The 144,179-nt window shown below is 48.3% G+C and overlaps 1 protein-coding gene across 1 annotated transcript; it reads left to right on the top strand.

The window, feature by feature from the left end:
• Nucleotides 1–27,251: 27,251 nt before the first annotated feature.
• On the top strand, nt 27,252–90,643 carry EPHA8 (EPH receptor A8). The gene is made up of 18 exons (XM_056865275.1): nt 27,252–27,336; nt 52,868–52,932; nt 57,931–58,594; nt 66,794–66,949; nt 67,460–67,795; nt 73,224–73,348; nt 74,978–75,140; nt 76,462–76,555; nt 77,508–77,575; nt 78,367–78,405; nt 79,538–79,663; nt 81,144–81,329; nt 82,899–82,960; nt 84,724–84,933; nt 86,883–87,032; nt 87,575–87,765; nt 89,121–89,276; nt 90,529–90,643. The coding sequence occupies exons 3-18, from the start codon at nt 57,997–57,999 to the stop codon at nt 90,641–90,643; spliced, it is 2,775 nt and encodes a 924-aa protein (XP_056721253.1). The 5' UTR covers nt 27,252–27,336; nt 52,868–52,932; nt 57,931–57,996.
• Nucleotides 90,644–144,179: the final 53,536 nt, after the last annotated feature.

Genomic DNA, 144,179 nt, shown 5'->3' on the forward strand with positions numbered 1-144,179 from the left:
ACTAGGAATCTTATTCTCATGGCCAAGATGGGAAGAAGAAGACAAAGAGTTGGTTTTTATATGCCGGCTTTCTCTGCCACTTAAGGGAGACTCAAAGCAGCTTACAGTCACCTTCCCTTCCCCTCCCCACAACAGACACCCTGTGAGGTAGGTGGGGCTGAGAGAGTGTGACTAGCCCAAGGTCACCCAGCTGGCTTCATGTGTAGGAGTAGGGAAACCAATCCAGTTCTCCAGATTGTAGTCCACTGCTCCAAACCACTGCTCTTAACCACTACATCATTCTGGCTCTCGACAGAATTTTTTCTCAAATGGGCTGTGCGTTGCCAGGTTTGGGACTCTGACTTCATTCAGTTCTTCATGGTTTAAGGTCACCACATGTTTAGAGGCCATCTTGCATAGAATGATGCTCTGAAAAGGAGGGTGGGGATTGGGGAGGGGAGGCACTTCAATGCCATAGAGTCCAACTGCCGCAGAGGCTATTTTCTCCAGGTAGGGTTGCCAGGTCCCTCTTTGCCATTGGTGGGAGGTTTTTGGGGTGGAGCCTGAGGAGGGCAGGGTTTGGGGAGGGGCTTCAATGCCATAGAGTCCAATTGCCAAAGTGTCCATTTTCTCCTGGTGAGCTGATCTATATCGGCTGGAGATCCGTTGTAATAGCAGGAGATCTTCTGCTGTTACCTGGAGGTTGGCAACCCAGTCTCCAGGGGGACTGGTCTCTATCGGCTGGAGACCAGTTTTAACAGCAAGAGATCTCCAGCTAGTACCTGGAGGTTGGCAACCCTATCTATGCTGGATGTGAGCTGCCCTGAACACTGTCTTGGCAGGGAAAGGACGGGAATAAAAATCTAATAAATTTATAAATAAATGCTAACCAGCGTCATCATATTCAGTTTTTTAAAAGCACGGAAATCCAGGCACTGCATTCATTCTCTAAGTGTGCTGCCATCTCATTAGAACCGTTCTTGCTGATTTAATTAGTTATTGGCAAATAATTATGCTGAAATGAATTTAATCGGAGATGATGAAATGTTAATATGCAAATGCTTAATTGTTCTGTTCTTTCAAGAGAACATTGCAAAGCCTTTTCATCTTATTTTCTCAGACGAAAGGAACGGCTCGTGGCTAATAATTCTGATTATAATTCGTTTGCCTAAGATTCAGAGGCTTTACTGTAATCATCTAGTATATCTAAAACTTTCTGGAGAGAGATGATTGCATTTTGGAATTGAATAGTAACAGCTACGTCATCTGCATATAATACTCTTTTCCGATGGAAATCCTATCTTGGGATAGCATTATACGATGACCTTTTTTTGAGCGCAGCTGAAGGATCCCTTTCCATATTCAGCAAAAACGAAATTACGGCCCAACACAACATTTAATACAGTGCTATATTCCTCATGAAACTCCATCCACATGGGCAGGAAGAAGAAAAAGAGTTGTGTTTATTCCCTTTAGTGTGTTTTATACCTCGTAGTGTAGTGGTTAAGAGTGGTGGACTCTGATCTGGAGAACCAGGTTTGATTCCCCTCTCCTCCACATGAGCGGTGGACTCTAATATGGTGAACTGGATTTGTTTCCCCACTCCTACATACAAAGCCAGCTGGGTGACCTTGGGAAAGTCACAGCTGTGTTAGAGCTCTCTCAGCCCCACCTACCTCACAGGATGTCTGTAGTGGGAAGGGGAAGGGAAGGTGATTGTAAGCCGGTTTGAGTCTCCCTTAAGTGATAGAGAACGTTGGCATATAAAAACCAACTCTTCTTCTTCTTCTTCCACCTCTCATGTGGAGGAGTGGGGAATCAAACCCGACTCTCCAGATTAGAGTCCACTGCTCTTAACCACTACACCACACTGGCCCTATGAGTAGTTAAGAGGAGAAAGAGGATACCATTATAGACAGTGGACATGGAGATGCGAGTGTAGTTTGAGGAGGAAGGGGGAAATATCTGAGGTAATCAAATTTCCTCTCCCCCACAAGTCCTCATGGGTGTTCTTCCTCTTTATGTGAGTGCATAAATAAGAAAAAATAAGTATCCTCAGCTTGAACACCATGCATGAGTCACAAAGTTATTTCAGCAGGGCACTTGAGAATATAGAAATGTGCAAAACCTGAATGGACTCCGGCCCCAAACCCTCAAGGATCACAAAGAAGTTGTGATAGCAACATAAGAAAAGGCATGCAGGATCAGACCAAGGCCCATCAAGTCCATCAGTCTGTTCACACAGTGGCCAACTGGGTGCCTCTAGGAAGCCCACAAACAAGACGACTGCAGCAGAACCATCCTGCCTGTGTTCCACGGCACCTAATATAATGGGCATGCTCCTCTGATCCTGAGAGAATATATAAACATCATGACTAGTATTCATTTTGACTAGTAGCCATGGTTATCTCTCTACTCCATGAACATGTCCACTCCCCTCTTAAAGCCTTCCAATTGGCAGCCATCGCCACATCCTGGGGCATGGAGTTCCACAATTTCACTATGCGTTGGCCATTTATGCATGGGCAGTTTTGCCTTGGATTTGCCTCTCTCTGGACACACATTTTCCCCATCTGAGTTCTCAAAACTCTGCATGGGGGTTTATTGTTGAGTTTGGGGAATTTGGATGGGGGAAATGTGCATGTAGAGAGTGGCAATTCCAAGCCAGAATCTCCCATGCGTAGAGGGCTATTGTGTGAAGAAATACTTCCTTTTATCGAGGAAGGCTCCAGTCACATTCTGGAAATTAAAAGCAGAACTGTTTGCACCACTGATATCCCTTCTTTCTGTATAGCAGCAGTAGGAGACATTCAGTGGAAAGGGACCACCCTTCCCAAATGGCAGTTCTACGTGTCCTCTACCACATGGTCTCAGAGGCCACAGATAGTTTCTGTTAAATACTAGCAAACTCCCTTGAATGTCCGTGCAAATGAATAATAAGATGATCCCTGCTGGAATTGATAAAAGCCCACCTCATCCTGCATATTATTTCCCAGCCAACCAGAAGACCACAACCAGAACGCAACACCCCCTCCCTGCTATTGTTTCCTAGCAACGCCTCTTCATTGACACCCTCCCTTTGATCCTTGATGCTCTTTTTAGCTCTCACAGCTGTCAGGAGACCTCTCCTCCTCCATGAATTTGCCAACCCCCCACCTTTTAAAGCCATCAGGCCCAGCGGCCCACCACAGCTAGTGGCGGCGAGTTCCCCAAGTGAATGCTGCACCGGGCGAAGAGGTACGTCCTTGGGCCTGTCCTCAATGGATTGACGCTTGGCAGCTGGCCAGGTTCTCTCTTGCCCCATTTTCTACGCCGCGCCTAATTGTACAACCTTGTCTCCAGCCCGGCCCCCCACCTCCAAGTCATCTTTTTTGCTCCACTCAAAACGCACCTGGGGGCCAAAACACGCCAAGGCTGGGTCAGAACACCTGGAAACGGAGCCCACCTGCTTGCGACCCCCTCCTGCTGCTCACATCTGATCTTCCCATTCCCCTCTGCCGCTTATCTCGCTGTCCTCAGCCGGCTGTGCTCTGATCTCCTTGCCTTTCATTTTCATTGGTGTTTAAAATTAAAAATATAGATGGTGGCGGTGATTGGGAATCTCATCTCTCTTAGGTTTGCAATTCCAATATTTCACAGATCTCATCTCAGAAATCTCTCTGCTGACCTACATATTCCCACGATCTCACACCACTTTTTTTGTAGAACTTACCCGTTAAAATTCTACCTGTCCCCCCCCCCCCAATTACTCTGCTGCCACCATTCTCTCATTCGGCCTTTCCTTTCTCTCTCTCTCTCTCTCTTCCCCCTGTAGCAAAGCCCGCCGTAACCAATCAGTAGCACGCAGCACGAGAAAGTAGCTCCAGTGACAGAGAGAACTAGCGCTACCATCCCTCTTGAATGTCACCGGGAAAATTGCATGGCGCACTCTGAAATTCAAATTAGAGTTTGCTGAAACTGCTAAAACTCATCAAATGCTTGCTTTGAAGTCCTCTGGGAGGGCTGGTCATTTCTTTTAAATTAGTCCCTGTTGAAAATGAAAACGCAAGGCCCCATTGCATTAGCATATGCTGGCGAGTCAGAGGATGTGGTGAGCAGCTCCCTTTTTGGGGAGCATTGCTGCTCCCGCGTGAAGCACACCCGCTCTCGAACTTGGGATGCCCCTACAGAGGGATGCATTCCCATCTCTCTGCTTTGCTGGGTCAGCTGGAATATCCCTGTTTTGATTTCATTTCTCTCGTCTGTGAATTGAACCCGTGATTCTTTTGTTGCGTGTGATTCTTCCGTTTTATGGCATGCTTTGTTTTTTGGACCAAATTGGTTTAGAGTTCTGCCCCCTGATTTGCCCCCCCCCCTGCTTTCTGCTCTTTGGTTCTGTAGGTTCATTCATACTATGTTTTCTTTTTTCTTCTTTTTTTCGGGCCCATCAAATTGCAACCAACTTATAGAGACTGCATAGGGTTTTCAAGGCAATACACAGTCAGTTTGTCAAAAAATAGGTTTGCCATTGCCTGCCTCGGCATTGCAATCCTGGTATTCCTTGTTGGTTTCCCATCCAAATAATAACCAGGGCCTACCCTGCTTAGCTTCCAGGATCTGGCCACACAAGGATATCCTGGGCTATCCAGGTCAGGACATTGTGTTTGCATGCTGTGTGCAATTTCTATGTTTTTGTTCATAGGACTCCATCCATCCATCCATCCATCCATCCATCCATCCATCCATCCATCCATCCATCCATCCATCCATCCATCTATCTATCTATCTATCTATCTATCTATCTATCTATCTATCTATCTATCTATCTATCTATCTAATCTATCTAATCTATCTATCTAGTCTATCTAATCTATCTATCTAATCTATCTAATCTATCTAATCTATCTATCTCTATTTTATATATCTATCTCTTTTCTATTATATCTGAGAGCCAGGGTGGTGTAGTAGTTAAAGTGTTGCAGAGAAAACAGAGGTGAAGAGAAAGATGTAAGCCGTTTTGGGTCCCCATTGGAGAGAAAGGTAGGATATAAATAAACAGGGATGTGCAAAAAAAAAATCAGTAAATTTCAGGTTTGGGTTTATTGGGCCCGACTATTGTTAGTAAACCCGGAGTAAACCAAATATTTGGCTCTATTTCTGGGTTTACCGAAAAAATTCAGGTCCATTACAGTCTATGGGGATATTTTCGAAGCTCCTGTGGGGGCATTTTTGGAGGAAGAGTTCCCAAATTTTCAGGGTAGCTTCAAGGGACTCTCCTTGCATGAACCCTGAAATTTGGTGAGGATTGTGTCAGGGGGTCCGATTTTATGGGGTACCGAAGGAGTCACCTCCCCTCCATAGAGAAGCAAATCAACCTATTCGGCTGATTCAGAGATCGGCTATCCGGCTTCGGCTTTATTCCTAGTTTTTGGTATTTGGTAAAACCAAAACCTGAATATTGCCAAAACGACTAATTTTGGGTTTATTTCCGGTTCGGGTTTATCGATATGCCCAACCCTATAAATAAACAAAATAAATATCAATCTATTTATCTGTAGATGATGGTAATTAGTCACAGGAGTTATCAGATAGTGCCATCATGGGGTCTGTGCTACAAAAAAAGGTGTAGTGTAACATTTGCCGGAGTGGGGAGTTCCAAGTGCGAATTCCCCCTCCCCATGTCTGCTATGAACCCATCTGGGTGATTTTTAGGTCACTCACTCTCTCTTAGCATAATCTGTGGGCAAAGTGAAGACCTGCTTGTATGCCACACTCACCTTCTTGGAGACAAGGCAGGATTAAAACATGATGGAGAGCTGGGCAAAACAAATAAAGGGTTGAGTCCAAATGGTGTACCAGCAGCGTTTCATTAAAAGTTTCCCTCTTTTCTTCCATCCCCTCTTTTCCATTAACGCCCATGTCGAATCAATATGATTAAACAGGATCCCATTTTCTTATCATCCCCCCCCCCAAAAAAAAAAACCCAAGGAACGATGCTGGTAATTTCAGACTCTTACGAGCTGATTTCTCTACTTAGAGTAGATTACAAAATATTGACTGCGCTTTGAACGGCAGGCTTCTCCAGATTTGCAAATCGATACCAGCAATCCAAATCCAGCTGGGATGCAAATGCTCTAAATCGCGTTGGAAGAATGCTTAGCGTAATCGCGGCATGTAAATGTTCAAAGCCTCCAGCTGTCGTTATTACTTTTGGGGTGCCCACGAGGCTTTGCACTAAGCAGAATGGACGTTTCTAAACAGTGATATACATCTGATATCTAAGAAGTGGGGGACTTGCAAGGAATTCCTGGGGGGAGAAGAAATCCTGCCTTCCACCGGTCCCCCACCCCACCCCACCTCACCGTGGCTGCCTCACTATCGCCACCATCTTCCCTTTCTCTTCTACTAACACTGCCTTCTTCTTCATCCCCCCACTCTCTCTCCCCCACCTCCCTCTCCTTGCTGCCATCTCTGTCTTCCTTCTGCACTCCCACCACCGGCTCCCTCCTCCTGTAGTTTGAAGTCCATTTATTTAATGGTCATAGACCAGTCAGTCATGAGCATAGGGAAAAGGAACCCTGTATTTTGGTTCTTGTAGGTTATCCGGGGTGTGTGACCATGGTCTTGGTATTTTCTTTCCTGACTTTTCGCCCTCAGCTGTGGCAGGCATCTTCAGAGGAGTCACACTGAAGGACAGTGTCTCTCTGTATTTGCTTCATGGGTAACGCTTGACAGTCTTTGTAAGGGACCCTCCCATCACCACTGCCTCCTTCGTCATTCCCTACCTTCTCTCTCCCACCTCCATCTCCCTGCTGCCATCTCTTTCTTCCTTCTACCCTCCCACCACCCGCTCCCACCTGTATTGGCTCCATGAGTAACCCTTGACAGTCTCGGTAAGGGAGACTGCAATTCCCTGAGGGAGCAAAACAAGGTTTAAAAAGAGGAAAAAATCCTTGTTCTGTATCTAAGATTACCATCCAAAGAATATTTTCCTGGGAGTAAGCTCCATTGAATGAATTGGAACTTACTTCTGAGTAGAAGTGCTTAGGATTGCTCCCTGCAATTGCTAACATACATTAGAATCACTGGCTTGGATCCTGGATTTTCACAGACAGAAAGGAATAGGATTTCACTGTTCCCCATGACCCTCCAAATCTCCCAAATGCTGCTTCTGGGGAAAGGAGATACCTGGAAACACTTAATGGCTCCCCCATGAGTGAGTGACTATTTTTGTCAAATATTTATTGGTGTATATAGCTGTTATCCTGTTACTATGTATATATTTTTATCTGCTGGTCTTGGACCATATTAAAGTTATTGATTGATACCTGGAAACTGGGGTGTGTTAAAGGTCAACAATAGGAGGGAGAATCCATTAAACCCCCCCCCCCCCATGGCCATAGTAATCCTCCATGGGATCTAAATCTCTGTCCCATGTACATGAAATAGGCCAAACAGCCTCTGTCTTGCGTCACTTCTTAGTGTGCCTGTTATAAATGGGGTGTGCAAAGTGAGGGGTAAATGTATCGTGGGATCTTGCCCACTCTCAACTAGACATATAGTAGGCTCCGATCACCACCACCAGCATGGTGTAGTGGTTAAGAGTGGTGGACTCTAATCTTGAGAACTAGGCTGGGTTCTCCATTCCTCCACATGAGCTGTGGACTCTAATCTGGATAACTGGGTTAGATTCCCCACTCCTCCACATGAGTGGCGGACTCTAATCTGGTGAACCAGGTTGGTTTCTCCGCTCCTTCACATGAAGCCAGCTGGGTGATCTTGGGCTAGTCACAGTTCTCTCCAAGCTTTCTCAGCCCCACCTACCTCACAAGGTGTCTGTTGTGGGGAGAGGGTGGGAAGATTCTTCTTCTTCTTCTCCTCCTCCTCCTCCTCCTCCTCCTCCTCCTCCTCATTGGCTGAACTATGACTAGGCTTTCCTGTTTTCTTGTAAATCTATACACCCCTAGTTCTACTAACCTGGGGGTGCCCTTCAGTTTCAAGAGCCCTAAACCGTAGCCATGACTGGCCCCATTGCTTAGATTTTTCTATCCACACCGGGGCCTGCTCTTGGTTATTAGACATCGTGATATTGGGAAGAAAGGGTTAACCGCCCGGGGCAGCCCAGGATAACAGAGCTGCTGTACCGGAGCTGCCAGGGACCTGGGACAAGTTTTCTCTCTCCTCCATTCTCATCCTGCTTGTTTCCTTGACAAACGACAAGCTCTGTAGCCTTCGGTACCATCCGACTGACGGTAAGAAAGGACTCATGCTGCGAGGCGCATGTTCTCTCTAATGCCTCGCGCCGCGGCGGCTATGACTGTCGCTGTTAATTTCATGCTTCCCCGTGCGACTTTAACATCCCCTGTCATAGACAGCTTCATTCCGGCTGCCTTGTGTGGGCCGAGACAGCGAGTCCGTGGGCAACGGAAACGGGGTTTTCTATCGGCGGGACCCCTCAGTAAACCACATCCCTCCGACCCAACCTGAGTAGCTAGGACCTGGTCTCTGTTGGGCTTCGTCCGAAACTAGCGAATCTCCCGGCACTTTCCGAACCTCCTGGTTAGACAGTGGATGCGCTTGAGAGGGAAGCAACCACGGGAAGTGGTTCTTCTCGAGGGCCTGGGAGACAATTGTGTTGACAGGGAGAAAAGAGAAGAGCCTGGCTCCGTTTGTCAATCCTGTGTGAACGCCGTGCATCCCAATGAGTTCTCCTCTGGCTGCTAGGAGAATCAGCCCAAGCCTTAGACTGATAGAATGGGGATAGGGTGAACTCTTCTGGGAGCGGCGTCCCTTTCAGTGTTTCGGCCTCAGCCTGCAAAAATAAAAGCCTTCTGAGAATCCTCGAAAACAACCTCAGAATCTCGGCTTCCACTTTTACAAGGTAACTTGCTGTTTTGGTTCTGGATGCAGGATAAAGAGACCAGGGCCCTGCGGGACCTTAGGGTTTTCCGCAGGGCCATTAAGACAGAGCAATTCCACCAGGCCTGTGGTTAGGGTTGCCATGTCCCTAGGGTTGCCAACCTCCAGGTAGTAGTGCAGGAATCTTAGGCTATAATTACTACAACACAAATGAGTGAAACATCAAAGTGTAATCAATGCATACAATAGTGGAAAGGGACAAACATACAACTATATACAATGGTATTTCAATAGTCCACAAAGGTATGTATAAATGTGTTTTTTTCAATAGTCCATAAGGGTACATAGATCCAAGAAGATTGCAGTAGCTGGTCACAAGAACTCAGCAGATGTGTAAAAGACTATTATGAAAGGAAGACGATGGTTTCATTCTTCATCAGTTCCATTCAATTCATGCAGTTCAAAAGGTATACACAAGGTTCAAAAATTCATTTCTTCCCCTTAGGGATAAATCTTATAACTATATCCATTGGCAAATGTAATAGTCCATATGACTTAAAATCTACAGAGGATATAGTTGGAATAAACAGAAGTCATTGCAAATGTAACAGTTCCACAAGGGATACACAAAGTGAATGCTCAGCCGCTGAGATGAAGAATGAATGGAACTGATGAAGAATGAAACCATCGTCTTCCTTTCATAATAGTCTTTTACACATCTGCTGAGTTCTTGTGACCAGCTATTGCAATCTTCTTGGATCTATGTACCCTTATGGACTATTGAAAAAAACACATTTATACATACCTTTGTGGACTATTGAAATACCATTGTATATAGTTGTATGTTTGTCCCTTTCCACTATTGTATGCATTGATTACACTTTGATGTTTCACTCATTTGTGTTGTAGTAATTATAGCCTAAGATTCCTGCACTACTTTCCTTATCCTTGATATTAGTGCAGAGGTGTTGATTTTGGTTTGCTCAACCTCCAGGTAGTGGCAGAAGATCACATAAGAACATAAGAACATAAGAAAAGCCATGCTGGATCAGACCAAGGTCCATCAAGTCCAGCAGTCTGTTCACACAGTGGCTAACCAGGTGCCTCTAGGAAGGCCACAAACAAGACGACTGCAGCAGCATCCTGCCTGTGTTCCACAGCACCTAAGATAATAGGCATACTCCTATGAGACTGGAGAGAATAGGTATGCATCATTACTAGTATTCATTTGGAGTAATAGCCATGGATAGCCCTCTCCTCCATGAACATGTCCACACCCCTCTTAAAGCATTCCAAGTTGGCAGCCCAAGGCCCATCAAGTCCAGCAGTCTGTTCACACAGGGGCCAACCAGGTGCCTCTAGAAAGCCCACAAACAAGACGACTGCAGCAGCACCATCCTGCCTGTGTTCCACAGCACCTAATATAATCGGCATGCTCCTCTGATCCTGGAGAGAATAGGTATCCAGCATGACTAGTATCCATTTTGACTAGTAGTTGTAATCTCCTGCTATTACAACTGAGCTCCAGACGATGGAGATCAGATCACCTGGAGAAAATGGCCGCTTTGGCAATTGGACTCTATGGCATTGAAGTCCCTCCCTCCCCAAGCCCTGCCCTCCTCAGGCTCCACCCCAAAAACCTCCCACCGGTAGCAAAGAGGGACCTGGCAACCCTAACTCTATAGCATTGAAGTCCCTCTCCTCCCCAAACCCCACCCTCCTCAAGCTCCGCCCCAAAAACCTCCCGCCGGTTGTGAAGAGGGACCTGGCAACCCTACATGTCCCTCTTTGACATGAGTGGGAGGTTTTTTTTGGGTGGAGCCTGAGGAGGGCAGGGTTTGGGGAGGGGAGGGACTTCAATGCCATCGAGTCCAATTGCCAAAGCAGCCATTTTCTCCAGGTGAACTGATCTCTATCGGCTGGAGATGAACTGGAATAGTGGGAGATCTCCAGCTAGTACCTGGAGGTTGGCAACTCTACCTGTGGTTGAGGCCAGCTACGTTTTCCCCCATCATTGCTGGCCTCCTGCACATCCTCCCCACCCTGAATTATTATCTTTGGGATGTGTGGAATGCAGCAGGCTGCAGCTTATATATCACGCTTAGTCGTGCCTCAGAATAATACTATAGTTTGGATTGTATGGGCTGTTTTAATTACTGTTCTAACTCTTTTATTGTATAATTATATTATGAGTTGCCCTGAGCCCGGCCTTGGCAGGGGAGGGCGGATTATATATTTGACAAACACGTAAATAAATAAAAGGAGAAATGACGTCTGGAAAAATGTCAAACGCCAGAGCTGGGTTTGGAAACAGCGGCGCAGCTCGGATTTTCATAACCCGGGGCAAGGCAACCAGTGGGTCCCCAATTCCGCCACCCTTGATGCACAAAGAAAGCAAATGTGTGGCTTCACAACTGTGCCCAGGTTTACCAGCCTTCTCTTGCCTGCGTTATCTTTCTTCGGCTTCCTTGTGGGGTCGTAGGTGAAAGAAAAAGGAAAGGGCCCGCTTTGACCCGTGACAAGGCTATGCTGGGGATTGTGGTGTGGTGTGTGTGTGTGTGTGTATTAAGTGCTGTCAAGTCGCTTCCAACTCATGGCAACCCTATGAATCAATGTCCTCCAAAACGTCCTATTAGGACTGCCAGGTGGAAGTACTGGGCCTTCACCGCCTTCTGGATCGGCCTGTGGTCCGTCCTCTGCTTCCTCTCCACCTTCGCCACCGTCTCCACCTTCCTCATCGACATGGAGCGCTTCAAGTACCCCGAGCGGCCCATCACCTTCCTGGCCACCTGCTACCTCTTCGTCTTGCTGGGCTACCTGGTGCACCTGGTGGCTGGCCATGAGAAGGTGGCCTGCAGTGGCGGGGCAGCGGCGGCCAGGGCGGGGTCCGCTGGCCCTGCAGGGGGCGCTGCGGGAGTGGCGGCGGCTGCAGTCGGAGGACGTGGGGCAGCAGGGGGCACTGCCGAGCTCCAGCCGGAGTTGGCTGTGGCGGAGCATGTGCGCTATGAGAGTACGGGCCCCTCCCTCTACACCGTGGTCTTCTTGCTGGTGTACTTTTTTGGTATGGCCAGCTCCATCTGGTGGGTCATCCTGTCCCTCACCTGGTTCCTGGCCGCCGGCATGAAGTGGGGCAATGAGCAGTGGACTCTATTCTGGAGAACCGGGTTTGATTCCCCACTCCTCCACACGAGCGGCGGACACTAATCTGGTGAACCAGGTTGGTTTCCCCACTTCTCTACAGGAAGCCAGCTGGGTGACCTTGGGCTAGTCACTCTCAGCCCCACCTACCTCACAGGGTGTCTGTTGTGGGGAGGGGAAGGGAAGGTGATTGTAAGCCAGTTTGATTCTTCCTTAAGTGGTAGAGAAAGTCGGCATATAAAAGCCAACTCTTCTTCTTCTCCTCCTCCTCCTCCTCCTCCTCCTCCTCCTCCTCCTCCTCCTTGTCTTGCTCAGGTCATACAAACTGAGGGCTGTGGCTTCCTTTACTGAATCAATCCATCTCATATTGGGTCTTCCTCTTTGCCTGCTGCCTTCAACATTTCCTAGCATTCTGCTATTCCCTCCACTTTCTGGTTGTTCCAGCATCCCACCAACCCCTTGAATAGACCTTAAACTTTAAAAGTTTGTTTCCTTTTTTGAAAAGCTACATTTGGCTCTGGGAACTGTAGGTTGCAAACCTTGGCCCAGGGTTGAGATACACCAGCAGATGGAGCCACCCAGCTGTCCTGACCAGAACGTCGATGGCGTACCCGCCTCCTTCAGTCATCTCCTGGAGTGCAGTTGGCAGGTCAACCCCCTTCTAATCCCATCTGACAGGGTTGGTGCAGCTCAGTAGACCCCGGACTAAGCCCCCCTCCTGGTGTCGGTGCCGCACAATGAGAGCCTCCGTGAAATCTCTCTGACATTAGGCCTTTCCTAATAAAGCTGTCAGAGGCACCCCCTATTATCTCCCGGCCCAACATCCCCACTTGCCCTCTGTTTCACCCGATAATCTGCCTTTTAGAAACAGATTTTCCGCCAGCTCAGGGAAGTTGAGACCCATCTCGGTGACGCATTACCCACGGCAGGCTGCAAAGCGATCGGTGCGTACAGAGTGATTATCATACGGTCCCCCCAAGCCCTGCAGAATTCATTCACGCAAGGGTTCCCTGGTAGGGTTTCGGCACCTTTTCTTTCTAGCTCAACTTTGAGAGTCAATAAACTGAATGGCCCATCTGGGGCCCCGCTCCAGGGTTTGTAGGGTTGGCAACCTCCAGGTACTAGCTGGAGATTGCCTGCTATTACAACTGATCTCCAGCCGATCGAGATCAGTTCACCTGATCAGTTCACCGATAGAGGTAGTTCAGAATTTCCTGCACTGTGCAGAGGGTTGGACTAGATGACCCTGGTGGTCCCTTTTATCTCTATGATTCTATTATTCTTACCTGGAGGAAATGGCCGCTTTGGCAATTGGGCTCTATGGCATTGAAGTCCCTCCCTTCCTTAAACCCCGCCCTCCTCAGGCTCCACCCCAACAACCTCCCACCAGTGGCGAAGAGGAACCTGGCAACCTTAGTCCTGAACTATGCGGTCCCCCACACAAAGAACAGGCTGACCATCTCCTCTTCCTCCACTCCATCTGATCCCCCTTTCACTTGTTAGGGTTGCCAGGTCCCTCTTCGCCACTAGTGGGAGGTTTTTGGGTGGAGCCTGAGGAGGGCGGGGTTTGGGGAGGGGAGGGACTTCAATGCCATAGAGTCCAATTGCCAAAGCGGCCATTGTCTCCAGGTGAACTGATCTCCATCGGCTGGAAATCAGTTGTAATAGCAGGAGATCTCCAGCTAGTACCTGGAGGTTGGCAACCCTAGTGCCTCAGTTGGCTCGCAGGCCGGATAAGAGCTCTTGGGGAGCTGGATCCAGCCTGCAGGCCTTATGTTTGACAGCCCTGATCTAGGCTGTCCTGAGCTCGCTTGGAGGAAGGGTGAGCTAAAATGGGGGGGGGGGGAATCGCATGTTTGCAATCCATCATGTGAACGGCCGCTTGCCACATCTTGGAAAATCTTTGCACGCTTTTCGACATTATGTGTGCGGCAATAAATCAGCATTATATGTTTTGATGACACTGTGGTTCTCTCTATCTAGAAGTTTAGTCCTAAACTGAATTTACCTTTACCCAGTCCATTTTAGAGTAGCGGGAATAATCTATTATTATTATTACATTTTCCCCTTTGCCTGCCTTACTCTGTTTTATCTCCAGATCACCACCAAAGATTTAACTTAGAGAGAGGGAATAATATTGTCTCCAGTGGTACATCCTCTTTCTACCTGGTAATTCTATCCATAATGATTTCATGAATTCCTTTTATTTCTTTTACGATTTCTCATTTTTTGCAGTCGATATTTGACATATATATTAATGGCCTGCTCTGTTCTATCTATAGGTTTCTATAGATTTTGTATCCTGGGGTATCCTATTCATTATCACTGTCCCCTTAAATCTGCAGTACTTATTGATGATAAAATAACAGATATGGGATGAATCTCTTCCCCACACTCTTTTTCTGTCTCTTGGATTTGCTTTGCCATGTTGTGTTCTTCCTGAATCCTCGTCAGTTATTGAGATATTAAATAGTAAACTGACTGGCTAGCGCAAATCTATGAAGTAGCAAAAACCAGGCCATTCATAGTCAAGGGAGTGGTTTCTAAATACACAAAGGAGTCTCAAAGTATGCAGAAAGAAGAATAGCTTTAAGGAAAACAGAACAAAACATGGACTGAGCAGGGTCCAGGAGGCCAGGAATATGAGAATGAAAATACAAATGGAAAATGGGGAAACTAAACTGATCAAGCCCTTAACAGTTTATAGAATCCCGGAAGGAGAAATTTGGGTATGTGTGTCTGTGGGTGAGGGGGAGAGAATCAGTTGATTCCAAAATTGGAGTGTGCTCTCAAAAAACCGTATGTTCAGTCACCAAAAGATTGCTTTTTTGTGTTGTTTTACTGATACAAAGAAGAAGTGTGGCACAGTGAAATAGAGAACAAAAAGGATCTTGCTATGACCACACAATACAATTGTGTCGGCAGCCATTGCGTGTAGGGGGGTCGGACCCTGCACTTATTCACGTAAGGGGGGAAAGAGGCAAAGGAACATTTGATGCTGAAAAGCTGCAGCCAACTGCTCTGTGCAAAATTCGGATTTCAGAAATGGAGCAACGGAGGAATTGTGTGCTTTGGTCCCAGTTTGGGAACAAGACCAAATAATTCCAATGTGGTGTAGTGGTTAAGAGTGATGGACTGTAATCTGGAGAAGCCAGGTTTGATTCCCCACTCCTCCACATGAACGGTGGACTCTAATTGGGGGAGCGGGTTGGTTTCCCCACTCCTACACATGAAGCCAGCTGGGTGATGTTTTCTCAGAACTCTCTCAGCCCCACCTACCTCACAAGGTGCCTGTTGTGGGGAGCAGAAGGGGAGGTAATTGTAAGCCGGTTTGAGACTCCTTAAAGGAGAGAAATTCTTACATGGAAAATTCTGGCAACATCTTTAGTCCGTCTTTAGTTGTAACAAAGGTTTTCGCGGACCAGTGCCTCCTTCATGACATGCAGACAATAAAGTGGACACCCACCCATCCAAGCTAATGGCACAATAAATATTTAAGTTTCCACGAGACACTTAGCTGATTCACTTGCCACAGGCTACCGTGCTCCCTCCTGCAGAACTGGTTCCTTTCCCACCAAGTATCTGATAGCATCACCTGATAGTAGCACAGTTTTTCAAGACTGCTATGAAATGCCACAAATCAGTTAAACAAAGAGGTGTATTAACTCATAACACCATCTTATGTGTCTTTTAACCATTCTGTAAGGTTATATCTCAAATGTTTATATTTTTACATGCTACTATATGTCTAATGACTTTATGTCAATAAAGGACTCCTTATAGTGATAGCATCACCCCATTTGTATTCTCTCTTAGTACCAGACCCTCGAATTCATGAGTCTTGGCTTTCGGGTTTCCGGTATTTGCATATAACCACCTATATATTTTGTTTCTCCTTGATGAGATCCCAGATGCAGGATGTTGCATATTTTTAAAACTTCATTTTTTCAAAAAAGATGCAGGTCATTGCCCAGCGGGGGAACTCCAGGAGATATGGCACGGGTTGTATGGGGATTTGCAAACATGCAAAACAGCAGCTGTGGAACACACACATCTCTGGCGCACAGAAAGGACTACAAACAAGCTGAGCCAGAAGAAAATGAAAACGGTGATCTTCCAGGAGGAAACCTGGGTACTGCAGGGAGGGAACGGTTGTGCTGACAGAATAAAATGAAAATCTAGTGCTAACTTAAAGACGGAACCTATTTATTTCAATATCAGCTTTTGTGGGTCACAGCCCACTTCTTCAGACAAATGTGTGATGGAAAAGAGCCAGCATGGTGTAGTGGTTAAGAGCAGTGGTTTGGAGCGGTGGACTCTGATCTGGAGAACCGGGTTTGATTCCCCTTTCCTCCACACGAGTGGTAGAGGCTAATCTGGTGAACTGGATTTGTTTCCCCACTCCTACACATGACGCCAGCTGGGTGACCTTGGGCAAGTTACAGCTCTGTTAGAGGTCTCTCAGCCCTACCAAGCTCACAGGGTGGCTGTTGTGGGGAGTGGAAGGGAAGGTGATTGTAAGCCGGTTTGAGTCTCCCTTAAGTGGTAGAGAAAGTCGGCATATAAAAACCAACTCTTCTTCTTCTTCTTCTTCTTCTTCTCCTTCTCCTTCTTCTCCTTCTTCTTTTTCTCCTTCTCCTCCTTCTTCATACTGGGGAATTTTGTGTGGCAGGTTGAGGGGGGGGAGAGAAGAGTCAAGGCTTGGTATCATTTATATGTCAAGAGCAATCAAGTCACAGTAGACTTATGGTGACCACAGCAAGGGGCTTTCAAGGCAAGTGATTACGCAGAGGGCCTGGCATTCTGAGATAAGGTCATTGCTGACCTATGAACCATGGCTCAGTGGCAGAGCCTCTGCTTGGCATGCAGAAGGTCCCCAGTCCAATCCCCGGAATCTCCAGTTAAAAGGACCAGGCAGCAGGTGATGTGAAAGATCTCTGCCTGAGACCCTAGAGAGTGGTTGCTAGTCTGAGTGGACAATACTGACTTTGGTAGACCAAGGCTTTGATTCAGAATAAGGCAGCATTGTATGTGTTCATGAACTTCTGTAGAATAGCAGCAGTTGTCACCATACGATCTGTTTCTCTGGGTGGTGGCGGCAAACTTGGGAACCACCCTTAGATGAACTGGGCATCAATAACAAGTTTCCTCCACCTCCTGCCTGTTTTAGAGGCTGCAGCCACCTTGCCCCACTTGCTAGGGAGCCCAGCGATAGACCGCCAAGCTCTACAGGGGCGTAAGGCTTGAAATGCATGGTGGAGGAGTTTCAGAAGACATTCCTCACTCTTGCAAGGCCAGATTTGCCGGATTAGGTCATTTGGACTGGCCTTAGTATTGCAAGTTGCCAGATGTGGAGCTGTCCAAAGTACTGAAGCCCATAACTCTCATCTGCTACTGATTGCTAGTTTATGATCCCATTTTATGCATCCCTCTGCGGATGACATGCAGTCCTCTGTGAATGCATAGTTAAACTGTGGAACTCCCTGCCCCAGGATGTGGTGATGGCTGCCAACTTGGAAGGCTTGAAGAGGGGAGTGGACATGTTTGCGGAGGAGAGGGCTATTCATGGCTACTAGTCAAAATGGATACTAGTCATGATGCATACCTATTCTCTCCAGGATCAAAGCAGCATGCCTATTAGATTACAGCCGTGAGTGGATCCATCATTACTGGCCTCCCCATCCCCCCCTCACCCTTGACCTGCTGAAATCCTGTCGCACGGTGGCATCTGGGTAATTTTAAGGCCACCTGTTTATGGTTATTATGATCTTTTATTGATGTTGCTGATGTTTTATTGATATTTGATGGTTTTATGTATTTTAATGGTGGTTACCCGCCCTGAGCCTGGCTCGCTGGGAATGAGGGTGGGCTATAAATCTGAACAAACAAACAAACAAACAAACAAATATTAGGTGCTATGGAACACAGGCAGGATAATGCTGCTACAGTCATCTTGTTTGTGGGCTTCCTGGAGGCACCTGGTTGGCCACTGTGTGAACAGACTGCTGGACTTGTTGGACCTTGGTCTGATCCAGCATGGCCTTTCTTATGTTCTTACAAGATTTCACATGTTGGAATCAGTGGAAGGGGGGGGTGCAGGCATGAACAGCCCCTGACCTAAATTGTGAGAATGGAAAATGCGTCTGTACAAATTACGGATGTGTGGATTCCATCCCTTTGATTGGGAAAGCTGCCTTTCTGAGCCCCGTGCTCACATTTCAGTGAAGGTCTACACAATCCCTGCACACTGTGCACATGGTTTTTCTTTGTGCACGCACCGAATAATTCTTACACTCTATTCTAATGCACAATTTCAATGCCACTTGAATCCAGGTCCTGGCCTTGGGGTCTCATTTTCAAGCAAGTGCATGTTGGCTGTTCCTTACAAACAGATGGATGTGGGTTCACTGCAGCATGTGCGCAGGGCTTTGAGCTTTCCAAATCACAGGGACAGAGCCCACATGAGCACACTTTGTATGCACACAGGCTTTGTGCTCCTGAGCCAGAGATCGCTCTTGGAGCTGCCAGCATGGTGTAGTGGTTAAGAGCGGCGGACTCTAATCTGGAGAACCGGGTTTGATTCCCCACTCCTCCACATGAGCGGTGGACTCTAATCTGGTGAAGCAGGTTTGTTTCCCCACTCCTACACATGAAGCCTGCTGAGTGACCTTGGGCTAGTCACAGGTCTCTCTGAACTCTCTCAGCCCCACCTACCTCACAGGGTGTCTGTTGTGGGAGAGGAAGGGAAGGCGATTGTAAGCCAGTTTGAGACTCCTAGCATAGCTACATTGTGGAACTCCCTGCCCCAGGATGTGGTGATGGCTGCCAACTTGGGAGGCTTTAAGAGGGGAGTGGACAGGTTCATGGAGGAGAGGGGTATTCATGGCTACTAGTAAAAATGGATACTGGTCATGATGCATACCTATTCTCTCCAGTATCAGAGGAGCGTGCCTATGATATTAGGTGCTGTGGAACACAGGCAGGAGAATGCAGTCGTCTTGATTGTGGGCTTCCTAGAGGCACCTGGTTGGCCACTATGTGAACAGTCAACTGGCCTTGATGGACCTTGGTCTGATCCAGCATGGCCTTTCTTATATTCTTATGTTATGTTCCTTAAAGGTGGAAAAAAAACAGGGAATAAAACCCAACTCTTCTTCTTCTACTGAATCAAACCATCAGTCCATCAAGGTCAGTAGTGACTGGGAGTGGATCTTAGGTAGCATTCTTTCCCATCCCCTACTACCGTATATACCCATGTATAAGCCGACCCGCGTATAAGCCGAGGTGCCTAATTTCTCCCCAAAAATGGGGAAAAATTAGGCACCCGCGTATAAGCCGAGGGTCGGCTTATAACCCTCCCCCCCCCGCGCGCAGGCTTACCGTTCCTTCCTGGCGGTGGGCCCGGCGGGGCCGGCGTAGCGGCCTCCCTGCAGCCGCAGGGGGCCTCTAGAGGCCGCTCCCGGCCGGGAAAAGGCAGCGGGGGCGGCTGGATGGCCTCCTCGCGGCCGCAGGGCGCCTCTGGAGGCCGCTCCCAGCCAGGAAAAGACGGCGGAGGTAAGTTCCCCCCTCCCTCCTCCCTCCCCCCTCTACCGTATTGACCCGCGTATAAGCCGAGTTCGGCTTTTTCAGCCCTTTTTTTGGGCTGAAAAACTCGGCTTATACGCGAGTATATACGGTACTTGATCCTTTTTAACTGAAGAGGCTGGAGATTGGACATGCGACCTTCTGCATTCCATGCAGGTTTAATATAAATTGGGAATGATGATGAAGGATCAGCTAGGCCTTAGAATCTGTTTGTGGTTCTCTGAGGTCAAGAAACAAGAGGATGGTTGGATCCACTCCAGGACCAGCAATCTTGGGATTCGAAAATCAGAGGAACATTTTCAAAGGTCCCTAAATGAAATCTCCATTCCTCTCTCTCTCTCTCTCTCCCTCCTCTCTCTCTCTCTCTCTCTGTTATGTATAAGCAAATATTCCCTCCCTAGTTCATTTCTTTTTAAATTTGCTTGTATTTTTTTGCCAAAAGTTTAACTTCTCTGCTTTTTGCTGTCAGATTTTGTGGATTTGTTTGAAAGGCGCATATATGCTACATGGTATTTTGCACCATTTTTATGTGATTTAGGCATGTAACGCTTGCATAAGACCTAATCCTTACATACCGACCTACAAACAACATTTGAAAAGGTGCACATTATATGGTGGGAAATGGTGCATGAAAACTGAACACGGCTTCCTGCTGCATCTCCCACAAATCCAGCACATCTGATTTCAAGAAATTGGGGAGCGATCTCAATCCCTTCCCCCTACACCCCAACCCAGATGACTATGAGTCCATGTGGGTCCCCAAACCCCAGGGAATCAACTTTAGTGGAGTTGGGAAGGGGCAGCTGGTGGAAGGGAATGCGATAAAGATCCACAAAGATCCTTGAGCCCATGTATCATTTGCACACACCCTATAACACCCATCTCTTAATGCACAAATAGCATTAAAAAGCACATGGATTTTTTTCCAGGAAAAAAAAAATCAGGGTAAGGAAACAGAAATGAGGCAAAATTAAAGACTTCCTTTTGCTTGACCGAGAAGTGAAATTGGAACAGAGACTTGGGGGGTGAGAACGGCAGGGAGGAGAAAATCTCTCTCTCTCTCTCTCTCTCTCTCTCTCTCTCTCTCTCTCTCTCTCTCTCTCTCTCTCTCTCTTCTCTCTTCTCTCTTCTCTCTTCTCTCTTCTCTCTTCTGGTATCTATTTGGACTGAAAGTATGCAAGTATACACTGTGGATGTTATTTGATGCTGAAAAGTGATTGACAAGAGGTGGATACCTTGTGTGTCTCAGCAGCTGGCTATGTGGTTGTGAATATGCTCAGCATTGCAGATTGAGCTACTTAGATGGGAAGGGGGAGCAGAGAGACAGACAGAGAGAGACAGAGAGAGAACCAGGAAAACCTTTTTAGAATTCTCAAGCCGAGCTACTTAAAAGCTGGCTTTTGCCGCCCGCAGTCCCAGAAAGCAACTCCGCTATTACGATACCAAGAGCGATGCCATTTCTGCCTTTCCAGAATCTGGCCCTATTAGTCATCGCTGAGCCACTGCCTTAAGACTGTGGGGGTTTGTTGTTATGTGGGATTTTTTTTTCAAAACAAAAATGCAGCCAGACTGATTTTAAATTGGTCCAACGCCAACTCTATTTATGGCCGCTCTTTCAGTAAATTCAGTGACATTCCCAGAACTACCCCAAAAAGGGGTGCTGGGGTCAGAAGTCTTGGCTTGCCCATGAGAAGCAGTTTGGAGAGATGGCTGTGGAATGGAAGATGTTGGTTGTACAGTTGTAAAACGAGAAAGCCAAGCCCGATGAGTGGTGGTACGCCATACACCTGCTTTTGGAAGAGAAGAATTGGTAGTAGGGCTTCAGATGGAGAAATCCAACTTCAGTGAGTTTTAGGGTTGCCAACCTCCAGGTGGAGCCTGGAGAGCTCCTGGAATTACAGCTGCTCTCCAGATGTCAGAGATCAGTTCCCTTGGAGAAAATGGCTGCTTTGATTGGAGGATGGACTCTATGGCATCACACCCCACTGAGGTCCCTTTCCTTCCCAAACATACCATTTTCAGTCCCCCCCACAAATCTCCAGATATTTCCCAACCCAGAGATGGTAACCCTAGTTTGGATGCATCCATATAAGAAGAAGAAGAGTTGGTTTTTATATGCCGCCTTTCTCTACCACTTAAGGGACACTCAAACCAGCTTACAATCACCTTCCCTTCCCCTCCCCACAACAGACACCCTGTGAGGTAGGTGGGGCTGAGAGAGCTCTGAGAGAACTGTGACTAGCCCAAGGGCACCCAGCTGGCTTCATGTGTAAAGGTAAAGGTCCCCTGTGCAAGCACCGGGTCACTCCTGACCCATGGGGAGACGTCACATCCCGACGTTTTCTAGGCAGACTGTTTGCGGGGTGGTTTGCCAGTGCCTTCCCCAGTCATCTTCCCTTTACCCCCAACAAGCTGGGTACTCATTTTACCGACCTCGGAAGGATGGAAGGCTGAGTCAACCTTGAGCCAGCTACCCGAAACCGACTTCCGTCGGGATCGAACTCAGGTCGTGAGCAGAGCTTTTGACTGCAGTACTGCAGCTTAACACTCTGCGCCACGGGGCTCATGTGTAGGAGTGAGGAAACAAATCCAGTTCACCAGATTAGCGTCCGCCGCTCATGTGGAGGAGTGGGGAATCAAACCCGGTTCTCCAGATCAGACTCCACCGCTCCGAACCACCGCTCTTAACCACTACACTATGCTAACTCTCAGTTTTGTGTTGGAGGGGTTGGCTATAAGGCCGTAAGACAGAGAAAGCCAGCCTCAATGCTCCATAAATGTTCTCTCTGTGATCCCTCCTTCCTGCCCTATGTTTTAGTTACTGTTTTTCTGTGTTTTTAAATGTGAATTTGAGTTTGGGTTTTCATTGTGTTTTATGATTCCTTATAATGCTTTGTTTCAACTGTAGCTGCCTTGGTGGCAGCACATAGTTAAATTGTGGAACTCCCTGCCCCAGGATGTGGTGATGGCTGCCAGCTTGGGAGGCTTGAAGAGGGGAGTGAACATGTTCATGGAGGAGAGGGCTATCCATGGCTACCAGTCAAAATGGATACTGGTCAGGATGCATACCTATTCTCTCCAGGATCAGAGGAGCACGCCTATGATATTAGGTGATGTGGAACACAGGCAGGATAATGCTGCTGCAGTCGTCTTGTTTGTGGGCTTCCTAGAGGCACCTGGCTGGCCACTGTGTGAACAGACTGCTGGACGTGATGGACCTTGGTTTGATCCAGCATGGCTTTTCTTATGTTCTTAAAGGTGGGGTAGAAAGATTGTAAATAAATGAAATAAAATAAAATTGGCCTTCAAAAACAAGAGAGACAGAGCTTGGGGAAATACAATTCAGCGAGAAGCTAAGGAGCTGTCCGGGTAGCTCAAACCTAAGTGTGAATCCAATCCACACCTGATTCAATTCTCTCTTGGCCCTAGGAAATCATGTCAACAAAGCCTTTTGCATTACCCCCTCTTAGAAACACTGCCCAAGTTCTTACATTCACACATCAGTACTTCCTATGAACCTTGGCCTTTCCCCATAACACTCAACACCAAAAGCAATGTGCAATGCAACCAAGTTCAGCCGCGTGAAATTTGGTGGGTTTTTTGGCTGTGTTTTATCAATGCACAACTTTGTGTGTGTATCATGGGAAATACCAAAGGCCAGAAAGGCCTGAAAACTAGGGCAAACGGTCCCTGTTCCTGTTCCAGAACTGATAACTCAGGAGAAGCGGCATGCAGGATGGAGTGAAGCCACAAAATAATAAAGGAACAGAACAGGGGAAATCTGTTCACCTCTTCCTAATGAGTACATTTTCACTCACCCTTCCTCCAAAGAGTTCCGTGGTGGTATAGATTATGCAGAGAAAGACCTGTCCAAGGTCCTTATGGGTGAGTGAGAATTTGAATCTTGTTCCCAGGCTAATCTTCTAACCACAGTTAGGGTTGCCAGCTCCAAGTTGCGAAATTCCTGGAGATTTGGGGGTGAAGCCAGGGAAAGGTGGGGTTTGAGGAGAGATCTCAGAGCCCATAGAATCCACCTTCCAAAGCAGCTGTTTCCTCCAGGGGAACTGATCTCTGTAGTTTGGAGATCAATTGTAATCACAGGAGTTCTCCAGGTCTCACCTGGAGGTTGGCAACCCTATACCATTACACTACAGAAGAAGAAGAAGAAGAAGAAGAAGAAGAAGAAGAGTTGGATTTTATATGCCGATTTTCTCTACCACTTAAGGAAGAATCAAACTGGCTTACAATCACCTTCCCCTCCCCACAACATACACCCTATGAGGTAGGTAGGAGGGCTCTAAGAGAACAGTGACTAGCCCAAGGTCACCCAGCTGGCTTCATGTGTAGGAGTGGGGAAAACAACCCAGTTCACCAGATTAGCTTCCGCCGCTCATGTGAAGGAGTGGGGAATCAAACCCGGTTCTCCAGATCAGAGTCCACTGCTCCAAACCACCACTCTTAAACACTACACCACGCTGGCTCTCTGGATCCACAGTGGCTCATACTTCATCATTCCAGAATTTAAACCAAAACAGGAAAAAATACCCAGAGAAAGGATTCCTCTGATGTTCTTAAAATGCAAGGAGAAGAAACTGGATTCAGACCATAGAGGCTTTTTATAAGCAGTAACCAGCATTGGGTCCAGAATTGGAATCGATGTGGGTGTCTGTTTATCTTGACTCTACATCACTCTTCTCAGATACAAACCATGTTCCGATTGTTGAGAACTTCATGCAAGGCTCTGCTTAAGCCACGGATGTTGTTGTGATGGCCCCCGTCTATCAAACGAAGCACGAGTCCTCACTGGCCGAGCTTAGCTGGAGCTCAGCCAATGCGGAGGAGGCTTCACGGAGAAGCTTATAAGCTGGTTCCACCCCTTCGCATGCAGGGATTTCCCCACCTGCTGCTGACCCAATTTGCAGCAATATGGAATTAGCTGGTCACTGTTAGGGGCCAAACAGGTTTGTTAAAAAAAATTATTTCCTTTAAAATTGGCTCTAAAGGAAGATCTTTTTTTTAACACGCTTCATGCTGTTCCTTGGGTATGGTGTTATAAATAGGCCTGGCGTTAAGACTGGTTAGGCCAGAATTTATGGAGGGCAGGAACATTACGAGTTTCAAGAAGACAGGTAGGTGAGCCACCGCGTTGTAGTGGTTAAGTGTGGAGCACTCTATTCTGGAGGACCGGGTTTGATTCCCCTTTCCTACACATGAAGCCTGCTGGGTGATCTTGGGCTAATCACAGTTCTCTCTGAACTTTCTCAGCTCCGCCTATCTCACAAGATGTCTGTTGTGTGGAGGGGAAGGGAAGGCGATTGTAAGCCACTTTGAGACTTCTTAAAGGTAGAGAAAAGCGGGGTATAAAAAACAACTCCTCCTCCTCCTCCTCCTCCTCTTCTTCTTCTTCTTCTTCTTCTTCTTGACGAGCACCCCGAGTAGGGTTGCCAGAGGGCGGGGACAAGGGGATGTATATGTGATGGTGACATCACCGATGTTGCGATGTCATTTAAAGGTAAAACCAGGAAGAGACAAAAGGTAGCTCTAGGAATCGCCAGAAACTCCATGGCAAAACCAAACCATTAAGCTTTAGAGTCTAAGGCCATTTTTGCATGGTAATTAGCAGCACGCTCCAGGCTGAATTGCCGCACATATTTTTTAAAATTTTTGCACGCAGAACCGTCATTCCGGAAGTGACTGCAGAGCCAGCGCATACCTGCTTCACATTACTAAAGAGCCCATTTAACGTGACCTTTGGTTTTTGACATGAAGAATCCCCCTCTAGGAACCACGTAAAACAACAGAGGTGCATTAGCTATGCACATGCTAATGGCTATGCAAACAGGAACGAAGAAGCAAGTGAGTGGGGGTGGAATTTCTCCTTTTGCGTCGGGACCTTGAATAGGCATTTTTAAATTTGCATTTTTTTTAAAAACAGCTTTGAGCGAGCATCAAAACTGACCATGTAAAAATGGCCTAAAGTTACCCAACGACATCCCTTAGCTGAATGACTGACCAGAAGCTCCTTGTTTGAATCTTGCCTCTGTCATGAATTCACTGAGTAATGTTCTAGGGAGTAACCAGCTCCCTTTCATTCATTTCATTCATTTTTGTTCCTTTTAAAAAAAAACAGCAGTTCTTTTTCTCCACTTTGTGCTATTGGTCATGTAGATTTGCTTGTCCTATGTATGCATGTGCAAGGGAAGGCAGCATGTTATAGCCTGACCTTGTCAGATCTTGTAAGCTAAACAGGGTTGGTACTTGTAAGGGAGACCACCAAGGAAGACTCTGCAGAGGAAGGCGACGGCAAACCACCTCTGCTTCCCACTTGCCTTGAAAGCCCCTTGCTGGGTCACCAAAAGTCGGTTGAAGACACTTCACACACTTGAAGACACTTCACACACACACACATGTATGCATGTGATACTGTTTTATGTACAATTTATATGTAAACATGTACATTATTTATATACCATGTCTAATTCTGATTTATTAACATACCAATAAAGATGTGTACCTTCTAAGGGAAACCTCTGATGGGAAGAAACAGAACAATAATACAAAGATAAAGAACTGCCTGTTCTAATTTACATGAGGGAGAGGTGAAATCAAAATGGGTTATTTCACACACCGAGAGAGCAGAGGCGAGTTCAAAATCATTCCTACTTCAGCCGTGCTGTCCAGCCTCAGCCTCCCACATGCGATATAATCTTACTGACCAACCCCACAGGGTTGCTGGAAGGATTTCAGCGAACCGACGATCGTTTTCGACGTTTTGGAAATAGCTCTTGAACTGCTAAGCGTTACGATAAATACTGACAATAACATCACTGCACATTTAGGATGTTTCGTTCATAATGGGAATTTCGTTTATAACAAGAATTTTGCTTATAACTGGAATTTCGTTTAGAAAGGGAATTTCGTTTATAATGGGAATTTAGCTTTTTGTCTCATTCAATGCTGCTTCACTTGGGGTATTTTTTTTTTTAAAAAAATACTAATCTGTTTAGAGATGGGACATGGCAAGTCAGTTCTGGGCAGTTTAGGGAACTACCATGTCAAATTTTTTTTTTAAAACCCATTATAATTGGTATTACCCCATAGTCTTGGTGTATATGGGCAAAGCAGCTGGGACCCCTGAACTTTCAGAGGAATGATGAGACGTGGAAAAGGTCCCTGTTTTTGAACCATGTGCTTCCTGTACTCCAGAGCTAGTTATATGAGACAATCCCTCTCTGGACCGTGATAGCCCACCTGAAGCAAAGAGGAACAGCGGAGGGTCCAGGAAGGATGCTCCGGCAGTAAGTTTTTGTTACCTAGCAACCGCAAACATTCTGCCTCCTGTGGAAGGACCCAGCAGCCGCAAGGTCTGTTTAAACAGCATCAGGAGAGGGGGAACGGAGCAGCAGACGGCTGGACAAAAGAGACCCCCGTCGCCGATCAGGATATGCTCTCTCTGCCCAGTATGTGTGGCGACTACGGGTGGGGTGGGGGGAGAAGGGAAGGGAAGGGGGGGAAGGAAGGGATATCGGCCGAGGCTGAGAATCCAATTGGCTTTGGAGCTGTGACAGGCAGTCTTGTCCCCTCCTCCCATGCAGTTCGCCTGTGTGGATGTGAGCAAATGTGTGCAAAGTGCATTTGGATTAGCAGGGCTCCGCCGCTAGCACTGGGAGCACGGCGCTGGCTCCGTCCCACCGTGCCGCCGCCGAGTGATGGCAGGGACCCGTGCAGAGGGGACAGCCTGGCTTGCCGTCCTCCTGGTGGCGTCTGCCGCTCGCCTCTCCGCAACCACCAGCGAAGGTAAGAACCTGCGCGGCCCGTGTCTACGAGGAGGGTGGCAGCGGTGCTCTTTGCAATGACAGCGGCTGGCTTGTGTGGGACGGGCACCGGTCAGGTGGCATGCGGAGGGCCGGAGGCTCTCTCGCCAAACTTCCGACCGGAGCAGTGACAACATCCTGGGCTGCAGCTCCTGGACACAGACCTGACCCAGGTCAGCCTCTGGCGCCCAGTAGCCCTGGCTCCAGGAATCCGCGACAAAGTCCTTAGCACCTGTACAGCTGTCGGTGGAGACAGAGTGTGCAAACACGGTGCAAACAGGATTCCCGATGTTTACCAGAGTGCCATGCCGTACCATTGGCGTTCTTAGCATGACAGAAGGAAGAAGGCTTTTTGCTGGGCATCTCTTAAAACATAGAAAACTTATCTTATGGGAGGCAGAAGGGCATCAAGGGCATCTCTGGGTCCTGTGCCCTTCCTGCCCCTTGTGCCAGAACCCTTGCTCGAGCCTCCCTGGTAACAGTGTGCTTGCTTGAGTTGCAACAAAGGGGAAGAATCTGGCTATGGACGAGCCCCGCTCTGCCGATAGCATTTTGAGCATGGCGCTCCAAAGGGAACAATCGTAGCTGCATCTGGCACCGGCATGAGCTGGCACCATGGCATCAACTGCCCGTCTCTTCCCCGAGGGTGACACCACCCATGCTTCTTTCTAGCCTCAGCAGTGCATGGAACCACCAGTGCCAACCCTTGCTGCTGAGCCGCCATACCTGTTTGCCAACTCTCAGGCCCTGCCATCCCCCCATCCTGACTTATTTCACTCCTTTCTTCCATTTTGAGACACCCACAACCATCCTACTTAGCCTGGGATCCTACCACTGCGGACAGCTGGTGGGGGTATTGCACCCCCTTGCCTCCACCAGCTACCGACTCAGGTTCTTCCACTCTCTCGCCTACAACAGAGACAGCAAAGCCCCTGCCCATATTCTGCTCTGACATCCCACAAGCCAATCTGTCCATCTCTTTGTTTGCCCGCCCTCAGTACTACCGCCGCCTCCGATGCCCATCAACTCAGAGCCTTTCCCCTCCCCTTATCATGCTTCTTGCAAATGTGAGATTGGCTCCCTCTCCAATTTTGGCCATTGCCCGCCCCCGAGGCCTGCCATGACGCTAGTCCTCAACATTTTCCTTCCGTCCTATGCCAACTTTCCTTGGGGGCCCAAAGTGCAGTGGTGTCACCCTGCCTCCCGGCGACTGGCAGCTCTTTGGGCGGTCACCACACTTGCTTGCTTCTCCAAGTGGCTGGAAGAGGGCAGGGGGGTCATGGCAGGGCAACAGAACTGCCAGCCTCCAGGCTCTTCAGTTTCTCCTGCCAGCTCAGGGACGTCAAAGCTACATTAAGCACAGCAAGAGCATGTCAGGTCATCGGCAGCTGACTGGCAGAAGAAAAAGATGCTGGTATGCCCGAGGAGTGGGATGCAAAAAGCAAGCCTCTCTGTGACTTGCTAGCCTGAAAAATACCTGATATAGGTGTTGCTCGGCCAATGGGAAATTGGGGGACTGTGCTCCTTAAGAGAGAGACCGGGAAAGATCAGACTGGAAATTGGGGGACTGCGCTCCTTAAGAGAGAGACAGGGAAAGATCAGACTGGACCCCCTCAGGGTTAGTCTGGATTTGTGCGGCTTGTACAGTTCTGCTTTCTGTAATGCCTTGACTTCTGGGACAACATTCTGCTCCAAATGTACGCGCGCCCCTTTGACTTTAGGGACTTTTCCACCAATATTGGGCTGAGTCGATCACATCGTTCTGGTCCTAGCTGGGCTTCCTGGCTTCCTTTCCTGCAATATCAATTGACAAGGACTGGGGAAGCCAGAATGGTTTGATTCGATGGGTGTGTGTGTCGAAGGATAATGTAAGGGGAAACTGTCCTTGGCTTCAGGTTTATGCTGCCAAGATTACCCCAGTGATGGGGGCAGTTGAGGGGGCAGGGTGGATACCAGAAATAATGTGCCAGGTTACAGAGTAAGGAAGGATGAGTGGGGGGGAGGTAGAATGGACACGATATTTCCGTTCTGAAGACACTTCATTCCTCTGCTTCTTTCTCCTTCCTTCCTTGGTCGCGTTGCTATTGGATCCTCCCCCTTCTCTGTTGCCATTTCGAAGCGCTCCTTCTGGAGAGGCACTGCATTTAAATGCGCAAATGTTTGGGAATTGGGGCCGTGCAGACCGTGCGCCGACACTGAGTGTGAATGGGGAGCCGGCGCCACCAGGATAAATCAGCGACGTGACCACAACCAGTGGTTGGGAGTTTTCCCACAGAGACTGTGGTGCATGTAACACGGCGAGTCGCTTGTGTGTGACAACCGCGAGCTAGTTTGCTATGGACCAAGAAAATGGGTCCAGAAGTATGCTAGGTAAGAGTGTTCATCCTTTCTGGATCAGGTAATGGTCCCAATACCTGATTATTGAGGGTAGGCAAATGAACAGAGAAAGTGGACCCTGCAGGAAACAAAATGGCTGCACAGATGATACCCGCCCCCCGTGCTATTGTATATAAATTCAATCTCAACCTCTGAAAAAGGATCATTTGAATCCAGCCAGGAGCGGTCTTAGAACGTCTGTAAAAAGGTAAAGGTCCCCTGTGCAAGCACTGGGTCATTCCTGACCCATGGGGTGACGTCACATCCCAAAGTTTACTAGGCAGACTGTGTTTATGGGGTGGTTTGCCAGTGCCTTCCCCAGTCATCTTCCCTTTACCCCCAGCAAGCCGGGTACTCATTTGACCGACCTCGGAAGGATGGAAGGCTGAGTCGACCTTGAGCCGGCTACCTGAAACCGTCTTCCGTCGGGATCGAACTCAGGTCGTGAGCAGAGCTTGGACTGCAGTACTGCAGCTAACCACTCTGTGCCACGGGGCTCCTTAGAACGTCTGTAGCCCTGCACAAAATTCAAGGAGGGGGGTCCCAGAATCAATCAGGGAATGAGAGTGGGGGGAATGTGATCAGTAGGGCAGGGAAGGCTCCCAGACTACCCTAGACTTGATCAACCTCTTCTCCCACAATGCCTGAGTCTCAGGCGATGTTGGGGATCAGAAGTGACTCCGCTGTGGCTTCCAGGCAGCAGTTGGACCCAGTGCCTGCAGGGGTGGAGGAGCTCCCAGCTCAGGCCCCACCAGTGTGGGGTCCGAGGCAGATGCCCTGTGAGTAAAACTGTCCCCAAAGTAAGGTTGTTGTTTTAAAGTGCCGGCCGATCCATATTATCTTTTTCTGATGGGAGGTGGCTTTCTTAGTGCAGTTGCGGCCCCTGAAATGGTCTTACGACTGCGTCGACTCGGGGTCAGGTGCTTCTGCACACTTCTGAAATGCTCCTCTTTGCTATTTCCCCCTGGATTTCAGTATTTCAAATGACCTTTTGTGTGCGTGTGTGCACCATCAAGTCACAGCTGACTCCTACACATGAAGCCAGCTGGGTGACCTTAGGCTAGTCACAGCTCTCTTAGTGTCTGCTGTGGGGAGGGGAAGAGAAGGTGATTGTAAGCCAGTTTGATTCTTCCTTAAGTGGTAGAGAAAGTCGGCATATAAAAACCAACTCTTCTTCTTCTTCTTCCTCCTCCTCCATAGCATTTTCAAGGCAAGAGACGTTCAGAGGTGGTTTGCCTTTGCCTGCCTCTGCATCATGCCCCTGGTAGTCCTCGGAGGTCTCCCATCCAAATATTGCTAGGGTCAGGGCTGAGCGTCTGCGGCTGGCCCTAGGTCACCCAGCAAACTTTCATGGTGCGAGCGGGGATTTGAACCTGGGTTTCCCAGGCCCTAGTCAGACACCTTAACCGCTACACCACGGTGGCTCTCTCAAATGACCTGGTCATGTTCGATAATGCAACTGATGAATTAGGAATCAACCTTAATGAGGGAAATCCAAAATGTAGCTCAGTACGCCTAGGAAATCATTAAAAAGGGCATTGGACCAAGAGGCAGCTTCGAAGACCGGTTTTGCAAGTCATGAGAGGGAGGGCACCTTGGCCATCTTCTGGGCATGGAGTAGGGGTCATTGGGGGTGTTGGGGGAGGTAGTTTGGAATTTCCTACACTGTGCAGTGGGTTGGACTAGATGACCCTGGTGGCCCCTTCCCACTCTATGATTCTATGATTCTATGATTCTATGTCCAAATCTGGTGGAAGGACTGTAGCTTTGGGGAGTTCGTGTGAACACCCATTTCTTTGGTTAGAATGGTTTTAGCCTGTTCTTCCTCCAAGGAGCTCAGGGTAGCATACATGGCTCTCCCCACTTCCATTTTAGCTTCACAACAACCCTGTGAGGTAGGTTAGGTCGAGAGAAAGAGACTGGTCCAAGCTTTGGTGGCAGACTGAGGATTGGAACCCGAGTCTCCGAACTCCCCTAGGCTGATACTCTCACCACAAAATTGTCCTGGTTTGCTCGCCCACAGCCCTGCAAACAATTTTTCTGTATATGAGCTTCCCTTTGTCTGTTCTTCCAGCCAAAAACAAAACCTTAGGAATAGAGAAGGTATGTCCAAGTGCATGGGGCTTATAATAATCTGAATTTTCATTCTTTGCAATTCACGCATGCCATCTATTCATACTTATAGTACCCCGTAAGGTAAGTTAGCATTTTTGGTCTCATCTTGCAGATGGAAGGACTTAAGGCAGAGTAGCCCAAAGAATATATTCATGGCAGAGGTGAGATTTGAACCGAAGACTTCTTGGCAGCTCAGTCTTTTTTGCCACAAAGCTACCTTGTCTCTCTGTCCTGTTGCTTTTTCTATCCCTTTAGATCGCTCGTGACAGTTTTGATTCTCTGGGTTTGTCATTTGTGTTGGTGGATTCGTTCCTATCGACTATGCCTATTCTTATACACAGTATGGTATTGAGACACAGCTAGCATATATACACAGAAGACACCAAGGGGGATATAGCAATGTACCAATGTCACTGCAAAAGACATATATTTTATGGGGAAAATCCGATGCCGGGAATGGTGCAAAAATACAGAACCGCAGGTTCCATCTGTGCCCGACCAGCACATTTTGAAACGGGGGTTTGTGGGCTGAAGCCACAGGGGTGAGAAAATCGAAATCGTCTCGGAATCGATTTCACACTGTCCGCTGCCCTGCTGAGCTGTTTTGCCGAAGCTGGCCGGACAGGGCGGAAGCGCTGCTGGTGTTTCTGCGGCTGGGTTCAGGGCATCCCAAGAATAATTCAGGTCTCAGGGTCGAGGATCGCTTCGAATGTTTGTGGATAACTCTGCAACTTGCTACCAGCGTCCAATTAGCCTGTGCGGCGGTCACGACGGGCCTCTTTTTGCACGATTACCTCTCGGGTGCATGCAGCCGTCTCAGAATTTCCCCCCGCGAAAGAAAACGGCTTACAAGGACAAGGAAAGGCAGAGCTGGGTGCCTGGAAGAACAACAAAAAAGGGGGGGAAACACCAAATGGAACTCAACCAAATGCTGATTCCAAACCAAAGAGGTTGATCTGAAAAATGCTAAAATTACAAATATATGAATTTTAATAAGGTGCAAGGTCAAGTATAAAACATAAGGCCTCTAACATAGGCAAGACTTTCACATTCAGTATACGCATACAAACTTATACACATGCTTTGTACAATTTTACATTGACCAAAGTAGGATCCAATAAGGACCAAACGCGTTTCGGCCTGAGAAGGCCTTCCTCAGTGGTCAGTCATAGAGTTATAATCTAGCACACATCCTAATAATATAATTGTGTCATAATGTACAGTAAAAGATGCTTAAAAGCCCTTCTAGTATAATGAAGCTCCCTGTAAGGTTATTTATTCCTTATATACTAGAACATGGCTTCCATGTCTCACCTTCTGTTACATGCTGGGCTCTTAAGGATGTGTATACATCAAGCAGTGTATTAGGTCAAGTAAAAGCAGAGCTGGGTGCCTTCCACAGCTGCTTGCTCCCGCCCCACCATTCTGTCTTCCTCATCCTTCTACAAGGTTTCTGGGAATCGCGCCCATCATTTGTACAGCACCAAGCACACCGTTGACATTTTGGTTGCCGTGCATGGAGGAGAACCACTGAGTTTGTTGCCTTGACAAAGCGCTGATGGTTGCAGAAGTGGGCTGGAATTAGATAGCTTGTACATGGGTACAAGCTAATGTACATGGGTAATGCGCCCCAGCATCTATTCTATTGGAAAGTGGGGTTCCCCCACCTCCACATTCCTAAAGCCTTGTGACGCTTCGATGCACTTCTCAGGTTTTCCCTGTTTTTCTCCTCCAACCTTCCTGAAACGGACTTTGGCGTGATGCTTCAGGAAAGATCACAGTAGGGTCACAACAGTTGCCGTGTGGGCAGGAAAGCATGGGTTTTCCAGGTTCCGCCCAGGCCGGCCTCGTTTTTCTTGTCTCCATGGCAGCCATATTCCTTTGGTGCCACTTGGGGGGGGGGGGGAGCTTTAAAAAAAAAGACTGGTTGAGTCATTTGATAATGGAAAGAAGGCACTCACCCTTCCTGAAATTTTTTAAATAACAAACAAATCGGAGACTGTAAAGATTGCAAAGTTTATATATAGATATATATCAGCTGCCTATTTTAAAAGATAAGGATTAAATATTTTGGCCAGTGATCTCTATTGGCTGGGGATCAGTTGTAATAGCAGGAGATCTCCAGCTAGTACCTGGAGGTTGGCAACCCTATGTATGGTACAGGAGGTGGAAGCCAATTTTGAATGTTCCTGAGAGCCAGCGTGGTGTAGTGGTTAAGAGCAGTGGAGTCTAATCTGGAGAACCGGGTTTGATTCCCCACTCCTCCACATGGGCAACGGACTCTAATCTGGTGAACCGGGTTGGTTTCCCCACTCCTACACATGAAGCCTGCTGGGTGACCTTGGTCTTTTCGAGCTCTCTCAGCCTCACCTACCTCACAAGGTGTCTGTTGTGAGGAGAGTACGGGAAGGAGATTGTAAGCCTGTTTGATTCTCCTTAAAAGGTAGAGAAAATCAGCATATAAAAACCAACTCCTCCTCCACCACCTCCTCCTCCTCCTCCTCCACCACCTCCTCCTCCTCCTCCACCTCCTCCTCCTCCTCCTCCTCCTCCTCCTCTTCTTCTTCTTCTTCTTCTTCTTCGATGACTGCATTCCAGAGCCCTGCTCACAAATTACGGTGAACACCTGCATGATCCATATGCAATGTACACTTGATTTTTCTTTGTATATGTATCGTTCTTATGTTACATTCAATGCATATACAGCTGAATGTGTGATTTAAACCCCATATTTATCCAGGTACTGGTCACAGCCACATTTATCCAGGTACTGGTCCCTGGCTTCATTTGTAAAGTGAACCATTATTAGCTCTTTCTTATTAATGTACATGCAGGAGGTATATGCTTTGGCTGTCACATGTGAACAGGACTCAGAACTGCCTCAATGGGTGTGCATCATTCGTTTTGCTTCTACTGCAAATTTTGCAGAATGTTGAGAAGCAGAAACCAAAGATTGAAGAAAGCGCCTTCCTGCAATGGAGAAAGGGGAAACTGAGGTCAAGTCCCATTCATTCGTACTTCTGCAAATTTGAAAGGTGAACGATCCTGGGGAAAGAGCCCCCATGCCCTATGTCTACCAAAAAAAAAAAAAAAAAGAGAGAGAACTTCCTTCAGAAATAGCACTTGGTTTGTCCTGCTTTTATAAAAAATAATAAATTACACTGAAAACATGCTTTTTGGCATACAGTGAGCTAATTTTGAAAGGGTTTTCATTAAGACTTTTTTGGTTGTTTTCTGCGCTTCCAAAGAGAGCAATTGTGCTCTTATGAAACACAGAGACAAAGCCAATAACAAAGTCCCCTTCAGAACCAGCCCTTTGTGTAGTGAAAATCTAAAAAATTCACAATATATGTTTTTCAGCACACCAAGGACTAATTGTGCATGAGCTTTTTGTTTGTGTGTTTCTGTGTTGAAGTACACAATTGTACTGTATCATAGAAAAAAAAAACCTTCAAAGTTTGCCCTTGGAAAGTTGATTTTAAACAAAGGATTTAAATAGATGCTTTTCAGTACACAAAGAGCTGATCTGAAGAGGTTTAATTCTTATTATCCTTTTCTGCTCCTTTTTTTTTGGGGGGGGGAAGAAGAAGAGTTGGTTTTTATATGCTGACTTTCTCTACCTTTTAAGGCGAATCAAACTGGTTTACAATCTCCTTCCCTTCCTCTCCTTACAACAGCACAGTTGCCAGGTCCCTCCTCGCCACCGGTGGGAGGTTTTTGGGGTGGGGCCTGGGGAGGGCAGGGTTTGGGGAGGGGAGGGGCTTCAATGCCATAGAGTCCAATAGCCAAAGCAGCCCTTTTCTCCAGGTGAACTGATCTCTATCAGCTGGAGATCAGTTGCAATAGCAGATCTCCAGCTAGTAACCTGGAGGCGGGCAACACTACACAACAGACACCTTGTGAGGTAGGTGGGGCTGAAAGAGTTCAGAAAAAACAGTGACTAGTCCAAGGTCACCCAGCAGGCTTCGTGTGGTGGAGTGGGGAAACCAACCTGGTTCACCAGATTGGAGTCAGCCACTCATGTGGAGGAGTGGAGAATCAAACTCAGTTCTCCAAATTAGAGTCCACTGCTCCAAACCACTATACCATGCTGGCTCACACAGGGGTGTGTTTTTCATCCTGGATTTTTGGATCATAAGGTTACAGGTGATGGTACTTACAGGATACCCCCCAAAAAAATAACTCCCCAGTGTTTACTTAGAATCAAACCCAGTAGCAGCTTAGAGACCTATGAGATTTTTGGGGGAGGTAAGAGCTTTTGATAGTCAAAGCTCCTTTCAGCATACACAAGTGGGGTCCCAGTCTGAAGTTGTGAGGGGTGTCACCAAGAAAGGCTCTTCCGCTGCAGAGCAACACATCTGCTCTCTGAAACGACCTCCAGTGTTTACTGACTCTGCACACCCCATGAGAAAAAAAATGTAGGGTCACCCAAAAGCGCAAACCTTTCTCAGGCAACTAGCTGGATCGCCTAATGAGATTTTCCATTCAGTCTGAAGGGGGGAAATCAACTCTAAAATCCACCCTAATAGGATTTTGCAAACATCTCTAATTCCTTCACCGACAAACTCCCTGAAAATAGAAAATTAGCACAACAGGGCAAAAGGATCTCCCCCCCACCCCTTCTCTTTGCTTGCTGTGTTGGTGTTCAATTAGCAAGGATTTTACAAAACAAGAACCACACAGGACAATGTCGTCTGATATAATCTGGCACCAGCTGATCTCCAGCTACTACCTGGAGGTTGGCAACCCTAGGCAGTGGAGGTGCACCTAATGGGGGGGTCACAAAAGGAGACCCCCCCTACCCATAACCCCCACAATGTACACACCTGGAACAGGCCTCGGGTCCAAGCACAAAATTCTTCTCCTTCCAAATCTAATGGACTTGGGACAGCTCAGCCCTGGCAGTACCACAAGCGATGGCCAAACATCCATTGCTTCACCCCAACAAGATATTTAGAAAGAAAAAAAAACACAATTCAGTATGCAAGAACCAGCAGCGTCGCTTGCTCATGTGTTCCCCCACCCCGGGTTCTCTCCGTGAGAACTTTGCATGCTTCATTACCAGTTTCCTAGGGGGTGATTAAGCATTCATGTTTTTCCCCAAATCAGGAGTAAGCAGGTAGGGTTTCAGATCGCAAGTCTCCAGGCCAGAAGAGCAGCCAAAGAAAAAGGAACAGGGCAAAAAATGGACCACTGTATCCCTGAGAGATCACACTTGGGGCCTGTCTAGGCCTTGGCAGAAGAAGCTTGTCTTGTCAAGGTAGGGTGGCCAACAGCCAGGTGGTGGCTGGAGATCTCCCACTATTCCAACTGATCTCCAGGCGACAGAGATCAGTTCACCTAAAGAATGCCATAGAGTCCACCTCCAAAGCAGCCATTTTCTCCAGGGGAACTGAACTTGGTCATCTGGAGATCAATTCTAAAAGCAGGAGATTTCCAGGTGCCACCTGGAAGTTGGCAATCCTACATTATACACTGCTGAGGTTCCACTCCTCTGCAAACCCTCCCCTCCCCAAATTTCCAGGAATTTCCCAATCCAGGAATTTCCCAACTCTGTCAGGATATTTATAAACCTTGTATTGTTTAACCACTCTTAATTAGGGTTGCCAACCTCCAGGTACTAACTGGAGATCTCCTGCTATTACAGTTGATCTCCAGCTGATAGAGATCAGTTCACCTGGAGAAAATGGCTGCTTTGGCAATTGGACTCTATGGCGTTGAAGTCCTTCCCCTCCCCAAACCCCACCCTCCTCAAACTCGGCCCCAAAAACCTCCCCCCGCTGGCGAATAGGGACCTGGTGACCCTACTCTTAATTCCAAATAAGGGTGGCCGTACACAGTTTGCAACTGGGTTGCTCCAATCTGGTCCTCAAAACTGTAAAGCTAAGAAATCCAATATCTCTGTCTCCAAGCTGTGAGGCAGTACTGGCCACAAATCATCTTCCTCCTTGATAACATTCGCAATCTGGAGCACCTTTTACCAAAAGCCAGAGCGCAAATGCACCGTGCTAAGGTGCTTGCAGAGAAAATAGTTCCCGAAATAGTTCCCGAAATTGCTGCGTAATTTTAAAGGTGTACTTCTGATGACGAGGCTAGAGGGAAAGTTTGCTCTCGCCGCATGCTGTCCGTTTGCTGAATCCAGCAATTTCCTTCTGCCCAAGGTTCTGGCCGATTAGAAGTGAGAACTGTTGCTTTCCCTTCATTGGTCAGGCATACTTCCTTTATAACATAAGAACATAAGAAAGGCCCTGCTGGATCAGACCCAGGCCCATCAAGTCCAGCAGTCTGTTCACACAGTGGCCAACCAGGGGCCTCTAGGAAGCCACAAACAAGACGACTGCAGCAGCACCATCCTGCCTGCGTTCCACCGCACCCAAAATAATAGGCATGCTCCTCTGATCCTGGAGAGAATAGGTATGCAGCATGACCAACATCCATTCCAACTAATAGCCATGAATACCCCTTTCCTCCATGATCATGTCCACTCCCCTCTTAAAGCCCTCCAAGCTGGCAGCCATCACCACATCCTGGGGCAGGGAATTCCACAGTTTAACTCTGCGTTGTGTGAAAAAATACTTCCTTTTATCTGTTTTGAATCTCTCACCCTCCAGCTTCAGCAGATGACCCCGTGGTCTAGTATTATGGGAGACGGAGAAAAACCTCTCCCTGTCCACTCTCTCCAAACCATGCATAATTTTATAGACCTCTATCATGTCTCCCCTTAGCCGCCTTGTTTCCAAGCTAAACAGCCCTCAGCATCCTAACCGCTCCCCATAGGACCGTTGCTCTAGTCTCCTAATCATTTTGGTTGCTCTTTTCTGCACCTTCTCAAGCTCTGTAATATCCTTTTTTAGGTGTGGTGCCATTTATTGGCTAGAGGACTGGGAGGCGGGAAGAATCATGCTCATTACTAAACAATTAGCAAAGATGGAGCTGTCACATTTCCCCTGATATCTCCAGAACAATAAGAGCTAAAACGTTTTTTTTGGGGGGGAGGACCAAAAAAAGCTAAAAATACATTTTGGGTAGTGGGTTTCAGTGGGTATTATCACTAGAATAAATACAGTATTTAGATTTTTATGCAACATGCCAACTTTAGCCATGTGGGCGTTATAGGGTCAGGAAATTCCTAGAGAATTTCCTCAGGCTCTACCCCAAAAACCTCCCGTTGGTGGAGAAGAGGGACTTGGCAACCCTACTCATAGACCTACTGTGAGGGGGAAAAGGGGAACCTTACCTTGAACATTCCCTGAGCTCATTGGGGGAAGGGCTAACCTATATCACAGGGTTGTTGTTGTGAAAATAAAGTGGGGGAGGGGAGAATGATGCTGTAAACTGCTGCGGGTTCCCGTTGGGGAGAAAAGCAGGGTGTAAATATCTACATTTACACACAAACACATAAATATGTGTGTAGATATGTTTGTCGGTTTCAGGTAGCCGGCTCAAGGTTGACTCAACCTTCCATCTTTCTGAGGTCGGTAAAATGAGGACCCAGCTTGCTGGGGGTGAAGGGAAGATGACTGGGGAAGGCAATGGCAAACCACTCCGTGAACACAGTCTGCCTAGTAAACGTCGGGATGTGACGTCACCCCATGGGTCAGGAATGATCCGGTGCTTGCACAGGGGACCTTGACCATGATACATGTTTGTTTGTATTAACACACCATGGAAGGTTTTTTTATATGTCTAGTACTCACAATGATATGCATAATGCTAATTTATTGATGTGCACATAATGGTATGAGATGGGTTGACTAAGGAGAGTTACTCCAGCCTACGCCCATTCATTTCTGTGGGCTTTTGGGATGCCAGCCTCCAGGTGGGACCCGGGGATCCCCTGGAATTACAGCTCATCTCTAGACTACAGAGATCAGTTCCCCTGGAGCAAATGGATGCTTTGGAGGGTGGCCTCTATGACATTGTACCCCACTGAGGTCCTTTTCCTCCCCTGGCTCCATCCCCAAATCTCCAGGAATTTCCCAACCTGGATCTGGCAACCCCTGCCCCCCATCCCCTGCCGGTGTTCAGGAGGGACCTGGCAACCCTAATGGGATTGGAGTAACTCTGCAAAGGATTGCACTGTCAATCAAAGAAGCCACGGCCCATTTGCAAGACCTGAGCAAGGCTGTTAATGATAGAACATTTTGAACGTCATTAATTCATAGGGTGGCCATAAATCCACATAATATGGCGGGGTGTGTGTGTGGCACTAGGAAACAGACTATATCACCAAAATAAGGAGCACCATTTCAGTTTGCGCAAATGAGAAGCCAAATCAAATCATGGATTTTGGGGGCTGAATCAATCGGGACGAGACACTTGAAATTGATATTTGCTTGGAGTAGAAAATATATATTTTTAAAAAAAATCTTTACTAAAGACATCAAACATCAAGGAGCGGAACAGTATCCGGCATAAGAGCAGCGATTTCACGATCCTCTCGGATTTGCCCCTGGAAAGACTTCCAGATTATTCCAAAACAAAGTTTGAATCAAGTGCATGCTTTGTAGAAAACACTTCACAGCTTCCCCAGAACCCTTGAAAAAAAATATGTCAGCATTGTTTGGCAAAACGATCCTGCGTCTCTAGCTGCTCAGTGGGCCACTTAAGGAGCGTGTACAAAGAGGCAGAAATGAAGATTATTTTTCACGCTGTCGATGCGACGAGAAAAGAAAAGCCACCCAAATGCCGATATATATATTTGCAGAAGCGCGGACTTTTCCCTGTCTTCGGAACAACTCCAACGTAAGCTTTGCAATCGATTCATTCTTGGTTTCCAGGTCTGGAGGACCAGGAAAGCTTCCATCAGAAATATCTGCCATGTCCTTGAATCTTCTGCATTGATTGGTTTCCATGCTGTTTCAAGGTAGGATACCATCAAGAGATTGCTTTGTAAATTCAGGCCTTTGTAAATATTGGAAAACGTGCTTTCCATGGAATCATGATGAGTGTGGAAAGATCCTTCTAAGGCAGGGGTATCAAACATAAGGCCTGGGAGTAGGGTTGCCATCCTCCAGGTACTAGCTGGAGATCTCCTGCTATTACAACTGAACTCCAGCCAATAGAGATCAGTTCACCTGGAGAAAATGGCTGCTTTGGCAATTGGACTCTGGCTGTGGCCCAGTGGTAGAGCATCTGCTTGGCATGCAGAAGGTCCCAGGTTCAATCACTGGCATCTCCAGTTAAAGGGACTAGGCAAGTAGGTGAGGTGAAAGACCTCTACCTGAGACCCTGGAGAGCTGCTGCTGGTCTGAGTAGACAATACTGACTTTGATGGACCAAGGGTCTGATTCAGTATATGGCAGCTTCATGTGTTCAAACTCGCGTGAAGAAGTTTTATAGAGAGCCAGAGCCCCTGGTCTATCAAGGCCCAGACTAGCCATGAGCTGACCAGAGTTTGGAAGCTGAGCACAGTTGGCCGTGGTCAGTACTTGGATGGAAGACCACCAAAGCCCAGGGTTGCTATGCAGAGGAAGGCATTGGCAATCTGCCTCTGCTTGTCTCTTGCCTTGAAAACCCCTGAGGGGTTGCCTTAAACTGCTTGCAACTCGACAGCACTTAATTACTATTAATTAACTGGTAGTGGATCTCCAGGGTTTTCATCCCAGTTCAGTTCTCAGTTTGAAAAAGCAATCTTGTGACACAGAATCATAGAATCACAGAATTATAGAGTTGGAAGGGACCACCTGGGTCATCTAGTCCAAACCCCTGCCCAATGCAGGAAATTCACAGCTACCCCCTATACCCTATACCCCCAGTAACCCCTACTCCACACCTTAAGGAATAGAATGCTCCAGGATGTGGTGATGGCTGCCAGCTTGGAGGGCTTTAAGAGGGGAGTGGACATATTCATGGAGGAGAGGGCTATCCATGGCTATTAGTTAGAATGGATACTAGTCATGCTGCATACCTATTCTCTCTAGTATCAGAGGAGCATGCCTATTATATTGGGTGCGGTGGAACACAGGCAGGATGGTGCTGCTGCAGTCGTCTTGTTTGTGGCTTCCTAGAGGCACCTGGTTGGCCACTGTGTGAACAGACTGCTGGACTTGATGGGCCTTGGTCTGATCCAGCAGGGCCTTTCTTATGTAGAATATTTAGGCAGCATAAACTTTCGCAAGACACAAATAGTCTATTTGCAAAAATGTATGAAGTGTTACTGTCAGATGGCAGAAATATATATTCATTGGCACAAATAGAAGGTTACTAAATGAGGCCAGATTGCGGTAATTTCGCCTTTCATGCATGCGAGAAAAGGTTACCAACCTCCAGGTGAGGCCTGGAGATCTCCCAGAATTATAACTGGTTTCCAGGATACAGAGATCAGTTCCCCTGCAGAAAATGGCTGGTTTTGTCGGGTAAACTCTAGCCAGGGTGTCAAACTCAATTGTTATGAGTGCCAGATATGACATAAATGTCACTTGGTTGGGGCAGGTCATGCCTCGCCAGCCCAGATCGAGAGTGGGGGGACGGCTGCCTCGGCTGGCTCATGGGCCAGATAAGAGCTGTCAAGGGGCCAGATCTGGCCCACGGGCCTTATGTTTGACACCCCTGCTCTAAGCCATTATAATATGCTGAACTCCTGCTCCTACACAATACCTGCTCTCCCAAAGCTCAACCCCCAAACCTCCAGGAATTTCCCAACCCAGATTTGCAAACCCTAGGATTCTGAGATTAACGTTTCATGCTCCTGATGAATAGGGTTGCCAGCTCTGGTCTGGGAAATACCTGGAGATTTTGGGGGCGGAGCCTGAGGAGGGCGGGGTTTGGAGAGGGGAGGGACTTCAATGCCATGGAGTCCAATTGCCAAAGTGACCATTTTCTCCAGGGGAACTGATCTCTATCGGCTGGAGATCAGTTGTAATAGCAGGAGACCTCCGGCTAGTACCTGGTGGTTTGCAACCCTACTGATGAAGTAAGCCCTGGTTCACAAGAGCTTCTGCCAAGACAAATTTCTTTCCATTTAAGGTGCCACAACTCTCTCTCTCTCCCTCTCTCTCTTTTTTGCTGTGTTGGCTGCAGCCGACTAACACAGCTTCCACTCTGGAAGCTGAGAAAATATTTGTGTGTTTAAAATAGATCTTGGCTACCGTGCCAATGCTCCGCTAACAGATTGGCAGGCACAGAAATGTGTAATTGCCGTTCTGATGAAGCTAATGTGACAACAAGCCTATTCCTACACCGTTTAAGCAAGGATGTTGAGAAAAGGAGGGCCATAATTCATGTGTGTAATGTGGCCAGTGCTGAGATCAGCTGCTCCAATATGCCGTTCGCTCAAAATCGAGCTATCTGTAATGAGGATTTTTAAAATTTCATATTCTATAGGATATATTTGACTTCAAGGGTGCCATTTGTGAGAGCTAAGCCTTGAGTGGCAGCCGGGAGCTTATAACCAGAAGTCAGTAATTGCACCTGAGGGGTTCTGACTCCTATAGGGTTGCCAGGTCCCCCCTGGCCACTGGCAGGGGATGGTGGGGTAGGGTTGCCAGATCAAGATTGGGAAATTCTTGAAGATTTAGGAATGGAGCCTGGGGAGGACAGGGACCTCAGTAGAGTACAAGGCTATTGAATCAGGAGGTGGTGGGCTCTCCTTCCCTGGAGGTTTTTAAGCAGAGGCTAGATGGCCATCTGTCAGCAGTGCTGATTCTATGACCTTAGGCAGATCCTGAGAGGGAGGGCAGGAAGGTTTGCATCAGTGTTTGGCTCTCGTGGCCCTTTCTTGCATGCCCGGGATAGTGCCAAACGCCACTTTGGGGTCATGAAGCTATTTCCCTCCAGGCCAGATAGACCAGGGATCCTGGAGGGTGGGTTTTTTTTTTTGCCATCTTCTGGGCAAGTAGTAGGGGTCACTGTAGGGTTGCCAGGTCCCTCTTTGCCACCAGTGGGAGGTTTTTGGGGTGGAGCCTAAGGAGGGCATGGTTTGGGGAGGGGAGGGACTTCAATGCCATAGAGTCCAATTGCCAGAGGTGGCCATCCAGGTGAACTGATCTCTGTCGGCTGGAGATTAGTTGTAATAGCAGGAGATCTTGGAGGTTGGCAACCCTGGAGGTTGGAAACCCTAGGTCACTGGGAGTGTGTGTGGGGGTAGTTGTGAATATTGTGCAGGGGGTTGGACTAGAAGACTATGGTGGTCCCTTCCAACTCTATGATTCTATGAATCCACCCTCAAACACATCCATTTTCTTTAGAGAAACTGATCTTTTTGGTCTAGAGATGAGCGGTAATTCCGGTGATCCTCAGGTCAGTTGCACAAGTGAGAACGTAGATATAAATGGAGATTTGGAAGGGCAGCCTTTGTCCAGCCTGAGACATGAGCTCCCATGCTAGAGCGCTACGGCGTGTGCGTGTGCCCGCTCAGCCTTTCAAGATGAAAAGTCATGAAAGATTAATGCTCAAAATGGCGTGGCATGGAGCCCGTCGTCACTATTAGTGTCAAGAGCAATAAGCAGTCGTTCTTTGGACACACACAATCTTCATTTGATGCATTTATCGCGGTAATATGCATGCGGGCAGATTTTTAAAAATCAAAATCCCTGCATTTTTTTAAGCAACCCAATATTGCATCTTCCGTTCCTGTTTTAAAAAAAATATACAAATTGCATCAAACCTACTAGCAACTGGATCCTAAGAAAGAAGGACCCCCTGCACAAATGAATATCAATCACCTTTTTGTGGTACAAATGACGCTTGCATTTTTTTTAGGCAACCTCATATGGAATCTTCCTTTCCGGAAAAACAAACAAATTGCATCAAACCTATTAGCGACTGGATCCTAAGAAAGAAGGATCCCCGGCACCAATGAATATCAATCAACCTTTTGTGGTACAAATGACGCTTGCAATTTTTTTTAGGCAACCTCATATGGCATCTTCCTTTCTGGAAAAACAAACAAATTGTGTCAAACCTATTAGCGACTGAATGCTAAGAAAGATGGATCCCCGGCACCTATGAATATCAATCACCCACGTGTGGTACAAATGGTGTTCCGAAATATATGGAAATATTAGCAAAGAATGGAAGCAGAGGTTGCGGAAAGTTATTTAATGCACATTAAGTATCCGGTGGGGTTCCCCTTCCTCAAGTGAGTGGGTGGCTTCTCAGGCCCAGATAGATGCAGTCGCTGTTGAGCATGCCAGAAATCTACTAATTATGATCGGGAACAGAGGATTTCTTCAGTTCCTTTCCGGAATCCTTCCTGAATTTCAGTTGATGTGCGGCACTTAATTCTAGCTCGACAACGAGAATTTCTATACTTAATTCTGTAATTGGAGCGTGCCGCATTTTTCTGCGCAGCGTCGCCCCTGTGCAAGCGTGCCCTCCTCCTTCCGGCTAAAACACTGGCCAGAACTTACCTCAGTGGGCTCGGACGCACCATCTCATAAAAGGCTGATGTGTGTGTGTTTGTGTGTCTTGCAGTTTTCTAGCAAAGAAGGCACACCTGTGTATTGAGAACATAGAGGGTGGGAAAGACACAAATTAACTGAAAGCTGCAGAAAACGGTTCATGCGCAGAATGTGCAAATGAAGAAAAAAAAACAGAACAATAGGAGATAGCGAATGCTTGGGAAACAAGCAGACTAATGAGGAGCTTCAGAGTCTGGGGAGGAAATTTTAGGAGCCTCTCTTCATCAGAGAGAATATCTCGCAATTAATAAAATTTGTAGAGACCTGAGACCAGGATTAAAATCTGTATAAAATCCCACCATGGATCCTAGAGTCCTGGAAATCATAGATCTGCACACATCATTGATACCTTTGTGTTTTTTTTAAACCCACCTACCACTTTTAAAAGAGCCTGAGTGATGTCGTGGTTAAGAGCGGTGGACTCTAATCTGGAGAACCGGGTTTGATTCCCCACTCCTCCACATGAGCGGCGGATGCTAATCTGGAGAACTGGGCATGATTCTCCACTCCTCCACATGAAAGCTGGGTGACCTTTGGCTTGTCATAGTTCTCTCTGAACACTCTCAGCTCCACCTACCTCACAAGGTGTGGGGAGAGAAAGGGAAGGAGATTGTAAGCTGGTTTGATTCTCCTTAAAAGGTAGAGAAGAGTCGGCACATAAAAACCAAGTCTTCTTCTTCTCCATTTTGGACCACCAGGTTTAAAGAAGCCCTGCCTTGAATGGCCCCAGGCTAGTCTTGTCAGATTTCAGAAGCTAAGCAGGATCGGTCCTGGTTAGTTCTTGGATGGGTGACCACCAAGGAATACTAGGGTTGTTACGCAGAGGCAGGCAAAGGCGAACCACCTCTGTTAGTCTCTTGATTTGAAAACTCTTCTGGGTTGCGATAAGTCAGCTGAGATTTGAAGGCACTGTAGATACATGCACAGGTTTACAGAAATCTCTGCCATGGACCTGTCTGCCCTGTGTGTAGATTTTTTTAAAAAATCCACATTCCATGCACACCCATAGACATTACTTACAATGATAGAGACAGATTCAAACAGGCCTATCACAAGCACTAGTCAAGAACACTCAAGTGCAACTATAAAATGGGGAAAATGGGGGGAAACCCTACATCCTTAGATAGGGTTGCCAGCCTCCAGGAAGAAGAAGAAGAAGAAGAAGAAGAAGAGTTGGTTTTTATGTGCCAACTTTCTTTACCACTTAAGGAAGAAACAAACCGGCTTACAATCACCTTCCCTTCCCCACAACAGACACCCTGTTAGGTGGGGCTGAGAGTGTGTGACCAACCCAATGTCACCCAGCTGGCTTCATGTGCAGGGGTGGGGAAACAAATCCAGTTCACCAGATTAGCCTCCGCCACTCATGTGGAGGAGTGGGGAATCAAACCTGGTTCTCCAGATCAGAGTCCACCGCTCCAACCCACCTCTCTTAACCACTGCCTACGCTGGTTAGTTCCCCTGGAGAAAGTGGCTGCATTGAAAGGTGGATTCTATGGCAGGTTATGTTTCCTGTTAATTTCTCTTTGCCAGAATAAAATGTGGCTGGAATTGATGGGAATTGTAGTTTTTTTTCAGACTTCTAAACTGAATCAGAAGGCTGCCAAAACTAAACTTCCCAGCAGTCCTGTTAGGGTCTGACAGTGTGCCAAGAGTGACTACTGGCTGCCTGCCTATATGCTGATCCATGCTATCAACTATGCCCATGCAAATGCACTTCAAATATTGCTCATGACAAATTGCAAAGAAAGGGGAGCCAAATTATATAGTCCATTAATGGGGGAGCCTTCCTGCAACTCAAGGAACTTTACTTTGGGAGGGGCTGTGGCTCAGTTGAAGAGCCTCTGCTTGGCATTCAGAAGGTCCCAGGTTCAATCCTGGGCATCTCCAGTTAAAGGGACTAGGCAAGTAGGTGATGTGAAAGACCTCTGCCTGAGACCCTGGAGAGTCGCTGCTGGTCTGAGTAGAAGTTTGTTTTTTCTCAAAGGAAGCCTCCACCATTAGCTGAACAGTAACTTTGGGTCATCAATACACTTAAGGCGGTACATAAATGAATTTCTCAAGCAAGGTAAATTCAGTTTTCAAGAACAGTTTGAAAGGATGTCTATATTATTAGTCAAAAGTCAGTACTGCAAAACATGGAGTTATCTCAGTCTCTTTGAATGAACCAGTGCTCTAGCAAATATGCTTTGTAGTTGAGAAGGTTGAGAAGGTATCTCAACCAGGTTGAGAAGGTTGAGAAGGTATCTCAACCAGGGGGGTCGAACTCAACTCAATTGCTACGAGGGCTGGATATGACATAAATGTTACTTGATCGGGCCAGACCATGCCTTGCCGCCCAGATTGAGAATGGGGTGGGCGGCTGCTTCGGTTGGCTTGTGGGCCAGTAAGAGCTCTCAAGGGTCTGGCTCCGGCCCGCTTGTCTTATGTTTGACACCCCTGTTCTAAACGTTATACCACTTTCCCCTTTCATTTTATTCTGAGGAGGGGCTTTCACAACATTCCCAGAGGATTCGAGTTGCAGAATGGAACTAAGGCAATCTGTTCAGACCTTGTTGACTATATGGGAGAAGTCCATTTGTCACGTTCACCCTCTTTTATAAATCTGTGACCTCAGAGCAGCAAACAGTTTGAAGTCAAAGAACACAGTAAAACCAGGCAAATATAGCAGAAGACTTTAATTGAGCAACCGTGATCAGCGATGAGACAAAATGGGAGGGAGTTTTGTGGGAAGCTTTCAGTAACTGTAAAAGGCCCCCTCTTGTTGACGGTTCTTATGGGAGAGGTGGTAAAAGTTAGAAGACGCGTTCATTCATTCGCTGGGAGTCATTGACTTCATTATGAGACGATTTTCTTGAGGTCTTCAAGTAGTGAGAAGTCATTAGCTTTGCAGTAGTGTGATATCGCATTGGCGATGGGATCCCCAGTTGGCTAGGACCCAGAAATAAGAAGCAGTTTGAACACACATTTAAAAAGGCTTTATTATGAGTTGCCTTATTGAGGTCTTCATGTAGGGAGAACTCATTAGCTTTGCGGTAGTGCGATACTGCATTGGCTATGGGATCCCCAATTGGCTAAGACCCAGAAATAAGAAGCAGTTTGAACAACAACCAGAAAGCGCTGAAGGAGATGCCGAAGTGGTAAAGAAAACTGACCGGAAAAGTTCCATGGTGGAATGTTTAGACAATGTTTCGTTGTCCCTCCTGACAGCGTACCTTTCATCCTCAAAATTTTATGGGTAACCGTTGGTAAAGACCTGGGAATTACAATTACACAACATTTAAGTAGTATAGTTCCTCCTAACCTGCTGGCTTATATGGAGTTATTGCAACTCGAGTCCTCTGGGGATGTTGTGAAAGCCGCTCCTCAGAATCAAATGAAGGAGGAAAGAGGTATAAGGTTTAGAACAGGGGTGTCAAACATAAGGTCCGCAGGCCCAGGGGGAACATTGCCACCAAGAAATCCCACAACTTCATGCTCATCCATTGAGCCCAGACGATACAGTGGGCCTAGAAAACAGGCCTAAGATGACCCACATAGCCATGACATCTCTTTTGTAAGTCATTAACATGTACACATGAACATACACCAGTGGCAAAGAGGGGGAAATAGAAGATGCAGCCACAGGGTGCATGAGCAAAGTGTCTTCTTTTGGCATTTATACCAGTTGCAAATATTTTTTTCAAAAAAATAAATTTCAGGAGATCAAGGCTGCGGATCAAATTGTAATCTCAACCGAGTGGTAATCGAGCGTTGCTCGTTCGAGTTTGTTTCGTGTGGTCTACGCGAGCACTGCATAAAAAGAATCTTGACATAATTTGATGTGCCGTCACATCAAGATGGCTTTTCCCAATGTTTGATCAGCGCACGCACGCATGTCGGTAACATGGAGGAGGAGGAAAGAGGCAAATAAACGGAAGGAACTCAGAGTAGTATAGTAGCTGCCACAAACTTGCCGGTGTGCTTCTGCTTGCCAGTTTTCCAAAAATCCAGTGGAAACATGGAGGGTCACCAATGCGCTGGTCACACTTTGGAAACAAGACCAGGTAGAAAGGGAACCGAGGGAGCCGCTTGAATGAGAATTTCACACGGCTCACATGTGCTCCTTGCAATCTCCGCTTTCCAGAGGCTCGGCCGAGAATTTCATATTTGTTTCCCGTTTCTCCTGGGACATAATCCAAGTTTGAAGTCGGCACACTAAAAGCCAAGGTAATTATGCCCCGTGGTGCACAGTTTCCCCTCCCAGCCCTCTGCTAGCACCACAGAAAAGAGCAGAGTCTCCCAAACGGAGCCGGAGGGAGGGAGGAAGGGTAGGGGGGAAATCAAAGTCACCTGCTTAAAAGTCCCGCACCTCCAGGGAGTCCAGCTTAAGTTAATGAGGAAGTCCAGGCAAATCCAGCCACTCATGCTGGGGAAACAAAATGCCTTTGAACACTCCTATGAACATTCTCTGTAATTCAGTCCAGTGTATGGGTGGGGGTAGGGGTGGGAATGAGACAGCCGCAGATTGGCTGCCCATCTCTTAAAAATGTGCGCCTATTAGCCCCATCCAGCCCATATAGCCAGGCAATACTACATTAACCCCTCCTCCCAAATGAAAACGTATGCAGTAAACATAATCTTTCAGATTCTCGGAAGCAATTAAGATTTATTTGCAATTATTTTTTAATGTTTGAAATCTTGCTTCCCTGTGTTTTCTTATTTATTTTATTTAGCCGATTTACTCTCTGTCTTTCTCCCCAAGGCGGCTTACCTCATTCTCCTCTCCTCTATTTTATCCTCACAACAACCCTGTGAGGTAGGTTAGGCAGAGAGAGCGTGACTGGCCCGAGGTCACCCAGTAAGATTCCATGGCAGAATGGGATTTAAACCTGGGGTCTCCTAGTCCTGATATTCCCAGATTCTAGTACATAATGGGGATTCCCTGCTCTTCGGCCCTCCTTCTGTATCCAAGCCGCCTTACAACTCCCAGCCATGGGCAAGCCTTTATGTTGACAGACTTTGAGCACTTTCACACATCCTGAATAATCCCATTTTCAATCAACTTTCAATGCCCTTTAATGGTCGTTTGTTTGCTGTTTCACACTGGCCATTTACCATGGTCGGTTTTGATGCTCGCTCAAAGCTGCTTTTTTAAATCCGCCCTTTAAAATGACTATTCACAGTCCCGATGCAAGAGGAGAAAGTCAAACACATTCCACCCCCCCCATTCGCCTGCTCCTTCATTCCTTTGTTTGCATAGCCATCAGCAATGGTCATTTGCATAGCTAAGCCTCGGCTGTGATTTTTCATGGTCCCTTCGGTAAATGCTTCGATGAGAGGGCGAAGCAAATACAAAAGGTCGTGTTAAAGGGGCTCTTAAGAAATGCGAAGCAGGTATGCACCGGCTTCACAGTGATGGCTGGAATGATGGTTCAGCTTGAAGAAATAAAAAAATATGCGGGGCACTTCAGCCTGGAACATGCTGCTAATTACCAAGCGTAAACGGGCGGCCACAGTAAAATCCATCTGCAAAGTGCATTGAAAGTGGATTGAAAGTACATTATTTGGCATATGTGAAAGTACCCGCTGAGTATCCTGCCAACTGCAGATTTCGGGGGCGCTTCACCAAAACTTGGATCCAGCATGGTGTAGGGATTAAGAGCGGCGTCCTCTAATCTGGTGAACCGGATTTGATTCCGCCCCCCTTCTCTCGGAACTCTCTCAGCCCCACCTACCTCACAAGGTGTCTGCTGTGGGATTGTAAGCCTCTTTGAGACTCCTTAAAGGTAGAGAAAAAATGGGATATAAAAACCAACTCTTCTTCTTCTTCCATATTCTGACCTCTGTTGCTGCTGCGCATCTGGAGTAATAGAGACTATAATCACCTTATCTTATTCTGTGATCGATGGACACCACTCAGAGACCTCTGAATTATACCTATCCTGAGTAAATATCAGCTGCCTGTCAAATCCACATGATCTCTTTTTTTACCGGCAGACACCAATCTGGACATAAATGCATTCTGTTGCCAGATTTCTAGCACTTGTGGGGTTTTCTCCAAGCTTTTACACAGATGGGTTTTAATTTGCCATGTTGTATTTCGATGATTACTGGTTTTTATTTTATCTTGTATTGTTGCTTTTGACTTTGCTTAGGACCTTTGGTCAGAGGAGCACAATAATAAAAGGAATTCTAACCCCATTGGAGCGTGGTGTAGTGGTTAAGAGAGGTGGTTTGGAGCGGTGGAGTCTGATCTGGAAAACCGGGTTTGATTCCCTGCTCCTCCACATGAGGAGGCTAATCTGGTGAACTGGATTTGTTTCCCCACTCCTATACATGAAGCCAGCTGGGTGACCTTGGGCAAGTTACAGCTCTGTTAGAGGTCTCTCAGCCCTACCAAGCTCACAGGGTGGCTGTTGTGGGGAGGAGAAGGGAAGGTGATTGTAAGCCGGTCTGAGGCTCCCTTAAGTGGTAGAGAAAGTTGGCATATAAAAACCAACTCTCCTTCTCCTCCTCCTCCTCCTCCTCCTCCTCTCTGGTTTAATGTAGTTTGCCCAAGACTCACACAAGCTAGGAGCGTATTAATCAAATCTCCATCTACATCCATTCACAAGCAGATCATTTTGCTTTGCATAACATCAGATCCCCAAGAAAAATACGGTTGGATTGGACAGAAAATCCATCCAGCCCAGCATTCTGTCTCCAACGGGGACAGACAAATATTTCATGGAAACCCACAAGCACAGCATTAAGGGAACAATCCTTGCCTGCGATTAATTTTGAGCAACTGGCATGAGGAGCTACGCTGCCTCTGATCATGGAGGTTCCATTCAGACACCATGGCTCACAGTTGCTGATAGGACTCGACCTGCATGGATTTCTCTATTCTCTTGCTCAAGCCTTTCCAAACCACAGGTTTGCCATTGCCTTCCCCAGTTGTCTACCCTCTACCCCCAGCAATCTGGGTCCTCATTTTACTGATCTCGGAAGGATGAAAGGCTGAATCACTCTTGAGCCGGCTATCTGAAACCGACTTCCATCGGGATTGAACTCAGAGGTGTTGACTGCAGTACTGCAGTTTACCACTCTGCGCCACGGCAGAAAGCCCACCTACTCCCATACAAACCTACCAGACTGCTAAGGTCTGCTTTGGGTGCCCCCACCTTCTGAGATTAGGCGGGTGATATGTAGGGTTGCCAATCTCCAGGTACTAGCTGGAGATTTCCTGCTATGACAACTGATCTCCAGACGATAGAGCTCAGTTCACCTGGAGAAAGTGGCCACTTTGGCCATTGGACTCTATGGCATTGAAGTCCCTTCCCTCCCCAAACCTCACCCTCCTCAGGCTCCGTCCCAAAAATCTCCCGCCAGTAGTGAAGAGGGACCTGGAAACCCTAATTCACACATGCGTTTGCCGAACATCCAATCAAACTCTTCCAAATGTTCTTCAAACATCTTTTTGTCTTTAACAAGGATGTCTGCAAAAGAAAGAAAAAAATTCTGAGTATTTGGGAGAGTGTTTGTCCCTCAGTGTCTTTACCTAACGTTTCAGTTGTGGACAAGACCCAGCGATGGAGGAAGTCTATCCTCAGGCTTCTTTTATCCATCTAAAACACATTTTCCTTATATGTTTTGCAGTAAACTTGCTGGACACTTCCACAATCATCGGGGACTGGGGCTGGCTCACCTATCCTTCACACGGGGTAAGTACAAAGGGACCACTGGCCACAGGGCCACAGAGCTGGAAGCGAGTCTGCAATTTTCCACGCTTCCTGCGGCAATTGTTTGCCTGCTTGCTGCCTTTCTGCCAAGGGACTCAAGGCTATTTTCAGTTGAAAATATTCGGAGGTGAAAGCAAGAAAAACAAAAGAGGTGCAGAAGTTCGTGCAGACCTGTGGTTGGTAAGGTTGCCAATATGGTTGCCAACGTCCAGGTACTAGCTGGAGATCTCCTGCTATTACAACCGATCTCCCGTTCAGCTGGAGAAAACAGCCGCTTTGGCAACTGGACTCTGTGGCATTGAAGTCCCTTCCCTCCCCATACCATGCCCTCCTCAGGCTCCACCCCAAAATCATCCCACCGGTAGCTAAGAGGGACCTGGCAACCTAGGAGAGCCAGCATGGTGTAGTGGTTAAGAGCTGTGGTTTGGAGCAGTGGACTCTGATCTGGAGAACCGGGTTTGATTCCCCTCTCCTCCACATGAGCGGCAGACACTAATCTGGTAAACCAGGTTGGTCTCCCCACTCCTCCACATGAAGCCAGCTGGGTGACCTTGGGCTAGTCACAGCTCTCTTAGAACTCCCTCAGCCCCACCTACCTCACAGGGTGTCTGTTGTGGGGAGGGGAAGGGAAGGAGATTGTAAACTGCTTTGATTCTTCCTTAATTGGTAGAGAAAGTCGGCATATAAAAACCAACTCTTCTTCTTCTAGTTGCCAACCTTCAGGTGGGGCCTGCAGAGCTCCCAAAATTACAACTGATCTCCTTAAGGCAGAGATCAGGTCCCCTGGAGGAAATGGCTGCCTTTGGAAGGTGGACTCTATGGACTTAAACTGCACTGAAGAAATAAAAGCGGATTTCTTACTGAGGTCCTTGACCTGGGCCTGACCTTAGGGTATTCCACTTCAAACTGCTCAGATGGTGCTTTTTTGGTATGACAACTCACCAACTTTTATAGGCATGTCCCTGGTTATGTTTTTGATGTTGGAGGGGTTATGTGCTAGGGTTGCCAACCTCCGGGTGATTGCTGGAGATCTCCCACTATTACAACTGATCTCCAGCCGATAGAGATCAGTTCTGGAGAAAATGGCTGCTTTGGAAATTAGACTCTATGGCATTGAAGTCCCTCCCCTCTCCAAACCTCACCCTCCTCAGGCTCCACCTCCAGAACCTCGAGGAGGTTCCCAACTTGGAGCTGGCAACCGTAGTTATGTCATATACCTGAATGCTCCTCTATTAACCTTCCCCCACATACACCAATAAAACAGGCATATCATAGTCCAACACCTTGACATCTAGTCAAGGTCAGCATGAGGATTAGGGCTATACTGGGTACACATGAACACATGAAGCTGCCTTATACTGAACCTGACTGTTGGTCCATCACACCCGCTCTTGTCTATTCAGATGAGCAGCAGCTCTCCAGGGTCTTAGGCAGGGGTCTTTCACATCACCTGCTGCCCGAGCCTTTTAACCGAAGATGCTGAGGATTGAACCAGCGACCTTCTACATGCCAAGCGGAGCCTTTTCCACTGAGCCACAGCCCCTCCCCTTAGATGCCAAGGCCCTGTAAGGGGTCACCGCTGGGATGCAGCAACAACTGTATCCTGCTCTCCCTAGGTGATGGTAGCGATGAGGCTGAGAACCCTTTGGAAGGCAGCTCAGGGCCACCCTGTGGCATTCTCTCCTCTCTGGCACAGGTCTGTCTAACCCCAGCTCTTTCTGTCCATGTAAGCTACCCCAGCTATCTTATATACTGCTGTTCTTAACATCCCCTAGCTAGATTGTGCATCCCCATACTCAATATTCCACAACTTGCTTGTGCATTCCCATTCTTAACATCACCTGCTTCCTTGCATGCCCTCATTCTCAACATCACCCAGCGAGCTTCAGCCTCCTCATGTTTACAATTTCCATCTAGCTTTTAGTGCCGTGTTCTCAATATCCCCAGCTGGCTTCAGCAGTACTGTTCTCAATATCCTCCAGCTGGTGTCTTTATCCTTGTTCTAAATATCCCCCAGCCACCTTCTGCATCCCCATTCTCAATATCCCCCAGCTGGCTTCTCTGTTCCTGTTTTCAATATACCCCAGCTAGCTTCTGCACCCCCACTCTCAATATCCTCCAGTGGGCTTCTCTGTCCCTGTTCTCAATATCCCCAAGCTAGCTTCTGCATCCCCATTCTAAATATCTCCCAGCTAGCTTCTGCATCCCTATTCTCAATATTCCCCATGTAGTTTCTCTCCTCATTCTTAGCATCTCCGGCTAGCTTGAATGACTCCATTCTCAATATCCCCCCTCACTTGCTAGCTCATCCTTATTCTTAATACATAGTTCAGCTAACTTGCACAAGAATAGACCAGCCCCTGATAATATTTTTTTTCCTGGTGGAAAGTAAATTGGAAGCAATATAGTCAGCAGTACAGTCCTATCCATGTGCAAAGTGATTTCTCTTTGCAGTCTTCCATGCAGATTTCTCCTCCTTTCTTCTTTTCCCCACGTGGGGCAAGCTTAGCCACGCTCATATCTATTATTTGCATCTTTATCCCTTTATAATCTGTTTTTTTAAAAAAGAAATCTTGTGTTGACTTTAATTTAAACTGTTAGCCAAGTTCCTGAATACAGATGTAATCAAACCCGCTTGCCTGCCGCATTAATTATGATGTCCTCATTTTCATCTTGCTAGGGGACTTTATCTCAATGACATGGGATGAGAGGAGAATGTTTCATAGGAACCGTTTCACAGTCAGGAACAGGGACACGCTGTGACACGTTGGGCTGGAAAAGGGAGGTGTCAAACAGACCCTTTAATTTCCGTGGAGCTTTTGGCTTTTTTCGCCCCATGGACTCAGATTTTGTGAAGTGGTAGAGTGTGGCTCAATGGCAGAGCATCTGCTTGGCATGCAGAAGGTCCCAGCTTCAATCCCCGGCATTTCCAGTTAAAGGGACTAGGCAAGAAGGTGATGTGAAGGACCTCTGCCTGAGACCCTGGAGAGCCACTGCTGGTCTGAGTAGACAATACTGACTTTTATGGACCGAGGGTCTGATTCAGTATAAGGCAGCTTCATGTGTTCATATAAGTTCAAAAGTGGTCCCAAACCAGGTACTATTTCTTGCTTTCAGTGGGATGGAAATTTTAATCTCATCCAAAATTAGGATATAGCCCATAACTTTTAATGGGATGTACAACCATATATGGAAGCTGTTCTTTGGCTGTCGTTTGGCTGTCTCCTTTCCTAACATGTCAGCCGGCTAGCTTGCGCAATCCCTTCCACACAGATCTCATATAGCTTGTGCATCCCTACCTTGACATAGACCCCCCTCACCACTAGCTTGCACATCCTTATCCTTAACGAGGGTGGCAACTATCTTGTGCATCTCCATTCCTAACACACACAGCAGCTAGCTTGTGCAATCCCTTCCTTAACAAGACCTCACCTAGCTTGCGCATCCTCATCTTGGACAGACCCCAACTAGCTTACACAGCCTCATCCTTAGCACAGACTGCAACTCACTTGCTCATATCCATTCCGAACACAGACTCCAGCTTGCTTGCGCGATCTCTTCCTTAACACATGAGCACATGAAGCTGCCTTATACTGAATCAGACCCTCGGTCCATCAGAGTCAGTATCGTCTACTCAGACTGGCAGCGGCTCTCTGGGGTCTCAGGTGGAGGTCGTTCACATCACCTACTCGTCTAGTCCCTTTCACTGGAGATGCTGGGGATTGAACTTGGGACCTTCTGCATGCCAAGCAGATGCTCTACCACTGAGCCACGGCCCCTCTCCATGGCTCTCCAGGGTCTCAGGCTGAGGTCGTTCACATCACCTATTTGCCTAGTCCCTTTAACTGGAGATGCCAGAAATTGAACCTGGGACCTTCTCCATGCCAAGCAGATGCTCTACCACTGGGCCACGGCCCCTCCCCAACACAGATCTCATCTGGCTTGCGCATCCTCATCTTGGATGGAGTCCAGCTAGCTCGTGCAGCCTTTTTCTTTACGCAGACCCCAGCTTGCACGTCCTCATCCTTCGCTCCGGTCAAAGCTAGCTCGTGAATCCCCGATCTTAACAGAGTCCCCCATGAGGTTGCCTATCACATGCTACGCCATGCACACACATGGAGGCATCTCCCACAACACTGTTAGATGCCCTCTTGGCTTAAAAAAATCAGTGCAGGATGAGCCGCTGCAGAATAAATGGATTCCGCTCACAGACAGTTTGGCAGTAGCCTTTCAACCCATGGAGGGGTTCTCAGTGCACTTGTCCTAAAGCGTACTGTAGGAATACCCTTGTGTGCGCGAGATAGAAAGCATCATCCCTCCTCCTGCCAAACTATCGGCGCAGCTGTAGCCGACTCCGTGCCTGTAATGAAAAACAAGTCATTCCCTGGAATGTGAAACAAGGTCCGTGTCAAGTTGGAGCTGAGCTGGAGCTTCCCTTAATGGGCTTGAAATGTATCTGCTCAGATTTGCTTTCCCCTCTCTGCACTTTGCACCGCGGATTTGATGGACAGCTGCCAATGCTCTCCCTTGAGGGCACGGCGATAAACCAGGGGGAAGGAGCTGATTGATTGATTGATTTTTTTTACAATGTTTATATCTCACCTTTCCCTAGTTAGCCCAAGCCAGCACAAAGGCATCCCCCAGGCTTTCCCCCAAAGGCAAAGTAGGAACGGCGGGTTGGCGCCAACCAATTTTTCAACAGGGGGAAAGTGGAGGAGGATTTGATGACCAAACAGGCTGTGCTGGAGGTGCCAGAACCTGCACGGACAAATGCCATGTGGGATAGGAGGTGGTAGTGAGGGAGGGAATTGGCTTGAGAAGAAGCCAAAAAGCTGGTTGGCTCCAACCCCATGTTTCAGCCGGGCCAGGTCACAGCCAAAAAGCCGGTTGGATCCAACCCCATGTTTCAGCAAGGCCAGGTCACAGGCAATAGGGATGGTCCCTAGTACACTAACCCCCTTCTCTCTTTCTGCCTTGCAGTGGGACTCCATCAACGAAGTGGATGAATTTTTCAACCCCATCCACACTTACCAGGTCTGCAACGTCATGTCCCCCAACCAGAACAACTGGCTGCGGACTAGCTGGGTGCAGCGCCGCGGGGCCCACCGGGTCTATGCTGAGATCAGGTTCACCCTGCGGGACTGCAACAGCATGCCCGGGGTGTTGGGCACCTGCAAGGAGACCTTCAATCTCTACTACCTCCAGTCGGACCGCGACCTGGGCGCCACCACCCGCGAGAGCCAGTTTGTGAAGATCGACACCATCGCGGCAGACGAGAGCTTCACCAACGTGGACCTGGGGGTCCGGCGGCTAAAGCTCAACACGGAGGTCCGCGGGGTGGGGCCTCTCAGCAAGCGCGGCTTCTACCTGGCCTTCCAAGACATTGGGGCTTGCATCGCCATTGTCTCGGTCCGCGTGTACTACAAGAAGTGCCCCGCCATGGTGCGGAACTTGGCCTCCTTCTCCCAGGCAGTCACTGGCGCGGACTCCTCATCCCTGGTGGAGGTGCGGGGCGAGTGCGTTCGACACTCGGAGGAAAGAGACACCCCCAAAATGTACTGCAGCGCTGAAGGGGAATGGCTGGTGCCCATTGGGAAATGCGTGTGCAGTGCCGGCTATGAGGAGCAGAGGGACGCATGCGTGGGTAAGTCCAGCTGCTCAGCATTACGAGCATTGATGCCTGGAGGTAGGGATGGAGAAAAAAGGGCACTGAAAAGAGAAATGGGGCTAAGGATGCTCAGAATCACCTTTCTATGGTGAGAGATGGCAAGTCTGATATTCCATCTCTGACATTCAGAATCCTATACTTTAAAAGGTTAGTCCTAAAGGTCTTGTTACAGTCAGGGGTTCCATATCTGCTCTTGCATGGGGAGGGGCTGTGACTGAGTGACTGTGCATATTTCATTCCCAGCATCTCATTTCATTCCCAGCATATTTCATTCCCAGCATATTTCATTCCCAGCATTCTGGAAGATCTTGGTAGGACTAGTGGCATTCCTTTATGGGCCAATGGATGTCCATTGGGGGTCCCTTCTTCCTTCAGTCATGGCTGAGGTTTGATATTCCCTAGGTGAACTATGACTTTGCCCCTCTCCCATGTTCAATGCAGAGAAAAATTGGAATTCTAGAATGAAGTGGCAGTCAAGTGGAATGCTCTGTTCATTCAAATGAACAAAGGCCTTGGATGGGAGACCACCAAGGAAGTCCAGGGTTGCTACACAAAGGCAGGCTATGGCAAACCACCTCTGTTCGTCTCTAGCCTCGAAAACCCCATGATGGGTCAACCATGAGCTGGCTGTAGCATGGTGGCAGTTTACACACACATAACTGAACCTCTCCATTGAAATCTCCAGACGTGGCTCAGATAAGTTCATTATGGCACCAGATTGGTTTGACTCAATAAAGGAAGCCACGGCCTTCAGTTTGCAAGACCTGAGCATAGGATATTGTGTGTGTGTGTGTAAGTGCCGTCAAGTTTTTTCCGACTCATGGCGACCCTATGAATCAAAGTCCTCCAAAGTGTCCTATCCTTAACAGCCTTGCTCAGATCTTGCAAATTGAGGGTGGTGGCTTCCTTTATAGAGTCAATCCATCTCTTGTTGGGTCTTCCTCTTTTTCTGCTGCCTTCAACTTTTCTTTGCATGACTGTCTTTTCCAGTGACTCTTGTCTTCTCATAATATGTCCAAAGTATGACAGCCTCAGTTTAGTCATTTTAGCTTCTAAAGTCATTTTGGAGGTCATGAATTGATAGGGTCGCCATAGATCAGAAGCGCATAACACACATACAACTCCCCTGAATTTTTCCCTTCCTGTAGCCCTGGGCAGCAGTTGTCAGCCAGAGTAGACAATACTGAGTTAGTTGGGCCACTGGTCTGGAGGCTTCTTGTGTACAGAACAGATTCTCAGAGTGCAACTAAGACAGTAGCCCCTGAGGGCTGCATCCCTAGCTTACATCTCTCCTTCCCTTAATTCCGGCTCAAATACTCAATCCTGTCTATCTTTAAAAGTGCACACTGCTGTTTTTCGCATACATACCCTCCCCTGAACTGGAAAGGTGCCACCTTCTCCCAGATCTCCTGTTCAAAAACACAGAGTGACTCCCAACTATCAGGGAACCTTCTCCGAATGCTAATGGGTTTCTCATTCAAAAATACAGAGATTCATAACGATCAGGAAACCTCCAAGTCTGGTGAAGTTCTCATTCAAATGTACAGAGATTCCCAATCATCATGGGATCTTCTCCAACTCTGGTGAGTTTTTCATCCTAAGTACCAGGAAACCTCCAAACTCGGATAGGTTTCTCATTCAAAACTAGAAATTCCTAACTATCAGGAGATCCTCTCCAAAACTCTGGCGAGTTTCTCATTCAAAAGTACAGACATTCCTAACTATGAGGGGACGTCCACCAAAATGAAGTGTGCATTCTATTAAAAAACAGAGAGGCCATTTATGCAGGTCCGTTTCCCCACGGTCACCCCCGCCGACTGCTCCGGCGCTTCGTTTGGATTACGCACGCCTTTCCCAACCGTCAGAGATCGCCTTGCTCTCCCCGCACGTTTCTTCACGTTTTGCCAGCGTTTTCCGGATTCTCGCTAAAACAGCATCCGGTAAACACGGGCAAAACGCGCGGTGAGAGTGACCTCTGACGGTCGGGAAAGGCATGCATAATCCAAACGAAGCGCCGGAGCCGTCGGCGGGGGTGACCGCGGGGAAACGGCCCTGCATAAATGGCCAGAGATTCCCAACTATCGGAGACTTTCTCCTAACTCTTCTTTCCCATTCACGAACCATCAACTGACCTGGACTATTAATATCGGTATGGTCTGCCTTCTCGAGGGCAGCCGGGCCTTCCCAGCGGCTTCTGCACTCACGCACAGAGCGAAAGTCCATTAATGATTTAGGTTCTTTCCGCAGCCCAAGAAGTGGTTTTCCTAATCAGAAGTCCCCCAGAGCATTCATTCCTTGGCATCCAACCAACGGCATCCACTCTCTGAGTCTGGCTCATGTCCAGGTCTGCCCCTGACTTCGGCCACCTCCGTGCTCCATCTGCGGGCTGTTTTCTGTAATCCTGCCTTTCCTTTGGCAGGAAGTTTTGACAGCAGAGAAAACAAAAGAGAAGTCAATACGAAAGGATAATATTATCTTCTTAATCCGTCACCTTCTTAATGTGGCCGCCCCGGCTCCGAGAACGAAGGGGGGGGGGTTGTTCCCAGAGAGTCTGCGAGCTCCGGGAAGAGGGTTTTTGTTTTGCAACTGTATAAACCGTGATAAGGAGATGGCAGCTGTGTGTCAGGCGCTACCGTGCGCTGGCCTGGGGCTACGTGTATACAGCAGGCGGCTCGCTGGGGTCCCTCGCAGGAGGCTTTGTTTGTTTTCAGTCGCTTCACAAAAGCTGTTTAGAAGAGCCCAGCGGTGAATCGACAAATAAGAGCAGTGGGGCTTTGTTTAGATTGGGGGGATGTGAACCAACAGCCTTGACAGCATTCAACACAAGGTGATATCTGACAAAGTCAGGGAGGAGGAGAACATGGCTGCACCAGGCTGTTGTCTGCCATAGGATGCACTGTGTGAGCTGCATTTAGGCAGGCCAAGGTTGCCATCTTGCTACTATTAATATATTTTTATCCCACCCTTCCTTCAAGGAGTTCAGGTCCTCGTACGTGCTTCTCCACATGTCTTATCCTCACCACAACCCTGCAAGGTAGGTTCAGCTTAGACAGCGTGACTAGCCCAAGGTCAACCAGTGAATTCCATGGCTGCTTGGGAATTTGAACCCAGGTCCTAGCCCGACATTCTAACCCCTACGCTGCACTGGTTCTTGGATGTTAATGAGAGAGTTTCCACTCACTTTGCTCCTTTCATGCACTGGAATTTATCTTTTTGCTGCACCCCAGTTCCCTTAACTCTGGTTTACCTAGGAGAATTTCTAACATTCAGTTCCTTCACTAAAGTTGCCAGCCTCCAGGTACTAGCTGGAGATCTCCTGCTATTACAACTGATCTCCAGCCGAGAGAGATCAGTTCATCCGGAGAAAGGGCTGCCTTGGCCATTGGGCTCTATGGCATTGAAGTCCCTCCCCTCCCCAAACCCCGCCCTCCTCAGGCTCCGTCCTCCAAAACCTCCCGCTGGTGGCAAAGAGGGACCTGGCAACCCTATCCTTCACTAATCTCTAAAATTCAGTTCCTTCATTTTACATTTCATTTGCACATGTATATTCAGGAAACACTGTGAAAAAGCACAGCCGTGATGTGATTGTACCTATGATTGCCTCAAAAGTCTTTCTATGTGGTGTTTTAGGGATGCACCAATTTACTCTTGCATGCTGGTGAAACATCACACACACACACACAAAAGGATATTGATGCACCATGCAGTAACGATACACTGTGCAGGAATCAGGATTGTGTAATGTTGAGTGTGCTGCTGAGCTAGGGTCTAGGAAACCAGAGTTCAAATCGATAGCCTTCCATGAAGTTTTCTGGGAGTCACTTGCTCTCAGGCTGACCTACCTCACAGGGTGGATGTGAGGATAGAACAGGGGACGAAAGAAACATGTATCCTTCTCTGAATTCCTTGGCTGAAGAGTGGGATGAAAATGTACTACAGTTAGGTAGATGTACAGTCACGCTAAGGAACTGAGTAAAGGAAATCTAATAGGGAGGGAGGGGAGGGAGGGAAGAAAAGCATGGAGCTATTGGGAGGGAAATGAATGCCACCCACAGGTCACCGGGTGTCATTATCTGTGTGCAAGCCCAAGCCATTAGCTATAACTTTCCTAACTAGCCTGACAGCTTTTGAAAAAGAAAGACTGAAGCCCCAACGAGGAAATCAAATTCAGATGCCAAGTTGACGAGTCAGTGTAAGGTAAAGTTTGAATCCTGGGTTCAAATCTTTCCTCAGCTCTGAAGTTGACTGTGGCTAATCTCTACCTCTTGCTGTTGTGGGATAACATGGGTGGGGGGAGGATGTATCTTCCTTGAAGAAAGGCTAAGCTAAATATTAAATTCTGTAGGGATCATATATAGGATTGCCAACTTACAGGTGGGGCCTGAAGTTCTCCTAGATTAATAACCACTCTCTAGACTACAAAGAATCATGGAAGAAATGGCAGCTGCGACAATCAGACTCTATGGGATACCAAAGTGTCTAGGAGAAAAGTCCTAGAGTGACAAGACATCCCCACTGATCTCCCCCTCCTCAAACCCCACCCTCTAGGATTTTCCCAAACGAGGTTGGCTACCCTAACCCTATAACAAATTGTTTGCATGCATTGGGGCAGAGCCAGCATGGAATAGTGATTAAGAGCGGTGGACTCTAATCTGGAGAACTGGGTTTCAAACCCCCATTCCTCCCCAAGAGTGGTGGACTCTAATCTGGAGAACAGGGGTTGGTTTCCCACTCCTCCACATGAAGCCTGATGGGTGACCTTGGGCTAGTTACAGTTCTCTCAGAACTCTCTCAGCCCCACCTACCTCACAAGGTGTCTGTTGTGGGGAGAGGAAGGGAAGGTGATTATGAGCCAGTTTGAGTCTCCTTAAAGATAGAGAAAATCAGGGTATAAAAACCACCTCTTCTTCTTCTACTACTACCTGCTGACTACTTTCAGCCCTTGATATATCCTCACAGTTGCTCGGCCAGCCGGCGCTAGGGTTACCAGCTCTGGGTTGGGAAATACCTGGAGATTTTGGGGGTGGAGCCTGAGGAGAGCGGGGTTTGGAGAGGGGAGGGACTTCAATGCCATAGAGTCCAATTTCCCAAGCGGCCATTTCCTACAGGTGAACGGATCTCTATCGGCTGGAGATCAGTTGTAATAGCGTGAGATCTCCAGCCACCACCCGGAGGTTGGCAACCCTAGGCGGCCCATAACTTGCTGGCTCGGTCCTTCGGAGAGTTTTGTATTTCACAGGGATAGTGGCTTGTACGGCTTCGGGCTGCTCCCAACTCCTGCGGGGCGTCTCTGTCACTTATGCTAACTAGGGGGTGACCCTGGCGCTATCCGAGGGAGGCCTCCACGGAGTCCAGGGCCTGCCCTCGCTGTCCCTCAGAAACGATAATTTCTTGAAAAGGCAGACTGGAGAACGGGAGTGCCAATTTGAAAGGATCTCTTGGCCCTCGCAAGTCACCACAAAGCACGTCCCCGGAGACGAGGGCTTGTCACAGAGTCCCGGGGTTGTCAGCTCAGTTTAGCTCAGCCTATCACAGCCGTCACTGTCCGCAGAGGACCCCCCCTCTCCCACCCCCACCCCAGTTGATATTCTTTCTGAATAATGAATAGATGTCAAAGAGATGTCTGGAGTCCATCTAATGAATGGCAGTTCGTCTGACAGACAAGAGTCATTCTGGGCGGGCACCGAAGACGTGACTTGGACGTCGATCTACCGAGTGGTCTATATCTGACAAAAGCAATCTCCACCATCAGTTTGCTACCTAGTTGTAGTGTCAATCGGGCATGGTGAAAGACCTATCAGCACCACGTTCACAGTGTGCATGACCACTCATGGCTGGTCCGAGGGTTGCCAGCCTCCAGAGGGTGGCTGGTGATCTCATGGGATTACAACGGATATCCAGGCGACAGAGATCAGTTCACTTGGAGAAAATGGCCACTTTGGAAGGTAGACTTCATGGCATTTAGGGTTGCCAGCTCTGGGTTGGGAAATTCCTGGAGATTTTGGGGGGTGGAGTCTGAGGATGGTGGGGGTTGGGGAGGGGAGGGATTCCATGCCATAGAGTCCAATTGTCAAAGCGTCCATTTTCTCCAGGAGAACTGATAGGGCTGCCAACCTCCAGGTAGTAGCTGGAGATCTCCTGGTATTACAACTGATCTCCAGCTCAACTGGAGAAAACGGCTGCTTTGGCAATTGGACTCTATGGCATTGAAGTCCTTCCTCAACTAACCCCCCCTCCTCAGGCTCCCCCCAAAAAACCTCCCGCTGGTGGGGGACCTGGCCACCCTAGGAACTGATATCTGCTGCCTGGATATCAGTTGTAATAGCAGTAGATCTCCAGCCACCACCTGGAGGTTGGCAACCCTAATGGCATTTCACCCCCTTTGAGTCCCTCCCCTCCCCAAACGCCACCCTTCTCAGGCTCCACTCCCAAAATCTTCAGTTATTTCCTGACTGAGAGCTGGAACCATATTGCGTCATTTGAGTGGGAGTTTGAGTGGTAAAAGTTTGAGTGGTAAAAGGCCCCTTGCGATGTGGCACTTCTGGGGTGTAAACCAGAAGTGACATGCACATGCATCGGCGCTACCGCGCGCTCGCGCACAATCCCCTCAGCTCTGCCCCAAAAGCCTCCCGCCGGAGGAGAGGGGGGACCTGGCAAGTGGCCACCCTAAAGTTGACTGTGAAGATTTCCAGGAAGTAGGCTGCTTTCCCCTCTTGCCTCCTGAGCTGAACTGCTTTGAGCCCCCCTGCCCACTCCAAGCTGGACCCGGCAGAGTGGCTCTTCCGTAGCCATCGTCCCCTTGACTGACAGGCCCGTCTAGCGTTTCAGCCAGCCCACTGGCTTATTGGCAGATGTTCCTCCTGTCCCCAGAGCTGGGAGGAGGGGGACAAATGGACCAAGTTGCAGATGGCTCGAGGAGGCCCTCCCATCCCATTTTCTGCTTCCCGATGCGATGCAAGCCTGTCAGCTCCTGAGACAGGCCACAGCAGGAGGCCGGCTGGATGAAAAGACCCATTGGGGGGGGGGTAGATGGGGAAAGGAGCCTGCAAGGGGTGGGGCAGATGAAGGAGGAGTGGGAGGTAGGGTTGCCAACCTGCAGGGACTAGCTGGAGGTCTCCTGCTATTACAACTAGGGTTGCCAGGTCCCCCCTCTCCTCCTCTACAAGCAGAGCGTAGAGCTCTTTGTTGTTGTTAGGAAAACGATTCAAAATAGGTATGAATCCCTGGCTTCATTCCCTTCCTGGCCCTTGAAGCTCACAGGGAGAACTTGAGCCCATCATTTTCTCTCTCAACCTCACTTTCCCGCACAGGCTGTTTAGCGGTTTCCCTGGGTCCAATGAGGAGCGGTTAAAACACTTAGGGCTGTTTAGCTTGGAAACAAGGCTGCTAAGGGGAGACATGATAGAGGTCTAGAAAATTATGCATGGTACGGAGAGAGTGGACAGGGAGAAGCTTTTCTCCCTCTCTCATAATACTAAAACGCGGGGTCATCTGCTGAAGCTGGAGGGCGAGAGATTCAGAGCTGATAAAAGGAAGTATTTCTTCACACAACACCTAGTTAAATTGTAGAACCCCCTGCCCCAGGATGTGGTGATGGCTGCCAACTTGGAAGGCTTTCAGAGGGGAGTGGTTCATGGAGGAGAGGGCTATCCATGGCTACTAGTTAAATGGATGCTAGTAATGATGCATCCCTATTCTCTCCAGGATCAGAGGAGCATGCCGAATATATTAGGTGCTGTGGTACACAGGCAGGATGGTGCTGCTGCAGTCGTCTTGTTTGTGGGCTTCCTAGAGGCATCTGGTTGGCCACCGTGTGAACAGACTGCGGGACTTGATGGGCCTTTTTTCTGATCCAGCATGGCTTTTCTTATGTTCTTAGGGTTGTTTGTGAAGACGAAACGGCGTTGCCCTACACGTGTCGGCCACCCAGAGCTCTTGGGAAAACGAGAAGCCATGAACATTCGTAATAAACGAATAATAAGATTTTCTCCGCTGAGCATGAGCAGATGTTCTTGGTGGCAAAAACTCTTGTCAGTGGTCTGGCGGCTTCCAGCAGTGTTGCGGGGGCCGAGAAATCCTGTTCCAGCCTTGAACAGACCAACCAAATGTAACGTTTTGGAGTCAGTTGTAGAGGCTTCTGCCACCTCATATATCTCATTTTTCCTTCTCCTTTAGCCTGCCAACTGGGGTTTTACAAGTCTTCCCCGGGGGATCAGCTGTGTGCCGAATGCCCTTCCCACAGCTATTCCGACAGCCAGGCGGCGCAGGTGTGTCGCTGTGAGAGCAGTTTTTATCGAGCAGCTCAAGACCCGCCTTCAGCACCTTGCTCACGTACGTACCCCCACCCCCGTAGCGGGAGATCACCAGGTGCCACCTGGACGTTGGCAACCCGACATGCCCACCATCCATACCTTGCAGCTTTGAGGTGGGACCTGGGGGATCCCCTGGAATTACAGCTCATCTCCAGACTGCAGAGATCAGTTACCCTGGAGAAAACGGATTCTTTGGAGGGGGGACTCTGTGGCATCGGACCATGCCGAGGTCACTCCCTTCTAGGGATGCCAGCCTCCAGGTGGGACCTGGGGACCCCCTAGAGTTATAGCTCATCTCCATACTGCAGAGATCAGTGTCCCTGGAGAAAATGGATGCTTTGGAGCATGGACTCCATTGCACCCCACTGAGGTCCCTGTCCTCCCCAGGCTCCATCCCCAAATCTCCAGGAGTTTCCTAACCTGGATCTGGCAACCCTACCTTCTCCCATTATTTGCCGGAGACCAGGAGGGCCCTGGCAACTCTATCTGCAACCCTGCCTGACTCTGCACGCCTTTTCGTCCTTTTCAGGCCCCCCGTCCGCTCCCATGAACTTGCTGTCCAGTGTAAACGGTACTTCGGTCACCCTGGATTGGGCTCCGCCACTGGACAAAGGAGACCGCAGCGACGTTCTCTTCAATGTGCTCTGCCGCCATTGCGCGTGGGACTCAGGCCAATGTGAGGCCTGCGGTGCTGGGATCCGCTTCATCCCCCAGCAGACAAACTTGGCGCAGGGCTCGCTTGTTGTCACCAATCTCCTGGCCCATACCAACTACTCCTTCTGGGTGGAGGCCGTCAACGGCGTCTCTGAGCTGAGTCTCGAGCCGCCGAGATTCGCCGCTGTCAACATCACCACGAACCAGGCAGGTAGGAGATGGCCCCTGGCGGTCAGCTTCCATTTGCTCTTCTACGCAGGGGCCGGTGCTACAGGATTGACCTCCAAGAGTTGGCTTTTCCTTTCCTTTATCCCTCAGAAGCTCCTTGATCCATTGATCTTGAGCAGCATGATTTTAAATCTAATGTTTGAGGGGTATGAGGACTGAAACAAATCTTGCCACTGACAATGTAGCCTTGGGATCCCTGTCTCTTAATAAAAAAAGGCATTATGTCAGACACAGAGGCATTGGATTTATATATTAAAAGGGAAGAGATACAATGTGATCAGAGTTCCTCATAAAAGCGGCATTCCAAAAGGGCATGTGCGAATGAATCAATAGAGCCAGAAGAGCAAGGACAGGTCCTGTCTGGGTATGGCATGTTCAAAATTCTGCCTACATAACCATAGAGGGGTTAGCATTCAGTCTAGGTAAACAGAAGGCTCTAGAAAGACGAGGCGTTGTCAAATAATATGTATAAGGGGGCAAACTGCGTGGTGGTGGTATTCCGAAAAACTGAAATGAACAAAAGCGGCAAGCAGGAAAAGCAGTGCTGAATAATGATAATGATAACGATAACAAAAACAATGACAACCATACATTTTATTTGTATCCTGCCCGCCCCCCGAGGAACTGGGTTCAGGGCGGCTAATATCATATAAAAACATCATTTTTGCAAAAATTGGAATTAGGAGAGATCCAGGTGGATCACACCCATTCTAACAAAGTATAATCTTCCTTTAGAACTCTGGATCATCCCTTTTCTCTTATCAGATCTAGAGGTGGATACTGAGAAAATTTATCAGGTGGCAAAATACTTAACTCAGGTAACGGCTTTAAAACTGTCCTGCTAAATGATACAGGTATTTTGCTCCAAGAGGTATTGTTGAACTTGTATAATAATATGATATGATATGATATGATATGATATGATATGATATGATATGATATGATATGATATGATATGATATGATATGATGTCATGTCATGTCATGTCATGTCATGTCATGTATCATATCATATCATATCATATCATATCATAACATATTATATCATATCACATGAGAGCCAGCATGGTGTAGTGGTTAAGAGCGGTGGTTGGGAGTGGTGGAGTCTGATCTGGAGAACTGGATTTGTTTCCCCACTCCTACACATTAAGCCAGCTGGGTGACCTTGGGCAAATTACAGCTCTGCTAGAGCTCTCTCAGCCCCACCTACCTCACAGGGTGTCTGTTGTGGGGAGGGGAAGGGAAGGTGATTGTAAGCTGGTTTGAGTCTCCCTTAAGTGGTAGAGAAAGTCGGCATCTCTCTCTCTCTCTCTCTCTCCAACTCTTATATGTATTTTATGTATTTACAAATTTTAGGAATTTCATGAGTTTATACATATTTGCTTATGTATTTGCTTATGGCCTTGTTAATGAGCAATAAACCAAACTACAACAGTAGCAAAAGAAGTACAGAATCAAAACCCCAGACCTCAGATATCAGCAAATGAAAAAAGAAATGGAATCCGGAACATCCCTGCAGATCTGTAAAATATAGGTATCTCAGAGCAGGGGTGTGTGTTGGGGGCTGTGGGGTTGCAGCCCACAGTTTTTTGTAGGCTGCTAAACTTCCTTCGATTCACGGAGTGTGATACTCCAAGTATAGCAAAGGAGATGCAGGTAAAAGTTATAAATGCGCACCGATAATTGCTAGTTTGCGTTTCTATTAATGCTCCATTTGAGAATTCTTTCTGTGCCTCTGCTGACAGCTTCACTTGAGAGCGGAAGTACACAATTATGTGTAGTTTTGTGATCATTGTTAAAGGCTCCCCTCCCTTATACAATTTTAAATTGCAGCTGTTGTGGCTGCAATTTCCAGAGGAAGGCCATTGTGTGTGCGGAAAAGACTTAAAAAAAAAAAACCCTTTCACCTTGTGAGGTCCTCTTCCCCAAATCCCCACTCCAATCTGGTTTTACCCTGCTAAGCAAAAACCTCTGACAAAATGGCGCAGAAGGGAAGGGTCCAAATGGTATATTGATCATCTATACCGAGAAGGAGGTTGAATTTTTCGACCTTAAAATCCTCGATTCAGTTTCAGTCCCACCTGGCGAAAACCAAACCCGCGATTCTCTCCTCTAACATCATTTTCCACTTCCTCTTTCCATTTTCTCTGTAAGACCCACATTTCAGAGCTATTTGCGCAGTGATAAGTCCCCATTAGAGATTATGCCTATATGATGTGGATAAGTGATGCACGTGGTGTGTATAAGTGCCGTTATTAGTTGCATGGGCAAATGGTACGCCACGCATACGAATCCCGCAGTGAAAATCGGCGAACCAAAGTCGTTAATAAAAATAGAAGCGACGATCAAAAGGAACGAGTTATGGAACATTTGCTCATGCCTAATTAATGCACAGTTTCCCTGAGTCTTCTCTTGTTTTCGGATGGAAATGCACTTCATTTGAGAATATCAGAGAATATCTCTCACAGACACCAGCCAAATAATGGCAACTGCTATTAACAGTTGTACCAAACTATTAAAAAGGTAAAGGTCCCGTGTGCAAGCACCGGGTCATTCCTGACCCATGGGGTGACGTCACATTTCAACGTTTCCTAGGCAGATTTTGTTTACGGGGTGGTTTGCCAGTGCCTCTTCCCTTTACCCCCGGCAAGCTGGGTACTCATTTTACCGACCTTGGAAGGATGGAAGGCTGAGTCGACCTTGAGCCGGCTGCCTGAAACCGACTTCCATCGGGATCGAACTCAGGTCGTGAGTTTTTCTCCCTCTCCCCTAATACTAGAACACGGGGTCATCTGCTGAAGCTGGAATGTGAGAGATTCAAAACAGATAAAAGGAAGTATTTCTTCTCACAACGCATAGTTAAATTGTGGAACTCCCTGCCCCAAAATGTGGCGATGGCTGCCAACTTGGAAGGCTTAAAGTGGACATGTTCATGGAGGAAAGGGGTATTCATGGATACTAGTTAAAATGGATACTAGTCATGATGCATACCTATTCTCTCCAGGAGCAGAGGAGCAGGCCTATTATCTTAGGTGCTGTGGAACACAGGCAGGATGCTGCTGCAGTCGTCTTGTTTGGGGGCTTCCTAGAGGCACCTGGTTGGCCGCTGTGTGAACAGACTACAGGACTTGATGGGCCTTGGTCTGATCAGCAGGGCTTTTCTTATGTTCAGAGCTTGGACTGCAGTACTGCAGCTTACCTCTCTGTGCCACGGGGCTCTTTCATGGGGCTCCAAACTATTCGCCACCTAAATACCAAGAATCTGGGATTCAGAACAAGATTGCTACAGTACACATATGTTTCTCTTAAGGCAAAGACTGGCTCTCTGAAGTGATTTCAGATCAGAAAAAGATGGCCTGGGGGAAGTCATAACCCCCATTTCCGCTTGGGCAGCGAAGCCAGTTAGAATTGGACCCCCACATTTCTGATACTTTAATTTTTTTATAAACCCACTGTGAGTGGTAGACTCTAATCTGGAGAGCCGGGTTCGATTTCCCACGCCTCCACATGAAGCCTGCTGGGTGACCTTGGGCTAGTCACAGTTCTTTCTGAACTCTCTCAGCCCCGCCTACCTCACAAGGTGTGTGTCATGGGGAGAGGAAGGGATGGAGATTGTAAGCCGGCGTGATTCTCCTTAAAAGGTAGAGAAAATCAGCATATGAAAACCCAACTTTTCTTCCTCACACTACTGGTAAATAAATTAATTGTTTATTACGGTCCTTTGACCAAACATAAAACATTTAGAGGAACATTACCCTACCTAGAGCGGCAGTATAAAACAATACATTTTAATTAAAACACTATACAAAATGTTACCCTCATTAAAACAACTGGTCAACAATACAACTTAAGCAATCACTCCACTCTACAACTTTTCATTCGTGTTTTCATTTAGGTTTCCTATGATTAACTACTAGTCTACAAAACTAGGCCACTATCTTTGTTACCTGAGAAAATTCATCCTTAAGAAGGATGTCAACTCTAACAGCTTCAGGATAACCAGTTTCTTAAAAGAGGGCCAAGAATCTTCTCCCTGTCCTCCTTATAGTAGCTACACCTGAGGAGGACATGTTCTGATGTTTCTGGTTCCCCACTATCGCAGGGACCAAGCCTTTGTGAGAGGGGGATTTTTTGGGATTTTCCTTCTAGTACTGGGTTGTGGAATGGTATGGTATAGGCCGATCTCGTTAGATCTTGGAAACTATGCTGGATCAGTACTTGGAAGGGAGACCTCCAAAGAAGACTCTGCAGACGAAGGCAATGGGCCAACCACCTCTGCTTCTCACTTGTCTAGAAAAGCCCACGCTGGGGTTGCCATAAGATGGCACATATAGACTCACACTTAGAACCATAGAATCATAGAGTTGGAAGGGACCCCAGGGACATCAACTCCCTGCACAATGCAGGAAATTCACAAATACCTCCCCCCACCCTCACAGTGACCCCCACATGCCCAGAAGATGACCAAGATGCCCTCCCTCTCATCATCTGCTTAAGGTCATAGAATCAGCATTGCTGACAGATGGCCATCTAAACCTCCAGGGAAGGAGAGCTCACCACCTCCCGAGGAAGCCTGTTCCACTGACGAACCGCTCTAACTGTAGAAAATTCTTCCTAATATCTAGACAGAAACTCTTTTCATTTAATTTCAACCCGTTGGTTCTGAAATTAAATGAAAAGAGTTTCTGTCAGGATATTAGGAAGAATTTTCTAACAGTTAGAGCGGTTCCTCAGTGGAACTTAATATCAATAATTCTGATGTTGTTTTTATGAATGCCTTTTATTGTTCATGCCTTGTGAGCCCTTCGGAGCGGGTCCCCAGAAAGGCGGTAGAAAGATTTTCTAACGCGATAAATCAGGGGTGGGGAACGTCAGGCCCTGGGGCCGTTTAAGGCCCGTGAAGTCATTTGGTCTGGCCCTTCATGGGTCCTGGCAGATCTCTAGCTCAGAAGGATCTAAGACTGGTGATCTGCCCCCTCCCACAGACAGGAATAGCCTGTATTCAAGGCAGATATGAGTTTGTTTTGCCAAGAAAAGGAACCCTTTTTCCTTCTTACAGAAGAGTCATTAGCTATGGAGCTGCTAGGACCACCCAAGAAACTGTGTTAACCCTTTCCCACCTGGGCCGTGGATTGGTTGGCTAATTTTTAAGTTTCATAATTTTGTATGGCCCGCAAATGATGTTATAAGTATCCAAATGGCCCTTGGCAGAAAAAAGGTTCCCCACCCCTGTGATAAATCAATATGAGAGGGAAGGGCTCTTTAGCGGGGCTGTGGGCATCCGCTGGCTCGGTCCAGGTCTTGCGGGCAGGCTCCCTGGGAGTGCAAACAAGCCTCTCGGCTGAGGCAACACGTGCCCCGATCCCGACGCCCTGCTTTTCCTTCATGACTCTCCGTTGTGTGCTTTCTTAGCCCCGTCTCAGGTGCTGGCCATCCACCAGGAGAAGGTGGGCCAAAACAGCGTCACCCTCATCTGGCAGGAACCAGACCAACCCAACGGCATCATTTTGGAATATGAGATCAAATACTATGAAAAGGTAATGGGCAGGGTGGCCAGGTCCCTCTTCGCCACCGGCGGGAGGTTTTTTGGGGTGGAGCCTGAGGAAGTGGGGTTTGGGAAGGGGAAGGACTTCAATGCCACAGAGTCGAATTGCCAAGCGGCCCTTTTCTCCAGGGGACCTGATCTCTGTCGGCTGGAGATCAGTTGTAAAAGCAGGAGATCGCCAGCTAGTACCTGGAGGTTGGCAACCCTAGTAATGGGCCTTGCTGACTGGGGGTGGGGGGGAGAGGGGGTGGCTTTAAAGGCAGGAGAAAGCCTTTTTTGAGGCTGTCCTAAGCTTGTTTGGGCGAATCCAGCGTTTTAATAGTTGGCTGTTTTTCTCAAGGCAGTCAGTCAAACTTTATTAAGGCCCACAAGCCCTACAGAAGCATAGACGAACGACATCAATTTAAAATTACCTGAAATTATACTGACTCATACAGTTGGAAGGGACCACCAGGGTCATCTAGTCCAACCCCCTGCACAATGCAGGAAATCCACTACCTCCCACCCACACACACCCAGTGACCCATACTCCATGCCCAGAAGATGCCCAAGATGACCTCCCCCTCGTGATCTGCAACAAGTAGACACTTCTGTGTACTCAGTAATTCTTCCAAATTCACACAGAAACAATAAGTTCAAGCAATCTCAGTATATTCCAATAGTGATCCAAACAAAATCCAACTACTGGTATCCTAATACAGTTTCACGACATTCAAGTTACAAGGTAAGATTTCACCAATATATATATATAAATGAATACAGGTAAGTATAAACATCGATATTTGGTATCTGTATAATATTTCTTTCTTTATATTCTCTCGTCAGACAGGCAAGGAAGACGGCCGTTTCGTTCTTCATCAGTTCCTCAACCTTAGTCTCTTCAGTTGATATATATTCATTGAGGTCTTACAAATTCCATTTTACATCTCCCCATGGGTAGAGAGCTGATCCTTCTGCCTAATTAGGCTAGTATCTTCCGTTCAACTTCTGAGGTTCCCTGTTAGGATACTGAAGAGACTAAGGTTGAGGAACTTATGAAGAACGAAACGGCCGTCTTCCTCGCCTGTTTGACATCTGATGAGAGAATATAAAGAAAGAAATATTATACAGATACCAAATACTGAAGTTTATTCTTACCTATATTTATTTATATATATTTTTGGTGAAATCTTACCTTGTAACTTGAATGTTGTGAAACTGTATTAGGATACCAGTAGTTGGATTTTGTTTGGCTCACTATTGGAATGTATTGAGATTGCTTGAACTTATTGTTTCTGTGTGAATAAGGTCATAGAATCAGCACTGCTGACAGATGGCCGTCTAGCCTCTTCTTAAAAACCTCCAGGGAAGGAGCACTTACCACCTCCCAAGGAAGCCTGTTCCACCGAGGAACCTTTCTAACTGGTAGAAAATTCTTCCTAATGTCTTGACAGAAACTCTTTTGATTTAATTTCAACCCATTGGTTCTGGTCTGACCTTCTGGGGCAACAGAAAACAACTGAAACAGAATGGGGGGGGGGAAGGCGAATTCATTCACACCTCTCCTCACACCTATTGCAAACCAGAGTCCTACCTTTCTATAACAGGTGTATCTATTAACCCTTCATCATCTCTCCCCCAGGACAAAGAGATGCAGAGTTATTCCACGCTGAAGTCCAAGGGCAACAGCACCACCGTCTCAGGACTCAAACCCGCCACCCGCTACGTCTTCCAAGTCCGGGCCCGCACCTCTGCCGGCTGTGGCAAGTTCAGCCAGGCGATGGAAGTGGAGACCGCCAAAGCAAGTGAGGAACCGTGGGAGGAGCACATCCAAGAGCAGGGCGGCGGGAGGGACCCCTCCCCACAAATTTAGAAACAATCCACGGAGTTTGGATTCTCCCCCCTCTGCTGCCTAAAATAGTGCATCATTCCAACCTTTTTTGAGCCAGCATGCCATTGTGAGGAGAGTGTTGGACTATGATCTAGGAGCTTGCCAAATGATCTTGGTTGGGTCGGTCAGCGTGGGGTAGTGGTTAAGAGCAGTGGTTTGGAGTGGTGGACTCTGATCTGGAGAACCGGGTTTGATTCCCCACTCCTCCACATGAGTGGCAGACGCTAATCTGGTGAACCGGGTCGGTTTCCCCACTCCCACACATGAAAGCCAGCTGGGTGACCTTGGGAGAGTCACAGCTCTCTCCCAACTCTCTCAGCCCCACCTACTTCACAAGGTGTCTGTTTTGAGGAGGGGAAGGGAAGGTGATTGTAAGCTGGTTTGATTCTTCCTTAAGTGGTAGAGAAATTCGGCATATAAAAAACAACTCTTCTTCTTCTTCTATCTCAAACCTGCCTCTGCCTTGTTGTTGTGAGGGTAGAATGGAGGAGGAGAGAATGATATTGTATGCCACTTTGGGTCTCCACTGAGAACAAAAGAGAGTATAAATATAAAAATACATGCATGCATTTATACATACATACATACATACATACATAAAAAAACTCCCTCTTCAGGCCAGATTACAAAGGCAGAGAGGTACTGTAGCTCAACAGTACAGCATCTGCTTGTCATGCAGAAAATCCCAGGTTCAATCCCCGCCATCTCCAGTCAAAAGGTCTAGGTTGGTTGTCAAACTCATTTGTTACAAGGGCCAGATACGATATAAATGACACTTGGTCGGGCCGGGTCATGCCTTGCCAGCCCAGATCAGGACTGGAGGGTGTGGCTGGCTCACGGGCCGGATAAGAGCTCTCCAGGGGCTGGATCCGGCCCATGGGCCTTATGTTTGACACCCCTGCACTAGGCAGTATGTGATGTGAAAGACCTCTGCCTGAGACCCTGGAGAGTTGCTGCCAGTCAGAGTAGACAATACTGACCTAGATAGCAGCAAAGCTGAGCTGCCTTAGACTGAATCACTGAATCAGATCATTGGTCCACCAAGGTCAGTATTGTCTACTCTGGCTGGCAGCAGCTCTCCATGGTTTCGGCAGTGGTCTTTCACAATGCCTACTGCTTGGCCCTGTAAAATGGAAATGCCGGGAACTGCACCTGCAATCTGGCCTGTGCTTCCCCTCCAAAAACCCTCAAAGACAGCAAGTTAGAATCCTCCTGCAACCTTTCTCTCCTAGTAGTTCCTCATTATGACACCACGACCGTCGTCTGGGTCTGCCTCACGCTTATCTCCGGCCTCGTCTCTCTGCTCCTGTTTCTGATCTGCAAGAAGAGGTAAGAGAGAGAAGCCCGTCTTGCAGGGCCTTCTTTGGGATAAAACGGGGCGATCAGATCCCCTGTTGTGTGTGAGTCGGCTTGTGGACAAGGAACTCTTAAATGTAGGGTTGCCAACCTCCAGATACTAGCTGGAGATCTCCTGCTATTACAACTGCTCTCCAGCTGATAGAGATCAGTTCCCCTGGAGAAAATGGCCACTTAGGCAATTGGATTCTATGGCAATGAAGTCCCTCCCCTCCCCAAACCCCACCCTCCTCAGGCTCCACCCCAAAAACCTCCCGCCGGTGGCAAAGAGGGACCTGGCAACCCTATTGCCAACTCTGGGTTTGGAAATACCTGGAGATTTTGGGGGGATTTGTTGTAAAAGTGTAATTGGTGCCGACCAGTTGTAATAGTGGGAGATCTCCAGCCACCACCTGGAGGTTGGCAACCATGTGTGTGTGTGTTAAGTGCCGTCGAGTCGCTTCCTTCCGTCTCATGGCCACCGTATGAATGAAAGTCCTCCAAAATGTCCTATCTTTGACAGCCTTGCTCAGATCTTGCAAACTGAGGGCTTTGGCTTCCTTTATTGAGTCAATCCATCTCTTGTTGGGTCTTCCTCTTTTCCTGCTGCCCTCAACTTTTCCTAGCATGACTGTCTTCTCCAGCGGCTTTTGGTTTCTCATAATGTGACCAAAATACGACAGCCTCAGTTTAGTCATTTTAGCTTCTAGGGTCAGTTCAGGCTTGATTTGATCTATAACCCTCTGATTTATTTTTTTGGCAGTCCACCGAATCCGTAACACTCTCCTAGGCTTATGTAAAGTGGAGAAGACAAAACTTAGCTGACTTTTGGCAATGATGATTAACAATCTTTGGTGTGCACCCAAACCAGACTGGCTGTTTCTATTGTAATGCAGCGTCTCTCCCTCTCTTGCCTCTCTTGGTTTGCATCCCCCTTGGCGTGTAGGCACTGTGGCTACAGCAAAGCTTTCCAAGACTCTGACGAGGAGAAAATGCACTATCAGAACGGACAGGGTGAGTGCCGAGGGGTCCTGTGATCTTCATGCATGCCCAGCGTCAAACTTGCCATGAGGCCAGCATTGGGGTAAGCAAATCTTGGCAGCTGCCAGGGCCCTGGGCCTCAGGAGGACCCAGTGAACACGTGAACATGTGAAGCTGCCTTCTACTGAATCAGACCATTGGCCCCTCAAGTTCAGTATTGTCTACTCAGACTGGCAGCAGCTCTCCAGGGTCTCCGGCAGAGAGAGGTCTTTCACATCACCTACTGCCTGATCCTTTTAACTGGAGATGCTGGGGATTGAACCTGGATGCCAAGCAGAGAGGCTCTAGCACTGAGCTGAACAGTGGCAGCTTCAAATCCGTGCCACATCCCCTACTTCTCAGCAGTGGCAACGGTAGGGGTGTCCCTTGCCCCCATGATAACTGAACTCTTGTTTCACTTCTTCTTCTGGGAGTGAGGCAGTGTAGATATGAATGCACAAAAACTAGAGGAAGTAGCATGCCTAGTAGGATTTCCAGATCTCGCCTCGCAACTGGCAGGAGGTTGAGGGGTGGCAATCAGCATCATCTGCACAATGACATCACTTCCGGTTTACGCGGAAGTGCCAGCATCATGCTGTGAAAAAGCTCTATGGTAGAGCATCCCCTCAGCATGATGCCGGCACTTCTACATATACCGGAAGTAACATCATCGTGTAGATCAGTGGTTCCCAAACTTTTCGCACCACCGCCCCCTTGGTTCCACAAACTCAACCCCAGCGCCCCCTACCCTATCCATCAACACATTTGAAGGGGCCCACCTCTAGCGCCCCCTGCTGCCCCCTTGCCTCTTAGTGCCCCCCTAGGTAATCCCACCGCCACCAGGGGGTGGTAATGCCCACTTTGGGAATCACTAGTGTAGATGATGCTGATCGCTCCCACTCTCTTCCCCCACCTGCTTCCGCCAGTTGACCAGCTTAGAGTTGGTAGGCAGCAGAAGCAATAACCGGGCAATTGGGAACTCTAATGCCCGGGGCCCTTCAAAACTTCAGCTCTACTTGCTGCTACCATTTCAGCAGTAAGCCTCAGCATTATGCACACTATGAAACACTGGGCCGGTCTTGACATTGTAGAGTGCATGGGTTGTCTTTCCAGCCTGTATCCATTTTTCCCCATTGGAATTTGAGGCCATCTAGCTAGTTTTGACAATGGAACGATTGCATTAGGAATTTGCCGCTGTCCTGGGTTTTTATTTCCAAAATTGTGTACAGTGTAGTTTGCTGCAGCTCGAAGTTCTTTGGTGCCTCTCAAGTCTACACGTTACCAATGCACATGCGCAAATTAATAATACATTGCAAAAAAGCAACCCGAATGTGATTACATATATGATCACATCAGGATTTTTGTTGGGTGTGATGTTTCATAAATACACTGCAGCACATGGGTGCATCAGAACAACACTGGACAAAAAGAATATTGCCGTAGTTGTATGTAAGGTCATCTCAAGATTGCTTTTTTGCATTGTTCTGCCAATGAAGATGTGTGTAGCAGTAATGCAGAGGGGAGAAAAGATAACAATAAACTGAAAGCTGAGGACATTCAGTTCTGCAATGAATGTTAGAAATTCTCTTAAAATGGAATGAAACCGGAGTAGAATGCCCAACGGAGCAAAAATGTTGGCCCAATAAAAGAACAGAACAGGGGGAATCTGCTTTTTCCCAATCAGAATGCCACTGGGTTTGTGCCTAATTCCCTTTCTGATTTGTACCCATAACTAGCCCCCATTTACCTGAGGTTAAGGAGGAGATCCCTGGGTCCAAAGGTGTGAATTTTAGACAAACCAAGTTCAAAGACCTCTCACTTTAAAAATCAACCACTTACTGCTAAAAATCCCCTCTGCAGGATATGGGCCCGATCCAGCATATTTTGAAATGTGTTTGCATTGCTGCCTTGAGATCTTGCTTCCCCCCCCCTTGACCCTCACTGAACTGCCCACAGTGAAATTCCCCGAGTCGAAATTCTACGTGGAGCCGCACACCTACGAGGACCCCTGCCAAGCTGTCCACGAGTTCACGCGGGAAATCGAAGCCTCCAGGATCAAAATCGAAAGAGTCATCGGATCTGGTGTGTACTCTCTCTTTCCAGCGTGGTGTAGTGGTTAAGAGCAGTGGTTTGGAGCGGTGGAGTCTGATCTGGTGAACTGGATTTGTTTCCCCACTCCTACACATGAAGCCAGCTGGGTAACCTTGGGCTAGTCACACTCTCTCAGCCCCACCTAACTCACAGGGTGTCTGTGTGGGGAGGGGAAGGGAAGGTGATTGTAAGCTGGTTTGATTCATCCTTAAGTGGGAGAGAAAGTCGACAAATGAAAACCAACTCTTCTTCTTCTTCTTCTTCTTCTTCTTCTTCTTCTTCTTCCCTGAGCAGTCCCATTCCTTCATCCTTCTGACTATACCAAATGTCTGCGAGAAAGTCCCGGGGGCAGGGTGGGGGTAGTTCTCTAGGAAAGTGCAGCCAAATCACTTACAATATTATATGACAATGAAGAAAGTATATGAACAATTATATGATAATTATATGACGATGAAGAAATTATATGAAGAAAATCCCATCCTCCAGGTGGTGGCTGGAGATCTCCCACTATTACAACTGATCTCCAGGTGATAGAGATCAGTTCCCCTGGAGAAAATGGCTACTTTGCCCACTGGACTCTATGGCATTGAAGTCCCTCCCCTCTCCAAACCCTGCCTTCCTCAGGTTCCACCCCCAAAATCTCCAGGTAATTGCCAACCCGGAGCTGGCAACCCTACCCAAAGGGTTTTCAGAGGGAGAGACCTTCAGAGGTAATTTGCCATTGCCTGCCTCTGCATCACACCTAGGGTTGCCAGGTCCCTCTTCACCACTGGCAGGAGGTTTTGGGGGCGGAGTCTGAGGAAGGCGGGATTTGGGGAGGGGAGGGACTTCAATGCCATAGAGTCCAATTGCCAAAGCAGCCATTTTCTCCAGGGGAACTGATCTCTGTCGGCTGGAGATGAGTTGTAATAGCAGGAGATCTCCAGCTCATACCTGGAGGTTGTCAACCCTAGTCATGCCCCTAGTATTCCTTAGAGGGCTCCCTTCCAAATACTAGCCAGGGCCGACCCTGCTTAGCTTCTGAGATCTGATGAGAGCAGGCTAGCCTGGGGCTATCCAGGTCAGGGCAACTTGGTCTGGTTAATATCTGGATGGAAGCCAACGGACGCCAAGTTCCAAAAGCTCCATAAATTTAAAAAAATCGCCTCTTTTTCTGGCAGTCTTTTATCAATGTGCATATACTCAACAGCAATGTAGAAGACAATAAACATGTGCGGGAACCGAAGGAGCCGAAAGCAGCAGCAAATTGCGCACGGTCCAATTAGAGAAGTAATTTTAGAAATGTTCCCAGCTAAATGGAATTCAGGGGGAGTGAATGCAGGGTGCGAGGAAGCTATGGAACAATAAATATGGGGAAAGAGGAACATCTGCTCTTGCCTCGCCGTCAGTGGGTCTGGAGGAGGGCGGCTGATTAGAAGACCTTGGAGGGTGTCCATCTGAGCATGCCGTGTTTACCCATCTCGCTCCGCAGGAGAGTCTGGAGAAGTTTGCTACGGGCGTCTGAAGCTCCCAGGGAAGAGGGAGCTGCCAGTAGCTGTCAAGACCCTGAAAGCTGGTCACACTGAGAAGCAACGTCGGGATTTCCTGAGCGAAGCCAGCATCATGGCACAGTTTGACCATCCCAATGTTATCCACCTGGAAGGGGTGGTCACCAAAAGTAGGTGTGAGATCAAGGGCAGGTATGGGGAGGATGGGTTTGAGCATATGGGAGCAGAAGGGGAGCTCTGGGCGGGGGCGCTTCTTGTGGCTCTACGAGTAAGGTTACCAGGTCCCTTTTCGACACCGGCGAGAGGTTTTAGGGGCGGAGCCTGAGGAGGGCAGGGTTGGGGGAGGGGAGGGGCTTCAGTTTCCAATTGCCAAAGCGACCCTTTTCTCTAGTCGAACTGATCTCTTATTGGCTGGAGATCAATTGTAATAGCAGGAGATCTCCAGCTAGTACCTGGAGGTTGACAACCCTACTATTATATGAGGTGCTCTATTATATTAGGTGCTTGGGAACACAGGCAGGACAATGCTGCTGCAGTTGTCTTGTTTGTGGGCTTCCTAGAGGCACTTGGTTGGCCACTGTGTGAACTGACTGCTGGACTTGATGGGACTTGGTCTGATCCAGCAGGGCTTTTCTTATGTTCTTATGGTCTAGTCATGATGCATACCTATTCTCTCCAGGATCAGAGAGATCAGCATGGCCTTTCTTATGTTCTTATGATCTCCAGCCGATAGAGTCCGGTTCACCTGGAGAAAATGGCCTATTTGGCAATTGGACTCTATGTAGGGTTGCCAATTTTTCCTGCTATTACAACTGATCTCCAGGAGACAGAGGTCAGTTCACCGGGAGAAAATGGCTGCTTTGGCAATTGCACTCTGTGGCGTTGAAGTCTCTCCCCTCCCCAAACCCCACCCTCCTCAGGCTCCGCCCCAAATACCTCCAGGTATTTCCCAACTCATACCTAAGAACCAGGCTGGCCAGTCTGACTGGCTTTGACTTCCTAAGACTCATGTCCTGCTTTGAGGCTCAGGGGACTCAAGCAGTGCTAGGCCAGAAGAGCATAAGCATCCTCTCCCCCTCTCTCTTTTGGATGTCGCCCCTCATTTCAGAGAGAGCGAGAGAAGGGAGGGTGCATGAAAGAGAGACAGCTTGTCCCTGGCTGCTGTCCTCATTTCCCTAATTGACATCATTAGCAAAACGAGCCATTTATTCCCGCTTTCTTCTCTGCAGCCGGTCATTTGAGGGAGATGAAAAGGGGTGAGGGGGGAAAAAAACCCTCAGCTTTATTCCACTTGATACCGCTGCCACGCGCGGGCCTCTGGCTCGCAGGTCGGACTCCCCCCCCCCGCACCCAAGAGCGCGGCTGCTGTTTGGAGGGGGCCATTAGCATGCACGGGGCCCAGCTGACTCGCAGCGCTTTGTCAGGCCAAAAATAGCCGTGGTCACCCTCGTGATAAAAAAGCAGGATGGCAATGGCATGCAAATATTGTGGGGGTAAATGAGAATGGCACCGTAAGGTGACCGGCAGCTGCCAGCTTTCTGGGTTCAAGATCCCGGCTGCTAGTCTGAGATGGGGCTGCTTCATGCTTAACCTCAGAACGCACCTTTCGCCCTGCTTTGGGCCAGAGGGGAGTTTTCGGAAGGTCCCCCAGCCCACCCCGTCCCGGCTGCGGAAGCCGACGGAGAGATTCTTGCGTCAAAGTGACTTCCTATTAACGTGACCTCTCTTGTTTCTTGCAGGCAAATTAGTCATGATTGTTACCGAGTACATGGAGAACGGCGCGCTGGACTCCTTTCTCCGGGTAGAACCCTCCTTCTTATTCATAGCGCATGGCTTGAGGCTGAGCGACTGATGTCGTTTGGCGGTGGGGGGGGGGTGGACAAGTGGGAGCATTTGCTGGAAGCTCCTGAGTGCCTTCTGAAGGACAGCTGTAGGTTGGAAGGGACCAGCAGGGACATCTAGTCCAACCCCCTGCACAATGCAGGAAATTCACAACTACCTCCCCCCCACACACCCCCAGTGACCCCTACTCCATGCCCAGAAGGTGACCATGATGCCCTGCCTCTTATGATCTGCCTAAGCTCATAGAATTGGCACTGCTGACAGATGGCCATCTAGCCTCTGCTTCAAAACCTCCAGGGAAGGAGAGCTCACCATCTCCCGAGGAAGCCTATTCCAGCGAGGAACCGCTCTAACTGTTAGAAAATTCTTCCTAATGTCGAGATGGAAACTCTTTTGATTTAATTTCAACCCGTTGGTTCTGGTCCAACCTTCTGGGGCAACAGAAAACAGCTTGGCCCCCTCCACTATATGACAGCCCTTCAAGAACCTGAAGATGGTTATCGTATCACCTCTCAGTCTTCTCCTCTTCAGGTTTCCCCCTTCCCCATCCCCCCAAACTTCCCAAGAAACTAGACATGGGCACCCTCCTCTGCTCAGTTTGGAATTGAGCTCAAGTGCTTGGTTTTTTGACTGCCAGTCGCATTGCCAGCCTCCAGGTAGTGCCAAGTAGGGTTGCCAACCTCCTGATAATGGCTGCAGATCTCCTGGGATCATAATTGATCTCTGGGCAACAGAGATCAGTTCACCTGAAGAAAGTGACTACTACGGAAGGTGGACTCTATAGCATTATAGACCATTGAAGTCCCTCCCCTCTCCAAACCCCGCCCTCCTCAGGCTCTACCACCAAACTCTCCAGGTTTCCAACCCGGAGCTGGCAACCGTAATTATACCTCCTTGAGGCCCCTCCCCTGCCCAAACCCTGCCCTCCTCAAGCTCCACCCCCAAAATCTCCAGGCATTTCCCAACCTGGAGCTGGCAGCCCAAACCTGAAGTTCTCTCAGAATTACAAGTGATCTTCAGATAAGAGAGTTCATTTCCCCTGGAGAAAATGGCTTCTTTGGAGGTTGAACTGTAGGCATTGTACCCCATCGAGGTTCCTCCCCAAACCCCACCTCCTCAGGTCTGTCTCCCCAAATCTCCAGGAATTTCCCAACTTGGATTTGACAATCCTAAACCCAATTCCAAGCTTGGAATGGTTTAGAAAGCCCAATGATGTTGTAAGGTATACCAAGCCCACCCCCAAGTATTATCCTACCCACCACTTTTCCAATCTCCCTGTGGTCCCACACACCCACCAGCCTCACCCAACCCACCTTTACCTGGCTGGTGTTGCTGAGGTATGTGGGTCACTGAGATATGTGCATGAGATACCCAGTGAAATGCCACAGGTTGAAAACAACAACAACAGGTTGTGAGCCAGTGTGGTGTAGTGGTTAAGAGCAGGTGGTTTGGAGCGGTGGACTCTTATCTGGAGAACCGGGTTTGATTCCCAGCTCCTCCACATGAGCAGCGGAGGCTAATCTGGTGAACTGGATTTGTTTCCCCGCTCCTACACACGAAGCCAGCTGGGTGACCTTGGTCTAGTCACACTCTCTCAGCCCCACCTACCTCACAGGGTGTCTGTTGTGGGGAGGGGAAGGGAAGATGATTGTAAGCCAGTTTGATTCTCCCTTAAGTGGTAGAGAATGTCGGCATATAAAAACCAACTCTTCTTCTTTCCAGAAACATGACGGGCAATTCACAGTCCTCCAGCTGGTTGTCATGCTGAGGGGCATCAGCGCCGGCATGCGCTACCTGTCGGACCTGGGCTATGTGCACCGTGACTTGGCGGCCCGCAATATCCTTGTCAATGGAAACCTGGTCTGCAAAGTGTCTGATTTTGGCCTGTCGCGAGTCCTGGAGAACAATCCAGACGCTGCTTACACGACCACGGTACTTTCACCTAAAGGGCACGGCGGATCGCTGCTTTGCAGCCCAGGGAAACAGGGAGGCAGACACACTCGGTTTCCTTCGTATAGAGACTTGCCTATTACCACTACTACAACTACAACTACACCAGCGTGGTGTAGTGGTTAGGAGTGGTGGACTCTAATCTGGAGAACCGGGTTTGATTTCCTGCTCCTCCACATGAAGAGGCTGTGACTCAGCGGTAGAGTATCTGCTTGGCATGCAGAAGGTCCCAGGTTGAATCCCCAGCATCTCCAGTTAAAGGGTCTAGGCAGGTAGGTGATGTGAAAGATCCCTGCGTGAGACCCTGGAGAGCCACTGCCAGTCTGAGTAGACGATACTGACATTGATGGACCGAGGGTCTGATTCAGTATAAGGCAACTTCATGTGTTCACATGAGCAGCGGGCTCTAATATGATGAACTGGGTTGGTTTCCCCACTCCTCCACATGAAGCCAGCTGGGTGACCTTGGGCTAGTCACAGTTTTCTTCAAACTCTCTCAACCTCACCTACCTCACAAGGGGTCTGTTGTGGGGAGAGGAAGGGAAGGAGATTGTAAACCGGTTTGATTCTCCTTAAAAGGTAGAGAAAGTCGGCATATAAAAACCAACCCCTCTTCTTCTTCTTCTACTACTACTAGTTGTTACTAATTACTAGTATGACTAGTATTTACTAGTGCTGGAACTAGTTACTACTACTACTGCATCTCTCCCCACTCATGCTGCTAGGATGTAGTAGTAGTATTTCTAGTAGTAGTAGTATATCTTAGGAGTCATGGGGTAGGGAAAATGCACCTCCATTCCAACAGCTCAGATTCCTCAGCCTTTCCTCAGTGCCTCTCCAGCCTGAAGAGAACCACCAACAAATTGCCGTCACTGAGCTGAGACGGAGAGAGGCAGGCCAAGGAAGGAGCAGGGGTCCCTCCTCCGTCAACCCCTCCAAGGCTTCGCCCTGTGAGGGAGACCCCTCGGTTGCTTTTCTCAGACAAGGGAAGCTCCAAGGAATTGCTGGGGAACCTCAGCTCCCCATAGCTGAAGAGGGCTTTCTAGGTTGGCCCGTGGTTTGGACGTAAACGGGGAGGGGGAAGCGAAAGGGAAGAGAGAACCCCTCTGCCGCAGCTCTCCCCACTCATGCTGCTAGAGTGTAGAAAGAAGCAACCCTTACAGCCACTAGGGAAACTATACCTGAGCTTTGCCTGCTGGGATTCCGTGGTGATGTATTATGTATGCGCAGTCTACATTTCGCCAAGGATTTAGTTCCCTTCCTCCACTGTGGGAGTGAACGGGGAATGTAATTTTTTTTTTTTTACGCGTAGCGATGGGTTCCCCTAGGCAAGCGGAAACATCCCTCCCATTTCTGCCTTGCCCCATTGTGTGTGTTTTTGTTATCCGCAAGCTGAGCACTCTACTACCAGGTATGGTGATACCACTTTCTGACAGAAGTGCTCCCACACTGGTTGAGATTTTAAAGAAGTTGATACAATAAAAGATATCAGAGGACAGGAGATATATGTCCAGGCACGGCCAAGGGGTACCTGGCTGCTTTCTGTCCTCCCTCTGATTGACTCATCAATGCAGTTGGGAAGAAGCTGTGGCTCAGGCTGTGGCATCTGCTTGGCATGCAGAAGGTCCCAGGTTCAATCCCCGGCATCTCCAGTTAAAGGGACTAGGCAAGTAGGTGATGTGAAAAACCTCTGCCTGAGACCCTGGAGAGCTGCTGCCAGTCGGAGTAGACAAGACAGACTTTGATGGACCAAGGGTCCGATTCAGTAGAAGGCAGCTTCATGTGTTCATGTGTTCAGTTGGAAGCTTGAGGGAGGAGAGATCTCAGCTGGTGCTGGATACAGGCATGTAGGTTTATCTGGCTGCCATCTCCCTCTAGGTATCTGGAATGAGAATGCTTGAAAACTCATTGCCCTGCACTTTGCATTTCAGGGTGGGAAGATCCCCATTCGGTGGACAGCTCCGGAAGCCATCACATACCGAAAGTTCTCCTCGGCCAGTGACGTGTGGAGCTTCGGCGTCGTCATGTGGGAGGTGCTGGCCTATGGGGAACGGCCTTACTGGAACATGACCAACCGGGACGTAAGAAAGACAGCTGTGCTTGCTTAAGAAAAGAGAGTTGTTTAAGAAAAGAGAGTTTGCTCAGAAGCCATGCTTGGAAAACGCAATAGGGAAGGGAATCATAGAATCATAGAGTTGGAATCATAGAATTATAGAGATGGAATCATAGAATCATAGAGGTGGAAGCGACCATTGTGGTCATCTATTCTAACCCCCTGAACAATGCAGGAAATTCACAACCACCTCCCCCCCACACCCCCAGTGACCCCTACTCCATGCCCAGAAGATGGCCAAGATGCCCTCTCTATCATGATCTGCCTAAGGTCACAGAATCAGCATTGCTGACAGATGGCCATCTAGCCTCTGCTTAAAAACCTCCACACGGTTTGTGACACAGCAGGTGAGGGCTTCACAACCCACCTCAAGAGGGGTTTGAGGACCACCATTGTAAGCTCTTCAGGGGCTTTATGGCCAATGTCAGAAGAATTAACTCTGAGAGTGAGATTAACTTAGTGATCTGACCCCACAGGGTAATGCTTATGTTAGCCCAACCTCCTTTGTAGGTCATTCAATCTGTGGAAGAAGGTTATCGGCTGCCTGCTCCCATGGGCTGCCCCTCGGCCCTCCATCAGCTCATGCTGGATTGCTGGCAGAAGGACCGCAATGACAGGCCACGCTTCTCCCAGATTGTGGGCGTCCTGGATAAGCTTATCCGCATCCCGCAGAACCTGAAGTGTACATCTACTGTTAATCGGTATGTGGTCTCTAACGAAGTGGAGATTTGCTTTTGTGCCACGGAGAGCTGCCCATCCAAGCCAGGCTTGTGTGGAAGTTGGCAAGGCCCCACAAACAGCTGCTCTCCCTAAATTCTGCTCATCCAGATTCACCCCCAGATGTTGAAGTTACCTGGTCTTGTTTTCCCCCAGACATTGAAGTTACCTGGTCTTGTTTCCCCCAGACGTTGAAATTACCTGGTTTTGCCCCCCCCAGACGTTGAAGTTACCTGGTCTTGTTTCCCCCCAGACATTGAAGTTACCTGGTCTTGTTTCCCCCCAGACATTGAAGTTACCTGGTCTTGTTTCCCCCCAGATGTTGAAGTTACCTGGTCTTGTTTCCCCCCAGACGTTGAAGTTATCTGGTCCTGTTTCCAAAGAGGAACTGTCACACTAGAAATCTTCCTCTATTCCATTTTTAACTTCTGGATTTTGTACACATGTCGTCTGCCGCTGCTCTCCATTCCTTCAGTTCCTTCATGTATTTCCTTCCCCCACCTGATTACAATACAGAAACGTAAATGTGCCTTGGTAAAACACTGCAAAAAAGCAACATTGGTGTGGCTGTACATGATTCTTTTGGTGTGGTGTTTTACCAACATTCGGGAGTACATGTGTGCATCAGTAAAACAGTGCAGACGCTTGACACAGTGCAAACGTGTTGATGGAATGATGTCATTTTGATCAATATGGCAACCTGGTATTGTGTTTCTAGGCCTCCTTGAGTCTTCAGAGAAAGGCAAGGGACACATCTTTTTATTAATACAGAGATGCTAAAAAAAATTGTAGTGTTTTACCAATGCACATGTACATGTCCAGATGGTAACAAAAAGGGCAGAAATGCAAATGAACTGAAGGCTGCAGTCAACTGTGGAGGACCCAGTTCTGGGATTAAAATCCTCCAAATGAAACCCAGAATTCAGGAGGAATGGATGCTAGGGCAGTGCACACCCATGAGAACCATAAGGGACCAGAATGAAGAAAGTGTACTCATCCCTTCCTGCCAACCTGCATGCGCCCTTCTCAGTGAGATCCCTTTCCTGCCCGCCCTTGTCCTGGAAATGACCATAGCAGTGACCTCAGAAAAGGCAGTGAGTGAGTCTAGCTGCAAGGAAGAGACTTGCAGTGAATCGAGAGCACCTGTTTCTCATGAGTTGACCCATATTGTGTAAGGGGATGGTCGAGATGCCCAGTGGCTACGGAAACCCCTACCCAAGCCTCTGTGCCAGAGAAGATCTTGTGCCTTCCCTCCCCACCCTTTGCCCCTATTTAATTTTATTCTTCGCCATTACTGCATGTAGACAAGACAGAACTGGAACCTACCCCTCCCTTCCAGGTTCACCCAAACCATCTCGGAGCGAGCGTGCATAGATTTCACCAGCTGCAGTTCCGTTGAAGACTGGCTGGACTCCATTCGGCTGGGGCGATACCAGGAGAACTTTGCCTTGGCTGGCTACACATCCCTGGGGCTGGTGATGCGGATGAACATCGAGTAAGTTCTTGTGCCATGATTTGGCCCAGATGAGCAGCCATTACTGTCTTGCTTCCAGACATAATGCTGACACTTTGTTGTCACGTGGTGTAGTGGTTAAGCGCAGTGGTTAGGAGCGGTGGACTCTAATCTGGAGAACCGGGTTTGATTCCCCACTCCTCCACATGGAGCCAGCTGGGTGACTTTGGGCCAGTCACAGCTCTCTTAGAACTCTCTCAGCCCCACCTACCTCATAGGGTGTCTGTTGTGGGGAGGGGAAGGGAAGGAGATTGTAAGCCGGTTTGATTCTTCCTTAAGTAGTAGAGAAAGTCGGCATATAAAAACCAACCCTTCTTCTTCTTCTTCACCCCTCTGATCTAGCATCTCTGGCTTAGTTGTATTGATGACCACTCAGGTGGTTCTCAAAGCAGCCCTTTTCTCCAGGGGAACTGATCTCCATCATCCAGATGGAGTCTGGCAAGCCTATCTACCACTGTCTACCCTGCCCTACCCCACCCTCTTTCAGGGAGGTGATCCTGCTCTTCAATGCAACAAGCAAAGCCGGACCTTCTCTTCTCTTGACAAGGAGTGACCTGCACATAGAATCAACATTTTCATCATAGTTTGATTGCCCTTGCCAAATTATCAAATGGGGGAGATGAAAATTATTTCAGGATGCCCCCACACACCTCAGCCCTAACAGAATCATAGAAACATAGAGTTGGAAGGGACCACCAGGGACATCTAGTCCAATCCCCAGCACAATGCAGGAAATTCACAACAACCTCCCATCCCCACCCCCCCAGTGACCCCTACTCTATGCCCAGAAGATGGCAAAAAAAAAAAAAAAAAAAAAAAAAAAAAAAACCTTCAGGATCCCTGGCTAATCTGGCCTGGAGGAAAATTGCTTCCTGACCCCAAAGTGGCAAATTGGCATTTCCATGGGCATGTAAGAAAGGGCCACGAAAGCCAAAAATTGATGCAACCCTTCCTGCCCTCCCTCTCATGATCTGCCTAAATTCACAGAATCAGCCTTGCTGGCAGATGGCCATCTAGCCTCTGCTTAAAATCCTCCATAGAAGGAGAGGCCACCACCTCCTGAGGAAGCCTGCTCCACTGAGGAACCGCTCTAAGAGTCAGGAAGTTCTCCTAATGTTTAGCCGAAAGCTCTCTTGATTTAGTTTCAGCCCATTGGTTCTGGTCCAACCTTCTGAGGCGACAGAACCTTTGGGTCTTCTTTGATCCCACCTGAGGCTGTGTTTTGCTTCCACAGAGACGTGCGGAACTTAGGCATCAGCCTCGTGGGACACCAGAGGAAAATTCTGACCAGCATCCAGATCATGCGGTCGCAGCTGCTCAGCACCATGGGCTCCAGGAGACATCTGTGAAGGCCCTTCCTGCTGAACTCCAGATGCTGGCTTCGCCGTCTCCCTCAGTTGGTTCCCGCTGGCTAACTGCACTGAAAAGAAGTCCTCGAAGCATGGAGGCAAGGCGCCCACTCCTTCGTCGATGGTGGAAGCCATGAGATTCTGGCTGGATGGACACAAAAAATGGTCTGCTTCCTGGGGAAGGGAGAAGGGACCACACCAAAGTCCACAAGTTCGCCCTTGCGGAGGACCTCCTCGGCGTTGCAGTTTCCATGGCCAGCTCAGACATGATTTGCCATTGGGGGAAGATGACTAAGGACCACAGCTAGGCTCACCTCTGCCATGCATGTTGGGCCTAAAAGTTCTGGGACAGAGAAGGACAATCAGGGTTCTCGAGGCTCTTCAAGGGCTGTTCATTTTGTCGCAATAGATCCTTGTGCTCTGAAAGGCACCCGAAACTATCCTCCCTCACGGGGAAAGGGGGCACGGTCTCACCAGGACCCATGCGGGCGGAGAAAGAGGACTGCAGATTCCTCTTCTGCTCCCTGGAACAGTGCAGACTCCCTCGAGGGTGGAAAACATTTGCCAGAAGGAAGCAAAGCCAACCAGCCCACCACCCCTAGACTCTACCAGATGTTGACACCACGAGCTCAGGATTTCAGGCCGCACACTCAGGTTTCCTAGATTCCAGTTTACCACCACCATCCTCCTGAGATACTCAGTCTGGGTGGCCACGGCAGGCAAAGGGCTGCCTGGGGGGGAAAAATCCTGTCTGTTCTTCCACTGCTGCTCCAAGCCAAGATCTTCACCTACTCACGTTTGTTTACCCCGTGCAAAGTTGCTAAACTTCCAAAATCAGAGTGGGACACACTTCCTTACGCTTGGCTTTGTCCTGCTTAGCGAGGACGTATCACAGTCTTCCTGGTTTTATAATTGTGGAGGGTGGTGGTCGACAGGGATTCCATGGGGTTTCTGGCTCCAAACATAATATTCGGGTCTGGGCAATCCTGTTATTCTCCAGTGGTCAGTCTATCCCTCTGGCAGGCCAGACACTCTATTATAGGATGCCGTATTCCCTTTTGGGGAGGGATTGAGCGGTCCCAGGAGGGAAAGGCATGAGACAAGTAGGGCAGGACTAAGACTCCGGCTTCCTCACGACCTTCCCTGTAAATAGGATTTACTACCATGGTTCCAAATTGATTCTCGTTTATTTTTTTGTTGAATGAGCAAAAATGACCCCATGTCACAGACTCCCCATCCCTGACAGGGAAACACCAACATGAGTCCATCTTTTTTGAGTCCTCGCTGAGTTCCTCAGAATAAGGGCATCAGCACTTTCCCAGAACTGGGCGAGGCCACGGCTTAGTGGATGAGTGCACCATTTGCACTCAGAAGGACCCAGGTTTGAGTCATGGAAATGGGAGTAGGCACATTTTCTAATCTGAAACCCACATGTGGGACTTCACCTGACTTTGGGGTCCTGACTTGGTAGCGGGGTCTTCTTTTTCCTGGCTTCTGCAGTCTTATGAACACTTGAACACATGAAGCTGCCTTATACTGAATCAGACCCTTGGTCCATCAAAGTCAGTATTGTCTACTCAGACCGGCAGCGGCTCTCCAGGGTCTCAGGCAGAGGTCTTTCACATCACCTACTTTCCTAGACCCTTTAACTGGAGATGCTGGGGATTGAACCTGGGACCTTCTGCATGCCAAGCAGATGCTCTACCACTGAGCCACAGCCCCTCCCCTAGAGAACACATGAAACTACCTTATACTGAATCAGACCCTTGGTCCATCAAAGTCAGTCTTGTCTACTCAGACTGGCAGCGGCTCTCCAGGGTCTCAGGCATAGGTCTTTCACATCCCCTACTTGCCTAGTCCCTTTAACTGGAGATGCCGGGGATTGAACCTGGGACCTTCTGCATGCCAAGCAGAGGCTCTACCACTGAGCCACAGCCCCTCCCCTTCGACACGTGTGGGTGAGCAAGGGTTGACAGGGACCGACCTGAGCTTGCTGCCTGCTAGAGGCAGAGACCCAGGATTTAGTGAGGCCATAATTGAATAGGAGAGCACATGCCTTGCCTATAAAAGGTTCCAGCTCCAATCTGTGGCTTCTCCTATGAAAGGACATTTTTCTGCCTGAGGGCCGCAGGAGAGATTTGACCCATTTTCAAGTTCCCTGTTCCTTCCGGCTCATCCGTGTTTACAACACTCGCCATCTGGCCAGGGAAGAACAACCTCCTGTCCCTTTAATAGAGTTTTAATTTGCAGAAATGGGCAGCTGAAGATTATCACAGCATGGAGCTGTCGCCTGATAACTGCTGCAGATCAAACTCATACGAAAGGGAAAGCTACCGAGATCAGTTTCAAAGTTGTCAACCTGAATGTTTACACTGGCCTTTTATGCAGGGACGTTTCCCCATGGTCCCCCCCCCCAACTGCTTTGGGGCTTCCTTTTGATTATGCATGCCTTTTCCGCCCATCAGAGGTCGCATGTTTTGCCTGTGTTTTCTGGATGCTGTTTTAGCCAACATCTGGAAAATGGAGGCAAAACGCGCAGGGAAAGCAAGGTGACCTCTGACCGGCAGAAAAGGCATGCATAATCAAAAGGAAGCCCCAAAGCAGTCGGTAACTGTGGGGAAACATCCCTGCTAGGGGTGCGCACCAATTTTTTTCTGGTATTTTTGGGTTTGGGTTTATTGAACCTGAAAATTTTCAAGAATCCAGAAACCCCGGATTTTTCAAAAAATTTCGGCTTAGTGAACCCGAACCTGAAAAATACCGGAAAAATTCGGGGAGCGGGGAGCGCTTTGTTAAGATCCACCCTGCCAAGCCTGGCAGCGTGGGCCTACGTGAAGCTTCCCCCGCCTGCCTGAAGCAAGGAGAACTTTTTCCTTTCAAGGGAGGGAAATAGCTGAACCCAGAAAAGCCGAATATATTTTTGGCTTATCCCAGAATCACCCATTTCGGCTAGGATATTTTCCCTCCTTTTTTGCATCCAGTAAAACCCAAACCCGAAAAAGCCAAAATGGATTTTTTTCAGGAGGGTTTCAGTTCGGGTTTTACTGAATGCACCGCCCTAGTCCCTGCATAAAAGGCCATTCTGCCCCACACTGCCTCTCTTCATGGCTGCTGAGTTGCTTATATAGTCCCGGGTAGACAGTACTGGACTAAATGGCCAGTGGTCTGATCCGGTAGCTTCACATGATCCATTTGAGCTGATCTGTGGGCAGGTGGGGCTGGAGATTCACCAGACTCCGGAAGGGAAATGAGAGCCATGATCTGAATGCAATAATCAGGACTAAATTTAGCCGTCTCTGCAGGGCAAAATGATACCACCTCAGTTCTTCTCTACAGTTGTATAGCAGCCTCTTTTTGTTTTCTTCCTATGGAAGGACTATTATTAAGTGTGTGTGTGGGGGAATAATTCAATATGTTGTTTTAAAACTTACCTCCGGTCGGTGGAGAAAACAACTCTGCCAGCCTCTGGCGAATGGCCAGGGCTCTCTGGAACCCAGGACTTGCATAGTGAGCACAGAAAGTGAGCCAGTTTCGAAGTGACTCCTGGGAAGAAGGAGGAAGAGGATGGATGCAAGGAGTGGAAGCTGCTGGACAGACTTCGCTCCCCAGAATGGCATTGGTTTGTCCCAGGACCTGGGGGTGGGGTGAGTTGGGGGTTATTACCAAGCTGCTGTGGGGAGACTCATCCGTGCTGCTCTTTCTATTCCTGTCCCTCAGAAAATAAACTCTTCCATTCACTGCCTGCCTCCTTGTTCTCATTGACTGTCTTTGGTCTCCTGTTGCCAATCTCCAGGCGGGGCCTGGAGACCCCCCCCCAGAATGACAACTGCTCTCCAATGTTCCCCTTTAGCAAATGGCTGCTTTGGGGGGGGGGGAGCTCTGAGGCATATTTAGGGTTGTCAGGTCCCTCTTCGCCACTGGTGGGAGGGTTTTAGGGTGGAGCCTGAGGAGGCCGAGGTTTGGGGAGGGGAGGGACCAATGCCATAGACTCCAATTGCCAAAGCAGCCATTTTCTCCAGGTGAACATCTATTTCGGCTGGAGATCAGTTGTAATAGCAGGAGATCTCCTGCCACCACCTGGAGGTTGGCAACCCTAGGCATTATCCCTCCTCTCCCCAAACTCCACCCTCCCCAGGCTCCACTCCCAAATCTCCAGGAATTTCCCAAGCCAGAGTTGGCATTCCTCATTACCTGGCCTCCTCTCGTTCCCGGAAGCAGGGAGCTGTTTTCCATCATCTCGAACATCTGCTTGAGATCGCCATTAATGGATATTTCCAAAGGACAATCTCTCCTGCTGTGATATATATTAGCCTACTTTGGTGCTAAGTGCCCAATATGTCACCCTGATGCAATAGATCACCTTCTTCACAAGAGGGAGTTGAGCTTGGCGATTTTCACACATTCACCTTTTCCTCGTAAGGGCTCCCTGACCTGTCACTGCCGCTCCACAGACAGTCTCGATTCCTTCCTCCAAAGGAGCAGCTCACGGTGCAGTGGTTAGACTCTCAGTGAGGCCCAGGTTCGAATCCCCTTGCTGCCATGGAAGCTTGCTGGGGGACCTTGGGACATTCTCTCTGCTTAACCCTACCTCGCTGGGTTGCTGTTGCCGTGATGATAGAATAGAGAAGGGGAGAACGATGTTGTAAGCTGCTCCCCCCCTTGGGCAGAAAAAAACACAATACAAGTTTATAAAGAGAGCCAGCGTGGTATAGTGGTTAAGAGTGGTGGTTTGCAGCGGTGGACTCTGATCTGGAGAACTGGGTTTGATTCCCCTCCACATGAGCGGCGGAGGCTAATCTGGAGAACTGGGTTGGTTTCCCCACTCCTACACACAAAGCCAGCTGGGTGACCTTGGGCTAGTCACATTCTCTCAGCCCCACCTACCTCACAGGGTGTCTGTTATGGGGAGGGGAAGGGAAGGTGATTGTAAACGGGTTTGATTCTTAAGGGGTAGAGAAAGTTGGCATATAAAAACCAACTCTTCTTCTCTTTCTCCTAAAGAAATCAAGAAATCGTAACACATGACTGTGGTTTCTTTTAACTATGGCTAATGTGTGAATCCAGTATTTCAGTAGGCATGTGCTGCGTGTGGAAATTGGCGGACAGGAAGTTCTCTTTTGCCAGTAACCTCTGCCCAGGTTCACAGAATCCAAGAGGCCCTTTTCTCTTTAGCCTAGAAACGTTTTTGGCTCATTCCCCCCCCACCCCCACACTTGCCCTAGCAAGTGGAAGTGGGGATCAGGGACTGCTGCCACCCTCCACTCCCTGCAGCTAGAAAACCAGCACATTTAGGAGAGATCTAGGCTACAACTCCCCCCCACCCAGTGTGCTAATTTCCTATGCCCAAATTTAAGGGAAGCTCTTTCAATTACAGGAGTCTTTGTCAACATTTGACAGGATACATCCCAGAGACAGCCTGGTCAGCTAAGTGGAAACTGGATAGGGTTGCCAGGTCCCTCTTTGCCACCAGTGGGATGTTTTTGGGGCGGAGCTTGAGGAGGGCTGGGTTTGGGGAGGGACTTCAGTGCCATAGAGTCCAATTGCCATTTTCTCCAGGGGAACTGATTGCTATTGGCTGAAGATCACTTGTAATAGCTGGAGATCTCCAGCTAGTTGCTGGAGGTTGGCAACCCTAAAACTGGGTCTCAATGTATTACTATCAAAAGCAGGTGTTACCTTGATTAAAAGAATAGGAAGAAGAGTTGGTTTTTATGTGCCGACTTTTTCTACCACTTAAGGAAGAATCAAACTAGCTTACAATCACCTTCCCTTCCCCTCCCCACAACAGACACCCTGTGAGGTAGGTGAGGCTGAGAGAGTTCGGAGAGAGCTGTGTCTAGCCCAGGGTCACCCAGCTGGCTTCATGTGGGGCAGGAAAATCCACCTGGTTCACCAGATTAGAGTCCGCAGCTCCTAACCACTTCTCTTAGCCACAACACAATGTTGGCTCCCAATGGCTAAAATGTATAATTTCCCCCTCCCCCATTCACAAAAGCACTTTTCAGATGTGGCACTAGGGTTGCCAACCTCCAGGTGGTGGCTGGAGATCTCCCATTGTTACAACTGGGATGACAACTGATCTCCAGGCGACAGAGATCGGTTCCCCCGGAGAAAATGGCTGCTTTGTAAAGTGGACTGTTTGGCATTATACCCCACTGAAGTCCCTCCCCTCCCCAAACCCTCCCTTCCTCAGGCTCCTCATGGCCCCCACAAATTCTCCAGGTATTTCCCAAGCGGAGCTGGCAACCCTACGCGGTGCTCAAACCACATGTAAGCAAAAAGCATCAGGCAGGAAGACAAAGAAGAGTTGGTTTTTATATGCTGATTTTCTCTACCTTTTAAGGAGAACCAAACTGGCTTACAATTGCCTTCCCTTCCCCTCCCCACCACAGACACCCTGTGAGGTAGGTGGGGCTAGAGAGTTCGAAAAGAACTGGCCCACGGTCACCTAGCAGGCTTCATGGGGAGGAGCGGGGAAACCAACCCAGTTCACCAGCTTAGAGTCCGCCGCTCATGTGGAAGAGTGGGGAATCCGACCCGGTTCTCCGGATTAGAGTCCACTGCTCTTAACCACTACACCATGCTGGGAGTCCATTGTGTGGAAGGAACAATAAGTACCCAGTGATTGCTACTCAGAGATCACCTCCCGGGTCAGAGCATGGCTCTGCACACACGCCAATGTTCTCACGCTGGACCCGAGACATCCCTGTTGAGATCTGTGGAGCGTTAAACTGTCCCCTTGTGTTTGTACCCATCTATGCTGGAGCGAAAAGCACTTGCAAAATTTCCTGTCCTCCACCTCCCCCCACCCCACCCCATTCTGAATTTTAACACTTTTGCCTGGGCAGAAGATCATGAATAAAAGATGAAAATTGTTGGGTCCGGGTGTCTCCGATAATTTAACAGCGAGGCGCTGAGGACTTGTTGTGGGAGCGAAGGAGCAGGTACTGTGAGCGGAATACCAACTGCGAGAGATGAACTTCAAAGGGGCAGAAACAAGCGCTCTCACTTTGATGTGACATCCTGCCTGGCTGGCAGCTGGGAAGAAGGACGGTAAAGCTGGAGAACTGGCCAAAGGAGAGGTGGGACAGAGGACAGGACTTCCTAGAGATGAGGCTTTATTGTCCCCAATCTCATCACAACAAGGAGCGTCTAGCAGCTGAAGATTAAACTTTTGCAACAACGGTGGCCGAGAGCCGAGCAGAGCACCTTCTAGAGAGGTTCCTGAAATCTTCATTTTGGGTTCCCATGCTCCAGGTGGTGGCTGGAGATCTCCCAGAATTACAACTGCTCTCCAGGTTACGGTACCTCAATGGAGAAGCGGGCCGAACTTTCCCACTGTTTAAAGCCCGGCTCCTCCATTGAGATACATAGTGATGATCACACTAAAGAATCGGAATGCAGCCACTTTCTATTTATTTTCTATGGAGGAGGATAGGGGCGACCCCTTCCAGACCCCATCACTCTGGACCCCCTGACCCAATCTTCGGAAAACTTGGGGGGTTCTTGCAAGGAGAGTCCCTTGGAGCCACACTGAAAAGGGTTCTACCTGCAAAAATGCCCCCCGGGAGCTGCGGAAAGCCGTTTTGCAAATTTGGCTTTGCCGACCTCCACATTTTTGTGGACTTGGTAAATACAAAATTTACCGAAATGGCTTTTTCCAGTATTTTTTCGGTTCAGGTTTTACAGAATGCACAGCCCTAGTTTCTACCTAGGCTCGCCAGGTCCGTCTTCACTATAGGCGGGAGGTTTTGGGGGGGAGCCTAAGGAGGGCAAGGTTTGGGGAGGGGAGGTATCTCTTACCTTTCGTGGGAAGCAGAATGTAACCTACATCTTGTGAACATGTAAGAAGGATATTATTTGAAGGACTGAAGAATTAATATTTAAGAATTTGAAACGGCCGTATCCTCACTGTGAACTTCGCTTCTTCTATACAAGACTATAAGATATACAGCCTGACAACTACGTGTGTACTCTACCAGAGACTTCTAAATCATCTTTGAATTTTCTCCATTCATATTTCCTCACATTGGAGGATTTTTTGTTGTCATATTGTAGGTTTTACTTGTTGTTGTTTGTTTGATATTCATGTACACAGTTGTAAATAGTTAAGTAGCCCATAGATAAAGGTATTTTGCACTTGGTTACTCTTTTCGCTCCTGTACTGATTTCCTAATCTCTTTGATACTAGTACAGTGGTGTCTATTTTTCCTTCCAACCCCTGGAGGTTGGCAACCCTAGGAGGGTGGCAACCCTACTCCCCTTTGAGGCCTTCTCTTCTGCCCTCCCTCCCATTCCCAAGCAGTTTATCAGCTGGCCCCCAATCCCCCGCCAAATCTCCTCCTGTGCCTTTAAGAGGACGGCGCCCGTTCAAGGTTTTACTGATGCAGATTTTCAGCCTGTAAAGCTTTGGCTAGCTAACCTTACTAATTGCTGCAGATCAAACAGCTGTTAAAAGAGCAGCTCCAGGGGACGGTTCAGAAGTTGGCGACCCAAACAGAATCCAGCCAAGGTTTCCCAAAAAAAGAGAGAAAAGAAACAGAAAATCTCCCCAGCTGTGAGCCCCATAAGGCAGGGCCATCTCATGCTCAATTTCGCCCCTTGATGGTTCGTCTGCGCTACTCTGTCGCCCTCTGGGATGCCCCAAACAGCATTTCATGCCAAGGCGGCCTGCTCCCTGTCTCACCCCCACCGCCCCTGCTCCCCGCTCTGGCATCAGCTGCGCCTGACTCACAGGGATCCCAGCACGCTATCGCTGCTGCCTGAGCTTTAGCCGAGGTGACAAGGAGGGAATGGAATCCATCCACACGCCAGCCAGGCACGAAAACCTTGTCACGGAAACATGCAAACAGATCAATGCCCCCCGCTGTGCAGGGCCGTCTCGCGCTCGCTGCCGTGCGGCCGGGATGCTTCTCTGTCTGGTCCTCTGCTCCGCCTGCAGACAGAAAGGAAGATGCTTTTGAGGGGGCACAGATGGTCGGACCAGTCTTCTTAATTATTATTAATATTGTAAACATTAATCTTACAATGAGGAGCTGGGTATGTTTAGCCTGAAAAGGAGAAGACTGAGAGGGGACACGATAACCATCTTCAAGTACTTGAAGGGCTGTCATATAGAGGAGGGTGCCGGGTTGTTTTCTGTTGCCCCAGAAGGTCGGACCAGAACCAACGGGTTGAAATTAAATCGAAAGAATTTCCGTATAGACATTAGGAAGAATTTTCTAACAGTTAGAGAGGTTCCTCAGTGGAACAGGCTTCCTCGGGAGGTGGTAAGCTCTCTTCCCTGGAGGTTTTTAAGCTGAGGCTAGATGGCCATCTGTCAGCAATGCTGATTCTATGAACTTAGGCAGTTCATGAGAGGGAGGGCATCTTGGCCATCTTCTGGGCACTGGGGGCGTGGGGGAGGGGAGGTAGTTGTGAATTTCCTGCATTGTGCAGGGGGTTGGACTAGATGACTCTGGTGGTCCCTTCCAACTCTATGATTCTATTACTAAAAAAACCAAATACTAATGATACAAATGATTTTTTTTTTTTTTTTTTTTTTTTTTACAAAAAACCAAGTAATACTCTATTTATCTTCAGGCTTCATGTGGAGGAGTGGGGAATCGAACCCGGTTCTCCAGATTAGAGTCCACCGCTCTTAACTACTACATCATGCTAATCCACTTACAGAATTATTGTGGCAAATGCTGGCAGGGGCTTAGCGTGATGTGGTGGTTATCTATTTATCTAAAATCCGCATGATTATTACATCACTACTTATCTACAATTTACACGATGGACTGTTTTTTCCATCCTTGAAATTGTTGAATTCCAGTGAGCGTCCAGTTTTTGTCATTACTATAATGCGTCAACTTAATTAAAGTATAGGTTTCTTTAACCTTGTCAAGCCAATTATTTAAGTCAGGGAATTTATTGCCTTTCCAGTATCTCGCTAGATTTGTTCTAGCAGCCATTAACATATGGAGAAACAGGACTGGAATACCCTTTGGTTTGTCTGGAAAATAATTTAATAAAATTGTTTCTGGTCTTTCTGGAATAACAATTTCAGGACTGTTGGGTATGATTTCAATCACTTTCATCCAATATGTTTGGGCTCTCCACATGTGTAAAAAAAACCTGTGGGTCGGACCAGTGTTTCAAGGTGCCATGAGAGAGTGGCGAGATGATAAATAACATACAGCGGCCGGACGCCGAGGGTTGTTGCTTAGCTCTGATGATTTCACCAGCAGGGATGAAACAGACGCCATCTTTCTCTAAATTTAATCTTCCAGGGGATTCCTCTGCCTGGCATTCCGTTCCTTACGAACGCTGAACGTTTAATTTCTAAAATTAATTCTGGAATGGAAATACAGGTTGAGCATCCCTTACCTGAATGGCTTGGGACCAGAAGTGGTCCGTATTTTGGATCTTTCAGTGCCTTGGAATATTTTGGAATTTTTGCATATATAGAATGAGATATCTTGGGGATGGGACCCTAATTTGTTTATGTTTTATATACACTTTATACGCAATGCCTGAATGTAATTTTAAATACTCTGATTTTATTTTATTCCTTTTTTATTCCCTAAAAAAATGAGACAAAACAAAGAAAAAAACCTTAAAATGAAAAAAAAAACATAAAGAGAAAAATATAACAGCAGTGGCAAATCTCCTCATAGATTTCAAAAAATAGTTTCCAAATACAGATTGAGCATCCCTTATCCGGACTGCTTGGGACCGGAAGTGGTCCATATTTCGGATCTTTCCATAGAGAGGAATATTTTGGAATTTCTGCATATACATAGTGAGATATCTTGGGGATGGGACCCAAATTCATTTATGCTTTATATACACTTTATACACATAGCTTGAATGGAATTTTAAACAATATTTTTTAAAATATTTTTTTGTACACTGAACCATCAGAAAGTCAGTAACATAAATTTTTAATAAAAAACAATATCAGTCAGTCGAAAAGTCCACAAAATAAAATATATCAATAAAATCCTATATCTAAAAAGGCAAATAAGGTAGCTTCTAAAATGTTTATCTTATCAAATTATACCTATTTGTAAATTACATCCTTTCGGGCCTTATATATAGCAACACAAAATTAAGCCACACATCTCGAAGTTTGTGGATTACTATCTTCCAGTAATCGTTGGATACAAATTTTATCAGGTAGCCCTATATTATTTCTTAAAATTTCTTGGATAGTCTTAGACCTTAACTCATGATGGAGAGAGCAGTATAAAAAGACGTGTTCGCGGGTCTCAATTTCTTCACCATTGCACAGGCAAACTCTCTCGGAAAGAGGAGGGTTTTTTTTATATCTGCCTTCTAGGACGGCCAATGGCAAAGCCCCACATCTGGCTACCGTGAAAGCCCTTCTAAATTTGTTCACCTCCATTGTCATCAGATATGGGGCCATCAGAAAGTAAAGGTGTAACTATCACACTAGAATACCTGTTATCAGTTGTTAAACAAGAGCAACACCTAGATCAGCTGTTAAACAAGAGCAACAACAAACTAACAACTGCTGTCTTTCAGTCTCCACCTGAGTACACTGTATTTTTTTTTTTTTTAGGTGAGAGGAAACACTGAAAGCAGGCAGCTCAGATGATCTGCCTGCATGCCGGCTCGACGGGTCTGGTTTTTGAATCAGTCCAGATAGGGGATGTCCAGAAATGGGATACTCTACCTGTATTCGCAAATTCATTTTCTTCAGTTCATGGGTATCTCCCTTTCCCTACTCTATAGACTAATACACACATGTGCAACGATCAAACATGGCAAAAACACCAAACCAAACCAAAACAACCACAACCCCAAAACAGTTTTGCAGGTTCTGCGGCTTTCAAGATAGTTTGCTTGCACCTTTTCCCTCTTTCCCTCTTGTGAGTACTGAGAAAACCAAATACTCTAAATCTGTTTCTTTTTTGTGCATTGTTATACCAATAGGTCCTTTGATAAACACCACACTAAAAGAAGAATGACACAACTGTTCATTCAATCACATCACCTTTTCATGTGGGGATTTAAATCTCCAGGTATTTCCAGGTATTTCCCAACCCGGAGCTGGTAACCCTATGCGAAGCCCATGAGGTAATATTGGGCAAGTCGCAGACTAACCCACCTTACAAGGTTGCTGTGAGGATAGAAAGAAGGGTAAAGGAAAGCTGCACAATATTTTGAGTGTCTTGGAAGTAGGGTTGCCAACCTCCAGGTGGTGGCAGGAGATCTCCGGCTATTACAACTGATCTCCAGCTGATAGAAATGTTCCCCTGGAGAAAATGGCCGGTTTGGCAATTGGACTCTATGGCGTTGAAGTCCCTCCCCTCTCCAAACCCCGGTCTCCTTAGGCTCCACCCCAAAAACCTTCTGCCAGTGGTGAAGAGGGACCTGGCAACCCTACTTGGAGGAAAAGTGAGGTGTATTGTTCTATACCAGCGTGGTGTAGTGGTTAAGAGCAGCTGTTTGGAGTGGTGGAGTCTGATCTGGAGAACTGGGTTTGATCCCCCACTCCACATGAGCGGCGGAGGCTAATCTGGTGAACTGGGTTGGTTTCCCCAACTCCTACACACAAAGCCAGCGGGGTGAGCTTGGGCGAGTCACACTCTCTCAGCCCCACCTACATCACAGGGTGTCTGTTGTGGGGAGGGGAAGGGAAGGCGACTGCAAGCCGGTTTGATTCTTCCTTAAGTGGTAGAGAAAGTCGGCATATAAAAACCAACTCTTCCTCCTCCTCCTCCTCCTCCTCCAGGGGAGATGCAGGGCCCTGCATGCATACCCAGGAATTCATACAAAACAAAAGACCATCAGAGGGTTCGCATCAGTTCTACTTCGGAAACAGGAAAAGAAAATTCAGAACTCGAAGATTCGGCGGAGGGGGAATTCAATCAAGGACGGTTTCGGAAGCACCCCTAACTACTGCGGTGGGGGGGAGAGGACGCAAGGGAGGTGCCTTAACCCGCCGGAGGCCAAAGCCCCTGCCCAACCAGAGCTGGGAGCCCACAGTGCTTCCCTCTGGCCCTCCTCCCGCCCTGCGTGCCTCTCTCTGCCTTCGACTCCAGGCGGGGATGGGGGGGGTGAGCCGTAACAGCCGTGCAATGATCCCGGCCTCCCCCGGGAGCGCTTGACATGCTTTCCCTCACACGGACAGCCCTTTACACGCCACCGCTGTCACAACACGGCAATTAGCCAGGGATTTCTCTGACTGACATGCACACACGGTTCGAGACAGCTCTTTTCCTTTGCATGGCAGCTGGGCCTTAAAGACGCCAGGCACAATTTTCCAGGGGGAGCCGGAGATGAATGCCTTCAAAAGAACGGCAGAAGCAGTATTTGCAGAGGATTTTTTCCCCCTCCCTTGCCCTCTCTTTCCCCTCTCCCTGCCTTTCTTCTTTCCCCTTGACTTTGCCTTCACTCTCTCTTTCGGTCTTTTTTCTTGTTCCGGTACCCACGCCTCAGTCCTCATGGGGATCTCTTCCTTCGAAATTTCAGACCGCTCAGGGTTTTGTGCTAACTGCATCTCCATCTTCAGCACAAGAGACATAGAGAGCCTCTTACTATAAAGCTACTAGTCCTTAAGAGGATCATTGCTAGAGCACATGAACACATGAAGCTGGCCTTATACTGAATCAGACCCGTGGTCCATCAAAGTCAGTATTGTCTACTCAGACTGGCAGTGGCTCTCCAGGGTCTCAGGCAGGGGTCTTTCCCATCACCTACTTGCCCGGTCCCTTTAACTGAAGATGCCGGGGATTGAACCTGGGACCGTCTGAATGCCAAGCAGATGCTCTGCCACTAAGCCACAGCTCCTCCCCTGAGGAAGTAGAGCAGGGGTCCCCAATGTGGTCTCCATGGAATTTATGGCGCCCTCCACCATGCCTGGTGCCTGCCACATATTTTTAGAAAGCAGGCAGAGCCAGGTGGAGCTTTTCTCCAGCGAGGCTTCTGATGGGCTGTACAGATTTGAAAAAAAAAATGTTGCTTTGGCCTCAGGAGCTGCCCCCACAGCACAAGGATCTTCACTGTGTGACTGAAGGTAAGCTGCGGCAGCCATTTTGTGGCTTGGCCCACCACACTATGTCAAATTCCAAAGGCTCAAAAAGGTCAGGGACCCCTGGGATAAAGTGCTGACGTTCGACCAAGGCACCCCAGATTCAAATCTCTGTTTGCCATGAAGCTTATTGGGTGTCTTTGGGCCACTCATTCCTTTTCAATCTATAACCTAGTTCACAAGGCTGTTGTGGCTAGGGTTGCTAGCCTCCAGGTGGTGGCTGGAGATCTCCCACTATGACAACTGATCTCCAGGTGACAGAGATCAGTTCCCCTGGAGAAAATGACCTCTTTGGAAGGTGGACTCTATGGCATTAGTCCCAAACGAAATCCCTCCCCTCCTCAAACCATGCCCTCCTCAGGCTCCACCCCCAAAATCTCCAGGTATTTCCCAACCTGGAGCTGGCAACCCTAGTTGTGGCAGGGAAGGAAACTTTGAGAAGCTTGCTAGTTAGGGTTGCTAACCTCCAGGTACTAGCTGGAGATCTCCTGCTATTACAACTGATCTCCAGCCGATAGAAATCAGTTCACCTGGAGAAAATGGCCACTTTGGCAATTGGACAGTGCATGCACAATGCTTTGTGCATAACTTGGAAATAAACAAGCAGAACAACACAGGACTTTGAAGAGAAGATTTAGGAACCTGGGCCTCCCAAATCCAGACTGAAGAATTTTGAAAGCATACACAGTGGAGTGGACATGGTCATGGAGGACAGGACTATCCATGGCTGCTAGTCATGACACATACCTATTATCTCTGGTATCAAAGGAGCATGCTTATTATATTAGGTGCTGTGGAAAACGGGCAGGATAATGCTGCTTCAGTCATCTTGTTTGTGGGCTTCCTAGAGGCACCCGGTTGGCCACTGGGTGAACAGACTGCTGGACTTGATGGGCCTTGGTCTGATCCAGCAGGGCTGTTCTTATGTTCTTATGTATACTGATTATGATGCAAATGTATTCTCGGAAGAAAAAAGAGGGGAATGAGACCCAACCTAAAAACAGAAGCTGGGTACCCGAGGATGGGCTGTGGCCTGATCCAGCAGGGCTTTTCTTATGTTCTTATGTTCACAGTCCCTCATCTTCTATTTGAGCCGTCTACTGAAAAGCAGGCTTCCAGCATCCTGTGTGCCCTTGAAGCTCCTGACCCTGATTTTGGCAGCCTTTCTAAACCTCTGAACTGTTCTGTCAGTCAGGACGTTCTCCTCGCTGAACCGGTCTTTCTCTCCGGGGCTGCCCTGCGCTAGGGGCACAAGCCTGTGTCACTGGCTCCACCTGGTGTCTGCACGGTTCTATTGCCGTTCCTGGGCTGGGAGGCCCCGTTTGCAACCTTGATTCGGCTGCTGATAATAGAGCTGTCTGCCACATGAAAGGATCGTTTGTCTGAGCCATGCGCTAATGTATGCAATCACCTGCTTCCTCCTCAGGCAATGTTAAGGGATGGCAGTTCTGGGACGCGGTCATGTTACCCGTTTGAGCTCCCCATAGGAACCTGTCATGAGGAAAAGTTAGGTTTTTCTATCACACTTTTTTTATTCCATCCTTCCTCCATGGAGCTCTGGGCAGTATACGTTGCTTTTCCCATACCATTTGCACAATACCCTGAGGCAGGCTTGCAAACAGAGCCGGTATAATGAAGAGGACAGAGTGGGAGACCAGGCGTTAAACCCTAATCGCTGGGCGACCGGTATTTCTGTCTCACCTGGACCTACCTCACAGGGTTCTTGTGTAGAGAACACACAGCACGATACACATTGCCTTGGAGGAAGCATAGGTCATTGTGTCTGGCCCAAGGTTACCTACTGAGCTTCATGAGTGAATAGGGATTTAGCGTCAAATCTCTAACTAGGGTTGTACATGTCGATAAACCCGAACCGAAAATAAACCCGAAATTAGCCATTTCGGTAATTTTCAAGCTTCAGGTTTACCGAATGCCAGAACCTGGGGGTCCCCCAAAGCCGAATAGGCGATTCCCCAAAAAGCCAAATAATTGATTATTTTTGAGTTTGGTGATTTGCCTTTGCTCAGAGGTACGGCTCTGTGCTTTCTCCCCTTTTTCTTTCTTTTTTTGGCTGGTTTTGTTAGGGCCCTTTTGAGGTCAGGGTCGTGCAATCGGAGCCAACTTTGTCTGACCAACATCCAACCATGCAGCCATCCATCCATCACCGTTCATTGGGTTAATATGGATAAAGCATAAGGGTTTTTTAAAAGACAGGGCTCATCCAGTCCTGTCCGGAGGGATCTACCCTCCAACTAAAAAGTGCCAGCTCCAACTGCTGCTACCACCAGGCTTCCAAAGCAGACTTCTGAGCTGCGCGGATGAGTTTGGTCCCCCATGGTTGAGACTTCAGCTGGCTCCAATATCACCCCCCCCCTCAAAAAAACCTGCTCTGAAACTAAAGGTCTCCCCGAGTAGGGTCCCATCCCAAAGATATCTCACTATGTATATGCAAAAATTCCAAAATATTCCAATATATGGAAAGATCCGAAATATGGACCACTTCCAGTTCCAAGCAGTCCGGATAAGAGATACTCAACCTGCATTTGGAAACCGTTTCTAGAAACCTATGAAGAGGTTCGCCACCGCTGTCGTTATATTTTTGTCTTTATGTGTATCTTTTTTTTTCCATTTTACATTTTTTCTTTGTTTTTCCCATTTTTTTAAAGGAAATTTAAAAAGGAATAAAATAAAATTGGTATATTTATTTCCCGTATCTTCTGATCGAACCCCAGTTCTGCCTCGGCTGTGGCGAGGTTTCGTACTGCCGGGTGAATGGGTCCCACCGGCTAAGCTCTTGCATTCCACATATTCCCAAAACAGTCCCACATATATACACACACACACACAGACAAAAACACACACATACACCCCTACCCTTCCAGAAGAGGCTATACCTGGACGGCTGCTAATCACCTATATTGCCTAATTATCTCCCAGGCTTCATCTCCATCCCTTTCATGTCTTCCCCTGCTGTGGTCCTGCTCCGTCGAGATTCCTGCTCCCACAGGCCTAGCCTCGGCGAGAGCCAAACGTGTCTTTGTTCATGTGCCCTCTTTTTACTTTTGTGCCCCCCCCCCCCCGCTGGCCCAGGCGGTGATTTGCCTACAGGGGACCTTGCCGCGGCTTCAAATTTCACTCGAGGGGACCCTCTTTAAACCGAAGAAATTACTGCCACCCCATTTGGAATTTTCTGCTCTATTAATTCCCCTTCGAGGGTTTGATTCCTTATGTCGGTCTCCTGGGGCATAGGGGATTTGCATCTTCCCAAACAGGCCTCTCGGCACCCCTTGGCTTTCCTCTTCCCTTGCGGGAGGCCCCATTAACAGCTTAGACATTAACAGCCAAGGCCAGGGATTCCTCACTGGGAAGTAAACATTTCTTCTGCTTTTATCTAGGATGGCCACCTTTTCCCCTGCTGATGATACGCCTGTTCTTTTTGACACCTTGGGGATTTCACCTGTGAAGCTTTCTCGGGAAGAGAGAGGCAGGGCAGAGAAAGCAGTTCTAGAGATGAACAAATGTTCCTGGTTGCATCTCCTTTAACGTTTGCTTATATTTTCACCTAGGGCTTTGTGGTTCTAATCTCTCCTCCTAGTTTTGCAGATGTATTTATATTGTACATAAGAACATAAGAAAGGCCATGATGGATCAGACCAAGGCCCATCAGGACCTGCAGTCTGTTCACACAGTGGCCAACCAGGTGCCTCTAGGAAGCCCACGAATGACTGCAGCAGCATCCTGATTGAGACTGGGAAGGGCAGCCATGAAGGAGCTAGAAATGATTCTGAAGTGCAACGATGTGTCACTGGCAACCAAGATCAGGTTAATTCATGCCATCGTATTCCCTATTACTATGTATGGGTGTGAGAGCTGGACAATTAAGAAAGCTGATAGGAAGAAAGTAGATTCCTTTGAAATGAGGTGTTGGAGGAGAGTGTTACGGATACCCTGGACTGCCAAAAAATCAAATCAGTGGGTTTTAGGTCAAATCAAGCCTGAACTGACCCTAGAAGCTAAAATGACTAAACTGAGGCTGTCATACTTTGGACATATTAAGAGAAGAGAAGAGAAGAGAAGAGAAGAGAAGAGAAGAGAAGAGAAGAGAAGAGAAGAGAAGAGAAGAGAAGAGAAGAGAAGAGAAGAGAAGAGTCACTGGAAAAGACAATCATGCTAGGAAAAGTTGAAGGCAGCAGGAAAAGAGGAAGACCCAACAAGAGATGGATTGATTCTATAAAGGAAGCCACGGCCCTCAATTTGCAAGATCTGAGCAAGGCTGTTAAGGATAGGACACCTTGGAGGACATTGATTAATAGGGTCGCCATGAGTCGGAAACGACTTTATAGCACTTAACACACACACACACACACACACTTTACAGGTGTATATTTTTTAAATGCAATGCACAGTTTACGGAGAAAACTGGCGAGATGGAAATAGCCCGTAACTAAAGAAACCATGGGTTTGATTCACACCCAAAAAAAGCAAACTCAAAATTGTGCAGGGAGGTGAAATGCAAGTTCCTCCCAAATGTGCCTCTTGCTTATTTCTGCATGACAAGCAAGAAGGGTGGCCAGTGCCAACTCTGGGTTGGGAAATTCCTGGAGATTTGGGGGTGGAGTCTGGAAAGGGGTAGAAGCTCAGCAGGGATGTGATGCCACAGAGTCCACCCTCTGAAACTGCCATTTCCTCCAGGGGAAGTGATCTCTGTAGTCAAGTGATCTGTTGGAATTCTGGGAGATCAACAGGCTCTGCCTGGAGGTTGGCAACCCTAGCAAAGGCTACTGGAGCAGTGACACAAATAGGGGATATGGATGCTTCTGAAATTCTCATCTGAATTTATCTCCAGATTTTGGAATTCCATCTGATCTTGCTTTGAAGTACAACTAACACACTGGCAACTTTCTGTTCCTTCCTTCCTTCCTTCCTTCCTTCCTTCCTTCCTTCCTTCCTTCCTTCCTTTCTTCCTTCCTTCCTTCCTTCCTTCCTTCCTTCCTTCCTTCCTTCCTTCCTTCCTTCCTTCCTTCCTTCCTTCCTTCCTTCCTTCCTTCCTTTCTGAATTTTGCATCAGCACCTACTCAAAATAACCTGCATTTTTTTCCATTTCTTCAGTTAATTAGCGCCTTTCCCTTTCTACTACATTTTTGATGTGCACTTGCACATGGGTAAAACACTGCAAAAAAGCAAATTTGGGGCAGCCAGATTTTTTTAAAAAACGTATTTTATTCCTGCTTATCTTATGGATTGAGCTCTTCCTGTGACCTAGAGATAAAAACCAGCAGCTGTCCCTTGCTAAAAGGCCGTGTGCAGGCTACTGCTGCAAAACCGCTGTAAAGCAACCATAAAGCATGCTGCCGTGAAATGCGGGAAGACCAACCAACGCAGTGCTGGCCTGCCATTTTATTCCGACATCCTCTCATTGTTACTCATTGCCTATCACGCCGTTTCCCTTCCCCACTGAACAAAGTCCAAAAAGAGGACACACATCACATTATCTAGGGAGGAGCACGGCAGGAGGGAGGTTGGACTTTTGCATGACAGTGTCTGGTCGGCAGGGAGGACTTGAAAGATAACAACCCGGCACGGGCCCGCAGCAGCCAGACACCCAGTTGGGAGAGCTGATTAGTGCCTCATTACAAGAGACGAGACAAAATGCTTCTGGGATCATCTGCCCTGTCGTCCCTTGAGTCCCAACTTCAACTTCAGGTGACAGGCACTCAGAAAGACAGGCAAACCTTCCAGTGTCTTCTGCTTCCCCCAAGGTAGAGATATCTTGAGAGCTAGCATGGTGTAGTGGTTAAGAGCGGTGGTTTGGAGCGGTAGGCTCTAATCTGGAGAACCAGGTTTGATTCCCCGCTCCTCCACATGACCGGCGGACGCTAAGCTGGTGAACTGGGTTGGTTTCCCCACTCCTCCACATGAAGCCCGCTGGGTGACCTTGGGCTAGACACAAGGTCTCCCAGCTGGCTTCGTGTGGAGGAGTGGGAAACCAACCCGGTTCACCAGATTAGAGTCCACCACTCATGTGGACCAGTGGGGAATCCAACCCGGTTCTCCAGATTGGAGTCCGCCGCTCCTAACCACTACACCACACTGGCTCTCTGGTTTCCCCACAGAGTTTCCACCGATTCCTAGAGAGGCAAGGCACCACTTCCAGGTTTTCCCTTGAAGTGACATCACACCACTGGCAACAGCGCCCACTCCCACATCCCTGCTCCCACCAGTCTCCTGCTGGTTGCTAGGCAACACCATCCCTCCTCCATATCCTGGCCATCCTCTTGGATGTAATGGTTCCTGTTTAAGCAGGAGGTTGTCAGGGTAATGCTACACACCAATTTGCTTATAACACCTCGCCTGGCCCTTAAGGAAGACATTTTTGCGAGGCCTCCCAAAAAGGGCTCGGAAAGAGTCCCTTCCTCGCCTTCCTCCCGAAGCTCTCCCGACGAATACTCCCGAAACCGCTTTCAAACAAATGAAACCGATTCCCCTTCTGCTCCCTGAGCAAACTCCCCACGCAAATCCTTTGAAGGCACTTCCAACACGTCGGAATTACCGAGAAATAGTTTTAGGAAAGGGGGGGGACTCGGAAAACAGGGCTTGCAGCCCCCGAAGACCGAGACACTGTCTAATAGCTTTTAAAGTGTGGGGGTGCGGCCGAGCATCCGGCTTCTGAGCCAGCACTGGCAAAGAGAGCTCGGGCGTCCGGGGACCATTTCCCAGCTGCCGCATAAATAAGAAAGTTACTCCAGGCTGCATGAAAAATCAGACGCGACTTCAAAGACATTTGAAGCTCCATATCTGTGTCAAACTGCCGCTCTAAGCAGCCGGCGCTGCCCTCCTATTAAAGATGAACTTTTGTACTCCATTCGACATCTTAAAAAGCATAAAACATACGTTCATTATGCTTTTCAAGTTTTCTCTCTCCCCGCACCCCCCTCTCCCCGGTTCCCTTTGCAAACTCAGAAAGGCGGCGAGCCTATTTGCAACCAAACGAGAGCATGTTTTTTTTTTTTTTGCGGCGGCGGCGACACTCCTCATCTCGCCGGCAACTACAAGGTGGCTGGGGGTAATCCTAAGAACACAAGGAGAGGCCTGCGAGATTGCCCGAGTGGTCCATCCATTCCTCCATCCTGGTGCCAACGATGCCCGACCAGATGCCTCCAGGAAGTCCACAAGCAGGGCAATAAGGAACCAGCATCCCTCCCTGGCTTGACCCACGCGGGCAATTGGTATTCAGAGCAATGCTGCTTCTGAACGTGGCGTTCCATTTAGCCCTCGTGCTTAGTAGAAGTTGATTGATGTCTCCCCCATGAATTCCTCTAATCTCCTTTCAAAGCCATCAAAAAACAGTGACCATCAGCACCTCTCCTGGAGGCCAATTCCAGATGTTAATTATACATTGTTTGGGGGGGGGGGTAGGGTTGCCAGCTCTGAGTTGGGAAGTTCCTAGAGATTTGGGGGGTAGAGCTTGGGGACGGCTGGGTTGGGGGAGGGAAAGGAGCTCAGCAAGGTAGAAGCCAGCAGCACTGCCTAGTAGGAGCAAGCTGTCCCTGCCCTGCACAACATGGGTGGGAGCTGTACACATGAACACATGAAGCTGCCTTCTACTGAATCAGACCCTTGGTCCAGCAAAGTCAGTCTTGTCTTCTCAGACGGGTAGCGGCTCTCCAGGGTCTGAGGCAGAGGTCTTTCACATCACCTACTTGCCTAGTCCCTTTAACTGGAGATGCCAGGGATTGAACCTGGGACTTTCTGCATGCAACACAGAGGCTCTACCACTGAGCCACGGCCCCTCCCCTAAAATCTATTGAATTACTTAACACACATGAAGCTGCCTTATATTGAATCAGACCCTTGGTCCATCAAAGTCAGTATTGTCTGCTCAGACCAGCAGCGGCTCTCCAGGGTCTCAGGCGGAGGTCTTTCACATCACCTACTCGCCTAGTCCCTTTAACTGGAGATGCTGGGGATTGAAACTGGAACCTTCTGCATGCCAAGCAGATGCTCTGCCACTGAGCCATGGCCCCACCTCATGGCTCTCCAGGGTCTCAGGCAGAGATCTTTCACATCACCTACTTGCCTAGTCCCTTTAACTGGAGATGCCGGGGACTGAACCTGTGACCTTCTGCATGCCAAGCAGATGCTCTACCACTGAGCCACACACACCCCGGGAAGACACAGAAGACACAGCAGGCCTATTCCTTCTCTTTTCCCTCCATTAGGATTGCCAGGTCCCTCTTCGCCACCAGCGGGAGATTTTTGGGGCGGAGCCTGAGGAGGGCAGGGTTTGGGGAGGGGAGGGACTTCAATGTCATAAAGTCCAATTGCTGAAGCTGCCATTTTTTCCATCTCTATATCTATCGGCTGGAGATTAGTTCTAATAGCAGGAGATCTCCAGCTAGTACCTGGAGGTTGGAGAGAATGAAGGCTCAGTGCTGTATAGATGATGGAAAAGATCCAAACAGCAATACAAGGTAATATAAACGCAAGATAAATTTATAAAGGTGCAGGTAAGTGCAAGGAGTGAACATATGTACAAAAATTAAGGGAAACACAATCAGGTTTTTAAAAAAAACAATTAGCATAAATAGTCCAGCAAGATATGCAATATGACAAAAGAAAGCATGCTCTGGAGACCTATATAGAAATCCTCTCGGTCCCTCTTTGAAATTGATATGATTGTTATAAACTTTTCTGATATGTGTAGCTGATGAAGCCATGGGCGAAACGTGTGCATGATCTAGACGACACGTCCGGGCACCTCTTCTGGCACCTCCTCGCTGTGGTCCTCATTTTTGACATTTTGTGTCCAGCTACCGAGAAGTACAGGAAAGTCTTACATGGACAGCTATATTGTTTTTATGTGATCCATTGGACAATTTCTTTTGTCATATTGCATATCTTGCTGGACTATTTATGCTAATTGTTTAAAAAAAAACCCTGATTGTGTTTCCCTTAATTTTTGTACATATGTTCACTCCTTGCACTTACCTGCACCTTTATAAATTTATCTTGCGTTTATATTACCTTGTAGTGCTGTTTGGATCTTTTCCAGTACCTGGAGGTTGGCAACCCTACCCTCCATGGAGGGAAGGTTGGCCCCTCTTCCTCCTTCCCTTTCCCAGCAGGAGTGTTGGGACCAGAAGGAGAGTTTCCTTCGCAGGGCTGTTTTTCACTCCCAGCCCACCCCGGCTCCCAGTAACGACCCTGTGAGGCAGGTCAGGCTGAGAGCAAGGGAATGGCCCAGTGTCACATAATGAACTTCCATGGCAGAGTGGGGATTCGAACCTGTGTCTCCCGGACCCCAGTCCTGAGCTCTAACCACTACACCGCACTGCCTCTCCAAAACTGTTTTTGTACGTCACAGCATCACCAGTACTTTATTGGAACGGTGCGTAATGCATTAAGAACAGGAAGCCATCGTTCTGCTGGCCGTTCGGATGTGGTGCTGTTGCCTTTTGCACTGAGGCTGCTTATTTGATTTAGAAAATGGAGATGCTGCCCCTCCAGAGACCTCCTCTAGGAACCTGGCAAAATAAAAACTAAACTTCCACAAAATAACAAACCAGCGTGATGTAGTGGTTGGGAGCCAGCGTGGTGTAGTGGTTAAGAGTGGCGGACTCTGATCTGGAGAACTGGGTTTGATTCCCCACTCCTCCACATGAGCGGCGGAGGCTAATTGGGTGAACTGGATTTGTTTCCCCGCTCCAACGCATGGAGCCAGCTGGGTGACCTTTGGGCTAGTCGCACTCTCTCAGCCTCACCTACCTCACAGGATGTCTGTTGTGGGGAGGGGAAGGGAAGGCGATTGTAAGCCGGTTTGATTCTTCCTTAAGTGGTAGAGAAAGTGAGCATATAAAAACCAACTCTTATTCATCTTCAACACAAAACATAAAAACCAGAAATCAAGTCAGCACTAACAATAATGGCAATGCCTTTCCCCTTCTCACAGTTAGAGCGGTTCCTCAGTGGAACAGGCTTCCTCAGGAGGTGGTGAGCTCTCCTTCCCTGGAGGTTTTTAATAAGGTTAGATGGCCATCTGTCAGCAATGTTGATTTTATGACCTTAGGCAGATGATGAGAGGGAGGGCATCTTGGCCATCTTTTGGGCATGGAGTAGGGGTCACTGGGAGTGTGTATGGGGGGAAGGTAGTAGTGAATTTCCTGCATTGTGCAGGGGGTTGGACTAGATGACCCTGGTTATCTCAACTCTATGATTCTATGATTCTCTGTCAGTTATATGGAACTTCCCCCATAAAATGCACACATTTCCCAGCCTTATTGTAAAGCAGTGTTATCCACACTAGGGCTGTCAATTCGGTTCGGCCCGAACTGAAAATCAGCCGAATTTCCCTTGATTCGGCGGTTTTTAGTTCGGACGGATCCGAACTCAAAACTGGCGGGCAACCGGGGGGGCCGAATTCAGCGAGTTCGGGAGTTCGGCGAATAAATTCGGCCAATTCGGCCGTCAGTAAGCAGCATAACCGTCAGTAAGCAGCATTCTCCTCCCCCGGCCAATCGGTGGCCAAGCTGGGTCTTCTTCTGGCCAATCAGTCAGGATTGAGTGCTGGAGGAATCAGCTGATGTGAGGCCGGCCGGGGAAAGAGAGAGAGAGAGGGAAATCCTCATGTGTGTGTGAGGGGGTGCTTGTGCACATTCGCTCCTTTCCGTGGCTGCAGGGGGCGCATTTTTTGGGGTACCGACCCCAAACTTTCAAGGGATATTCAGACAGGTTTTTTTAAGAGACCACCCAAGTTTTGTAAACATTGGGTCAGGGGGTCCCGAGATATGGGCTCCCCCCCTTTTTTCTTTCCATGGCTGCAGAGGGCGCATTTTTGGGTGTGCCGACCCCAAACTTTCAGCGGAGCATCAGACTAGGCTTCTTAAGATACCCCCCAAGTTTTGTAAACATTGGGTCAGGGCCCCCCGAGATATGGGCTCCACCCCTTTTTCCTCTCCCCCCTTTTCCATTTTCGTGGCTGCAGGGGGCGCTTTTTTGGGGGTTCAGCCCCCAAACTTTTGTCATAGCTTCAGAGAATCCCTCTTAAGAGACCACCCAAGTTTTGTAAAGATGGGTTCAGTGGGGGCTGAAATATTGGCTCCCCCCCTTTTCTCTTTCCATGGCTGCAGGGGGCGCATTTTTGGGTGTGCCGATCCCAGACTTTCGGCGGAGCTTCAGTCAAGGCTTTTTAAGAGACCACCCAAGTTTTGTAAACATTGGGTCAGGGCCCCCCGAGATATGGGCTTTCCCCTTTCCCCTATTGGGATGAATGGATCACCCTCGAGAGATGCATACATATGGATCTTATATTGGATACAAATGGAATCATATTGGATTACCCAGCCTCCCAGCCCCTCCTGCTGGAACAGAAGACAGCCACAGTAAGACCCCTTTGGGGGCTTTAATCTATATTTTTTCTTTTCTGTGTGTGTGTGTGGGGGAAAGCAGAGTCTGTGTGTGTGTGTGGGGAGGGAGCAGTTTCTGTGGGTGGGGGGGGGAAGGCAAAGGGGGCTTTTGCCGGTTCTGCCTGGGGTGTGTGTTCCCCCTCCAGTCTCTCTCTCCCTGGTTTGAGGGGGGGCTTCATTTTTATTCTTCAGGTTTTTCCTCATTCATAAGATCAGTTAGGTTATTGATGCTTGCTCAAAACTGGTTTTCAAATGGTGACTTAAAGAATGCATCTGCCTGGTCCCAAGTCCAATGCAAAAGGAGACATTCCACCCCCTCCTGCTCATTATGCATAGCTAGCTGCCTCTGTCCCTTTCCATGGTATGCAAACTCCCAGGTGTCAGGTGTTGCTATGCACTGTTGCAAAGGTTTTGCATTGCGTGCTTGTGTTGCTTTGCAGTTGTATTGTTTTGCAAAATTCTTCACACCTGCCCCGCCCTTTGCATATTTGCAAAGGGGTTGCTCTGCAGTTGTGTTGCTTTGCAAAGTTCTTAGCACCTGCCCCGCCCTTGCTCTCATCAGCTGTTTGTCGGGCCGGGAGCTTTGTGCGTGGGCGGCAAGCTCTGCGGAGAGATCCACATTAAGGGTGGGGGGAACCCCTTTCAGGGCCCATATCTCAGCCCCCCCTGACCCAATCTTTACAAAACTTGGGGAGTCTTTCAATATACGTCCTTTGAAGCTCTGCTGAAAGTTTGGGACCTCTAAGCCCAAAAATGCCCCCCCCAGAGCCGCGGAAAGGCGCGGTTGTGTTTTTAATGGCTTTATTCGGCCGAATTTTTTTCCCCGAACTTTGAATTCCCGCCGAATTGAACGGATCCGAAGTGGGGGAGTTCGGACTTCGGCACGTACCGAACCCACAAGGGCCAAATTCGGCCGAATCCGAACTGTACCGAATTTTTTTTTTTTGACAGCCCTAATCCACACATTGTGCACACAAACACTGAACGTTGCACATCTAGAGTCTGTATAAGTAGTGTACAACCTCGCACACACGATTCATGCAAATCTTCAAAACCAACAGTGAAAAACAGAGAATCACTGGGGAAGGGGAGGAAAAAGAATCTACAATGAATCAAATTAGGGAACATTTGCTGATCGCTTTTTGCCACGTACCCTCGCAAGAGGAATTCACTGCAATTTTTTTTTCCTCCTGACACAAATTGCTTTGCAGGCTAGAAGAACAGGAGGAGGCGGGGAAAAGCTTTTATGTCTCCCAAGTTGGAGACAAACAATGGATTTTTTTTTTAATGTGAATGGGAGGGAGAAGGGAAGGTGGTATGATACCAGGTATTGTTTCCCTACGGTGTATGCTTTTCTTCCTCCTGTCTCCGGTCAAACAGGATTTGCAGATTTTTGAGACATGACAAAAGGCGGCCAAAATCTCCGAACGGGGACAATAGCCGGGCGAACGTGAACACCGCAGGGCCAGGGGACTTCTGTCTTCCCGACTCTGAAAAACGATTGTTCGTCTCCAGCCTTTAAGCCAGGACGGGACGGAAAGAATGTACCGAGGAGAAAGAAGGTAGACACCGATGAGGAGGAAGACAGCGAGGCAGAGACAAAGGGATGGGAACGAAAAGGTTACTGCGTGGCTCTGCGGTTTATCAGGAAGGTTAGCCTCAATAAGGCCAAGGTTTCTCTGTTTCGAGGCTTCTGCCCCAACTGTTTCCAAAATCTTCATCCAAACTTCTCCTCGGGTTTTTGGAGTAGGGTTGCCAACCTCCAGGGGGTGGCTGGAGATCTCCCACTATTACAGCTCATCTCCAGGAAATGTTTACACTATACTGTAGTGTATGAAGTGTCCAATAGCATTATGTCTTTAAAAATGTACCGTAAAAATAATGAAAAGGTTTGAAACATTGCGAGCATTACCAAAATGTGACACAGAGACTCGAAGTGAGCACACACTGTTGGGAAAATGGTGCCGATAGACTTGCTCGAAAACGCGATATCTGCACGGCACAATAAAGTGAAAAGACGGGCAGAATAAAAATGTGCTAGTCACCCCCTCTCAGCCTCACCTCCCTCATAGGGTTGTTGTGAGGATAAAATGGAGGGGAGGAGAATCATGTAAGCTGCTTTGGGTCCTCTTAGGGGAGAAAGGTGGGGTATTAAATGAAGTAAAATGAAATAAAAAAGTATTTCCTTCTAAGTTCCTTGTTGGGAGAAAAATGGGGGAAGATAGGAACCTCCCTAGTCAAGGGTAGTCTCTCTGCCACTTAAACCTTTTAACTGGAGATGCTGGGGACTGAACCTGGGGCCTTCTGCATGCAGGTCAGGTGCTCTGCTACTGAGCCATGTCTTCCTGCTGGGGTCCTGCCTAGTCCCTTTAACTGGAGATGCCAGGGATTGAACCTGGGACCTTCTGCATGCCAAGCAGATGCTCTACAAACTGAGCCACAGCCCCTCCCCAAAATGTAAAGGAACAGGGGGAAATCCACCCATCCTAATTCAGCACCCCACACCCCTGACCTTTTTGTTTTTTTAAATCCCACCCCCCTTTTTAAATATATGGCTGGGGTAGTCTTGGCACGTTGCCTGGGTGCAAGAAACTGGACTTCTGGCTCACCCGGTTTGCTTTTTAAATCGGTCACCTCTGTCTGACACGCGAGTCCGTCGCAATCATGCGTCGACTGGGACTGATTTGTGCATACCGTGCCCCTCTGACCTGAGTTAGACTCTCGGAAGTGTGGCAGCGGCGAGGAGAAGAAAAGAAATCTCCTTGAGGGAACAGATCACAGACTCTTGGAAGGCTGTGTCTGAAAAGAAGAGACGCACCGGCTGTCTCCAAGAAGTGCTGCTGAAGTTGCAGAAATGCGCTATGCGCAAGGAATATCGATGGGACACAAGGCAGCGCGTGTCACATCCTCGCGGCTGCGATTCCCTCGTGATGCCTGGGGAGAACTGAGAAGTCCTCAGAGCAGCCATACGCTGCTCCGAAGGAAAAGTCAGGATCGTTCAGAGGTCCTTCCGCTCCCCATGTTGTCCAGCAGCATAATCTGTGGGTCTGGTTATAGAACATAAATAGTAGGGTTGTCAACCTCCAGATCATGGCTGGAGATCTCCCAGAATTCCAACTGATCTCCAGGCCATGGAGATCAATTCCCCTGGATAAAATGGCTGCTTTGGAGGGTAGACGGTATGGCATTATATTCTGCTGAGGTCCCTCCCCTCCCCAAACCCCTGCCTTCCCCAGTGTCTGCCTCCAAAATCTCCAGGTATTTTCCAACCCTAGTGGGGGACCCTTCAAGTACTTGAAGGGCTGTCACATAGAGGATGATGCTGAGTTGTTTTCTGTTGCCCCAGAAGGTCGGACCAGAACCAATGGGTTGAAATTAAATCAAAAGAGTTTCCATCTAGACATTAGGAAGAATTTTCTAACAGAGCGGTTCCTCAGTGGAACAGGCTTCCTCGGGAGGTGGTGAGCTCTCCTTCCGTGGAGGTTTTTAAGCTGAGGCTAAATGGCCATCTGTCAGCAATGTTGATTCTATGACCTTAGGCAGATCATGAAAGAGAGGGCATCTTGTCCCTCTGCTGGGCATGGAGTAGGGGTCACTGGGGTGTGTGCGTGGGAGGTAGTTGTGAATTTCCTGCATTATGCAGGGGGTTGGACTAGATGACCCTGGTGGTACCTTCCAACTGTATGATTCTATGACCCCCAAACCCAGAGAACATCCTTGGATTTGGCATGCTCAGTGGAGAAGCGTTCATGTTGGCAAGGTTACCCTGGTGTGTTGTTTTTGGTAAACGACGTGAACAAACGGGGATTTGGATTGTGTGTAGGTGGTGCTTTGTTGGAGCTCGGCTTCTGCAGGCCTCGTGATGTTCAGCTGCCTTCTGCAGCCGAGTTTGCACATGTGCTCCGTTTGCCATCGATCTCTGTGTAGGTTGGTTTCTCCTCTTTGCCTGCGTGTGGGCTTCTGCGACGGTTTCTTTGTTCCTGTCGGATGATCTTTGTGCACACCACCAGTGCTAGAGTCCACCCGTTCGTATCTCAAGCGAATGGTCTATTTTTGAAATGAAACTGGAATGCACAGGTAAGAGGCGCAATCTGTCCTCCCCCACCTTATCTCACAGCGTGCCACTCTTTGAATCTTATTCTCTCTCCAAGCCCAGTTTCAACATGGGCAATCAATCTTGATTTGGGGTGTGTGCCATTTTTGGTATCCTCACACTCATTTCCCTCCCAAAATGCAAGCCTTTTCCTCATGTTATTTCTGCATCAGTACATCAGCTTCCTACATAGGGTTGCCAAACTCCAGGTAGTGGATGGAGATCCCCCGCTATTACAACTGATCTCCAGGTGATAGAGATCAGTTCACCTGGAGAAAATGACTGCTTTGGAAGGTAGACTCTTTGGCATTCTACCCCATTGAAGTCCCTCTCTTCCCTAAACCCCGGAGAACCAGCATGTGGTGGTTAAGAGTGGTGTAGTTACTATTATTATTACTATGTATGGGTGTGAGAGCTGGACAATGAAGAAAGCTTATAGGAAGAAAGTAGATTCTTTTGAAATGTGGTGTTGGAGGAGAGTGTTACGGATACCCTGGACTGCCAAAAAAACAAATCAGTGGGTTTTCGATCAAATCAAGCCTGAACTGACCCTAGAAGCTAAAATGACTAAACTGAGGCTGTCGTACTTTGGACGTATCATGAGAAGACAAGAGTCGCTGGAAAAGACAATCATGCTAGGAAAAGTTGAAGACAGCAGGAAAAGAGTGCCCAACAAGAGATGGATTGACTCTATAGAGGAAGCCAGGGCCCTCAGTTTGCAAGATCTAAGCAAGGTTGTTAAGGATAGGACACTTTGGAAGACATTGATTCATAGGGTCGCCATGAGTCGGAAACGACTTGACAGCACTTAACACAACACACACAGTGGTTAAGAGAGGTGGTTTGGAACAATGGACTCTAATCTGGAGAACCGGGTTTGATTCCCCACTCCTCCATATGAGTGGCGGAGGCTAATCTGGTGAACCGGGTTGGTTTCCCTACTCCTACCCATGAAGCCAGCTGGGTAGGGTTGCCAGATCCCTCTTTGCCACTGGCGGGATATTTTTGGGGTGGAGCCTGAGGAGGGCGGGGTTTGGGGATGGGAGGGACTTCAATGCCATAGAGTCCAATTGCCAAAGTGGCCATTTTCTCCAGGTGAACTGAGCTCTATCGGCTGGAAATCAGGTGTAATAGATCTCCAGCTAGTAACTGGAGGTTGCCAACCCTACAGTTGGGTGATCTTGGGCTAGTCACAGCTCTTACAGCTCTCTCAGCCTCACCTATCTCACAGTGTGTCTGCTGTGGGGAGGGGAAGGCGATTGTAAACTGGTTTGAGTCTTCCTGAAGTGGTAGAGAAAGTTGGCATATAAAAACCAACTCTTCTTCTCCTCCTCAGGCTCCACCCCCAAAATCTCCAGGTATTTCCCCACCCAGAGTTGGAAATCCTATTCCTACACTATGCGTGTATGATTATGGTAAGCATGAAAACTAGGGCTGCCATCTCTGGGTTGGGAAATACTTGGATATTTGGGGGGTGAAGCTTGGGAAGGGAAGGGTTTGGGGAAGGGAGGGACCTCAGCAGGGTATAATGCTATAGATCCCACCTTCCAAAGCAGCCATTTTCTCCAGGAGAACTGGTCTTGGTCATCTGGAGATAGGGCTGTCAGGCTCTTCTTCCCCACCATTGGGAGATTTTGGGGGCGGAGCGTGAGGAGGGCGGGGTTTGGGAGGGACTTCAATGCCGTAGAGTCCAATGGCCAAAGCGGCCATTTTCTCCAGGGAAACTGATCTCTATCAGCTGGAGATCAGTTGTAATAGCAGGAGATCCCCAGCTAGTACCTGGAGGTTGGCAACCCTATCTGGAAATCAATTGTTATAGCAGGAAATCTCCAGGTGCCACCTGGGGGTTGGCAACCCTACAACTTGTGTAAACAACGCAAATGAACAAAACCACGAGTGAAAAGCGGAGGACCAAAAGCGTTGATGAGTAAACATTGCTGAAAATGAGAGAGAGAGAGAGAGAGAGAGAGAGAGAGAGAGAGAGAGAGAGAGAGAGCAATGAAACAGTAAATATTTGCTCATCCCTAAATGGTTTTGCATGCTGGATTCATGACAGAGGTCTGCCTTGGCTGACCAGAGCAGCCAAGCTACTAAAAGTCCCCTCTTTTAGTGCAAACTTAAGAGTCAAAATTAGAGGTGGAGCAAAATTAAGAGGCAAAAACCTGGCAGAAGGAAACAGTGGAGGCAAACGCCTACTGTGTTTGTTTAGGGGGAGGGTGGGGGGGCAATCCTGTCGCCGCTACTGCCTGTTTCCATCGAAACCTCATCAGAATGCAAAGCAGCGCACGGCTCCTTCCCTCCGATCAGCTTACCGCGAGCAGTTGTCAAACAGTTCCCTAATCCCAAGTATAATAAACCTTTCCCGCCGCCCTGATTCCTGTCTCCGCTAGGCAAGCTTGTTGCGAGTTCGGAAAGCGCCGTGCATGCAGATCATTCGCCTGTTCGGCAGGAGCACCGACCAGATATGATTTGCTTTTGCTCCGCTGTTTGGCCTTAGCTGTTAGGAGCCACCGCTTAGGATGCTATCGAGGGGGTGTTGGTGGCTCACTTTCTATCTCCTCCCCTTTCACAAAATCAGCTCCAACCTGGCATTCCTTGGGACGGCTATATTGCGGTCAGCTGAACATATAAGAAACAGTTCGGTGCGAAGACGGGTGTCACACCACATCTGCCCTCTCCGGCAAAGAGTTAGGCCTTTTATGCACAAGTTGTTTCCATTGGATAGGCTGCTCTCTTGATGCACAATATTTGCAGCAAAAAGGGGAAGGGAAGGCAATTGTAAGCCGGTTTGGTTCTTCCTTAAGTGGTAGAGAAAGTCAACATATCAAAACCAACTCTTTTTCTTCTCCTCCTGGAAGAAGAGTATGTTTACATTATACATCTAACAGTTAGAACAGTTCCTCAGTGGAACAGGCTTCCTCAGGAGGTGGTGGGCTCTCCTTCCCTGGAGGTATTTAAAAAAAGGCTAGATGGCCATCTGCCAGCAATGCTGATTCCATTACCTTAGGCAGATGATGAGAGGGAGGGCACCTTGGTCATCTTCAGGGCATGGAGTAGGGGTCACTGGGGTGTGTGGGGGGAGATAGTTTGGAATTTCCTGCATTATGCAGGGGGTTGGACTAGATGACCCTGGTGGTACCTTCCAACTCTATGATTCTATGATGTAGGGTAACTCAACAGAGGTCAGTTTGCTGTCAGCCTTCTAAACCCTGGAACCCACGCCAAAACTTTCCATATAATAACAATTGTGTGCCGTCATGTCTCGAGTGACTCATGGCGACCCCACAACCATGGGATTTTCAAAGCAACAGCCATTCAGTTTGCCATTGCCTGCCTCTGCGTAGCAACCTTTGGTGGTCTCCCATCCAAGTACTAAGCAGAGCTGGCCCTGCTTAGCTTCCCAGAGCTGCTGAGCAAGTGTGGTGTGGTGGTTAAGAGCAGTGGTTTGGAGCGGTGGACTCTGATCTGGAGAACCAGGTTCAAATCCCCACTCCTTCACATGAGAGCAGATGCTAATCTGGTGAACCGGGTTGGTTTCCCCACTCCACACGAAGCCAGCTGGGTGACCTTGGGCTAGTCACAGTTCTATTAAGAGCTCTCCCCACCTACCTCACAGGGTGTCTGTAGTGGGGAGGGGAAGGGAAAGTGATTGTAAGCCGGTTTGATTCCTCCTTAAGTGGTAGAGAAAGTCGGCATATAAAAAACAACTCTTCTTCTTCTGAGATTGGGCTAGTCTGGGCTATTTCTTTCCCCATTCTGCAGTTTCTCCATGCTCTTCCTTCTCCATTTCAGCTTAACTAGAGAATGTCTCAAATTAATTGTGGAATGAAGGAGCGTGTTGTTCATTTGCATTTCTTCTCCTCCCCTCCCACACCTGCTTGTTACTGAGAAACAAGAGCTCATTGGTAAAACACGGAAAATCAGCACTCTTGATATCATATCTGGCGATCGCATCACAATTCTTTTCACATGGTGCTTTAGCGACACGCGCACATGCTCCGGCGTGCGACAAGAATCTCAACGCAATCGTCACATACCATCACAAGACGATTGCCGGTTGTTACCAGTTTGCATGTGTGTACCACAAATGTAGAGAGAGGGAAAGAAGAAGAAGAAGAAGAAGAGTTGGTTTTTATATGCCTTTCTCTACCATTTAAGGGAGACTCAAACCGGCTTACAATCACCTTCCATTCCTCTCCCCACAACAGACACCCTGCGAGGTAGGTGGGACTGAGAGAGCTCAAAGAGAGCTGTGACTAGCCCAAGGTCACCCAGCTGGCTTCATGTGTAGGAGTGGGGAAAGAAAATCTAGTTCACCAGATTAGCCTCCGCGGACCACCGCTCATGTGGAGGAGCAGGGAATCAAACCCGGTTTTCCAGATCAGACTCCACTGCTCCAAACCACTGCTCTTAACCACTACACCACACTGCCTCCCTCTGACTAGGTATTCTGGAATTCCAACATCTGGGAGGCAGTTGGGAAACACCCCTAGCCACTAGCAGGCTGCCCAGGACTTCTCTGGATGGATTCTCGATTGTCTGTCATAAATACAACCAATAATGCTCACATTGAGTTTGAAAACTTAACCCCCTCCCACCGTGCTCTCTCACTCCCATCATCTCCACTTACCTGTGTGGTGGCAACAGAGGAAATCTTGCTAGAGGCAGCGTGGTGTAGTGGTTCAGAGTGGTGGTTTGGAGCGGTGGACTCTGATCTGGAGAATCGGGTTTGATGCTCCACTCCTCCACATGAGCGGCGGAGGCTAATCTAGTGAACTGGATTTGTTTACCCACCCCTACACAAGAAGCCAGCTGGGTGACCTTGGGCAAGTTACAGTTCTATTAAGAGCTCTCTCAGCCCCACCTACCTCACAGGGTGTCAGTTGTGGGGAAGGGAAGGTGATTGTAAGCTGGGCTGAGTCTCCCTTAAGTGGTAGAGAAAGTTGGCATATAAAAACCAACTCCTCCTCCTCCTCCTCCTCCTCCTCCTCCTCCTCCTCCTCCTCCTCCTCCTCCTCCTCCTCCTCCTCCTCCTCCTCCTCTCTTCTTCTTCTTCTTCTTCTTCTTCTTCTTCTTCTTCTTCTTCTTCTTCTTCTTCTTCTTCTTCTTCTTCTTCTACGCTTCTTGGCTGGAATGCAGTTCTAAGCAATGTCCCAGACACAAAAGAAAGCATTTCTGCACACAGAAAAGAATTAACCTCTGGAACTCACTGCCACAAGACACTAGCCCCTTGTTTTAGATGGCTTTAAAAAAAAGGTTTGGACACACGCATGGAGAAATCTCTCAACGGTTCTTAGCCCTGATAACAAAACGGAATCTCCATGTTCAGAGCCAGCGTACCTCTGAACGTCAGGCATTGGGAACAAGCATCAGGGGAAAGCTATTGCCCTTTAGCCCGGGGTCTTAGCACCCTGTAAACACTCAGAAACAAAATCACCTTCGACTTGCCAAGATGACCCTCGGTCTGTTCTAGCAAGATGAGACGTTTGCTTTCGCCAAAACTAGATTTTCGTTGCAAATTGTCTTCCCTACGCTGGAAAACTGTAAGGCCAAGCACGGCACATCATCGTACCATGTGACCGCCGTGCCCAATCACAAGCTAGAATAAGGAACCAGAAACCCCACTCACGCCTTGAGGCAGGGGTGTCCCCATAAGCCATGCCAGGGATGGAAATAACCATGCATCAAAACCGGCGCAAAGTTCGCCACACCACGCAAAGCCACAACTCACCTGTCCTCTGTCCTGGGCGCATGCATGCTTCAGATCCCAGAATGCTCCCTGTTTGGTCCTTCCACCAGGGACGGCACAAACGGCCCCACTCTTTGCCGCGGCTGTTCTCGGACCTCCGGACTCCCTTGTTGAAGCTCCGCGCAGGACAAGGGTCTGGCTTTTCTCTCTGCCTTTTTTTTTATTCTGACTCGCGAAGTCGGGCTTTTAGTGGCAAACCTGCCAATGTAGCCTAGTGGGGGGCCTTTCCACTAAATTAGTTGCTGGCATCAATCCTCGGGCGGCTCCATTAACAGTGCCTCTAAAAAGAGGGGCGGGGCGGCTTCCTCTGAGCCCCCAGGATCCTGTGGAAAAGAGCAGCCAAAACGATTAGGGGGCTGGAGCAACTGCCCTATGAGGAGCGGTTCAAACGCTTCGGGGGCTGTTTAGCTTGGAAAGAAGGCGGTTAAGGGGTGACATGATAGAGGTCTATAAAATTAGGCATAATATGGAGAGCGTGGACAGGAGAAGCTTTTCTCCCCCTCTCGTAATACCAGAATGCGGGGTCATCTGCTGAAGCTGGAGGGTGAGAGATTCGAAACAGATAAAAGGAAGTATTTCTTCATACAATGTGGAGTGAAATTGTGGAACTCCCTGCCCCAGGATGTGGTGATGGCTGCCAGCTTGGAGGGCTTTCACAGGGGAGTGGACATGTTCATGGAGGAGAGGGCTATCCGTGGCTTCTAGTCCAAATGGCTACTAGCCATGATGCATACCTATTCTCTCCAGAATCAGAGGAACAGGCCTATTATGTTAGGTGCTGTGGAACACAGGCAGGTTAGTGCTGCTGCAGTCCTCTTGTTCGTGGGCTTCCTAGAGGCACCTGGTTGGCCACTGTGTGAACAGACTGCTGGACTTGATGGGCCTTGGTCTGTGTGGAGGAAATGGCTATCCATGGCTACTAGTCAAGATGAATGCTAGCCATGAAGCATACCTATTCTCTCCAGGATCAGAGGAGCATGCCAAATATATTAGGTGCTGTGGAACATAGGCAGGATGGTGCTTCAGTCGTCTTGCTTGTGGGCTTCCTAGAGGCACCTGGTTGGCCACTGTGTGAATGGACCACTGGACTAGATGGGCCTTGGTCTGATCCAGCAGGGCTGTTCTTATGTTCTTCTCACCTGAGTGCACCCTTGGACGGGGGAGACACCGCCTGCCTTGCAGGGGGCACAGGAAGCCAAAGGGGAAGAGGCCGGAGCCCTTCAGCATGCCTCTTAGGGGGGTTTGCTTGCGGCATCTGACTGAACAGCATCTCTTAATGGGAACTATTAACACAGGCAATCATGTTGTGGGCAGATGTTAAGCAAACACACGGGGGCTGCCCGGGTGAGGCACTCTTTGCAGCTGTGTGAGCCAGGAATGGATTTGTCATTATGCTAAGTAAGCTGTAGATTCAAAACACGAGCATATGGGAATTTGCTGGGGCCCTGCTGTTTGCAGAGAGGTCCTATTCTTCATACTGTCTCCAGCTACATCCCCATTCCAGAACAAGAAGAAGAAGAGGAGGAGGAGGAGGAGGAAGAAGAAGAGGAGGAGGAGGAGAAGAAGAAAAAAGAAGAGTTGGTTTTTATATGCTGACTTCCTCTACCACTTAAGGAAGAATCGAACAATCACCCTCCCTTCCCTTCCCCACAACAGACACCCTGTGAGGTAGGTGGGGTTGAGAGTGTGTGACTAGCCCAAGGTCACCCAGCTGGCTTCATGTGGAGGAGTGGGGAAACAAACCCAGTTCACCAGATTAGCCTCTGCCGCTCATGTGGAAGAGTGGGGAATCAAACCCAGTTCTCCAGATCAGAGTCCACCACTCCAAACCACAGCTTTTAACCACTACACCACACTGGCTTACAATCTCCTTCCCTTCCTCTCCCCATAACAGATACCTTGTGACTGAGGTAGGTGAGGCTGCTAGATTGACCCATTGAACAGTCATGAAGATGAACAGGCATGAAGATGAACGTCCATCAAGTCGCAATAGACTCATAGTCGCAATAGACCCTTTCTGTGGGGCATTCTGGGCAAGATATGAGCAGACGTGGTTTACCATTGCCTTCCTCTGCATAGCAACCACAGTGGTGGCTGGAGATCTCCCAGGATTACAACTGATCTCCAGGAGACAGGGATCAGTTCCCCTGGAGAAAATGGCTTCTGGGTGACCTTGGGCCAGTCACAGTTATCTCCGAACTCTCTCGGCTCCACCTTCCTCACAAGGTGTCTGTTGTGGGGAGAGGAAGGGAAGGCGATTGTAAGCAGGTTTGATTCTCCTTAAAGATAGAGAAAACCAGGGTAGATTTCTTCTTCTTCAGGGTAGAAATTTCTTCTTCGGGGTAGAAATTTCTTTCTCAGGGTAGAAATCTTCATAAGCTAAGCATTTGACTGTTCAATAGGTCCATCTAGCAGCTGGTTTGATTCTCCTTAAAAGGTAGAGAAAATTGGCATATAAAAACTTCTTCTTCTTCTTCTTCTTCTTCTTCTTCTTCTTCTTCTTCTTCTTCTTCTTCTTCTTCTTCTTCTTCCTGGGTCTGATCATGCCCTGGATGGGAGACCTCCTGGACATGGGCTGGTGCTGTGTCTCAATAGCAGAGCATCTGCTTTGCATGCCGAAGGTCCTTGGTTCAACCCCCAGCCTCTCCAGTTCAAAGGATCAGGCAAGAGAGGATGTGATGCGAAAGACCTCTGCCTGAGACCCTGGAGAGCCACTGCCAGCCAGAAAAGACAAGGCTGACCTTGATAGACCGGTGGTCTGATTCAGTTGAAGGCAGGGTCACATGTCCAATGCTACACGTTCAGTCTTGCATTTCATGTTGGAAGACAGTCACAATATACAGAGTAATGGGTTTGTTTCAAACAAATCTGAAGAGGGGGGGCTGTTGGAATTGAATCGGCGGACTCGTCAATTTCAGTCTCATCCCTAACCCTGAGAAAGGAGTTGAATCCTGAAGAATGGCGATTGAAACGAATACCATTTTTAAAGAAGAAGCAGAGTTGGCTTTTATATGCCGATTGTCTCTACCTTTTAAGGAGAATCAAACTGGCTTACAATCGCCTTCCTTTCCTCTCCCCACAGCAGACACCTTGTGAGGTAAGTGGGGCTGAGAGAGCTATAAGAGAAGTGTGACTAGCCCAAGGTCACCCAGCAGGCTTCATGTAAGGGAGTGGGGAATCAAATCCGGTTCTCCAGATTAGAGTCTGCTGCTCATGGGTAGGAGTGGGGAAAACCAACCCGTTTCACCAGATTAGAGTCTACCGCTCATGTGGAGGAGTGGGGAATCAAACCCTGTTCTCCAGATTAGAGTCTACCGCTCATGTGGAAGAGTGGGGAATCAAACCCAGTTCTCCAGATTAGAGTCTGCTGCTCATGTGTAGGAGTGGAGAGATGATGTGAACTTTAGAAAGTCTGCCCTATGGGGAGTCACATTGAGACTCTTGTCGTACCTGGGAATTCCACACGCAGAGCTGTGCCAAGCGCCTGTCGGAGTGATTCCCCCCCTCATTAATTTGCCTCTTTGTAATCTGCTATTTTGATACTCGCTTTGTTGTCGATCCCGCAGCAGACAGGCGGGTGGGGAGCCGAGGAGGAGCGCTCAAGGAACGCCACGGGAGAGGAACCAACGGTGAGACACATCAAAACCCAGCAAGTGCCATGCTCCGTCTGCTTCTCTGGCTGCCTTGGCAGAGCTTGTGGGGATGCTGGCAGGCGTTGGGGGATGCACATTCTCACTGACGATGGCTGGAGGCTGGCAACCCTATGGCATGCGCAGATGAAGATCATGGGGTGGGACGGTAGGATTAGCTCACCCAACCTCCACAGGGGATTCATAACCGCCTGAGGGGAGGGGCTGTGGCTCAGTGGCAGAGCATCTGCTTGGCGTTCAGAAGGTCCCCGGTTCAATCCCCAGCATCTCCAGTTAAAGATGTTATGAAAGGGGATATGATAACCATCTTCAAGTACTTGAAGGGCTGTCATGTAGAGGATGGTGCCGGGTTGTTTTATGTTGCCCCGGAAGGTCGGACCAGAACCCACGGGTTGAAATTAAACCAAAAGAGTTTCCTTCTAGACATTAGGAAGAATTTTCTGACAGTTAGTGCGGTTCCTCAGTGGAACAGGCTTCCTCGGGAGGTGGTGAGCTCTCCTTCCCTGGAGGGTTTTAAGCAGAGGCTAGATGGTCATCTGTCAGCACTGCTGATTCTATGACCTTAGGCAGATCATGAGAAGGAGAGCATCTTGGCCATCTTCTGGGCATGGAGTAGGGGTCACTGGGTGTGTGTGGGGGAGGTAGTTGTGAGTTCCTGTACTGTGCAGGGGGTTGGACTAGATGACCCTGGTGGTCCCTTCCAACTCTATGATTCTATGAAAGACCTCTACCTTGAGACCCTGGAGAGTCACTGCCGATCTGAGAAGACAATACTGACTTTGATGGACCCAGGGTCTGATTCAATATAAGGCAGCTCCATGTGTTCATGCGTGCCTGGGGCTGGCAGACTTGCTCGACACCCGTTCCTTGCGAAACAATTCCGTATAAACCTAGAACTAAAAGAGGACTGCGACGAACACGTCTGCAATTGATTCGTCTGCATAATGTACCCCCAGCACGCAGCCGCCCAGCGTAAATCTTCTCAGTTGCATGCCGAAATTAACATCGATTCACATTTGGAACAGGTATTTAAGCACGCAAGGGTGTGTTTAAATAGTTATGGTCCCCCCCCCCTTCAATGCAAAGAATAACTTGGGGCTGGATATTTGCCTGCTGTCTAAGCGGCTTGATCGTTTCTTCGTAACCCATATTTGATGGAGGATTAATCCTTTTTTCCCCTCCTTTCTGGGAGGGATGAGAAGGTGTCAGCTTTCTTGTCTGCAGGACATTACAAGAGAAAGGGGAGTTCTCAGCTGGCCTCCCTATTCCCCCCCCCCCGTTGTTCTATGTTATTCTCATTATTGGGGGGGGGGGGCAACCTACTGCTTATTCCGGGCACTATGGGTCAAATTAAGCCCCACCTGGAGTTTTTGAGGGTTTTTAATTGGGTTTAAATGTTTAATTTTATAATTATTACTTTTATTGTTAATGTTTGATATGTTGATGATGTTCCCTGGCCTGAGCCTGGTCTTGGCTGGGAAGGGTGGGTTATAAATTGAACAAATAAATATCATCATCATTCCTTTATTGCAGGGATGGGGAACGTCAGGCATGGGGGACGCTTAAGGCTCGCGAAATCATTTGGTCTGGCCCTTCGTGGCTCCTGGCAGATCTCTAGCTCAGAAGGATCTAAGACTGGTGATCCACCCCCTCCCTCGGAGAGGAATAGCCTCTATTCGGCAGATGTGAGTTTTTGCCGAGAAAAGGAACATTTTCCCCCTTGCAGAAGAGTCGTTAGCTATGGAGCTGCTAGGACCGCCCAAGAAACTAATTTTTAAGTTGATAATTTTGTATGGCCCGCGAATTATGTTCTAAATATCCAAACGGCCCTTGGCGGAAAAAAGGTTCCCCACCCTTGCTTTATTGGCATAAAAACATAATACAGAAGGGTACAAAAGGAATGGAGATATTTAAAAAGAGCCCTTTACAGCATAGTTACATCGAATAGCGCTGTTTGTTGATACTGCCATCTGATAAACTGTTTGGTGGGCTTTTAAAACAAACTGTAAGAACTGTGCCACCGTCTCCAATGTATGGGGCGAACGATTGTTCAATAAATGTGTGTATGTAAAGTGCCGTCAAGTCGCAGCCGACTTATGGCGACCCCCTTTTGGGGTTTTCATGGCATGAGACTGACAGAGGTGGTTTGGCAGTGCCTTCCTCTGCACAGCAACCCTGGACTTCCTTGGTGGTCTCCCATCCAAATACTAACCAGGGCTGACCCTGCTTAGCTTCTGAGATCTGACGAGATCAGGCTAGCTTGGGCCATCCAGGTCAGGGCTGTTCAATAAATAGGAAACGTTAAAAGAATCTGAGACTTTCTGTCTATTAACCAACAGGGGAACAAGTAAATAAATAAATAAATAAATAAAATAAACCCTTAGTTTTATCAGTGCAGCTTACGCAGGAGAGATAAAAGAGGGCAATTTCTAATGAATTGGTCTCCCTTTGGAGACAAGACCCTCATTTAATTGTTTATTATAAAATTTACTGATGAACTGTGTATTCATTCCTTTTTTAGATCCATATCTAGCTGCTTTACCTGTTTGTTTACTGTAAATGCCAATAAAGGTACTGTATTCTGTATTCTGACCAGGGCATTCAGAACTTCCAAATCCACATGGAAATTGGACAGAGAGAATTTTGGAAGCGTCCTTAGAATCAGCAAGCAGGAAGGGCTTGTGTAACCCACCCATTAATAGATCACAATGGGTAGGCATGTTAGGCTGTCTGTAGCAGCAGAAGAGAGCAACAGTCTAGAAGAAGAAGAAGAAGAAGAAGAAGAAGAAGAAGAAGAAGAAGAAGAAGAAGAAGAAGAAGAAGAAGAAGAAGAAGAGTTGGTTTTTATATACCGATTTTCTCTACCATTTAAGGGAGACTCAAACCAGCTTACAATCTCCTTCCCTTCCCCTCCCCACCGGCTGGAGATCAGTTGTAATAGCGGGAGATCTCCAGCTAGTACCTGGAGGTTGGCAACCCTCTTCCCAATAGAGCCGGCCACGAGAAGAAGCGGCAGCCGACTTCCCATCGATCTGCCAGCCAAGGTCACTGGCGGGGAAGCGGAGACGCAACCCATCAGGAAGCACGTGGCCCTCGTCTCCAGCCGGGCCTGACTTCCCGCGGCTCCTGTGACCCAGTTACTGCCAACCTTTTCCATTGCATTAAAACACACACGCGTGCACACGCACAATACACACCCCTGCAGTGCAATTGCAGGTTGGCTTAAAGGGAAGACAGCCCTCTGGCATGCAGTTGGTCCCGGGGCTGAGCGGCTGTTTCATCTCCCCTATGTGCTAGCTAGATACACAAGTGCTTTGCTAAAACACTGCAGAGAGGCAATCGGCGGTTGCCAATCGCCAGGTGGGGGCTGGAGATCTAGAATTACAACTGATCTCCAGACTACATCATTCATTCATTCATTCATTCATTCATTCATTCATTCATTCATTCATTCATTCATTATTTGTTTATTTAAAACATTTATTCCACTTCTCCTGCCAGCCTTTTCCATTGCGTTAAAAAACAGAAATGGATTGCTAAAACACTGCAGAGAATCAATCAAAGGGTGCCAATCGCCAGCTAGAGACTGGATATCTCCTGGAATTACAACTGATCTGCATACTACATCATTCATTCGTTCATTATCTGTTTATTTAAAACATTTATTCCACTGCTCCTGGAGAAAATGGATGCTTTGAAGAAGAAGGTTGGTTTTTATACCCGGCTTTTCTCTACCTTTGTCCTTTAAGGAGTCTCAAAGCAGTGTACAATCGCTTTCCATTCCCCCACCCCCAACAGACATCTTGTGAGGTAGGTGGCTGAGAAACTGTGACTAGCCCAAGCTCACCCAGCAGGCTTCATGTGTAGGAGTGGGGAATTGAACCCAGTTCTCCAGATGAGAGTCTGTCACTCTTAACCGTTACACCATGCTGGCTCCCAGAAGATGGACTGCATGGAAGGCATTACACCTACCAAGGTTAGGGTTGCCAACCTCCAGGTACCAGCTGGAGATCTCCTGCTATTACAACTGATCTCCAGCCAATAGAGATCAGTTCACCTAGAGGAAAAAGGTTGCTTTGGCCATTGGACTCTATGTCATTGAAGTCCCTCCCCTCCCCAAACCCCGCCCTCCTCAGGCTCTGCACCAAAAACCTCCCACTAGTGGCGAAGAGGGACCTGACAACCCTAACCAAGGTCCCTCCCCTCCCAAACCCCATCCCAGGCTCCACCATCAAATTTCCCAGTATTTTCAAAGCCAGAGTTGGCAACCCGAAATGTGGTTCAGTTGTATGAAGATTTTTTTGGAGTCCAAATGAACCAGTGTTACTGGTTCATTTCAGTGTTACTCCTCTGAAGATGCCTGCCACAGCTGCTGGCGAAACGTCAGGAAAGAAAATACCAAGACCACGGTTACACAGCCCGGAAAACCTACAAGAACCAATGAACTCTGACCGTGAAAGCCTACGACAATATTTTGAACCAGTTGGTTCCAAAAGGGAACCAACCCAAAGGTGGTGGAAAGGGCAGTCAAAACCCAGTACTCAAAGATCCGTCGGCGATCATGTACAATGTATATCATTCAGTGCCGGATTTACGTATAAGCTAAACAAGCTATAGCTTAGGGCCGCACTCTCTTGGGGCCCCCAAAAAAATTTAAAGGAAAAAAAACTGGATGTACATTTCCAAAATATAAGATAAAAAACAAATAAAATAAAACCTACATACAGCAACAGTGTTTTGTGTTGTGTAGGCTCCTATGATGTAAGTAATGGGCCCCACTTGCTAGCCTGATAAAATACATATTTTGTTATGTGCAAATGGCTTTAGATACCTATTAGGTGCATAAATTACCGTATAGCATATATTCAACACAAAAAAACAGCGACAATTTGTTGTTGACAAAGGATAGCTGGACATATAAAGGGCCCCATTACCTTCAATAGCTTAGGGCCTCATCAAACCTAAATCCGGCACTGATATCATTCCTATATAAGTAGAAAAGGGCAAAGTCCAGTAGCACCTTAAAGTCTAACAAAATTTCTGGCAGGGTCTGAGCTTTTGTGAGCCACAGCTCACTACTTCCTATATCAATCAATCAATCAATCAATCAATCAATCAATCAATGTTTATTAAAAACAGTCATAGATCAGCAGTTCTTCACAACTTACCACTAAAACCCTTAGTATTAAGCTCTATCCACAAATAGTATAAAAAAGTTGTTTGCACTCTTTGCAAACAATATATACTACCCTTTAAAATTATTGACCTACCGATGTTCTCAGCAGTGTCTGACGGACTTCTTCCTATATAAAATACAACATGTAACGTACTATGCCAATTGAGGCAGCAAAAGCTGGGAAGGCGTGCATGTTATGGGAACGCTTTCGGACGAGGGAACAGAAAACAGTGTGGCAATAAAACACCAGAGGTCCGATTTGCGCAAGGCAGAATTGGGGCAGTCTGGGTCACACAAGCAGAGATGAGAAGTTCAGTGTCATCCCTAAAGCCCGAACTGGCACCGCTCGTCTCCTTGGCACGCAAATCCGTCTGGCTCGGACATCTTTGCTGTTTTCTTTTCTTTCCTCCTCCCGACACAACCCGCAGCGCAGAAAGCCCCAGAGTGCGTTTCTGTTGCCGAGACTCTCATGTCAGGCAAGACTAAAGTGATATGGAGGGGGAAGCTGGAGTGGGGTGGGAGAGAGGGAGCGCTCGGGGAACCTTTACATGCTTGTGGGTTTCTTTTCGAATTGTAATGCTCTCTTCGCCCTGACCTGGATGGCCCAGGCTAGCCTGATCTCATGAGCACATGAAGCTGCCTTACACTGAATCAGACCCTTGGTCCAGCAAAGTCAGTCTTGTCTTCTCAGACCGGCAGCGGCTCTCCAGGGTCTGAGGCAGAGGTCTTTCACATCACCTACTTGCCTAGTCCCTTTAACTGGAGATGCCTGGGATAGAACCTGGGACCGTCTGCTTGCCAAGCAGAGGCTCTGCCACTGAGCCACCCACAGCCCCTCCCCTCGCCAGATCTCAGAAGCTAAGCAGGGTCGGCCCTGGTTGGTACTTGGATGGGAGACCACCAAAGCAGGCCCAGGGTTGCTATGCAGAGGTAGGCGATGGCAAACCACCTCGATTGTGCCTGGAAAACTTTATGGGGTCGCCATAGGGTTGCCAACCTCTAGGTAGTATCTGGAGATCTCCCACTATTACAGCTCATCTCCAGCTGATAGAGATCAGTTCACCTGGAGAATATGGCCGCTTTGGCAATTGGACTCTGTGGCATTGAAGTCTTTCCCCTCCCCCAACCCCACCCTCCTCAGGCTCCGCCCCCAAAATCTCCATGTATTTCCCAACCTGGAGCTGGCAACCCTAGGTCACCATAAATCAGCTGCAAACTCAGACGGAGTTCTTTCTAGGGTTGCCAACCTCCAGGTAGTAGCAGGAGATGTCCTGCTATTACAACTGATCTCCAGCCGATAGAGATCAGTTCACCTGGAGAAAATGGCCACTTTGGCCATTGGACTCTATGGCATTGAAGTCCCTCCCCTCCCCAAACCCCGCCTTCCTTAGGCTCTGCGCCAAAAACCTCCCACTGGTGGCGAAGAGGGACCTGGCAACCCTAACCAAGGTCCCTCCCCTCCCAAACCCCATCCTCCCAGGCTCCACCCTCAAATTTCCCAGTATTTTCGAAGTCAGAGTTGGCAACCCAAAATGTGGTTCAGTTGTATGAAGAGGGACCTGGCAACCCTAGTTCTTTCACATCACCTACCACCTGATCCTTTCGACTGGAGATGCCCAAAATTGAACCTGGAACCTTCTGCATCCTCAGCAGATACTCTACCTTTGAGCTGTAGCCCCCTGTAGTCCTCCCACTAGCACTTCTACACCCCAAAATAAAGTCTGGGCGCGCTTGACAGTGAACTTGCAGGGGGGTGCAATGATCAACATGGGGCCACACAGTGGGATTCCACAGAAAGCCCACCCCATGGGAGTGGAATCGTAATTTGTTCTACAGGAAGAGGAGTCAGGAGCCAACCCAACGGTATTTATATGATGAATCTCTACCATTTTATGCCTTTAATATACCGATAGTAAGTAGCGGTGGTTTATTTATGCACATGCTTTTGCAAAATGCATATATTGTGTGGGAAAATCACATTGCGTGATTCAATTTGCTCAAGATAAAAAGCTAAATAGCAGACAGATTACAGGAAACGTTCAGGGGTCACCTTGTCCCTCATTTGTGCGGAAAATGCTCGGCGGTGACTGGTTCCGCTCACCCCTTATTTTAAACGTTGTTGGTGTTGTTAAATGTAGGCCCTGCGGAAGGGATATGTGTTTACTAAAGGAATGCTGATGAATTTCATAAAAATTCTGTTTTGTCTCCGAAGTTCCAGGTTCTGCTACGGGTTCTCCCTAGTCCGGGTGAAATACCGATTGTGTCTTTTTCTGACTATTCTAAAAGAAGTCGATTAGAAATAACGCCACTAAAATGTATGCTTGATTTTGCATCGGTGGCCCGCAAAGGGCGTGAAGATGGCGCCAAAATAACCAAGTGCATTCCGAAACAGGCAGGACATTTGGGGTAAAGATCCTGAAAAAGGCACAAACGGTGTGAACCCCAGCAATAAAAATGGGCTAAACTGAAAGGCTGATGACAATATATGGAAACCAGAAAGAAAATGGCTCTGTTGTGTGAAGTGGGAGTAGATTGTAGGGTTGCCAGCTTCCAGGTGGTGCCTGGAGACATACAGGAATTACTACTGATTTCCAGACGACAGAGATCCCACATGAACACATGAAGCTGCCGTATATTGAATCAGACCCTAGGTCCATCAAAGTCGGTATTGTCTATTCAGACCGGCAGCAGCTCTCCAGGGTCTCAGGCAGGGGTCTTTCACATCACCTACTTGCCTAGTCCCTCTAACTGAGAGCCAGCATGGTGTAGTGGTTAAGACTGGTGGTTTGGAGCGGTGGACTCTGATCTGGAGAACCGGGTTTGATTCCCCACTCCTCCACATGAGTGGCAGAGGCTAATCTGATGAACTGGATTTGTTCCCCACTCCTACACATGAAGCCAGCTGGGTGATCTTGGGCTAGTCATACTCTCTCAGCCCCACCTACCTCACAGAGTGTCTGTTGTGGGAAGGGGAGGTGATTGTAAGAGGTGATTCTTTCTTAAGTGGTGGAGAAAGTCAGCATATAAAAACCAACTCTTCTTCTTCTAACTGGAGGTGCCGGGGATTGATCCTGGGACCTTCTGCACGCCAAGCAGATCCTCTACCACTGAGCCACAGACCCTCCCTTTCCCTGGAGGAAATGGCAACTTTGCAGGGTGGCTTCTATGGTATTATACTTCGCTGAGGTCCCCCCTCCCCATACCCCCCTCTGCAGGCTCCACCCCCCAGGAATTTCCCAACAAAGAGTTGGCAAGGCCCCTAGGCCTGAAAAAACCCCTTCCTTCTTTCTTATGGGGAGAGCAGCTGTGCTTTTTTTCCCGTTGGCAAGTGCCAGGCAGGAGACCCCAAAAGTCCTCTTCTCCGCCCTCTGCAGGCCGGGGTAGGAGTTGTCCTTTATGGTCACATTCTTATGAAGCGCAACGGGGAGAAGCAGAAGAGGACCCCCAAAGTGGAGGGAATGGGCAGGGGGGAAGGTGACCACTGCCCCGCAGTCTATTTTCTGTGTTTAGGAATATGATGGTTCTCAAAGAAGATGAGGGGAGGGATCACAGATTTTTGGTCCCCAGGGTGCCAACCAGCCCCTCTTCTGGGCACAGCGGCTGCGTGAAGCCTCCCTTTAAAACCTGGGGAACTTTTTGTCTTTGCGCGAATGTGGCTAATTATGAAGCGCGAACGTGCTTTTCCCGAGGAGGTCGGAGGCCAATCTTCTTCGCCTCGTGGCCCTCTTTGAGGATATTTTAATTTGGAATCTAACGATTCCCCATTATGGAATCCTGTAGGGAATGCACAAGGAGAGAGTCTGCCTTGAAAATTAAAAAAGGGAAAAGAAAAATGTGACTTCTGGCGGCTGGTTGAGGAGAGGGCTCCCCCTGCCGGCCAAACGAAGGGCTGTGATCGAGGGCCATATGGAAAGAGGGCCGCTCGATAAAGCCAGGGCCTTAAGGGTCAACTGTTGAACACATGAAGCTGCCTTCTGCTGAATCGGACCCTCGGTCCATCGAAGTCAGAATTGTCCACTCAGACCGGCAGCGGCGCTCCAGGGTCTCAGGCAGGGGTCTTTCACATCACCTACCTGGCTAGTCCCTTTAACTGGAGATGCCGAGGATTGAACCTGGGACCTTCTGCATGCCAAGCAGATGCTCTACCACCGAGCCACGGCCCTTCCCCTAACTGTTGCTGCTCTTTTGACCTTAAAAAATAATAATCTCCGTCTCAATCTCATTTCTTCTTTGCACAAATCAAGCCCGTGAGGCTCCATTTTCGGTGATAATTCCGAGGAATGGCTATGTTGCAAAGTCATGTGACACCTTAAAGACTCTGTTTTACTTTGGGATACCCTTTCGTGAGTGAGAGAAAGCATGGTGTAGTGGTTAGGAGCAGTGGACTCTGGAGAACCGGGCTTGATTCCCCACCCCTCCACAGCAGTGGATTCTAATCTGGTGAACCGGGTTGGTTTCCTCCTCCTCCTCATGAAGCCTGCTGGGTGACCTTGGGCTAGTCACGGTTCTCTCTGAACTCTCTCAGCCCCACCTTCCTCACAAGGTGTCTGCTGTGGGGAGATGAAGGGAAGAAGATTGTAAGCCGGTTTGATTCTCCTTAAAAAAAAGGTAGAGAAAGTCGGCATATAAAAACCAACTCTTCTTCTTCCTTAGAAACATGAGAAAAGGTCAGGTGGAAGGTGAACATCTGACAGGAGTGTATTCCATAGGTGAGCAAGTGTAGCCCTGTAAAGGATTGCCGACTCCAGGTCATGAGCAGAGCTTTTGACTGCAGTACTACAGTTTACTCTCTGTGACCTAGCCTAACAATCACATAGGGTTGTTGTGAAGATAGAAGAAGGGGAGAAAAACAGGATATAAATGAATGAATATATGTGGCGATCTGAATTGACAAAGGTGTCCAATATGGCCGCTTCATGCTAGGAACACCTGTGGTCTGGATCCTGATACCTGATCCAAGATGGGCTTTGGGAATCAGAGGTCTCTTTGGATTACCCACGTGGTGACCCTTTCGAGGAGGTCCACCATGGCTTCCGTCCATTGCCCATCTACAGAGACCATGGAACTTTCTGCCAACTTTGCCACACAGAACGATCCACATTTGCATGCCTTGGCACCAGAGATGCAACGAAGGGAGAGAGGAAGAAGAGGAAAGAACCTCGGAAAGAAAGGCGAGACACTACCATCGCTTAAAAGGCGAGCGAGTGTCGGCTGCGCGACGGCGCAGCTGCCCGGCAAACAGAGATGAAGAAGCAGGGAATCAAAGGGATACAAACATATCGAGAACTGAGAGACGGGCCTGGAGTTGGCGTCAAACACGGGAGCGAACGCCGAGGAAGAGGCCTTGAAAGAGAAACGGGAGGCAAAGGAGACATTCTGGCTTTTCAAGACACCTTTTAATCTCCTCGGAAACAAGACCCAAGAACCGGGGAATTTCAAACACGCCTGCGTCAGCAAAGCAGAGCTGATAAATTTTTAATCGCCTCCATCTTAATGATCCGATCCGCATTGTTTGCAAGTTCAGAATAGCTAAACAGCGCGCACGGGTAAGGATGGTTAATGGGGAAAAGAAAAGAAAAAGAAAGCAAGGACACAAACAGAACGCTGCCGTCGTTCTTCCACCCCATAAGTCAGGAGGGCTCTCAGCGGGATTGTTAGCCCCCGTAGAGCCGCCGTTTTCATGAGAAGACCTGCTTTGTTGCAGGCACACTGAAAAGAACACTCGGACAGTGAGGTGAGGTCACTCTCTGGCCAAGATTCCTTTTGATCTCAGGCAGGGTATCTCCCCTTCCTGTCACATGAATGTCACATGACTGGGGCATCATGTCACTTCCTGTCACGTGTTTGCAACTTGGTATAGCTCATGCTGCTGTCTGGTTAGCGGGAGGATCCAGATTGTGGGGGGTGGGGGCAGGGACATGGGGAGATGCCATCAGATGACAGTATTCCATGTGAGTTCTCCAAGAACTGTGCTAGATGGACCCATTGAACAGTTAAATTTTTAGCTTCTGAAGAAGGAGGTTGGTTTTTATACCCCGATTTTCTCTAATTTTAAGGAGCCTCAAACTGGCTTACAGTCGCCTTCCCTTCCCCACAACGGACACCCTGTGAGATAGGTGGGGCTGAGAGAGCCCTAAGAGAATTGTGACTAGCCCAAGGTCACCCAGCTGGCTTCATGAGGAGAAGTGGAGAAACCAACCCGGTTCACTAGATTAGAGTCTGCCGTTTATGTGGAGGAGCAGGAATCAAACCCAATTTTCTAGATTAGAGTCCACCACTCTTAACCACTACACCATGCTGAACCAGTCCTATGGCATTCTAGTCACTTCTATTTAACTAAATTCTTCAGATACCCTCTGCCAAAACACAGGTTCAAGCATTGTCTCCAATATTTTCCACTGGGAAGAGCAATGTGAAGAATTTGTTCAGCATTTCTGCAACCTAGGTAATTCTTAAAGACGCTTCCAAGAAAACCTGGAAGTGATGGTAGTCCTCTCTATGACTTGCTGGAAACTCTATGGTTTTACTCTATGGTAGGGGCTGGATTCTACAGCTGGCTCCTGCTACCTCTGCCTGCAGGAATGAAATGAGGAACCACTGGCTAAGAATTAACACACACCCCCGCGCGTGTGTGCGCGCATTCTGGCCCTGTCCTCTTTAACCCCTCCATTGTTGCCACTTCTGCCCCAGCCCTCTTGTAGTACAGAGGGAATACGTTTCTCCACGGCCCGGGTGGGAAAGGGTTAACACAGTTTCTTCTGCGGTCCTAGCAGCTCCATTGCTAATGACTCTTCTGCAAGGGGGGAAAAAGGTTCCTTTTCTCTGGCAAACGAAACTCACATCCACCTTGAATAGAGGCTATTCCTGTCCGCGGGAGGGGGCGGATCACCAGTCTTAGATCCTTCTGAGCTAGAGATCTGCCAGGACCCACAAAGGGCCAGAACAAATGATTTTGCGGGCCTTAAACGGCCCCCGGGCCTGATGTTCCCCACCCCTACCTTACTCACTGCAACTGCTGTAAAACTGTCAGAAAGCAACTGCTGAAAAAGCAGTAAAGGGACGTCAATAGCAAGTGTGCAAGTAGTTGTAGGAAGAAAAGAGAGTTAAAGTAGCCCTAGTAGAAATTGACTTTATGTTTGCTGGAAATGGAGCGGCAGAGAAAGGGGCAAGCAGGAGGTTGTTAATTAAAGTATCATTCTTCCTTGCTTTTAAAAGTATTTTTGTATCAAAGCTCTATATAATAAAATACGGGGGGAGGGAGTCAGCGATCAGTTCCTGGGGGAAGTGCCTCTATTCAATCTTGTGCGAAACAGCTGGGACGGCAGAACCAGATGTGACTGGAAGGATGATCAAATGCTGGGTTAGAATCGCCCACAGCGCCATTTTTCTCCAGGCAGCGGAGAGCAAGAATTCAATAGCACAAAGGGGGCAATTTCGCCCATCTCCGACAGTGAGCAAATGCCATTAGTGGCACCGCTGCCAAGCTTTTGTGGATCACAAAGACTGCCCTGCATCATACATTAATTCAGAAGGAGACCGTTTGACACTGTTAGGGGAAAAGGTATTGCGTACATCATTTGTGTGCTAGCGCCATCTAGTGTTCAGGCATCACTGGAGGGGAGTCTGCAGGCCAGCTGCACATGGTGGGCCCGTCACTGGCACGCAACCCATTTATGCTCCAGATGTGTGCCCAGTCACCACACAGTTTGCACCGTACCATATTGCCTAATAGATGAGGCACCACCCTCAGGTGGTGGCTGGCGATCTCCCACTATTACAACTGATCTCCAGCTAGGGTTGCCAGTTCCGGATTGGGAAATACCTGGAGATTTTTGGGGTGGAGCCTGAGGAGGGTGGGGTTTGGGGAGGGGAGGGACTTCAATGCCATAGAGTCCAATGGCCAAAGCGGCCATTTTCTCCAGGTGAACAGATCTCTATCGGCTCGAGATCAGTTGTGATAGCAGGAGATCTCCAGCTACTTCCTGGAGATTGGCAACCCTATCTCCAGCCGACAGAGATCAGTTCCTCTGGAGAAAATGACTACTTTGGCAATCGGACTCAAAGAATCATAGAGTGAGAATGGATCACCAGGGTCATCTAGTCCAACCCCCTGCACAAAGCAGGAAATCCCAAACTGCCTTCCCCCCACACCCCCAGTGACCGATACTCCTTACCCAGAAGATGGCCAACATGCCCTTCCTCTCATGACCTGCCTAAGGTCATAGAATCAGCATTGCTGCCAGATGCCCATCTAGCCTCTTCTTAAAAACCTCCAGGGAAAGAGACCTCACTGCCTCCCGAGGAAGCCTGTTCCACTGAGGAACCGCTCTAACTGTTAGAAAATTCTTCCTAATGTCTAGACAGAAACTCTTTTGATTTAACTTGAGATTTAACTCTTTTGATTTGACTCTATGGCATCGAGGTCCCTCCCCTCTCCAAACCCCACCCTCCTCAGGCTCCGCCCCCAAAATCTCCAGGTATTTCCCACCCCGGAGCTGGCAACCCTACTGATAGACACTCCAGGCCCCACCTGGAGGTTGGCAACCCTATCCCTTGGATAACTAGGCAACACTGCCCTTTTCCAGCGCTTGGAGCGCTCTGGGACTTGTATCATTTACTTGCAGTCCGATGCAGCCATCCCATTTGGGTCTCTCCGGCGCGATTGATCCCTGCATGAAGGCAAAGAGTGTCTAAGAAGAGAAGGAAGATGCTGTTTTCTGCCAGGAAAAAAGAAGACGGCTGTGACCGTTTGATCCGTGGATGTCAGTTTTTCAGACTGTCCGACGGTTGTCAGAGGAAATTAAGGTCATTGGGTTTTGGACATGAAATGCAAGAGCGGCTTGGAATGGGTCGGAGAGTGAACTGCGGGAACCGGCATCTTCCACGGGGTTTCAGAGTCAGGGACGGCCCAAGGGTTTTTATGGCCCCGGGCAAATTAAAATCTCCCCATGCATCTTACCTTATGTCAAGTGGCACAATAGCATCCTTAATGATTGAGAGTTGTCAGAGATGCTATTTTCTCATTCTCCCTTTATAACATCTTGCCGCTCCTTCATTTCCCTCTTCCTTTCCAACTGGGCCTGAGTCTTCTCCGGTTAATGGAGATCAGACAGGGGTCTGTCGGGAGCTTTCCCCAGCTGATCGGCTTATAAACTGGCCTTGTGACCAAGTGCCAATAGCAGGTCTCTCTCCAAAATAAGTTACATTTATACCCCACTTTTCTCCCCAGTGGGAAGCAGCTTACTACATTGTTAGGATTGCCAACCTCCAGGTAGAGGCAGGAGATCTCTGCTATTACAACGGATCTCCGGCTGACAGAGATCAGTTCACCTGGAGAAAATGGCCTCTTTGGCTATTGGACTCTGTGGCATTGAAGTTCAGAGGTGGTTCGCCATTGCTTGCCTCTGCATAACAGGTCAGGA

This window comes from Euleptes europaea, chromosome 19 (genome assembly GCF_029931775.1).
Source record: "Euleptes europaea isolate rEulEur1 chromosome 19, rEulEur1.hap1, whole genome shotgun sequence".
In the NCBI taxonomy this organism is placed as follows: Eukaryota; Metazoa; Chordata; class Lepidosauria; order Squamata; family Sphaerodactylidae; genus Euleptes; species Euleptes europaea.

Bases quoted from the DNA above. Each gene is read 5' to 3' on its own strand.
- EPHA8 (XM_056865275.1), top strand. From the start codon at position 57,997: ATGTCCCCCAACCAGAACAACTGGCTGCGGACTAGCTGGGTGCAGCGC. The intron at 79,664-81,143 runs GTGTGTACTCTC...CTCGCTCCGCAG, and splicing joins CGAAAGAGTCATCGGATCTG to GAGAGTCTGGAGAAGTTTGC. The intron at 89,277-90,528 runs GTAAGTTCTTGT...TTGCTTCCACAG, and splicing joins GTGATGCGGATGAACATCGA to AGACGTGCGGAACTTAGGCA.